At 38.8% G+C, this 138,474-nt stretch overlaps 16 protein-coding genes across 27 annotated transcripts; 12 read left to right on the forward strand and 4 right to left on the reverse strand.

Annotated features, from left to right (window-relative positions):
• Window positions 1-2,450: 2,450 nt before the first annotated feature.
• Act5C (Actin 5C) lies at window positions 2,451-6,301 on the forward strand. 2 transcript variants are annotated; one of them, XM_017232534.3, is made up of 2 exons: window positions 2,451-2,590; window positions 4,475-6,301. In XM_017232534.3, exon 2 carries the CDS (start codon window positions 4,483-4,485, stop codon window positions 5,611-5,613), a length of 1,131 nt encoding a protein of 376 aa, XP_017088023.1. In that variant the 5' UTR covers window positions 2,451-2,590; window positions 4,475-4,482; the 3' UTR covers window positions 5,614-6,301. The 2 variants fall into 2 exon arrangements, with proteins under 2 accessions (XP_017088023.1, XP_070137917.1); XM_070281816.1 differs by lacking the exon at window positions 2,451-2,590 and adding an exon at window positions 3,963-4,087.
• Window positions 6,302-7,736: 1,435 nt separating this feature from the next.
• On the forward strand, window positions 7,737-9,887 carry LOC108119369 (putative fatty acyl-CoA reductase CG5065). Its single transcript, XM_017232532.2, has 8 exons — window positions 7,737-7,826; window positions 7,883-8,168; window positions 8,229-8,465; window positions 8,526-8,635; window positions 8,813-9,198; window positions 9,257-9,327; window positions 9,398-9,523; window positions 9,591-9,887. Exons 1-8 carry the CDS (start codon window positions 7,772-7,774, stop codon window positions 9,811-9,813), a joined length of 1,494 nt encoding a protein of 497 aa, XP_017088021.2. The 5' UTR covers window positions 7,737-7,771; the 3' UTR covers window positions 9,814-9,887.
• A 207-nt stretch (window positions 9,888-10,094) lies between these two features.
• On the forward strand, window positions 10,095-14,970 carry LOC108119377 (modifier of mdg4). 6 transcript variants are annotated; one of them, XM_070279495.1, is made up of 6 exons: window positions 10,097-10,874; window positions 10,935-11,553; window positions 11,618-11,854; window positions 11,924-12,097; window positions 12,518-12,734; window positions 12,765-14,207. In XM_070279495.1, exons 1-5 carry the CDS (start codon window positions 10,605-10,607, stop codon window positions 12,724-12,726), a joined length of 1,509 nt encoding a protein of 502 aa, XP_070135596.1. In that variant the 5' UTR covers window positions 10,097-10,604; the 3' UTR covers window positions 12,727-12,734; window positions 12,765-14,207. The 6 variants fall into 6 exon arrangements, with proteins under 6 accessions (XP_070135585.1, XP_070135582.1, XP_070135596.1 ...); XM_017232545.3 differs by having other exon boundaries at window positions 10,098-10,874; window positions 11,924-12,109; window positions 12,765-14,205; XM_070279484.1 differs by lacking the exons at window positions 12,518-12,734; window positions 12,765-14,207 and adding an exon at window positions 14,542-14,970 and having other exon boundaries at window positions 10,095-10,874.
• Window positions 14,971-16,348: 1,378 nt separating this feature from the next.
• Shmt (serine hydroxymethyl transferase) lies at window positions 16,349-20,245 on the reverse strand. The gene is made up of 4 exons (XM_017232542.3): window positions 20,090-20,245; window positions 19,812-20,026; window positions 17,759-17,958; window positions 16,349-17,694 (listed from the first exon to the last, which is right to left on the reverse strand). Exons 2-4 carry the CDS (start codon window positions 20,004-20,006, stop codon window positions 16,488-16,490), a joined length of 1,602 nt encoding a protein of 533 aa, XP_017088031.2. The 5' UTR covers window positions 20,007-20,026; window positions 20,090-20,245; the 3' UTR covers window positions 16,349-16,487.
• Window positions 20,246-20,774: 529 nt separating this feature from the next.
• LOC108132578 (transcription activator GAGA) lies at window positions 20,775-44,252 on the forward strand. 3 transcript variants are annotated; one of them, XM_070279288.1, is made up of 7 exons: window positions 20,775-21,180; window positions 40,883-41,224; window positions 41,294-41,778; window positions 41,893-42,964; window positions 43,171-43,295; window positions 43,358-43,467; window positions 43,521-44,252. In XM_070279288.1, the coding sequence occupies exons 2-7, from the start codon at window positions 40,934-40,936 to the stop codon at window positions 43,601-43,603; spliced, it is 2,166 nt and encodes a 721-aa protein (XP_070135389.1). In that variant the 5' UTR covers window positions 20,775-21,180; window positions 40,883-40,933; the 3' UTR covers window positions 43,604-44,252. The 3 variants fall into 3 exon arrangements, with proteins under 3 accessions (XP_070135389.1, XP_070135391.1, XP_043065667.1); XM_070279290.1 differs by having other exon boundaries at window positions 43,528-44,252; XM_043209732.2 differs by having other exon boundaries at window positions 43,548-44,251.
• Window positions 44,253-44,603: 351 nt separating this feature from the next.
• On the forward strand, window positions 44,604-46,712 carry LOC108132517 (uncharacterized). Its single transcript, XM_017251968.3, has 5 exons — window positions 44,604-44,845; window positions 44,913-45,107; window positions 45,178-45,316; window positions 45,405-45,693; window positions 45,751-46,712. Exons 1-5 carry the CDS (start codon window positions 44,690-44,692, stop codon window positions 46,376-46,378), a joined length of 1,407 nt encoding a protein of 468 aa, XP_017107457.2. The 5' UTR covers window positions 44,604-44,689; the 3' UTR covers window positions 46,379-46,712.
• A 594-nt stretch (window positions 46,713-47,306) lies between these two features.
• Window positions 47,307-49,248, forward strand: LOC108132530 (trypsin eta). Its single transcript, XM_043209978.2, has 4 exons — window positions 47,307-47,395; window positions 48,227-48,434; window positions 48,501-48,783; window positions 48,844-49,248. Exons 1-4 carry the CDS (start codon window positions 47,341-47,343, stop codon window positions 49,231-49,233), a joined length of 936 nt encoding a protein of 311 aa, XP_043065913.2. The 5' UTR covers window positions 47,307-47,340; the 3' UTR covers window positions 49,234-49,248.
• A 200-nt stretch (window positions 49,249-49,448) lies between these two features.
• LOC108132555 (trypsin eta) lies at window positions 49,449-50,842 on the forward strand. Of its 3 annotated transcripts, none has more exons than XM_070281815.1 (3): window positions 49,449-49,865; window positions 49,928-50,216; window positions 50,272-50,842. In XM_070281815.1, exons 1-3 carry the CDS (start codon window positions 49,570-49,572, stop codon window positions 50,674-50,676), a joined length of 990 nt encoding a protein of 329 aa, XP_070137916.1. In that variant the 5' UTR covers window positions 49,449-49,569; the 3' UTR covers window positions 50,677-50,842. The 3 variants fall into 3 exon arrangements, with proteins under 3 accessions (XP_070137916.1, XP_070137918.1, XP_017107487.2); XM_070281817.1 differs by having other exon boundaries at window positions 50,264-50,461; XM_017251998.3 differs by having other exon boundaries at window positions 49,451-49,865; window positions 50,275-50,840.
• A 2,230-nt stretch (window positions 50,843-53,072) lies between these two features.
• Window positions 53,073-54,683, forward strand: LOC108132544 (trypsin-2). The gene is made up of 2 exons (XM_017251981.3): window positions 53,073-53,390; window positions 53,972-54,683. Exons 1-2 carry the CDS (start codon window positions 53,095-53,097, stop codon window positions 54,681-54,683), a joined length of 1,008 nt encoding a protein of 335 aa, XP_017107470.2. The 5' UTR covers window positions 53,073-53,094.
• A 1,533-nt stretch (window positions 54,684-56,216) lies between these two features.
• Window positions 56,217-58,888, forward strand: LOC108120030 (coagulation factor XII). The gene is made up of 3 exons (XM_043209957.2): window positions 56,217-56,486; window positions 57,848-58,070; window positions 58,132-58,888. Exons 1-3 carry the CDS (start codon window positions 56,411-56,413, stop codon window positions 58,751-58,753), a joined length of 921 nt encoding a protein of 306 aa, XP_043065892.1. The 5' UTR covers window positions 56,217-56,410; the 3' UTR covers window positions 58,754-58,888.
• A 49-nt stretch (window positions 58,889-58,937) lies between these two features.
• fs(1)M3 (female sterile (1) M3) lies at window positions 58,938-66,424 on the reverse strand. The gene is made up of 7 exons (XM_043209773.2): window positions 65,761-66,424; window positions 64,246-64,381; window positions 63,683-64,190; window positions 63,244-63,624; window positions 62,711-63,184; window positions 62,226-62,470; window positions 58,938-62,166 (listed from the first exon to the last, which is right to left on the reverse strand). Exons 1-7 carry the CDS (start codon window positions 66,348-66,350, stop codon window positions 59,047-59,049), a joined length of 5,454 nt encoding a protein of 1,817 aa, XP_043065708.1. The 5' UTR covers window positions 66,351-66,424; the 3' UTR covers window positions 58,938-59,046.
• A 2,002-nt stretch (window positions 66,425-68,426) lies between these two features.
• On the forward strand, window positions 68,427-89,076 carry Grip (Glutamate receptor interacting protein). Of its 2 annotated transcripts, none has more exons than XM_017233514.3 (10): window positions 68,427-68,913; window positions 82,197-82,316; window positions 84,509-84,721; window positions 84,781-84,974; window positions 85,036-85,382; window positions 85,445-85,608; window positions 86,584-87,823; window positions 87,881-88,083; window positions 88,135-88,637; window positions 88,699-89,076. In XM_017233514.3, the coding sequence occupies exons 1-10, from the start codon at window positions 68,745-68,747 to the stop codon at window positions 88,798-88,800; spliced, it is 3,255 nt and encodes a 1,084-aa protein (XP_017089003.3). In that variant the 5' UTR covers window positions 68,427-68,744; the 3' UTR covers window positions 88,801-89,076. The 2 variants fall into 2 exon arrangements, with proteins under 2 accessions (XP_017089003.3, XP_017089004.3); XM_017233515.3 differs by having other exon boundaries at window positions 84,784-84,974.
• An 18,996-nt stretch (window positions 89,077-108,072) lies between these two features.
• On the forward strand, window positions 108,073-111,726 carry LOC108133586 (pancreatic triacylglycerol lipase). Its single transcript, XM_017253576.3, has 3 exons — window positions 108,073-108,597; window positions 109,878-110,782; window positions 110,842-111,726. The coding sequence occupies exons 1-3, from the start codon at window positions 108,480-108,482 to the stop codon at window positions 111,442-111,444; spliced, it is 1,626 nt and encodes a 541-aa protein (XP_017109065.2). The 5' UTR covers window positions 108,073-108,479; the 3' UTR covers window positions 111,445-111,726.
• Window positions 111,727-117,372: 5,646 nt separating this feature from the next.
• On the reverse strand, window positions 117,373-119,405 carry LOC108133585 (protein mab-21-like). The gene is made up of 3 exons (XM_017253575.3): window positions 118,985-119,405; window positions 117,890-118,446; window positions 117,373-117,832 (listed from the first exon to the last, which is right to left on the reverse strand). Exons 1-3 carry the CDS (start codon window positions 119,185-119,187, stop codon window positions 117,483-117,485), a joined length of 1,110 nt encoding a protein of 369 aa, XP_017109064.1. The 5' UTR covers window positions 119,188-119,405; the 3' UTR covers window positions 117,373-117,482.
• Window positions 119,406-124,697: 5,292 nt separating this feature from the next.
• On the forward strand, window positions 124,698-126,728 carry LOC138926771 (uncharacterized). The gene is made up of 3 exons (XM_070282043.1): window positions 124,698-124,974; window positions 126,336-126,436; window positions 126,504-126,728. The coding sequence occupies exons 1-2, from the start codon at window positions 124,807-124,809 to the stop codon at window positions 126,369-126,371; spliced, it is 204 nt and encodes a 67-aa protein (XP_070138144.1). The 5' UTR covers window positions 124,698-124,806; the 3' UTR covers window positions 126,372-126,436; window positions 126,504-126,728.
• A 2,392-nt stretch (window positions 126,729-129,120) lies between these two features.
• On the reverse strand, window positions 129,121-134,202 carry mab-21 (nucleotidyltransferase mab-21). Its single transcript, XM_017249213.3, has 2 exons — window positions 133,075-134,202; window positions 129,121-130,149 (listed from the first exon to the last, which is right to left on the reverse strand). Exons 1-2 carry the CDS (start codon window positions 133,820-133,822, stop codon window positions 129,800-129,802), a joined length of 1,098 nt encoding a protein of 365 aa, XP_017104702.1. The 5' UTR covers window positions 133,823-134,202; the 3' UTR covers window positions 129,121-129,799.
• Window positions 134,203-138,474: the final 4,272 nt, after the last annotated feature.

Genomic DNA, 138,474 nt, shown 5'->3' on the forward strand with positions numbered 1-138,474 from the left:
AGTTAAAATTATAAACATATGAAAGATGGTTCTTCGAGAAATGAGTCACCTTGAAAGCTTAAATCAACAGATATTATTTTCTTTAAAAAAAATACGATTTTTAAAACAAAAGTGTTTATTAAGCAAATAATCAAGGTCTGGTTTTGGGGTTTTTTAAGAAAAATAAACTATACGAAAAATCCTTAAGATACATAAGAAAAGATACATATCTTTTAAGAATTCTTTCTTTTAAGTTTATTGATTTTATAATTTTACTGTATCTTTGATATATCTCATATTTCTATCTTAAGATCTTTTAATCTTATCTTTAAGATAAATAAAAATTCCTTTTAAAAACTGCTGTTTTTTTGTATCTTTTTTAAAATTATTTTGTTCCCACAATGAAATCTACTCTTGTACTCCAATTTCAAGATTGCAATTGAGTTTTTTTTTGGAATCGTTGCAATTTTTTGTGGCTCTTTGTTGCAATTTCAATTTCTTCAACGAATTGCAAAAATACAAAAAAAAAATTAAAAGAAAAAATGTGAAGATACAGCAAAGCCAAATGCGGCAAACAGATACAATAGGGGGGGAGGAGGAGAAGCAGGAGTCGGGGTCGGGGCTGTGGCTGGGCGCGACGTCACCGACGTTGGAGCCACTCCTTTTTGACCAGTTGCCCAAACATTGACTCCACTGTCTGTGTGTAACTGCGCTACTGTATGGGTCTATGGGTGTATGGGTGTGCGTTTGTTGTTTTCTTTTTATGCTGCGCTCTCTCTCTCTCTCTCCATCTCCAATCTTTGTACATTTCCCCCCAGTATCTCTGTCTCTCATGCCGCCTTGCGTTGCGTGTTTATCGCCGTATGTTGCCGTTTCCTTTTATGCGTCATTTTAGACCGAAATAGGCAATTATTTAAACAAAGATTAGTCAACGAATAACGCAAATAAATAAGTCTACATATTGTCACTTATTTATAGCCATGTGCCTGCAAACCGTTACAACAAATAAACAAATAAAACGAAATACAAAAGATAGACTTTCCCCACTGCCATTGGCATTCTTTCTTCGCATATGACTTGTAGCTTTTGCAAGTCCCAGAATTAGCTTAATTTTAAGTAAATATTATTGCAATAACAATAGATAATAGATAATAGATAATAGGAAAATGCTAATATAATTCAGAGACTTGAGAACCAAAACAGCGGCTTATCAAGCAACAACAAGAACAACTGGAAACTGAGTCACACAGCCTCTTTGGGGGCCCCGTTTTGGGGGGGCCAGAGCAAGAGAGCATGAGTGTCTGAGATGAGTATGTGAGTGCGTGGCGCGTCGCGTCGTTCTCTTCGTCTCTGTTGCGCAAACGCAGCCAACCCTGCTTGCCGTCGCATCACCTACTCAGGCTCAGGCTCTCGTCCGCTCTCGCAGCGGACATAGTCGCCCCGGCAGCTGTGGTGCCTCTGGCGCCGTTATTGTTCAAAACCGGCTTGTGGCTTGAAAAGGCTCAAGAGAGAAATGAATTGGACTAATGAATACCCTGCTTCTATGATATTAAATATTTTTGAATATTTATTGAAATAGAAATATATTTAATAGTTGGGTCTTTTAAAAGCTCGAGATTTTCTACAAAAATGCTTATATATTGGTTTTTAAGTGTTTTTTGATAATGAGTATTTGGTTAATTCCTAGAAATGCATAGATATTTAGTTATAAAGATGTAATATTATCTTAAGAACCTATCTATTGTATAAAAGAACCTATCTAAAGATGTAATTATCTACTAAAAACCCAAAAAAAATGGTATAATATTGAAACCTGATGAGGGGAACGAACCCTAACTCAAATAATTATCTTAGTTTTTCAATTAAACTCAATATTATCGTTTTATAATTAAGATTATGAATTATTTTAATTGATAAATACAAAAAAAATCATCAGAAATGCTCATATAAAGCCACTAAAATCGTAGTATTATTAAACTTGTTAGTAAACCTAAAGGGGCTTTTTCCTGTAGACGGATTATATGGTTAAAAATTCGCAGAAAATCGTTCCTTTTTTTTTTTTTTACCAATAAGTAATTCCTCATAAAGATAAGTGGGCGTGAGTAAGCCGCCCTGAATCACATGGGCGCCTTTAAAAAAAAAAACCTATCACAACTGTGGAACTGAAAGGACCCCAATTGAAAAACTACAAACACTGCCAGCAAACACATACACTCGCACACACACACACACACACACCCATGTCTGGGGAGTGAAGGAAATTCTCCGAAAAAAACCGCTCGGCGAACAATTCATACCCATATATGGTAAAACTTTGGATATGGCTTTGGAGAAGAGAAGAGAGCCATATCGGTTCATATAGCGGCTGGGCTGATAAGCGACGACGACGACGAGAGGCGGGGCAAAGAGGAGGCGGGGGAGCCGGCCTGCCCGGCCAGCCCGGCCTGGGAGCTGAGCGCGCTTATAAAACGTGCGACAGCGACCAGTTTTCATATCACTACCGTTTGAGTTCTTGTGCTGTGTGGATATCCTCCCGACACAAAGCCGCTCCATCAGACCGAAAGACTTAATTTATATTTATTTAATTAATTTTAATAAAAACAGACCAAAAGTAAGTATCCCCGCAACGTAAATGAAACCCAAAAAAAACGAACTCTTTTTTTGTGAAAATGCAATCCAGTGAACAAAAAAAAATAAAAAATCCTTGTTTTTTTTATGTGTACCAGTGCCAAACAACAACAACAAAAACAAGTGCTACCAAAAAACTAAACTAAAAAATTTAGTAAAGAAATTAAAATGAAAATTTCTTCCAAAAATCAGGATAATCAAAGGAAATCCCCCTATATAATCCCCTTCAAAAAAATCCAAAAAAACGATCGTTCCTCTATAAAGTGTGGGCGTGTCATGACGATTTCACCTTCGAAAAAAAGACCTATTTGATTTCTAAAATTTTGTTTTTTTTTTATGGAATTTGCAATTCAATTTGCCAAATACTTTCTATTTTTTTCCCACGCCCTACGAGAAATCGAGACCTTCAATTGATAATAGTACTTCCCATAGATGTTATAGGATATCCAGTCGGAAAAGTAAACAATAACGCACCCTACATACCATATAGTAGTTCCCATTACGATTTTCTGATAACGGCGGCTTGCAGTCTAGGCGTATCTAGGCCAGATATACTATATATTGTATATATACTCCTCATTCAGTAGAGTTCCCCCTAGAAATAAAAATATTAACGTAAACTTGCTAGACGGTATGGGGGTTTCTTTGAAAAAAAAAAAAAAAAAATCAGAAGCCTGATACTCTTCAGATCCATCCAGTGAGGGGGGGGCTTCCAGTATAAACATAAACATCTAGGGCGCTACGTAGTCTAGTCGATAGTAATCCCCCCTAGAATGTAAAGAATTCACAAACATTTTTTATAATGCCTTCAAGTTTGTTTAATAATTACCTCGTTGAGACATAAAGATCACCTTAGGATCAGCATTCGAATCTTGATCTTGTGATGTAGGCAGTTCCCCCCCACATGCATAAGGTTAGGCTCCAAAATAGCAATCGCATCGCGTCATTAAAGTCGTTTTTGGCTTAAACGCCGGTTTTTCAAGAGACGCCTTTATCGCAAAAATGGAGAAAACCTTCGCCGCAACAGCGGATGTACATATATACATACACTTATACATATGTATGTATGTTGGCGAGAGTATATCTCTGTGTGTGTGTGTGTGTGGTAAGTGGCGAGAGCGAAAGCCAGCGAGCGTCAGCCGCTTTTTTCGCCTCGAAACATGACCATATATGGTCACAAAACTTGGCAGTCCGCCACTCGGGTAAGCCATCGCTCTCTGTCGCACGCATGCGCTAGGCCGGGTGAGAGCGAGCCAAAAAGAGAGAGAGAGTTGGATAGAGAGCGATAGCTGACGTCGACTTTGACGCCGACGCTGGCAGCGATCGAATGGCAGTAACTGGCATTAGCCGCCGCCACAGTTCCACTGTTCATTCCTCTTTCGGCAGTTACACGGTGCGGTTGCATTCCAGTCCACTCCAGCTCAGCTCAGCTCAGAACTTGAGATTTTCCCTTGATTTTATTCAAACTAAAAAAAAAAAGGTAACTAATTAGTGCAACTAACGGTGTTCTAGTTTAAATATTTAAACTTTCAAGTGATTCGCGCCTAAAACTTGTGTTCTTGGCTTCCAAAGCCGCAAATTTTTTTTTTTTTTTTGTGCTTTTTTTCGCTTGTGGCCGCCATTTTTAGGGGACACCCTTGCCGCATACACACACGCATACACATGAAGGCAGGAGGAACTCTCTCTTCTTGCGATTATCTTTTGCACCGGCATTCGTCTCTAGAAGCTTCTTTTTTTTTTTTTAAACGGGGTGGGGCCTTTGAGCGCCTTTTTTTTTTTAAATTGGAGTGCATTTTCATAATTTTTTGAATAATTTTTTAAATTTATATAACTAATTTTAATTTTTTTTTTTTAATTTAATTTTTAGCTTACAAAATGTGTGACGAAGAAGTTGCTGCATTGGTTGTCGATAACGGCTCTGGCATGTGCAAGGCCGGTTTCGCTGGCGATGATGCGCCCCGCGCCGTCTTCCCATCGATTGTGGGCCGTCCCCGTCACCAGGGTGTGATGGTCGGTATGGGCCAGAAGGACTCGTATGTCGGTGATGAGGCCCAGAGCAAGCGTGGTATCCTCACTCTGAAGTACCCCATTGAGCACGGTATTGTGACCAACTGGGATGATATGGAGAAGATCTGGCATCACACCTTCTACAATGAGCTGCGTGTGGCCCCCGAGGAGCATCCCGTTCTGTTGACCGAGGCCCCGCTGAACCCCAAGGCTAACCGCGAGAAGATGACACAGATCATGTTCGAGACCTTCAACACACCCGCCATGTACGTGGCCATCCAGGCCGTGCTCTCCCTGTACGCCTCTGGTCGTACCACCGGTATTGTGCTGGATTCCGGTGATGGTGTCTCCCACACCGTGCCCATCTATGAGGGTTATGCCCTGCCCCACGCCATCCTGCGTCTGGATTTGGCCGGTCGCGATCTGACCGACTACCTGATGAAGATCCTCACCGAGCGTGGCTACTCCTTCACCACCACTGCCGAGCGTGAAATCGTCCGTGACATCAAGGAGAAGCTGTGCTATGTCGCCCTTGACTTTGAGCAGGAGATGGCCACCGCTGCCTCCAGCTCCTCTCTGGAGAAGTCCTATGAGCTTCCCGACGGTCAGGTGATCACCATCGGTAACGAGCGTTTCCGTTGCCCCGAGGCCCTGTTCCAGCCCTCGTTCCTGGGTATGGAAGCGTGCGGCATCCACGAGACCACCTACAACTCGATCATGAAGTGCGATGTCGATATCCGTAAGGATCTGTATGCCAACACTGTGCTGTCCGGTGGTACCACCATGTACCCTGGCATCGCTGATCGTATGCAGAAGGAGATCACCGCCCTGGCCCCGTCCACCATGAAGATCAAGATCATTGCTCCACCAGAGCGCAAGTACTCTGTCTGGATCGGTGGCTCCATTCTGGCTTCGTTGTCCACCTTCCAGCAGATGTGGATCTCCAAGCAGGAATACGATGAGTCTGGCCCCTCCATTGTGCACCGCAAGTGCTTCTAAGAAGGAACAGCAACCAAGGATGTGTGGTTAGATGAGCAGGAGGAGGAGGAGGAGGATATGAAGAAAGAAGAAGAATTCAACTCGAAGGCGCAAGTGCGAGTGCGAGTGGTGGAAGTTCGGAGTGCAGCACAACAACAACAACAACAACACCATTTGAAGCAGAATCAGCAGCAACACACACCATCACCATCATTTGCCGCATTGTTGTGGTGTCCCCCCCAGCCCTTTCCCGTGGAGGGGGGATGCACACGATCTGGCGTGTTGTGTTCTAGAATTAATTTAATTTATTTCATGAAAAATAATGTACTATGTATTTTTGTTTTTTTTTTTTTTATTTTCTATACCTTTAATATAACGAAACTACAAACAAAAACAAAAAACAAAAAAATTAGATGAAACGAGAACAGCATAATTCTGCCATTCCATGGACACAACACTCACCTACACTCACTCACACACACACACACAACACACAACCCCCCACCCACAAACACTCACGCGTAAAAGTGGAAAAAAAACACACACACACATACACACAAAAATGATTTGAAGTGAAATCCATTGCAAAACACAAACAACAACACTAGCGTTTTGTAAAATTCGTCAGCAACCTTATGTATTATTTTTTAATTATGATGTAATTATAAAAACAAAAGTGAAACAAAAATATGAAAACAAGGAAAATCAAGTTGTCTTCTCTTTCGTCCTTCTTAGACTGTCTCTTATATCTGCTCTTGCTCCATCATGCTCCACTCATACTCTCTCTTGCTCTTGCTCTTAATCTCTCTCTCCCCTCTCTCTGTCTGTCTTGCCGGCCGGCAAAATCCAACACACTCGCGTCGTGTAATCACACGCATACGAGCATACTAGCATATGTAATTTTTTTTTTATTTGTACACTTTTCTAATTGCATGCGTATCGAATGATAAGTTTACGCCTGAAAATGTTAATTAAAATGTGAAATGCAACTAAAAAAGCAAACAAACATGACAAAAAAAAAACACAAAAAAAAACCCACAAAGCTAACGAGTTTAATGATTATATGGTTTTAGGAAGTACCGTTTTTGGTGGGGTGGCAAGGTCAGTGACCTTTTCTTCACGTTCTTTCACAGCGCTTGATGTGTGTTTGGGAATGCTCCAATTTGAGAGGCGCCTCCGGCTGACACACACACTTGCCACCCAAAGCAACCCCCCCTCCTGCCACGCATGCTAATGGCTAACAGCAGTACTAGAGTGAAGAAGAGAGACAGAGACAGAGAGCGGGTTTATAGTTGGATGCGATTAAAGTTCCGTTTTAAGTGCCAAGATCCAAAAAAAAAAAAAATAGCGCTCAAAGCATAGGAACGAATAATGAGCCAACACGCTAACACAAATCGTTGGCATAGTTTGGTCTTCTTATCGGTGACGAGAACCAGAATGCCAGTCTGGCTCAAAATCGGTGTTGGTAGTACCGGTACTGGCTCCATTCATGGGGCACGACGGCACGTTCATTGGCACGATGCAATGGGGCGAAAAAGGAGCACCTATGTATGTATCATATCCAGCAGCAGCAACCTCTCACTCTGGCCATATGGGGCGCGGGCGCAACGGTAAACGTCATCTCTTATCGGGCTTTCTTCTTTGATTCTTTCATTGCCGGAGGGGGCTGGACGGGGGTTCAACGGTTCCGTTTTTCTTATAATTTTTTTTTTTTTTTTTTAATTTTATTGGCTTTAGTTTTTGTTGTTGTACTCTGAAACCTTTTTTTTTTTTTTAAATAGTTGCAATACTGTATGTTCTTTCTTTTTTTTTGTAGAATTCTACCAAATATTAGATACTCTATAAATGGGATTTGAAGGAATTAATTTTTTTTATATTTTTCTTTTTTTGGAAATATTATTCCCTAAAGTTTTGTCTAAAAGTAGTTGGGAATTATAAGGTTCTATCCTGTTGCCTTGTATACACTGACCTTCTTTTTTGGAAGGTATCTGTCCTGCACATGCCAACAATGTATGGTATAGGGCCCTCTACAAAACCCTCGAATATTCAGCAGTCTTGACCTTTTTGGCGGGTAAGGTCATACGGTAAATACATAAAGCAGAATTTAAATATTTCCCGCCCTGGAAATGGCGCACTTCGCTCAGAACCCCTTGGTACGGCGATCTATACAGAGGCCACCATGTCCATAGCGGAATTTTATAAGGATCAGGAGATCTTTGTGACCGGCGCCACGGGTGGGTTATATATCATATATCTATATCTATATTTTTTTGATAAAAATCCATCAAAGGTTTCGTGGGCAAGGCACTGGTGGAGAAACTCCTACGTTCCTGTCCAAAACTGGGCAGGATCTATGTCCTGATGAGACCCAAGAAGGGCGTCAATATCGAGGATCGTTTGCAACAGCAATGGGAGACCAAGTTATATGATAGATTGCGTCAGGAACAGCCCGATTCCCGATCCAAACTGGTGGCCATTGCCGGTGATGTGGAGCAACTGGGTCTGGGCATCAGTCCAGAGGATTTGGAGAGGCTTAAAAATGTCACAATAGTATATCATTCGGCGGCTAGTGTCCGGTATGTCAGGGGATCTCGGGTTCTATCTAAAATTTGTAAATAACCCAACTTTTTTCTCAGTTTTGATGATCATCTGCGGTCCGCCATCCTAATGAACACTCGTGGAACCCATGAACTGGTCAAGTTGGCCCTTGGATGGCGTAAACTGAAGGCCTTTGTCCATGTCTCCACCACATACTCGAATCCCAGTGTCCTGGAAGTGGAGGAACGTGTCTATCCACCGATTGCCGATTGGAGGACAACCATAAAACTGGCAGAGACCTACGATGAGGAGACTTTGGATATCTTTAATCTAAAGTGGGTTATATATTTTTTTTTTAATTATTTTTTATTATTAATATTATTTATTTTATTTAGATATGGAAACTTTCAGCCTAATACATATACTTTTACAAAAAGTTTGGCCGAACAGGTGGTTAATGAATATAGAGATCGATTACCAGTTTTTATATTTAGGCCATCTATTGGTGAGTTTTTTTTTTTAAGAAATTTAACTAAAATTAAGATTATAATCTTAAAAAATGTTTTAAAAATCCCCAAAAGTAGGTTATAGTCGATTTTTTTCTTAAAATCTTCTTTTCTTTTTCTTTTTTCGATTTTTTCGATTTTTTTTCGATATTTTATCGATAAATTAATCCTTATAGTGGTCTCCACCATTGAAGAACCTGTTCCCGGCTGGGCTGATAACTTTAATGGACCCACTGGCCTATTGGTGGCCTGTGGAGTGGGAATCCTACGCTCCCAGAACTGTGACCCCCATGTCGTGGCCGACTTTGTGCCCGCCGATATAGTCACTCGCACCTTGATCACCTCCGTCTTCAAGTTCATCAAAGAGTCAGAGGTCAAAATTAAAGAAAAGACCGATAATGACCTCTATGTGGTGAACTGTGCTACGGCGAATATATCGCCTATAACGATGGGAGAGGTGATCGAAATCGGAAAGACCTATATCCGAGAGAATCCCTTCGAAAAGACTCTATGGCTTCCAGGAGGAAGCATAACCATGTGTCCTGTTTTGCATTTTATAAGAGTGAGTTTTTTAATTAATTTTTTAATAATTTTAAGTTTTTATTTATTTTATTTTTTAGTTTATAACACAACATCTTCTAATGGCAGCCGTGGTGGATACTCTACTACGTTTATATAACGAAAAACCTTTGTAAGTTGACTTTTAACATTTATTTAGGTTTTGTTTTAAATTTTTATTTATTTTTTTTTTAATATTTTAGCTTAATGAAGTTGCAACGTCGCATTTTTGCTGCCTTTAGTGCCTTGCAAGTTTTTGCAATGACAGAATGGCATTTCAAAAATGATAATTTCAAGGCCCTACACAAAATAGTGCCCATGAATGAAGTGTAAGTTTTTATAATAAAAAAAATTCTTATAAAAAAATATATAATTTTTAATAATATATTTTTGTAGACCCACCTTTGGCTTTATGCAACATGCTGATATTAACTATGTGGACTTTTTCCAACACGGTATTCGTGGCGCCAAAGAGTTCCTCTTGAAGGAAAGTCCCGAAAGTAGTAGTGCCGCCCGATTCCGGATGAAAATCTTCTATGTTCTGGACTATCTATTCAGGGCGATTGCCTATAGCTTCATTTTGCGTTTGATTTACAAATTTTTAGTTAGCTTATGGTAAAATGTACAATTTTTAAGGTTTTTTTTTTAAAAAAGAACTTGTTTTTTAAATATTAATATAAAAGGTTAAAGGAATATGATGGTTTTTTTTTTGATTGAAGCAAAAATTGTGTTAAAAACAGAAAATAAAAGAAAATAAATATTTTATATAAATATTTAAACTAAATAACGTGTTTTTTTCAAATCTGGCCACTCTTTAGTAAGCTAGCGCCATCTATGGTTAGTTTTTAATAATCAGGGCTGCTTTGCACGACAGCGTTGCCAGACTGTTGAAAAACAAAATGGTGCAGCGTACATAAAAACTAAAAAGAAGAAGCAGAGAAACAGAAAAACATTCAGAGCGTACATAAAAAACTAAGTCCGTGTGTAGAAATACCGTAAACACAGGCATATAATCAAAGGATAAGGATCTACAAAGGATAGAGGCGATTACGAAGGACACAGGCACCATATAGGAGGAATCGCGGGAATTCGGAGAATCCAGCAAGCAGAGTTTGCATTTATTTTGTTTTTTTTTTCTCGCTGGGATTCCGTGGACAAGGCGGACAAGGAGCACCCCCTTCTGATAGGTGGCACCAGGCACAACCCCCCAGGAGGCAGAGGAAGAGGCAACCACATTTGGACACCAACCTCCCCACAGCAGGCTGCGGGGAGAGAAACAAAAAAAACAGAAAATCAACCGCTAATTGGATTAGCCGGAGATTGGCATAAAGGGGGGCAGAAGAAAGGCAGCAGAAGAGCTAGAAGCTAAACAGAGGGATAAAGAGGAGAAGACAGAAAGGCGACGCCGCAATGGCCACCACCCAGCAGTATTCGCTGCGGTGGAATAACTACCTGCGCCACCTCACCTACTCTCTGGACAACCACCGGCTGAACGATGACTTTGTGGACGTCAGCCTGTGCGTGGACGGACGACGGATCAAGGCGCACAAGGTCGTACTCTCCTCGTGTTCGTCCTATTTCAAGGAGATCTTTAAAGAGAACCCACATCCGCATCCAGTTATTATATTTAAGTTTATAAAGTTTGAAGATCTCAACTCGATAATCGAGTTTATGTACCAGGTGGGTTCTCATCAGTCTTATATCTTGTATTTGTAGTAACCCTTGATATATCCTTACCAGGGTGAAGTCAATGTACAGCAGGAGGCTTTGCAATCCTTTCTGCAGACGGCCGAGCTGTTGGCCGTCCAGGGACTCACCGCCGAGGAGAAGGAAAAGCCCCAGCTGCCGGTGGCGCCGCTGATTAGTGAACACAAGCTAATCAAAACGATACCCAGTACCATACGGGCGGTGAGCGATCAGCAGCAGGTGGCCCAGGCCCAATCGGCCACCCAGACCATTGAGATACCAACGGCTACGCTGTTGCAGGCCACCACCGCCAGTCAGGTGCAGAGTCAGGTGGCAGCCGCAGCAGCCCACTTGCAGGTCCAACAACAACAGCAGCATCATCATGTACAAACCGCTCAGATTCAGCATATTCAAGTGCAATCAGCGCCGCCACCTCAGCAACAGCAACAGCAGCAACAACAACAGCAGCAGTCGCAACAACAACAATCGCAACAATCCCAACAACAAACAACACCTGTCCAGACGCAACACCTGACGATAACAAATGCGGTGGCTCTGCCGACAGCGAGTTCGGTGAAAAAACGTAAAATCACCTTCTCGGATGACGATGACAACATCTATACCACCGAAACAGTTGACTATGCCGTCAAGGATGAACAGACCATAGTGAAGAGTAATTATCCTTGAGATCCTCCTAGGGAGATCCTTGAACCATAACTAATTCCATGCTTTTCCAGCTGCCGAAATGACATTTTTGCGAGGCGCCGTCAAAATGGATATACCCGATTATATTGTTGGGGAGGTGGATGATCGATTGTCGGATGGCGCCACACCTCAAACATCACAGGATGCCACCACGGCGGCTGGCCAGACCGTGACCCAGTACTCCAACGAGTATGAAATACTCACCGAATCCGAGATCGAAGAAAAGTATCAGGCCGATAAGGATAATGCCGAATTAGCCATTGAAATGTGTAAGAAAAATTTTTAAAAATAATAATTAATATTCTTAATTAATTAATGTGATTATTTTTATTTTTTAGCTCGATTATTGGGTACAGCGAGTGGAACGGCGGCGGGGAGTTCGGCCCAGGCTGTGCTGGAGGATGGGGACGGTGGTGGCGGCGGCGGTGGTGGTGGAGGAGCAACCACTGGCTCCTCGACTACGGTGTCCGTGACGCCGGTCAAGTCCGACAGCAAGGCCGGCGGGGCAAATGGTGAGTTTACGGGTGAGAATAACGAGTTATCCCAAAAGGATATTGGGATTAACTTTTTTCCTTATTTTAAAAAATCTATTAAATAGTTTTAAGATTCAATAAATATTTTTCTAATATTTTAGATATATAATTTTATTTTTATTTTTAAGTTTTCAGTTGAAAATTATGGTTTTCTGGTTATATTGTTGGTTGTGGTTATATTTTTGTTGAATTTTTTAAAAAGAATCTTTGTAGTTTAGTATTAAAATTTGTCATTTTTTTTTTTGGTTTTTGTTAAAAAATATATAGTCATTATAGTAATTATTATAATTAATGTATTTCGTTCGTTGTGGCTGTCGAATATGTCTCCAAGCATTAATTAGTTCCTGGAGACTTGTTACATTTGATTGATTGTTGTACGTATTTTCTGTATATTTTTAGATTCGTCCAATAATAAGTGGACTGAATGTCAGTTTTGCAAAATGGTCATAACGACGGTTAATCTTTGGAGACATATTCGCACCCAACACACCCCCCAACCGCCCCGCAAGTGCGATCTGTGCAATAAGAATTTCAAGAACAAGTACAGCCTCAGGGAGCACATCCGTATCTCCCACGAACAGAAGGTGGCCATCAAAACGGAGAATTAATTCAAATGTGGATAACCATATATATATATATATATATATGGAGGATATATATATATTTAGGCAACAATATAGTTAATTACGTCCAGCTTAGCAAAAGAAAAGCCAATCCCCCATTCTAAGCCAAAAAAAAGAGATTGCACCATTTAGCCGTTCATTATGTGTCTAGGATTTAGATTTAATTGGCTCCTCCCCCCACCATCTGAAACCTTAATATATAAACCTTAAGTGAAAGTCCAGTCAGCTAGTTAGCCACCCGGAGATTAGAGATCGGAGCTGGTGATCCTCATCTCGATGTTTGACCAAAAGCCATGTCATATGTCTAATGTATATTGTACCAATTTTGTATTTTAGTCCAGGCCTACCCCCTTAAAAAAAGTACAAGCTTAGAATACCCTCCCCCGCCCCCCCATTATGTAAATAGAAGAAATCTTCCCGCAAAAAGCAGAAATCTCCAGGAGATTAGGGGAATATATAACTATATATAAGGGTGCAATTCAATATATACACAATCTTGTTATCTTCTTTTTAGTTAAATTTTTATATTTTAAGTTAAAAAAAAAGTCCTTCTAGTTTTCAAAACCTGAAATATTTAAATTATATTTTAGTTTTAGTTTTAATACTCAGAAACATTAGCTATTTTTTTTTGCTAAACTGAATTATGGAATTTATACATTTTTTTTGAATATACATATATTTTTGTATATAGTTCTAGTTAAAAAATTAGATATATATTTTTCTTATGGAGAAACCCCCTAAAAACTATTCCAGTATCTTCAGAGATTTCTGTTAGGCCACGATATTGTAAAATTTTTTCTGTTTTTAATTCTTATTCCAATATTAGCCCTCTATATATCTATATATCCCTTGTGTACAAATTTATCTTAAAAAACAAAAACTATTAATTATAAATATATTAGCTAAAAAAAAATTAGTTATAGTTTAGTTTTAAGAACACATTCGATTGAAAAATAGTTTAGTTTACAAGCCAAGTGAAAACAACGGAGTCATAATATTTAATTCTAGAATTAGTTTCAAAAATACGAGTATTTTCCAAAAAAAAACAAAAATTATTGAAAAAAATAAAAAAAAAAAATCACCTGTAGAAATCCTCTCTTCGAAAAACGAAAAATCCCCCCTATACCAACCTAAAGATAATCTAGTTAAATGAAAAAAACACTCATACGTATTACTTATCGATCTAAAAATATCGGATCAATGTATACACCTGTAGTTAATGTCCGTTTCTGAAAAACCCCATAAATCTTGCTCCGAAAAAATGGTTAAAAAAATCATCCCACCATTCATGACAAAAGAAAATCTTGCTTAAGATCTCATTGAAGAGGAGAATTTATCAACGAAGAATTCAGGAGGTAGTCCAGTACAGTGGTCATCAAATAGTAAAGAAAAAAAGATCAATAGTTCTAATTAGCAGAGATTCCAAAAATTTATAAAAAAAAAATAACTGAAAAAAATTAAGAGAAAAAAAATCTAAAATTTAAGGTCCCCCCGCCCAGTATGTAATAAAAATTACTCAATTTAATTCGTTTTTTCGGTGAAAAACTAAAAAAAACCGAAAAAGAAAGAGACAACATTATACAGTTTAGTGTGGAAGAGAAAAAGAGAGACATAGAGACAGAGCAACAAAATAAAAGAATTCATGTAAACCATTTAGAAAAGAAAGTGTATTTTTTTAAAGGGGTTTTTTAATTTAATTTTAATTATTTTATTAAAAAATTGTTTTAGTTAACCAGGTAATACTGTAGTTGTAAGGCTTTTTCTTGGCAGATTTTTAATTTTTTAAATTTTTTTTTCCAGACGACCCCCTTAAACTGAAACAAGAACCAGAATCGGAAACTGATGATGCTGGAAGTGGAAGGAAAGCCCCAGAAGCCTTCTCACCTGCCACCTCACCCGCCAAAATCATCATCAGCGATGATGAGGTCAGCATTGGCCGGGAAGTGATATTGCCACCACTGGTCTGTGGCTTCTGTACGAGACGCCTCAAAACCACAAATGCCCTGCGACGGCATATCGCCTCCAGGCACTCAGAGATCCAGGGCAAGGACCACGAGTGCTTCATCTGCATGAAGAGCTTCAAGACCAAGTGGTCCCTCTCCACGCACAACTCCCGGTTCCATCGAGAGACCAGCAGCACCACAACCTAAGATTTGTTCAAATATTTATAAAAATTTCAAAGAGCATGCCATAAGTTATCATAAATCGAGTCGGGTTTTAATTGTTTGTTTTTTATTCTAAATTTAAGATTAATTTCGGTTTGTTTAACAATTTTCTCATTAGGATTATTAGAGAAAATAATGGGCACAATCTTCAAACTAAAGGGCAAGGTTTAATGGTATTTGCCCTCCAATGATACTAAATTTTATTTTATTTTTTGTATCTGCATATGTTTTTAAGAAACTGTTGAAAAATAAAAAATTTTTTCCACATATGGATTTCCACATATGTATGACCCATATCCATGTCTATATCTCTGCCGATTCTTATCCCATCCTTGAGAGGAATACCTTAGACAATTTCTATATCGATTCTCCACCATTCTGCATCAAAATCCAGAGACGAAATATTTTTTCAATTTTTTGTCCATTTTTCCTGATGGGACCCCTGAAAATGCTGTTTTCCCCTACAGGGCCCACTGTGATGGCTATATCTTCAACAATTCTCATCCGATTCCCAAGCGGAGTACCTTAAACGATTTCTGGGTCGATTCTCCACCATTCTGCATCAAAATCCTGAGACAAAATATTTTTTCGATTTTTTGTCCATTTTTCCTGATGGGACCCCTGAAAATGGGGTTTTCCCCTATAGGGCCCACTGTGATGGCTATATCTTCAACAATTCTCATCCGATTCTTAAGCGGAGTACCTTAAACGATTTGTGGATCGATTCTCCACCATTCTGCATCAAAATCTTGAGACGAAATATTTTTTCGATTTTTTGTCCATTTTTCCTGATGGGACCCTGAAAATGCTGTTTTCCCCTATAGGGCCCACTGTGATGGCTATATCTTCAACAATTCTCATCCGATTCTTAAGCGGAGTACCTTAAACGATTTCTGGGTCGATTCTCCATCATTCTGCATCAAAATCCTGAGACAAAATATTTTTTCGATTTTTTGTCCATTTTTCCTGATGGGACCCCTGAAAATGGGGTTTTCCCCTATAGGGCCCACTGTGATGGCTATATCTTCAACAATTCTCATCCGATTCCCAAGCGGAGTACCTTAAACGATTTCTGGGTCGATTCTCCACCATTCTGCATCAAAATCCTGAGACGAAATATTTTTTCGATTTTTTGTCCATTTTTTCTGATGGGACCTTTGAGAATGCTGTTTTCCCCTATAGGGCCCACTGTGATGGCTATATCTCCGCCGATTCTTATTCAATCCTTTAGAGCAATATCTTAAACGATTTGTGAAATCTCCTTCGATCTGCATCTAAATCTTATAGCAGAAGTTAGGATTAATATTTTTTAGAATTTTTCAACGGAGGCCCTTAAACAGATCTCTTCCTTGAAAGACCCCTAATACTTGGAATAATATTGGCAAGGATATGGGCAAGGATATTTCTTCCTTCAGCCCCCAAACTTATTTAAAAAGCTTAAGTTATGATGTTAAATGAAATCAAAATGCATTTAATGACTTAAAGAGACTAAATAATTGCAGATGTATCGCAAAGATACACATTTTCAGCTTGAATGGCTTTCAAAAAAAAGTGAAATAGGATAGTCGATGTTGGGTTTGTTTAGAAGGTCTTCAGACCGGGCAAGAGGAACTTCCTGCTGAAGAGCTTGACGGTCTTCTGGAGCTCCGCCACCTGGCCGGAGATCACCTTGTCCTCCGAGAGGATCTTGTGGTAGTCAGCCAGCTTGGGAGTGGCTGCCGACTTGGCGGCCTGGGCGCCCAGCTTGAGGGCGGCATCGATGAACGTCACCACCTGTTCGATGTCCTGCTCCACAAGACCGCGAGTGGTTAGGGCCGGAGTGCCCAGACGGATCCCCGAAGGGTTCAGGGCGGACTTGTCGCCCGGAACGGTGTTCTTGTTGCAAGCAATGCCCACCTCCTCCAGGATGTACTCGGCCTTGGCGCCAGTCAGTCCGGCCTTGCGCACGTCGACGAGGACGAGATGAACGTCAGTGCCTCCGGTGGCCACCTGATAGCCCTTGGCGATCAGGCCGTTGCACAGGGTCTTGGCGTTCTTGAGGACCTGCGTCTGGTAGGCCTTGAACTCCGGCGACTTGGCCTGCTTGAAGGCCGTGGCGATGCCGGCGATGGCGTTGTTGTGCGGTCCACCCTGCAGCGAGGGGAAGACGGCCTGGTTGATGCGCTCCTCCAGATCGTAGTTGATCACATCGCCGTTGGCCTTGGTGCTGCGGACGCCCTTGCGGAAGAAGATGACTCCGGCCCGGGGACCGCGCAGCGTCTTGTGGGTCGTGGTCGTCACAATGTCGGCGTATTCGAAGGGCGATGGAATCAGTCCGGCGGCCACTATTCCCGCCACATGGGCCATGTCGGCCATCAGGTAAGCACCCACATCGTCACAGATCTGCCGGAAACGGGCATAGTCCAGCAGCCGGGAGTAGCACGAGATGCCAGCAATGATTATCTGCGGCCGGAAGGTCTTGGCTGCCTCCGCCAGCTTGTCATAGTCGATGATACCCGTCTCCGGATTCACTTTGTAGGGCATGCTCTCGAAGAAGATCGACGTGGCTGAGATCTTCTTGGTGGGGGTGAAGAAGCCATGGGTCAAGTGACCACCATCGGGCAGATCCAAGCCCATGATGCGGTCATGGGGACGGCAGACACCGGTATAGACGGCCAGATTGGCCGGAGAACCGGAATAGGGCTGGACATTGACGCCCCACTTGTCCTCGGGCAGGTTGAAGAGTTCACGACCTCGTTTCTGGGCCAGAAGTTCAATGCAGTCGATGAATTCATTGCCGCCATAGTACCTATCGAATGGAAAAGGATAATTAAGGGTTATCTTCTCTCCAGGAAGGATCTTTCAAGACTCACCGTTTGCCAGGATAACCCTCCGAGTACTTGTTAGTGAGGCAGGAGCTCAGACTCTCCAGGACACCCACGGATGTAAAGTTCTCGCTGGCAATCATCTCGAGTCCTTCCAGCTGACGCTCCTTCTCCTTCTTGATGAGATCCGCCAACTCGGGATCACCCTCCTCCAATGTGGCCTGCAGCAACTTCTGATCCGCCATTGTCTTTAGAAAAAATAATTTAAAAAAATAAGAATATGATGCTTTCAGTGCAACGATCGTTGGATTTCTGATTCAAAATGGAAATGTAATCGGAACTTATAAAAATAATCAGCTTGTTTTTCCATCCAACTCGAACAAATATTTATGTTCGCCCCAGGGGGAGAGAATTGCGAAAAATCACAAATAAAGGTTCAATGGTTCAATAGCATTGGAAAAGTTTCAACGATAAGGTGGAACTCATGTTTATAAATACCTATATATATATATATACAATTTCCGATCGACTGATCGATGGGGCTTAGCTATCGCCAGGCTATGGAGATTAGCTGGACGATGCAACTTGGCAACTATTTCGATTAGATTCTTTATAAAATATATATTTGTATATACCCATATTATGACATCTTCTATCTTCTTCCAGGTCTGGGTTCGACCCCCCATGGTACGCCGGTTATCACTCTAATCTATAAGACTCTCCTATCTCTATGTGGGTTTACGTCTGCGTTGTTTTTGTTCTCCTCTCTGGGTCAGGGGTTAAAAATATTTGAACGATAAGGTGTTGCAGGCCCCCTAGGATTTATTGACGTTTGTTTTTGAGGAAAGTTCGGGAATAATTTCCATTCAAAAGTTGGAAAAACAATCTAAAATACTGTCTATAGAGTCTATTTTAGTATAGTCTTTTTCTTATTTTATTAAGTCTATTTATCTTATCGTACATTTCTTGAATATTTTTTTGGAAATTATAATTAAGACCGGTTCTTCTTGTCAAAATGCCAAAATCTAATCGAATCAGAGGCCGGAAAACAAGTTTACAGACATTTTTCCATTGAAAAAATATGGTTTTAATATACAATATCAACAATAGATCGTAAGTACATCCATCTGAGAACTAAAAACTGGTGAATCCCCTTTAAATTCTGTCTAAAAATGAAATAAAATCTTTAATTTCCAAGTGAAAACCCACACATCTGGCCCTGTCTGAAGGAAATTCAATTTAATGGCCAAGAATATTAGCGGTTTGTATAAACAAGTGCTCGAATTATGGACGTTGTTGATAGGCGGTCTGAAAGCCAAGAAATCTGAGTAGGCATAAACAAGTTTAAGGCGGTGTCAGCCCAATGAAATATATCAAAAAAATTGAAAGATTCTAGTTGCTAACGAAGCTATAAATACACTTTAAGAAACTCTAATAGAATTATTTAAATTTTTTTTTAAGAAAAAGAGATTTGTTTTCATTACAAATATTAAAGAAAATATATTTGCATTCGTCACTTTAATTTTTAAAAAAGTTAAACAGTTTCTGCTTAATTTTAGATAGGTAAACCTTAAACTTTTGTGATGAAACTAAGGTTTTAAAATTATTTTACTATTAAATTAAAGAAAGAAATGTTTTAGAAATTAAATTTAAGAGGAAAAAACTAATTTTTCTGTAGAAACTTAAGATTTTTAAACTAAATACTTTATAATAACCATTTAAAACAATTTATTACAATATTATAATCAACAAAAAATCTTAAAAATCAAACTAAACTCATAAAATAATTAATAAAACTATTCAATTTTAAACTTTTCTATATAAAAACACCCCTATCTTTGTAGGGTATAATTAAAATACGCAAAACTAAAACCGAAACACATGTCAGTGGCTTAAAAAAACAACAAATAGTACCAAAGCACATGGCATTCCAGAATCACTAGTCTTCTGGAAGAAAATCAAGCCTCTCCCGCTATAAAGATCTCTAATCAGATCACATCAAGGGTTCCACAAGCCACACAGCACTGCTTAATTGATTGATTATCACGAATCTAATTTATATACACATCTATATATATAATATTATTATTGAAGTACTCACCTTAGAAGTGGTTTCCTTGCTGTACGAATATCGTCTGATCGGGGAGAATGTGGATGTTGGATTTTTGGCGGCAGCGACGCGAGTTAAAGCTCCGATCAGCTGTTCTCCCGCGAAGTTACCGGCTTTTGTGTTCACGTCTCGGCTTAAACAGTAGCGAAGCTTTTGTGGCAGTGACAAGCAGCGTACTTTCTGCATAATAATATATATTCGCAAGCCTATAAAAATTAAATTAATTAATGACATTATTTTTGGATGAGAAACACTCTCTCAGTACCCACTTTTCTACGCGTTCCGATTGAAACTGTCGGCCAGGGTGGCCGAACAAAATAGAAATCACTGCTTTACCAGTGTCGCCCGACGCCGCTTCAACTGATAAGCGTTAACCTCTGACCTGCCCGAATCTGTTATCGCGTTGGCAGCCTCTAAGATTCATTTATAAAAAAAAAATAGAATAATTCACTGCCGGTGCGCATAACGTAAACAACTTAAGAGCGACAGCTGATTGCCAGCGCTGCCAGATGGCTGGAGGTTTAAGCTTTTTGCTGTTGTATGGCAGCCTTGGGGATAGTCGTGACACGAAAGTTTTTTTGAAATTATGAAGGAAATGAAATAAAAGGAATTTTTGGGGGTTTTATGTTAAATTACTAGTTAGTTTATTATTTTTGTATTAAAAAATGTAAGAAAGTAAAGTTTAAAAGGTTAATTAAGGTCTTTTATTAATTTTAAGCCCCTAATTGTTATTTATTTATATTTTTAACCATTTTAAGTACAATTAGGTCTCAGATCTAGTAATAAAACTAAATAAACATTTTTTCTATAGCGTTTTAAAATACTCTGAAACCCTCACGAGCACGTGTCTCGAGCTCCCCCACTCTCCATTCACGACCCCATCCCTAGTTGGGGGCCCCCCAAACAAAACACAGCTGACGACGCTGACGTTTCTCAGTTGATTCTCAACTGTTCGGCCGGTCGGTCTCTCTACGGAGAACAGCAACAAAGCTCGTGGGAGAACACACATACAGCCCCCCAAAACGAAGTGACAATTATTTTGAGTGTACCGTTAGCCGCCTTATAAGAAAAAAGCGCGCGCTTGTGAATTGTTTTTTTTTTTGAAAGTCTTATCTTTAAAATTTTTTTTTTTAAGTTGAAAACCGCAAAAAAAAAAACGACAAAAACAAAATGTATGAATGAATATTTTTTTTGTGCTGAAAACTTGCTGCGTATGCGATATTAATATATTTAAGCAACAAAAACAACAACTAAAAATCCCAATCAAAGGCGATAAAGAAAACAAAAGAAAGAAACAATAATAATACTACAAAAACAACAACAACATCGGCCAGATACCGCGAAAAGTCGTAAAGAAAAGGTGAGAAAACAAATTATTTATTTCATGTGCTAAAAAAGACACGCAAAAAATTAACAACAACAATAATAATAACAACAACAAAAAATAAGGCCCCAAAAAAACAGTAACAACAACAAAAAAAAGGGGGGCTATAATGTTTTATTTTTAGCCAAACAAAAGTTGTGTGTTATTTGTGTGTGTTTCGTTTTATTTCCCTCCACCTCTCCTTCTTTTTTTTTTTTGCATTCATAATTTCAGAGTTTTTATAATAATATTTTTCCCCCCTTTTTTTTTTTTATTACACACTTTTGTTTTGTTCTTTGGGTTTTATGTGTTTCTTGTTTTTGAACTTATTGTTTTGTGTGGCAAGTGAATGTTTAAAAAATAAAAATAAAAATATCAAAAATATTACGATAAAAATTCCGTTGTTCTTGATCGAAGGTTTCCGGGTTTGTTGACTTTGCCCAGCTGCCAAGATTTAAAAAAAAATCACTCCAAAAATAATCAAAATTAAACTTCAATGGAATTATACATATTTATAAAACTCTTGTCTTTAAGAGGAAATAATTTTATTTCTTGCCATTCAATCATTTATTCATGTACATATTTTTCTTGTGATTTTATTGTAAGCTTTTTTTTTAAGCATTTTTTTGCCAACTAATTGCCAAGGCATTAAAAAAAACTGGCAAAAAAAATAATAATAAATTAAATTCGTTCGACGAGGGAAAAATACACAGTAATTTACATTTTTTGTTTACTGTGTTAGCCAGTTTTTTTCGCTCATTTTTTTTTTAGCCAGTTTCCAACTAAGGTTGGTTGGTTGGTAATTAATTTTTTTTTGTTTGTTTGTCAGGCACAAAAAAAAGTCTGAAAATTTTCCCTGTTTTTTTCTGTTGAGATCTATAAGTTACGTTTTGGGCGCCGTTTTTGTTACATTACATGGTCTGGAGTGGTTTTTTGTTGAGGATATTATATACATATATGATGGTATATATTTCCCTTTTTTTTTTGTTTTTTTTTTTTGCTGTGTCAATTATGAGAGAGACCCATCAGCATTTCCGCCTTTACAGCAAAAGCTCAGAAAAAAAAGGCAATTTGCAATTTACTTTTCTTTATTTTCTGTTTTTTTTGTATTCCCCACTCTTCCACTTCATATGTCGAATGCAATTCATTTTTCTACAAATTTACAAAAACAAAAAAAAATTATTAAAAAAAAGAAAAAATTAAAATTGCAAATCGCATTTGAGTGACGTCGCTGGTGCTGCTGCTGCGGCCTTTTGTTTTTGTCTGCTGTTTTATTAGATTTTTTGTTTTCACAACGACATTCGCCTGCGCAAAAAAAAAAACAGCAAGAGGGGCGTAGTGGGGCTGTGGGTGGCTGTGGGAGCTAACAGGAGATGGAGCAGGAGAAGAGAGGAGCACAACAAATCTGTAATGTGCGTGTATTTGTGTGTGCCCGCCTGCCTGCCTCTCTTTCGCGAGACTCTCCCTCTCTGAACACTGTGCTCCACTCACACACATTTCAATTACATGTGAACGCGTGCTCCAAATTTCAAGTTCATTGTCCAAAATAACATCCAACAGCAACAACAACAATAAGAGCAAACAAAAACAAGGGCAGGTCAGCACTCGTCACAGGTGATGATGGAGAGGGGGTGGGGGGTGGAGGGGGAACTGGGTGGCCGATGGAGAAGCAGAGGTGCAAGATGAAGGAGAAAGCAGTGCAAGCAGTTCTCATTTATTTCATTGTATTATTTTTATATTATATTTATGAATAATTAACTATATATGTACATATATATTTAAGACTTCCTGTCTATATGTTGATCTTTTCTGATTTTTGAATTTATAAAACCAAGGTTATTTTAGTATTTTTATATAAGAAACTCAACAATAACAAAAAAAAAGAGGTGTGTTTCCTAATAAACTGAGAAAAAAAAGAGGTGTGTGTTTTCTTATAAGCAACAAAGCTTAGGGCTTAAATAAATCAAAAAAATAAATATATAACAACAAAATCGTATTTATTTTCGTATTATTCCGTAATCAAATAAAAAATTCTTTAAAAAACAACAAAAAAAGTGACAGTAGTAGGAAATAAAGCAAAAAAAAAAAACGACACACATTTTGACACGAATATTGTGTTTTTTTTTCGGAGCTGTTTATTTGCTTGTTTTTACCTTTTAAAATTCTAGTTAATTTTTTTCTAGTTTTTTGTTTTTTTCACCCATGTGTTGGTAAATAAATTTTTAGCTTCTTACGCAAATTATTCAGTTGTTTATTTTAGAAAAACAATGGAAAATAACAATAATTTGCAAAGCGTAAATAATAATTTTTGTTAGAAATCTCTAATCTTTATTTTGGTCTAAAAAAAACCATAAACCACTTCCTGAAAAAAGGGCCTTTTTTCCATTTCATTGAGGGTTTCTTTTTTTTTGGTTATTCTCTGATATCAGCGTATATTTTTAATTAAAAGCAAACAGAGAGAAAAAAAAAAGAGAGACAGAAACATAATAAATAAATAAATACACAAAAAAAATTCCCTGCAGACGAAAACAAATCAGAAAAAAACAATATTATATATTGGGGACTTTTTTTTGTCGTGCAGGCAATAAAAAAAAAAAATGGGAAAAAAAATTAAGTAAATAAACAAGTTAGACAGAAATTTGCTGATAACTTTTCTAGCAAAATGTGCAAAAGAGGAAGAAAATAAAAAGCTAGTGGGACAAAAAAGCAAAAACAAAAAAATAACAATAACAATAAAAAGAAAACCAAAAGCTGAAATCAAAGCAATGAAAGAAAGAGAGATAAAAACTATTTCCGTCCCCTAAAGTCAAAACAAAACAATGGAAAATAACAAAAAAAAAAGAGTTAAGAAATACTCTTAAAAAAAAGAGTTATATATATAGGCTTCCCCCCATCTTAACATTTTGGAAAGTTAAGAATTCTTTTGGGTCCCGGTTTCTTTCTTATTTTTTTTTTTTTGATTTTTTTTTGTTGTTTTCTCAAGGTTTCCAAATCAAATTATGTCGCGATCGAAAAATAACAAAAAAGGCAACAGAAATACGGCCTCTATTTTTATGCAATTAATCGAGAAAAAAAAACACACACATTTTCAAATAGGAAAGATAATAATAAAAAAAATAGAGACACACAACAAAAAACATGCCACCAATTGGGTAACACAAAAGCAAAGTCTATAATAATAAAAAAAAAACACACACACACACACAAAGAGAAAAAAAATTAATAAAATAATAACACAACGAAAAGCAAATCCGAATCGGAATTATGAATCACAAAACGTTTTTTGTGGTTGATGGTTGGGTTTACCTTTTCTTTGAGTTTATTTTATTGTTTTATTATGCTCTTTTTTTCATAGATTTTTTCTTTGGTTAATATATTTTAATTCAATTTTGTTTCTATTTTAATTTATACGCTTCCGTGGCTAAAAGTGGCATGTACTTTTTTTTCTGTGTTTAACGAAACCATGTTATATTTAATGATTTTTTTTTATTTTTATTTCATTTGGTATTCGTGTATATTATTTTACTGTTTACTTTTCCATTAATTAAATTTTCTTGCCCTTTTTTTTGTCATGTTTATTTTTAATTCTGACTAGTTTTTTTTTTGCATTTTTTTATGGCTTATTTTAGGTTGATAAGAGCTTACAAAAAAAATTGTAAAAAAGCGAATAATAGCAGTGTGCAAATTTGTTTTAGAAGTAGATAGTTGCCTAGTGCATTTGGGTGGACTTTAATTTAAGAAATTTTGGAAGAAAAAAAGTTAAACATTAAACACAACAGGGCGTATGAGTAATGTTTTTAATTAATAGCTCATACGCCCTGTTGTCTTAAGAGTCTCAAGTTCAGTATTTAAAAATTAGTATTACATGTTTAGTATTTTTTTTATATTAATATTTTAATAACATACATATAGTATATTTACATTTATATCATATTATTATAATATTCAATTAATAGCTCATACGCCCTGTTGTCCAAAGAGCCTCAAGTTCAGTATTTAAAATCTAGTATTTTATATTTAGAATTTTTTTATTTAAATGTTATAATTACATATACAAATATATTATAAGTTTATTCACATTTATTTTATATTATAATTTTCAATTAATAGCTCATACGCCCTGTTGTCTAAAACAAAACAAGGTCCACACTCAAGGTTTGAGTTTCTTTTTGTTTAAAATTCTATAAAAATAACAAAAACTATACAAATACTATATATATGTACACACATATTGATTAAATTTATTGCAGCTTTGTTCAAATCTTCTTTATTGTAAAAATCTTCCATATATTACATGGAAAATATCATAGCATACTTTACGGCCTGGGTTTGGGTGCTTGTTTTTTTGAGAAATAGTTTTCTTTGAAATTTTGGTTAAAAGGAATAAGAATATAAGGGATATATCTACACAAAGTATATACACATTTTACTTTTAACTAATTCCACACCCTCCACACAAAACCGCAACAGGTTCAAAGTCTGTCTTCCTGCCACTCAACCACCCACTCCACCTACCACCTGTTTTTTTTTCTGTCTTTTTTTTTGTATTCTTAGTTTATTTTCCTTCCTTATGGAAATCTTTTAGAGAATTTCCACCCTTTTGTTTTGCCAGCAGATTGGAATTCCATCTAACGAACGAAATACAAATCATGTTCTAAAACACAAAAAAATGAGGAAATGGGAACAAAAAGTGTTTCAAGACAAAAGAAAAACACGAGAGAAATTGTACTGGACTGGTGGGGTAGGGGGGGTAAAAAAAAAACACCAACTTGAGGTAAAAAAATGAACTAAAAAGTGTATATGCCTGGGAAGTATATCCCTAGGAAAGGCAAAGGAAAATATTAAAACAAGGCAAACATCGCCAGGCAAAAAATAAAGTCAAGCATTTAATTTATTTACCCCACCCTCTTCCCCCCTCCTTAAAAAGGTCCACCCAAACTAGGCAGGACCACCTCCTCCTCCACTACTCCATTTTACTGTTGCCTGTCCATTCTCTCTCTCTCTCTGTCTCTCCTGCCTGCTGCCTCGCTTATCTGCATTTTATATATTTCCCTTTTTTTGGCGCGCTTGGCAAAAACTATAAGCAAAAAAAAAGAGAGGGAGCCAGAGGGAGACAGAGACAGCGGCAGAGAAAGAGAAAGGAACTGTAACCGAACTTTTCCAGTCCTAGAAAAGGTAAGAAAGGGATAATGGGGTAAGAGCCAGGACTAGCACTAGAAGCAGGACCAGAACGAGGACCAGGACCAGGAGGTTGTTAAAAAATATAAAAAAAAGTTAAAGGGGGGGTACAAAAAAAAAACTCCATTTATATTTTGTAGAAAACTAAATGGCAAGTGGTGGACGAAGGTTCTGGTTTTCTTTACTTTATTCTTTCTACACTCTATCTTTTTTGAAATATTTTTATATTTATTTTAAGACAAATTCTCTAAACTTAAACATGGTTCAAAAAAGTGAGGTTAGTTTATAGCTTGCTATGCTAGAACCTGTTGAGAATTCTAGCAAGAAAACAGGAGGAGTATGATACTCCATGGTTTTATGAGTTTTTTTTCATGTTAAATATTAATATTTATATTATCTTATTAATTAACAATTATAAATTCATATTTTGTGACTAATTTTACATTCTTTTGGTCCAAAAAACCCCCTATATAGAGTAATACCCTTCCATAACTCCAAGCCACCCCCCAATTAGTAGCAATTGTACTACATCTAGGGTATCCAATACTTTCCATCTTCAAAATAGAACTTTTTAATCTATTTTTTGTATTTATTCCTGTTCCCTTTTTTTTATAGAGAAACAAAAAAGACCTTTTGGTATATATATTATCCAAGTGCAAATATGGTGTAACGGTATACATATATTTATATATATATATATAGTATATATGGCATGTGCCAAAGCAGCTGTGAGTGTGAGTGTTTAAGGAAAAAAAATTGCACATAAACATGCAGGGGGGGGAAAAAAAATTGGGTGGAAAATGTGGAAAAGTGGGTGGTGTTTCTGGGTGGGATGGTGTGTGTTTTTTGGCTTTAAGGGGGGAGCAGTTGAGAGGGGGGAGGGGCGGGGGACGTGCACATTACCAAAAGAGTAAATCACTTTTGAACGAACCAAAAACCGAAAACGAAAACGAAGCGAAAAGCAAGCGAGTTGTCAGCATGGGAAATATCTCAATATTCACTTTGGATCGCTTTTCTTTTTTTACCCACCTCCCCATCTCACCCCTCCTCTCGTATATCTTTTGGCCACTTTTCCATTATTTTTTTCATCTTTTTTTTTTTATTCATTTTTGTTTTTATTATTTTTCATTTTCCAACGCCACTTTATTGCTGCTTTTCGGGTTGGGTTTTTTTGTGTTGAGGGTTTCCCTGGGCGAGGGGCGAGAGGGGGCAGGCAGAGGGAGCGGTAGGAAAGTGGGTGGGGTGAGGCCATAAGTCGACCCTGCGACATTGTCTCGTGCAAAAATTGAACAATTTTATAAAATACTCGAACGGAGCAGCGCCAGCACCAACACCAGAGTTGCAAGAGCAACAAAAAACGTAATAAATTACAAAGTGCCCAGCAAAAAACAAGAAAAATAAAAGAAAACACAGATTTTGTTCCATTTAATAAAAAAAAAGACAAAATATATTGTATATAAGTAGCATATAAACAAACAGATTGTAACAAAAAACTATGAGAGATAGGTAAAGACTTGTATCATATCTATTGGTATTATGAAGATTACTTAAATGATACTGATACTGATATAAGATAATATATAATCTTGATATAAAATGATATAAATCTATAATGGTTCTATTAAAGGTTTCTTATACTCATAGAACCCTTTTAATCCAACTCTTTAAGCTCTTAACCTTTTATACTTCAAAAATAGTATTAAAATTACCAAAAAGTGTATATAAAACAGTTTTACTAATATGATAACCAATAATACTATCTCATGATACAGATTTATTATAATTTGATAATGTCTTTGACATTGTTAGACTCTTATAACCCTATTATAACCTCAAAAACATATTAATTTTCAAAAAAAATTATAAAAAATTTCATTATTTTAAAATTCTTAGAGTTTCATTGACCATTACCTTTAAATAACCATTTATTTTAGTAACTATTATTTATAAATCTTCCTCAATCTTATCCCTACAAACCGCATATACCTTGAAACCCCAAGTACTGGGTATTAACATTCTCATTTCAAGGAGACAAGCCAACAAAAAACTCCTCTGCTCTTCGAGATACTCGCCTTCATCATCATCAACGTTTTTGTTTTTTTGTTGTACAATACCCCTCGTGTTTCTTATTTTCTTCATTTTTTTTTGTTTTAATATATTTTTTGTTGTTGTTTTTCAATGTTCTCCATTTATTTTGTAGTTCCTGTTGTTGCTTTTGTTGTTATTAAAGTAATTTAAATGAAATAGTACAAGTCAGTGGGGATTTTTGCAAAAGATTGTGCTCTGCTTGATTGAAATATTTTACTTGTTTGTGAGGATGATGCAAAAATGAATAAAAAAAAAGGAAAAGCGTTTAAAATAAAGGATTTTTTTTTATTGAAAAACTCGCAGGAGAATATAATATGATACTTTTTAAAAATCCCCCAAGAAGTATTATTTTAGAAGGCTAATTTTAAGTCCTTTTTCAAAGCTCCTAGGATTTATTTTCCTTATTTCTAGAGCTTGGGATTAGCGTTGTTGTTAACTGTTTTTTACCTCCAAACCACCAGGTATACAAAGCTTTTTCTTCGAGTTTTTCCCCTCAGATAATACCTCTCATATTTCTTTCTTCTTTAGGACTTTTGTGGGTTTTTTTTTTCGAAGGAAACATCCCTTCAAAAATAATATTAAAGTTTACATTAGTCGGGGAATATATAAAAATAAACCTCTACAAAAAAAATGATAAATAATGAAAATAAAAACCAACGAGCTCAGAAATAGACACAAAACACCGACATAAACAAACAGATGGATGTTGGTAACAAAAAAGGGCAGAAAAAAACAAAAAAAAAAATTAAGAAAAGAAAACAACATGGGTTAGAACTCTTGGTGGAGAGACTAACGTACTTACAGATACAGATACAACAGAGCATTGCCGCAGATACAGATACACAGACACAGAAACACACACAAAAAAACGACGACAGTTTTCTTGATGAATGTTCTTTTTTCCTCCCCACCCCCCTCCCACTTTGCCTAGACCCTCTATCGGTCCCCAATCTCCAGACTCCCTGTAAACCAAAGTGAGTTTTTCCAAAACGCCCTTCTTTCTTTGGCCCCTTAAATGTATCTAACATCTTACAAATGTATCTCGGAGACCGAGTTTGGGGCAGCTTCTTCAGCTTCTTTGGCTTTTTCATGAGCCGCCATCAAAAAAGCACAAAAACAAGTAGGGAATGCTAGTAAAAGGAGTAGGAGAAGTGTAGATACCCTACATAGAAAAGGAGGTTTATGGTGCTTGGTCTTTTGGTTCAAGAGGTTCTTTCTAAGCAACAAAAATGAGGCTTTCTGGTTATTTCGGAGGAATTATAACTTTATAATTTTATAATTTATAATTTATTTCTCTACTCAGTTGCGGACAAAATAATTATACCCCTTGAAAGGGTATCCAAATCTACCCAACAAATAATAGTAGCTTCTTAGATTTTCCCTTTTATGTATTTCTATTATTTTATTTTCATTTTTTGTTGGTAATCCTCATCTCTTTGCCTGTTTTTTTGTGCAAAATCAGTTAAAAAGACACAAAAGCCCAAGACACTGAGTATAAAAAGCAAAAGCACACATTTTTCCGCACCTGCTCCAGCTCATTGATCATCGCATTTCGGTTCCTTTGAGTCGTTTCTTTCCTGGAAAAGATCTCCACCAACATTATTTATAGTTTTTGTATTTTTCTTACTTTCTTAGAGGCTAGACTTTTTTACCTTGACTTGATTTAAGCACCATATTCATGAAGGATTTATATTTTGGGCTAAGACTTTTATGGGCTTGAGACGAGTATGGTGAGGAGTTCTTTAAAGAACTTTAAATTTGCTTTACTTTTGAGTCTAATTTGGTTTTTTAGAATTGGTTTTTTGTTATCGAAGTTGATTTATAACACTATACAACACTGTTTTAAAGTATAAAGTGTTTTAATATCACTTTATAACACTATAAAATACTACATAACCCTCAAATAATACTACAAATATGTAGTTCATTTTTAAAACAAACCCGTTTTATTATTTAAACAGTCTTTTGCTTAAAAAGAAATAGTAAAAAGCTGTTATTTAAATAAAAGGCGAAAGGGAAACCTTATCTCTTTATCTATATCTTTTCATTTTCATGTATTTTATGACTCAAAAAGTCTGTTCTCCAAGAATTTGTAGAACGAAATCCGATTCTTTGAACAAATACCCAGTCTTTTGCATAAAAAATGAATATATATTAAAATTAAATTCGATACGATACGATAATGATACACATTTGGTATTATATCTGTAATCCAAAACGGAACTTGATTTTCAATACAGTGAAGATTCAATTTCTGTGACAACAGCTGTGGTAATATCACAATCACAATAAATACTAAAGTTCGTAAGACATCAAAAGTATTAAAGTGAAAAAAAAAATGCAATCTTCTTATTTGGCGAGGATTCTATTTATGGTAAAGTCCTGTTTTTTTTTTTTTTCGTTTTTGTTATTTTTCTATCTTATTGTTGTTCTTCGCTGGCATCCATCCCTTGCCCCTGTCCCTGTCCACCTTGTAGCATGCCCCTTGAGCTGCAATACCGCAGTCGAGGTTCAGCAACCTTGAGGTTACACAGATGCGCTGAAATGCTTCTGGCCACAAAACCAAAAAAAAAAAAAAAAAAAATCTATATGTTTTTTGTAAATACATATATAAAGGTTTTTTGTTCCAGTGTATGTGTGTAAGTGTGTGCCAAACTGGACAAGCTGCGTGTTGTTGCTTTGTTGTTGTTGCTGTCTAATAATTTCAACAAGAACAACCACAACAACAACAACGAAAAAGTAAAGAAAATGTGGAGAAAAAGCTTTGCTAAATTATGTCTCTATGATACTAAAAAAAACGAAGGAGAAATTTAAAAAAAAATTGGGGTATAGTATGATATATTATAGAATAAAATAATACAATATAATATATGTTACGATATACAACGATTTGAAATGATATGATATTATACAATATAACTTGATCTATTTCTATACACAAGGATATAATAAGATATGATATGTAATATATGATTTAATTTCTTGTTTTTTTTTAAGTTTAATTCAATCAACTTTTTTTAGTTTATGATTAACAAAATAATACTCTATATTACAATATTACTTAATATGATATGGGTTCATATTCATTAATATGAATTGAAATCTTGGAATTTCTGTCTATATTTTAATCTAAAACTTAAAAACCCTAATACCCTCTCAGTTTCTTTGATTCTTCAAGCCTAAATATTAAACGCCTAAACTTTAATATTTTTCAAAATCTCCCCCAATATTTTCAAGTGTATTTTGTTAACAAAAAAAAAAATAGTTCTAAACAACAAAAAGCTGAGAAGAAGAAGAAGCTGCATAAGTCAACACACGACAAAAAAAATCTTAAAAAAAAAGGAAGGCGAATGCACTAGGAAAACAACAACAATGACAAAAAAAGCAACAAAAAAGCTACAAAAGCAACACAACAACTTTAACAACAAAAACACTAACAACAACTATAAAACCGACAACAACAACAAGACCCACAACAACAATAGCAGCTATATCATAGTTATAGAAGATCGTAAAGTAAAGTTGCAGTTTTTTTTGCACTTTTTGTTGTATTTTGTGGATGTTGCAGGTTTTTTGTTGTTTTTGTTGCTTTTGGGGGCAGCAAAGGCTTTATGATGTTGCGTACTAGCTCTCCAGATATATCTAGATATATATGTATGTATGTCTATATCCATATGTGTGTGATGTTGCACTTGGCCTTATTGTATCTTGTGGTTCCTTCTGGATCTTGGACATTAATTTGGTAGCGATTCCATTCCCTTCCTTGGCCTAGGTTTTTTTTTTGGTTCTTCCATACTTCCTTCTTCTTTATTTTTATTGGCATTTCAAAAAAAAAAAAAGATACAGAAACAACAATAATCCAGCAACCGCAGAATCAGCCAAATATAACATACAAACACACACACAAACATCCAAGAGATAAAAAAAGGGGGGAAAAACCTGTGTATCTTTGAGATACTTCTTTTTTTTTTTTGCCTTCAGCCGGATAGCTGCGTGTTTTTTGTGCTGCTTCTTCTTTGGTTGCTCCTTGGGCTTTTTCTTCATTTCTTTTTATTACTTATTAATAATATGAATTTCGAATTGCTGTCCATTCGCAATCAGCAGAAGAAGTGAGTTGGTATTGAAGGTTAGGAATGGTAGATACCCTCTAAAGGGTTATTGGGATATACAAAAAAAATTAAATAGGTTTTTATACTTAAAGAGTATGGATATAAAGCTTTGATTGTGTTTTAGACATTTTTTATGATATACTTTTAAGGTTAAATTTTTTTTATACTTAATAGCTATATGTATATTCTTAAGAAGCTTTCTAATAGGAATAAAGTACTTAAATGGATGTTTAAAAGGTTTATAGCACTCAAATCGTATTATTTTTTTTCGTATTAAAAAAAATAAAATTTTACTCCACAGGGATCGAACTCTTACCCAAAAGTGTTTAAAAAAGACTAATTACAAAGCAATTCAAGATTTTTCAAAGACTCATACACCATAACATATAGCTCTAATACTTCTTTTAATATTCCATCATAACCTTTATAATTTCCTAACCAATAGGTATTAAAAAAACTACAAAAAAACCTCAAATTCAAGCAAACAAAAATATTTCTAATAATTTGCCAAGAAAGCGAGAATTAGAAGAACTCGTTGATTTTTCCTTTGAAATGCTTTCGAATGCGAAATTCTTTTCCTCATTTCTTATTATTATTATTATTATTGGTTTGTTGATGTTCCCCTTTTAATTTTTTTTTTTTTGGCTGTTTGTTATTTTTTATTCATTCATTTTGTTGTTGTTGTTGGGGCTGCGAAGAGAAACTGCTTAATCATTTGGCATCGTCTTTCTGTCGTCGTTTATTTTATTTATGCAAGACGGAAGGCGAACAAAAGTTGGAAGTTATTCTGTCTCCCCACCAAAAAAAAAAAAAAGGGGGAAAACATTCTGAAGAAGTTTGTGATTTTTTTTTTTTGTATTTTGAATGTTTGTTTACAGTACCACTTCCCTTGGCGGAATATTCGAAAGTGTGTTATCTTTGAAAAAATTTGTCAGAAACTAAACTTCCTTCCGGCGGAAAAAAAGATACTTTTTAAAGATTTGAAGATACCAGAGTAGAGAATTTTCGTTACTAAAGTAGTCTTACTGTAATTTTGTATATGAGTAGTTAATTTTGTGTTTATTTTTTATGAAACTTTTTTAAGCCTTTAGACAATAACAGTAAAAGGACCTCTTTTTTATGCTTATTTTAGCAAAAAAATAATTTTAATAATGCCAGCATATTTTTAATAAAGATTTTCTGCTTCGGGAAGAATTTCAATTAATTTTGAATTCTTTGTTTATTTGTGTTATACTTTTACTAGGAATTTAAATTGGGTTTCATTTTATTAAACTTTGTTTTTTTTGTTTTTGTTTTTTATGAGGCCATAAAAATGAAATGATGAGAGAGGTTGAAATAAAGTTCAAAAGTTACAAGCCATAAACAACTTTTTCATTTATTTTTTTATAGATATATATATATATATATATATATAATACCTATGTATAATATATATTTTTTTTAGTTTTAAGTTTAAATTACAAACAAATGAAAAGTGTTTTTTTAAGACCGTGTTCCATTTTGAGGACAATGAGTTCTCATACCACTTGGGCACTCCTTAAATCCTCCTTTACTGCCACGCCCATTACCGAGACCACCGTGGCCCAACCACCCATCACGCCCACCTTTAGTGCCTTTGCCCTCTTGCTCTGCTAGCACATAAATTTATATTAAAATTTTTTGCTTCCTTGTCAAAGAAAGCAACAAAAAACCCCGAAAACCCATTACAAAAAAAAACAAAAGTACAAAAATATATGTATAAAAAACAGTACCAGCCATGTCGACAATGTTAAAAAAATTATACAAATTACAAAAAAACTAGCAGAGAAAAAAACTGTTGAAGAAAAAGCTGAAAAATAAAGAAGAACATTTGCTGTGGCAGGATGGGGATTTACATGATGTGTGTGTGTGTGTGGGTTTTATGTATATATGTAATTCCATAAAGCAGACTATGTATATATATATATATATATTGTAAATACCCACCTATAGTATATATTATGTACAATATCCTGCACTTATCCGTTGCCTTAATGCAATTGATAATGCGGTTACAGTGCTTCTCCCACTTGCACTTTTGTCATCCATTTCCATTATTTTTTTTCATTCTGTATGTTCTGGATCCAATTTGATTTATTTTCCAGCATTTAAGTTAATTCCGATATCGGTTTATGTGACGGGATTATCCCTTTGTCTTTGCCAAGAAGGCGGCAACTTGCGGTCGACTGATGTTTATTCATTAATTGCATTTCATTCGTGCTTCAATTTGTTCTTCAACAGAAAATATTATTCATAATGAATTGAATTATCAGGTTATTGGTGTTAATTTTGTTTAATTTTTAAGAAATTTTAATTCATAAATATTTATTGAAAATAAAGACTAGTCATAAAAGTGGTGCTATGTTTTAAATAAGAATAGGACTTTGTTTTTAAAGTTTGATTTGGTTTTTAGGTTAGTTTTCTTATTTTGAAACATAAATTACATTAAACATTGTTTAATTTTATAAAAAATATTAGTAAAACATAAAAATAAGTCAATAATTCGAAAATAAAACTTACAGGTTAGGAGTCGAACTCTTGTTCTGACTTTAAACAAGTTCTAACATGTCAAAGAAGTGTCAAAAACTGACAGATTTTAAAAACTACTTTGCAAATTAGTATACTATCACTTTTTAAGGTAAAGCAACCATTCTAAGATATTTTCCCTGATATTTAGAAATGAGTAATGGCATTACCTTTCTTTTTATCAAGTATCCTTGAGTATAAAGGACTATATATGTACCTATATCTTGATTCAGTTCTCCATTAATCATGTCTGGAATTTCCATTGCCATACTGACTCCCCAGAAAAATCTAAAGTACAAGAAAAATAAAAAAAAACTAGGAAAAAAAGTGGAAAATTTTCCGTGTATCTTGGAGTTGTTTTCCTCACTATATGTCCCTGCCAAGCATTTATAAAAAGGAAATGGAAAATGGGGGAAAATAACCAAGTGTATGTATGTGTGTGTGGGTGTATAAAAAAATTAATAATAAAAAGAGACAGCAAGGAAAGGCATTACACTCACACACACACACCAACACACATATGGATGACAGGTCCACATATAAATTCCGTATTCTCCTTTTTTTTTACATTCTTTTTTTTGTGTTGTATGGAAAACTGTGTACCTTTCATTTAAGTTGACATGAAAATCGATATTTAAAAAAAAAAAAAAAAGGATAAAATTGCAGAAAATAAAAGGAGCAAGAAGCAGCAGCAGCAGAAGAAGAAGCAGTAGCAGCAGGAGTAGAAAGCATAAAAAAAAGCCAAGTAAAAAATTACAGCTTAAAAAGCAGCAGAAAAAAAGTAGAAACGTAGAAAAACATCCAGCTAACATAAAAAACAAAAAAAAAATATAAAAAAACTGAAAGAAAGGAGCACAAAAAAATAAGAAAGAAAAATAAATGGAGAAAGACAGAAAACTGAAAATAATAATAAAGAGAATGTGGGGCCTGGAAAGGGGGGGGCAACAAAAAAAAATGAAAAGCATAAAAAAAACCAAACGAAATGAAACGAGAAACGGTCGTTATGTTTTTTTTTTTTTTTGCCTCCTTCCTCTTGCCTTTTGCCTTTCTTTACCCCACCTCTCTCCCCCCCTGCTTGGTTCTGCAAGCTTTTTGTGTTTTTATTTATTTATTTTTTTCTTATTCTCTTCATTTTTTTTTTTGCTGCTGCCAACGTTGCTGCCGTCGCTGTAATGTCTTTTTTCATTTTTATTTTTCCGCTCGCAACCTTTTTGCGTCACCACCCCACCCCACCAGGCCCCCCTTTTTTCTTCCTGCTTACAACGGACACAAGCAGCAGCAGCAAAAAAAATAAAATAAAAAATATAAAAAAAAAACCAACACACACACACACAACGAAATCCAAAGAAGAAGAAAAATGTGATAAAAACTGAAAAATATTTTCCATGAGAAAATCCAAAAGAAGTGTGCAGCTTTTGGGGGGGCGGGAGGTAGGTAGGGTGGTAGGGGGTTTGAGTCGGGTTCGAGGTTCATATGTGTGAGAGTGAGTATGAGTGAGTGTGTCAGAATGAGTTTGTGTGTGTGCAAGTAAGTGAGTACTTATCTGTGTGTGTGTGTGTGCGACTGCTTGGCGGGAAAATATACTACAATAAAACATGTATTTTTTATGCCATCCCTCCCCCTAGCCCCGCCTCCCTTTCATTCTTTCTCTATGTAACTTTTTTTATTTTAAGGAACTTAAATGTGTAACGGTTCTTGCTTGGCTTCGAGTATGTGTGTGTGTGTGTGAGGAGGAAGGGGGCTAGCATGTGTGTGAGTGTGAGTGAGTGGAAAAAGATTGGGATCAAAAACCCTTTACAGTTAGCTCTTGCCAATGTATGGCTGTGTGTGTGAGAGTTTCTATTATTTCGAGAAACAGAAACCGAACTCAAATCCCAATCCTTGAAGTGCCGGACATTGGGTTTTTTTTTCTTCTTACATTGTAATGCCACTATTTCGGACAGTACACCCTCAAGAAGTTTAGTTTTTAAAGGATATTTAAGGGTTGTAAAGATAGCTTCTATATATGGTTCTTATCAATGGGTTTGATTAACAAGAAATACTTACAAGAAGGGAGTTGATAAGAAAACGGAAGTCGCCATTTTGCAAGTTCTATTTTGGGCTGCCCTAAAAGTAGGCAATGTTTTTTTTACTTTGAGGCTAGGGCTATCGGCATGTATAAAAAGCAAAAATTAAAGTCACTTTAAATTTTTTGTCTTTAATTTTTGACGCTGCTTAAGTGCCACCTATGAGAATTGAGGAGGAGGGCGCTGTTTTTAATAATTAATTTTTATTTTATTTTTTCGGAAAAAAAATCGAATTAATTTTTTTTGAATAAAAATCACCGCCCTCCTCCTCGATTCTCATAGGTGGCACTTAAGCAGCTCCAAAAAATGGAAATAAAAAATATTAAATCGACTTTTTAACAAAAATAAAATATATATTAATGGATATTACCTGAGAAAAACAGAGTCCTTCTCGACTCATATGAGTCTACTATTTCAAAGGTGGTTTCTGTGTATCATAAAGTGTAGAAAAGACTATTATTCATGTTTATTATATTCGCTTGTTATTATTATCCTATATTTGTTATAGTTAGTCTGTTATTGTTTGTATTTCAAAACAACGTATGTATATACTAAATACTAATAATTAAGCTTAAAACTAAGACGAAAACAAATCCCAAAACTTGTTTCAAAGTCCCAAAAAAAGTTTTCAAGTATCCCAAACTCTTAAATTCCTAACTGAAGTGTATATCCGCTATATAAAGCTTATATTATAAACTAAAGTCTATAGATATATAAGAAAAGTATAGTTATATTTAAAGCTACATAGTATGTATATGTGCTGTATATCTAAAATATACTTTTTAGTATATATGTATGTATATTGACTGAAAGAAGTCCTGTTTTTCTGAGACTTTTTCTTCAGGCCCTTGTAGTTTTTTGCTTTCCCTTTGGTTTTTGCGCAATTTATTTGCCAGCGATGTGTTCTTCTGCTTCTGCTTCTTCTTTCTCAGCTTTTTTTTTACAGTTGTTTTGTTTTTTAAACTTTCCTTTGGTATTTCTTGTAGCTCGAAAAAAGGTGAAACGAAATTTGCTTTTCGCATTCACTTCGCGAGCTTCTTTCTTCTCTCTGTATGTGTGTCTGTGTTTGTGTGTGTGTTTTTTTTTACAGTAACTCACTGCTTCTTCTTTTTCTTGGTTGGTCCTGCGAATTTTGACCCAAGCAGGAGTTTCTCATTTCTACTTTAGGTCCTTTTTTTGATCCCTTACTGTTCTTGTGCCTGTGTGTGTGTGTGTGTTGGTGTGTCCATTTTGTACACTGGACATAAAAAGCAGCTAACATAAAGTTCTTATCCTTTTTACCCCCCCACCCTTTCTCTTGATTTTACCCTTTTTTATATGGTTTTTTTTTTCTGGTTCGTCCTGTGATATTAGTACTAAAAGCAAGAATGCGTTTCACCAAAAAAAAACCCCAACTTTAAGCGACAAAAAATCCAAAAATTTGTTAGCCCATATACGTATAAAAAAAAGGGTAACAAAATTGTTGGGGGAATTCTTAAAATTTATTGCCGGAGGAGGGCGGGAAGTGGTAGAGGACAGGGTCCCAAGAAAGTGATGGGGGAAATAAAGGAGTTAAGGACCTTCTACATGGTCATATCTTTATCGTCCTTTTTTTTTGTAGATATATGTATACATATAAGGTTATAAATACCTGTTTACATAAGGTGTCCTTTCTTAATCTCATTTATAGTTAATGGTTTTTTTTTATCTGTGTATATAAACCCTTTTTTTTTGAAATTGCAGTCATCTTTGTGAAGATTAATGTTTGCTAGTTATTATATTGTGAATATGTATTTAATATTAGATCCTTATATCCTTAATTTTGTATGCTAACTAGTTTTGGTTAACTAGTGTCTGTTAATTTATTGTATATGTAGGCAACTCTTTGGTTTCATTTTGTTGAGGCCGCTTTAGTGCCACCTATGAGAATCGAGGAGGAGGGCGCTGTTTTTTGATTCATTTTAATTAATTTATTTTTTATATTTTATGAAAAAAAGTCAATATATTTTTATTCATTTTTTGGCACTGCTTAAGTGCTACCAATGAGAATCGAGGAGGAGGGCGCTGTCTTTTTTATTATTTTTAATTAATTTTTTTGTTTATATTTTATAAAAAAAAGTCAATATATTTTTATTCATTTATTGGCGCTGCTTATGTGCCACCCATGAGAATCGAGGAGGAGGGCGTTTTCAAAGAATAATACATTTTTAATTTCGAGAAATGTTTTTTCAAACCCTAAGTACCTTTAAGCTTTATAATCATTCATAATTCAATTAAAATAAAGATTCCACTCCCTTAAGAATAAGGATTAAGGATTATCGCTGACCAAAGTTATCGATTACAATTTAATTATTAAATTGTGAACTTTACATGGTTTGTTGCCATGGATTGGAAAGTACATACAACATAATCTTTTTGCATCCCGACTCGGGGCTGTGTGTTGGCTACAAAGACGAAAATCAATTTATTTCGCTTTTTCGTCACGTCGATTTACAATTTACGATGAATCTGGATGGAAATCGACAACAAAAGGGATTTTATAATTGCTCTTTTCAGTTCTCCTTTTTTTCCCCCCAGATTTCTTTTTTTTTTCCATACTTTGTGTTTAAGTATATTGACAGATTGGTGGCTCTGGGAGGTAGTAACTATATAGTACTATGTATATATTATATAAGTGCATATGAAGGGTAGGAGGATGTGGGGGCAGCTACAAACAAAATAAAGTTTTTACCTTGCGCATAATATTTGCGCAACAAAAACAGAAAAAGAAAAAGGAAAAAATTATGAAAATTTTTTATGTGTACCAAGAGGGTGGGGGCGGGGGGGGGTAGAGGAATAATAATAAAATGAAAACGAGGACGAACATTTTTATGGAGCTGCTGTTGCAGGTTTGCTAGCAAAAAACGAAAATATATATCCTCTTTGCCTCCCTTTTGGAGAATCCAGAATAAAGAATTGTATTAAAAGGAAAAAAATACTATTTTTTTATATATATACATATATACATTTTTATATAAAGACCCCCCTTTTTTTGTGTGCCGATCACTAGCCACTTCACATTTTGGTGCATAAAGCGGGTATTTCGATTATTTATATTGTTTGAAAAAAATTGCGATGAATTTAATTCGAAAATACCTTAAAAAAAAAAAGAAAGAAAAACAACAGAGACACACGGACACAGTTAACGGTATAAAAAAGATAACTGTATAAAAAAAGCTCTATATCCTCCGATTGACATTTACACACAAACACATAGATACTGGCAGGACTCCAAAGGGATAACAAGTTTATCAATGGATATAATTCATCGAACAAGACCAAGAGAAAAAAATTTAAAAAAAACTACATAAAAAAACACAAAAAAATCCAATCAACTGTTTTTCAATATTAAGCGGAAAAGCATTGTAAAGAAAATGTAATTTCTGCAAAATATTCCCACACGCTTTTTTATTCTTTCATTTTTAAATTGGAAATAAAAATGCCTCGTTTTTTTTAAGGCTTTATAGTATTTTAGTGATTTATTTACATTTTTAATTGCTCTTTATGGTTAAGCAGTTGTTTAAATTAAAATTTGATGTAATAACAAGGCATATTTAAGCCCGAAAGTATGCTATAATTAAGAGGAGGAGTGGAAAAGTATAGGGTATCTTATAGTTAGATAGTTAATGAAATGAAATAACTCTTTAATGAAATTTAATTAATTAATTTATTTATTTTATTTTTTTTTTATTGTAGAACCCCCACTTAGTTACCACCATCAGGGGCAGCAGCAAGCGCGGCGCCATCATGCTGCCGCAGCAGTACTGCCTCCGGTGGAAGTACCACCACAGCAATCTACAGACCATGTTCTCGCAGCTCCTGGATCGCGGCTGTTTCTGCGACGTGACCCTGGCCTGTGAGGGTCAACTGATACGCGCCCATCGCGTCGTCCTTTGCGCCTGCAGCACCTTCTTCGACACGGTCCTCTCCAACTATGCCAGCGAACGGGATCCGATCATCATCATGAAGGATGTGACCTTTGCCGAGGTCAAGTGTCTCATCGAGTTCATGTACAAGGGAGAGATCAATGTGGAGCATGTATGTTGGGGGAGGAGATTATAAAATATTCCTCTTCTTTTCTTATTTTATTTTATTTTTTATTTGTAGGCCAGTCTCCCTTCACTTTTAAAAACCGCCGATGACCTCAAGATCAAAGGTCTGGCCGAGGTCACTTGGCGCGACGACGAGGACGGCCCCCCACCGCCCATGGCCGCCGCCGAATTCCACTCACCGCCGCGCAGCCTGGCCGAGAGCTATGCCCAGGACCTAATCCTCCAGCAGCAGCAACAGCAGGCTGCGCCACCAGGGCAGCTCCACAGTTCCACCTTGTTGGACAGAGAAAGGGAGAGAGAGCGCGAAAGAGACAGAGAACGTGAGAGGGAGAGAGAGCGAGAACGTGAACGTTTATCGCCCGGCATGGACAGTGTCCTGGGGAGGATGCCGGTGATGACGCCAGGACATCCGGCAGCAGCAGGACCCTCGGGTGGAGTCACGGGATCCCTGGAGGGCAGTGCTCCTGTGGAGCATTATTTGGGACCAAAACGCAAGCGTGGACGTCCGCCGCTAGACGATGCCTACGATGTGTTCAATGTGTGAGTTTTGGTTCGAATTTTAGCTTTTTTGTTGCCTACATTTTGGGGCCCAATGTGTGGCGACCGTGACTTTATGGCGACCGTGATTAAATAACCTTTTTTCTTGCCTTTCAGACGCAAGCTGGCCCAGTATGCTGCCAACCTGGAGCCCGCCCAGCGTGCCTATTTGGAGACAGCTCGCCATTTCGTTGAGGAGCCACCGCTGGTCACCGCCCACGCTGCCGCCGCCGCTGTCGCTGCTGCCGCCACTTCGCTGGCCTCCCCGCCCGCCGCCTGCCCGCCCAAACAGCGCCAACGGCTGCGCCACCAACAGCAACAACAACAGCAGCAACAGCAACAACAGCTCCTCCAAACGGAAACTTCCAGCGAGCAGGAAGCGGGTGGTGTCACCCACGAATGGTCAGCCGGAGAGACACGTCGTAGTCCCACACCCAAAGTACCCAACGATGAGAAGCCGGAAATCGATTTGTCCGGCGGTGGCGGCGATGATGCGGATACGGAGGTAAGGCCATTGGGCAGGAAGCTGGAGAAGATGAGCGAACGGCGAGAGCGGCACGGAAAGCTGCGTCACGCCAGGCGGTTGTACGGCGGGGAGCGAGAGAAGCCGGCGGAGGAGCCGGTCCCGGAGAGGGAACGTGAAAGAGACAGGGAGGAGCGGGAGAGCGGGAAGGAGACGGACGAGGCAAATCTGCCACAGCCCGTGGAGGAGATAGAGAACGAGCACTTGGTGGCCAATCGGGCAGAGTCCCCGCGTTCCGGCAGCCTCATCCCGGCCAGCTTTGCCTGCAAATACGAGGCGGGCGGAACAGCCGGAGGCAGTGCAGCCGCCGCCGTCGGATCGGGTACCCCAGCCTCCTATCTCATCAACGAACACGGCCTGCTGATGGCCCACGAGTTTGGCCCAAATGTGGCAAGTGCTGCGGCTGCCACCGCTGCTGTGGCAGTTGCCGCCGCGGCTGCTGTGGTGGCAAGTGCCGCCAGTGGTAATGGTAATCCTAGTGGCGGCCAGGAGGCTGGTGGTAGTGGCCTGAGCGACTATCCAGACATCAAGCTGGAGGACTATGATGCCGCCGAACTGCGTCTCACCAACGAGGAGCTAACCCAGTGGCAGGATGTCATCAAAATGGATGACTATCTGGCGAAGGGCAGGCGTCCGCAGTTCTGGGAGGAGCCGTTCACTAAGAGGGTGAGTTTTTGGGGCCTAATACTTTTAATATTTATTTAAAAAAGTAAATCTGGATATTTTAAGCTCCCCGGGGATCTTAGCCGGGTTTCACACCATGTTATCGAAACTATTTCCAAAGATAGAGTGCCAGGTTGCTCTTACCTTCATATATAATTCTGTATTATTTAATTCTCAAACATCTCCCAAATCTCCTATTTTATTTTCAGGTCCTCGATGCCATTAAAAACAAAAGACTCGAAATGAAAAAGGCAGCTCGCATTTTGGGCGTCTCCTATGGAACCCTGTACGGACGCTACCGAGAGGTCTATGGCTGCCTCAAGCATCCCTATAGGTAGGTTCCCTCATGCCCCCTTAAATACTATTTAATTATTAACTAATTACCTGCTAATTTAGTGGCACTGCCTTTAGGAATTCTGGATCTACAACTGCCGGACAATTGGCAGGAGTCCAGCCCCGCTTCGATTTGGGTTTCCGCAATGGAGGCGTTCTGCCAGCACAACTTGGTAAGTAACTCCCCCGGATAGAGTTCTGACTTTTGGCATATTTTCACTGAAAGTGTTAAGTCACGAATCCGTATTTGCAGAGCTGGGCAAGCTGAAGAAGGATCTGAGCGAGCTGTGGACCCGGCCGCAGATATGAGGACCAGCCACCGTCGACATTGCCACAAATTCAAAAAAATCGCCGAAAAATCTCAAACGACGCCACAGGCTAAGTTAAAGATTTACAAAAAAAAAGCAACAAAAAACAAAAAAGCTACTAAAAATTATGAAATACATAAACCCAAAGGATCTGGATAAAGAAAAAGACAGCTTAAGCCCGGATTTTGAGAACGAGGCTATCGTAAAAAAACTTTCCTGAAGAAATTCCCACTTTGATTTGTTGTTTTCTTCGTGTTACAACTACAAACTGATCTTCTATATATTAGAATCTTAAACTAACATTAAAAAACAAGAAAAAAAAACAAAAAATTATATAAATATATATATAAAATAATACATACGTCTATATATTGTAAACATAACGCACGCGTGGATTAGTTAATTGAAACTATATAATTATAAAGAAACAAAAACTAATCGTTTTCGGAGAGGTATTAATTGGCATTCAATGTGAATGAAATACGAAAAGAATTCTTTTTTGTAGTGCAAATTCAACATTTAAAAAACAAAACAAAAAAAAACTATGAAATCTAGTTAATCGATAATATTAAAAACAAGTAAATAAAGTGAATTTTTTGATAAGCTAATGGAAACGAACACAAACAATATGTATTACATACAAAAAATATGTTTAAAACTGAAATAAAATGATATCTATTAAAGAAATTTGAATTTTGGCGGTTCGATAACAGGGTACTTGCCACTGTAAAGGGGCTTAACATTTATGCTGTTAAACTGTTTGGCATTAAGAAGCTATTATTGATATTTTTCAATTATATTTTTTATAAACATTTATTTTAAGCTTTTAGGTTCAGTATTTAAAGTAAGTTTCTTGAAATAAACTGGTTTCTGCCAAGTATTTTCAGCAAGCAGTTCCGCGAGCAAGCAGTGTAACAGTGCCCTAACAGTCTGGCTAGAAAATTCTAGCTATAAAATATACCTAACTAGTCAACCCTGGATCTAGCGTCGTTAAAATGACAGCTGGTTTAAAATAATTGGCAACTTTGTGTCATACCGGCTAAATTTTTCTTGGTGCTTCCAGAATAAAAAAAAGAAAACTCTAAAAATGCGCATTAAAACTTGTGAGTTCAATGAAGAAAAGTGGGCAATCACCTGCGTGTCTGACAACCCAGGAGACATGACTTTCTATATTTTTGATATGAATCTAAATCGCACTTATACGGAAACTATAACCAAGAGCGAGTTCACAGAACGTCTCCGGGTAAGTATTATTTTTTCTATCCAAATATAAGCGAGGGAAAATAATGTACAAACCCATATATATATAGAAACTGAATAGTCGCATCAAGTTCCCCGAGGCCGCGGTGCGCAAGGTTCTGCTTGACAGCGAAGGAGCCACAGTGATGGAATGCAAGGATGGTGCCACCGCTGATGAGCGTATTCTGGTCATGAGATATACCGTCAAGAATGCACCGACTACCCTCAAGTGGGAATGGCACGTGGGAGCCTGTTCCAAAGACAAGGTTGGTTTCAAAATATATATATATATTTTTTAGGCAAGTGAATACTAGTTGAAAACATTTTTATTTGCAGATCTATGATTTCATCCTTACGGATAGCATTAACACCATGAATGGTCTACGTGATTTGTTGAACGAAACCACACAGTTGCTAAAAGCCAAGGACAAGGAACTGGCTCAATACCATGCCGAGGGCTTCTCCTTGCGTCGCAGTAAGTTTTGGAAACTCCTATCCTTTGCCTGAAACACAGAATAATCTCCTAACCTAATCCTTATCCTATGACTTCCCTTTTCCTTTAGCCACTGTGGTGACCAAACCATTCCAGCACGATGCCTTTAAGGAGCAGTACAAGCAACTGATGGCCGATGTGGATGGTTATAATGATTTTGCTGATGAATTCCATATGGTTAAGCCTAGTCCTTTGCCTAGTCCTGTGGTCTCGTCGCCTTCGTCATCTAGTTCGTCATCTAGTAGACGCGCTCAGAACGCCATGATCTTGTCGAATACATCGAGCCCTTCGGGTAGTAACTCTGCCTCAACTACGGACTCCTCTTCCGGTGCTCCCGCCAAGCTAACTCCCAGGCTTAGGTACGTTCTTGAAATTAAATGATATTTAATCACATACTTATGATGAAAAATTCTTAGGAAGCGCAAGGCTCAGGAGAGCAACACCAACTATATGGAGCGCCGCGTAGTTGAGCGCCGGGTGCAGCATACTTTTCAGAGTTCTCAAAGCTCTGAAGAGCAGGACGTAGATGATTACTTTCTTGCTAACGAGCGCAAGCTAGATCCGGCTCCTGTTGTCGGCGAAAAGTCGAAGAGTATTGGCGTTGGATCCGAGGATCCTTCCACAACTTCTCTCATCAAGAAGGAAACCATTATGAAGGCATCGGACACTGACATGAATGGGGAGACTGCAGTACCTGTTGTCGGCGAAAAGTCGAAGAGTATTGGCGTTGGATCCGAGGGTCCTTCCCCATCTTCTCTAATCAAGAAGGAAACCATTATGAAGGCATCGGACACTGACATGGATGGGGAGACTACAGTACCTGTTGTCGACGAAAAGTCGAAGAATAATGGCGTTGGATCGGAGGTTCCTTCCTCATCTTTTCTCATCAAGAAGGAGTCGGACACTGACAAGGATAAGGAGACTCCGGCAGAACCAGCCTCTGGTAACGGTCAACACGATAGTGAAGAGTTGGAATTGGAGGAGCTTAAAGCCATTTTTAATGCTACTAAGGAAATAATTGGAAAGAATACTTCAGCCGAATAAGACCAGCACCAGTGCCATTATATACATATATTATTAAAATATATATATTTTTTTTTGTATACTTGCCTCGATGGCAAAGATACCCATGTGATAATAACAAAAGACCTAACAAAGAATATGATAATAATAACGCAGTAATAATTAATTCTAACATTTTCCCACCGATATAAATAATATAGTTTCATAGTCGTCTTGTAATCGCTTGTGATTTCTGTCTAGAATCTCAGGGAGGCTATATTTTAGACCAAAGAACTGTGATGTTTGAATTAATAAGCAACTTAATGACTAAATGAATATAATATAAATATAATAAAAGTATACAATACGTAACATATATATTGTGTGGATTAAATTTCCTGTGTCTACAAAGGTCTTATCGGGATTTAGAGGCTATAGCTTTTATTCTTTATCTATTCTATGTCCGAGTCTGATTAGTCAGACACGATTAGTCATGGTATTAGGTTATAGGTTTTATTTTTTTATCACTTTTCTAAGGAAAAAGGACAAACAAATTAAATTTATGATTTAGGGACTTTTTTTTTTGTTAAAGGGGGGGTTCCCAGTGGGCAGGAAATCAGATCAGAGTAACTGGATGGGCGGCGGTCTGTGGCGGGCGTGTTGGCCATGTGGGAGTGGCTAATCTATACGAAATCAAAAGAGAATTTCGCTCTGATTTTGGCATTTGTTTACTTTTATGACACCCGTTTGCGATCCGCCGAGGCATCGGGGCTCTTTGGGGCTTTGGCAACATTCAATTTACGCACAGTTAGCGATAAGATAAGTCTGGCCCACAGGCCCGGGGCCAATAATATCGACTAGTCCCACAGATGGGCTCATTGCAGTGCCTCAATTCATCAAATTCGGTCGATTTTATTTGATTTTTTTTTTTTGCTAAAAATTCGCGTTATTTTACACTTTAGTTTTTATATTATTTTTTATTACTTATTTTATAAAAAAAGAAAATGATTTTAGTGTCATTGGCATTGCTCCTTGGAGCTATTCTGACCTCCGGAGCAAGTGAGTCATTACGATTATGGTTTCCAGTCTTTGGTATCTTTGGGGAGGGGACTTGAAATATCGGAAGTTAAAAGTTAAAGAAGTGAAGGTTAATAGTTGTATCTAAAAAAAAACAAGATAAAATTATTATTTTTTTTATTTTTTGTTAAAAATTCATATAAAATCAAAAATACCTCTATTATGATTTATAAAAATTGTGAAATTAATTTTGTGTCTAAATTGTGATAAAAATATTAGTTTTTAAAATATTTACTATAAATACCCGGTACTTGCATCAAAACCATGACCAATAGAACTAGTTCCTTGCACTAAATGACTAAAAATTAGTCACATTATAGTGGCTTATGTGATCAATACTTCAACAACTCTTTATACCTATTCCTCCACCTGATGGCAGAACCAATTAAACATCCAATTATCCAATTCTTTTTCCATGGTGTGTCATACCAAAAAAAAAAAAAGACATTCGATTAGATTGCTATTTTTTATGACTATTTTTTTTGTACTTTTTTTTTGTTTTGTTTTTTTATGGAAGAGTTTTAAAGCACAGACCCTATATACTATATATCAATTAGTGTTAAGTATTTTTTCCATAAAGTGCTTTGATGGGGAAGCCCGGAATACCTTCTTCTAAAGAAAAACAGGCCCGGTTATCTACCCGGCCGTGATAACAAATTATTGCTTAGATACGACTTTGATAGGTTTTGTGGTAGAGGTTTAATAAATGTGATAGTTTTTGTAAAGTCTGGCCATGACCTTGGCCCATTTATAATCCATTTACAAAAGATATAATGGTATAAAATATTTTCTAAATTTTATAAATATCTTTAGCCATCGGAACAGAGACCACAAATGCCACAACTAGCAAAATGGAACCAAAAATAGTGGGTGGAACGGCAGTTGACATTATTAGTTTTGCGTATACGGTCTCTATAAGGCTCACGGCTACGGACCGAAAGAGTTACGGATCTGGGCACTTGTGTGGTGGCAGTGTAATATCCCAACGTTTGGTGGTCACGGCAGCCCATTGCATTTACAAGTAAGATTATATATTATATATGTATATTTTTTTATTATTTTAATATATCATATTTTTTATGAACAGCTCTAATACGAAAAAGTATCGAACGGCGGGTGAATACTTCCTTGTTATGGGCAGTAGCTATTTGAAGACCCGGGACCCTAATTATACCCTGGAGTTTTACGTCCAGCAGTTGGTCGTTCATCCATCCTACAATCATGATTCTCTGACCAATGATATTGCTCTGATGTTTATTAATGGATACATTCCCTGGAGCGCTATTAGCGTGAGGGCTTTGGATCTGAATTCAGCGGCTTTGGTCGCGGGAACTGGGTGTTACATTGCCGGATGGGGTTTACTTGAGGAGGTAAGTTATAAACTAAAAGCATGAGATACATTTTATTATAATTTTGTCAATTTTTTTTAGGGTGCCAGCAGCACCAGTAACGCCCTACAAGCTGCTGTGGTGCCCATAGTGGCTCATGACGTCTGTGCTTTATCCTATCAGCCCCTACCCGATTCCCAGGTGTGTGCCGGCCTTACGAAGGGCGGAGTGGATGCCTGCCAGGGTGACTCCGGTGGGCCACTGGTGTGCAAAAGTGTCCTGGCCGGTGTGGTGTCCTACGGCTATGGCTGCGCCCAGCCCGGTTATCCCGGTGTCTATACCAATATTACCTTCTATCGCGATTGGATTATCCAGCAGAATAGTTCCTTTGACTATACCGTTTTTCGTAATTCCGGAATACGGCAAGGAACTGGTTCTATCCTTTTGATTGTCTTGGCCATCGTCCTGGCAGCATGGACCAGGGGACTTTGATTCCCAAAAGAAAAAGCCGCAAAAAAACTGATCTTCAACTTAGGTTATAGACTAAGTAAATAAAATGATTTTTTTTTGTTTAATTTTTATAAAAATTTAGTATTGGTTTTAGTAAAAAAATTTAATAAAATATCATTTAATTTTAAATTTTCTTAAGGACTGTTTTTGGTTTATTTTGAGCCTGTTGTATCCTCGTAATACTCATCATTGATCTACACTCAGGCAGCTGGCTATTAATTTATTTTCTGGATTTTATTCATCAAATTTTTTGTTGTAATTTTGTTGTTATTTTTGGGTCCTGACTACTATCAGCAGAGCAAGCTATCGGCGTTGGGGATGGACCATCGTCCCTTGCTCTTGCTGTCGCTGTCCCTGATCCTGATCCTAGAAATGGAGACCGCCACGTGTCAGACGGAAGTGTCTCTTAATGTGTCCAGTGTATCGTCATCGTCGTCCTTTTACATCCAGCCAAAGGTGGTTGGAGGCTATGCGGTGACCATTAATCAGGTGCCCTATCAGGTATCCATACGGCGGCGTTCCATCCACGAGAAACAGTACGGTATGGGACATGTATGCGGCGGAACGATCATTTCCCAGCGGGTTGTCTGCTCGGCAGCTCATTGTTTTGCCATGTGGGTGATCTATTACCTTCTCCAGGTATACCTTATATATCATGAACTCTTAATCTTTGTAGAAATTCAACTGGTTTACCGCTGGAGTACCGCGAACCGGAACTGTTTGTCGTGGTGGCCGGGAGTAGTGCCATCGATCAGACGGACCGCTTCACCACGGAGTATCTGGTGCGACGGATTGTGGGTCACAAGCAGTACAATTCCAGCACCTTGGAGAACGATATCGCTCTGCTCTTCATCGACGGATATATACCCTGGGATTCGCCGGGAGCCCGAGCTCTGGAACTTGCTACCGAATCGCCCGTCGAGGGCACCATCTGCCTCATTCACGGCTGGGGCAAGATCAATGCGGTGAGTTTTGTTGAGATATTCTTGGATTTATGGAAAAGTTGTAATAGATCCTTAGCAGAACGATAAATCCTCTACGCTACAACAAGCCCCCGTGCCCATCTTGAGGAAGAGCCTCTGCAATATTATCTACAAGCTGCCGGAGTCGCAGTTGTGTGCCGGATTCCTGCAGGGCGGTATCGATGCCTGCCAGGGTGACTCTGGAGGACCGCTCGTCTGCTCTGGCCGGCTAGCCGGAATCATCTCGTGGGGCGTCGGTTGTGCGGATCCCGGCTATCCGGGTGTTTATACGAATGTCACACATTTTCTTGACTGGATCCGTATCGCCAATTCCTCACTGGACTACTCCGATTACGGGGATCGGTCCATTCATAACTGTGGAACCTGTTTCTGGACATGTCCTGCCTTCTGGTTGCTGGTGACCAGCCTAACGATCCTGTGGAAACTATTCAATGGCCTGTAGAGTTAATCATTGGCTTCTGTCGGTTGCCACAATGGATTTATCTAATCTTAGACGGCGGAACAGGTGCTATTCACTTGTAGATTGCATTGAAAAATAATGTTGTTATTGACACTGATTGAAGACACTATTGAATGACAGTGGTCCTAAAAAAATAAATAAAATATATGATAGATAAGTATTAAGGGAAATGGTAGTAATTCACAGTTCCAGGAAGTCTTGCGTCTTATAGAACCAATTCTTTAAATCAGAAAGAAAACCTCATTGAAAACTTTATTAAAAAAACTCATTAAAAAAATATACATATACATAAGAGAATGAATAAAAATTCCTTTATCATTTATGACGTCTACATGCCTTACCTAGTTCCATTATGTTACCAGTCTATCAATAAATTAATAAACTTCAATCGCAAACTCAATTGCTATCTGTTGGTTTTGTCAATTTTATGATGATTGCTTTGTAAATTAAAAACTAAACCAACAGGGTGATTTTTTTTTGTATTTTATAGATATTTATATAAATAGTTTCCATCAGTTCATTGAGTTATGAGGTTTCATTGTGCGGAGGTCATAGCCTCTCAGCTTTTATGATTCATTGAAGTTCATAATTGTTTATAACAATGTTCATAACTTTGGCATTTGCCATGCGATTCTTAAACGGAGTACCTTAATCGATTTGTATATCGATTTCCAACCAATCTGCATCAAAACCTGACAACAAAATATTTTTTAGATTTTTTTCCAATTTTTGTGGGAAGACCCCTGCAGAATCCTGAATTTCCATACCCGACCCCTTCCGGTGGCTATATCTTTGCCAATTCTTATCCGATTCTCAAGCGAAGTGTCTTGATCGATTTGTATATCGATTTGCCACCAATCTGCATCAAAACCTGACAACAAAATATTTTTTAAATTTTTTTCCAATTTTTGTGGGAAGACCCCTGCAGAATCCTGAATTTCCATACCCGACCCCTTCCGGTGGCTATATCTTTGCCAATTCTTATCCGATTCTCAAGCGAAGTGTCTTGATCGATTTGTATATCGATTTGCCACCAATCTGCATCAAAACCTGACAACAAAATATTTTTTAAATTTTTTTCCAATTTTTGTGGGGAGACCCCTGCAAAATCCTGGATTTCCACATCCGACCCCTTCCGGTGGCTATATCTTTGCCAATTCTTATCCGATTCTCAAGCGGAGTGTCTTGATCGATTTGTATATCGATTTGCCACCAATATGCATCAAAACCTGACAACAAAATATTTTTTAAATTTTTTTCCAATTTTTGTGGGAAGACCCCTGCAGAATCCTGAATTTCCACACCCGACCCCTTCCGGTGGCTATATCTTTGCCAATTCTTATCCGATTCTCAAGCGAAGTGTCTTGATCGATTTGTATATCGATTTGCCACCAATCTGCATCAAAACCTGACAACAAAATATTTTTTAAATTTTTTTCCAATTTTTGTGGGGAGACCCCTGCAAAATCCTGGATTTCCACATCCGACCCCTTCCGGTGGCTATATCTTTGCCGATTCCTATCCGATTCTCAAGCGAAGTGTCTTGATCGATTTGTATATCGATTTGCCACCAATCTGCATCAAAACCTGACAACAAAATATTTTTTAAATTTTTTTCCAATTTTTGTGGGGAGACCCCTGCAAAATTCTCAATTTCCATGTTCTCAATTTTTCCATGTCTATATCTTTGCGAAATATCGTCCGATTTCTGAGATGTATACCTTCAACGATTCAGTTATAAATTCTTCACCAACCTGAATAAAAATTGTCCTCACATATATATTTGACACAATTTTGACTGAAAAGTCGTAAAAATGGCTGAATGAGTAACGCTATGGTCGATACCCTCGAGGCATATCTCATTTAATTATGGTTTCGTTTTGTTTAAATATCTTGTTTGTCATTTATTCTGTTTGCAAATGATAAACGAATTGATGTGAAATTTAATTGAAAAATATAGACAAAGGCCTTGATAAAATATTTCACGGGAATATTCGATTTTTATTTACAACATAATTCTAAAGTAACGATCTTTTTATGACTTGCGGAATTCCTGAAGATATTGGATTATGTGTTATAGGATTTCCCCTGCCGAGACCATAAATCTATTTTATTTTGTCCAAATAGTGGCAAAACCAAAGATTATATTTTTTGGGTAATGCCCATTCAAAATGAAATCGTTAACACTTGAGAGCTTTGTCAGAGAATCACACCCATGTGTGTTCTACACACGATTGGAAACCATTGATTAGATTACGATGTCCGTCCAGATTTATTTGGCCAAGATAATGCCGACTGATGGGCCATCGTCTTGCCAATTTCGATTCCGGCTTCTGCATTTCAGTTGCCACTGCCACGTTAAGGAGTTAGCATCTAAAAAAAAAATATATTTTAAAAAAGATGCCTTCTTTTCATTTGTTGGCGGGAGTTTTCCTTTTATTTTCCGTATTTTTTACGGCTTCGAAGGCACTTCCCACTGCGACAGCTGTTAACTCTACAAGTTCTATACGCCCTCGTTTTAATGAGGATCCTGGCAGGATAATCAATGGCACTCTGGCCACCTTGGACGCCACCAGACACCAGGTTGGCATCCGGAGGGCCTTGAACGATGGCTATTTCTATGGAACGGGTCACCTTTGCGGCGGTTCCCTCATCAGGCCAAACTTTGTTCTTTCCGCTGCCCATTGTTTTGTGGAGTAAGTGAGGGATAAAGGATTATTTCTTCCATTTTTTAAATATTTTTTTCAAGTGCCTTTTTAAGAAATATTTCTTAAACAGTGAAAATAACAAGACAACAGTGTAAAAGTGTAAAACAAGTTCCTAGATTACTTGAAGCATTTTAAAGCTTTTTACAGTGCTTTTAAATATAGTTCCATAAATCATAGTATAATATACCTTTCCTCATAAACTGATTAAAAGAAGCAACGTGTCGTATACGTAATCACCAGTATCTATTTGAGTGATTTGGTGTTTTTTTTTAGTTTTCTCCATAAATAATTATAAAAATTATAAAACAAACTTAAGAACAAAATTATATAATATTTTTCAATTACTTAAACTTGAAAGTAAACCAAAAAGTAAGCATTACTTACCCAGAAGTAGTTTACAAAAGAAGTACTAACTTATCGCTACTTACAATTGTAAATATCACGTATTTATGGGCTTGATAATAAAAATAATCTCGGAGTTTTATTTCCTCCAAGTGACATAGTTTTTTAAACAATTATTTACTTAAAGTTTAAATTCAATTGTATTAATCTTATACCATTTTTTTTAGCCAAGTAATCTACGATGGAACTTTTGTGCCCATTGCCGAATTCATTGTGGTGATGGGAAACCTGGATCGGTTTAATGCCACTAATGCCCTAACCTTTACGATTGCCGAGCGGTTCATGCTCCTCGAAAAGTTCGTCCTGGCCACCTATGACAAGGATATTGCCCTTCTGCGATTGAATGCGTCAGTGCCAACGGATCATCCCACTATCCGACCGATTGCTTTGACCCGGAACGAGCTTGTGGATGGAGTTGTATGCCAGGTGACTGGCTGGGGACTCACGGAGCAGGGCTATAACTCCGATTACCTGATGACCGTCGATGTGCCGATTATTGGGGAGCAAAGGTGCGTCAACGACAGTGACCTGGGCGCCCTAATCCTGCCCGGAATGATGTGTGCCGGTTACCTGGAGAAGGGCGAGCAGGATGCCTGCTCGGGAGACTCTGGAGGACCGCTGGTGTGCCAAAGCAAGCTGGCTGGAGTCGTCTCCTGGGGCATCAACTGTGCTCTGCCCAAGTTGCCGGGAGTCTACACGGAGGTCTCGTACTACTACGACTGGATCCTGGAGACTATGGGCGAAGATCCCAATGGAGAGGATAATGGAGATGATAATGGGGATGATAATGGTGGTGGTGGCGGTTCCATGGGCATTTTAGCCTCCAGTTTCAGCCTCATTCTTCCCAGCTTTGTTTCTCTGAGATTAATGCTTTATTAAATAAACAAAACGCTTAATATATACATAAGTTAATGGAAACTGATTTTTTTTTATTAAAATAAAATTTATGTAAATAATATTTAAAATAATTGATATTTCTTGAAGAGAAAGAGGGTCTTAAATAAGAAAGTATTATATTTATTTCTATTCATAATATCTTTGATATTTTATAATTTGAATAGTAACTACCCCTTTCAGATAAAAAATGGCCGCGTAAAACGCCATTTTGAAAATAAAAACTCATAAAAAAGTAGCCTACTTTTTGGCGATCAAAGAGCACCCTTAAATTCTACTTTATAAATCTTAAAAACTATTATCAATTATTGCCAATTATCGCCTGACTTTGGCTTCCAGTTAGTTAACTAAAAATAGTTTACGGCGCAGAAAATTAACTTGATTTTCGAAGTCCAATGAATGAAGAACCGATATGGCTCTCAGATATGGCTAATCTATATGGCAGCAGACGATGTCCATGACGGGAATAGCTATATCATCTATAACCGATATGCCATCCGTCAAAAAACTGGTATAGACCATAAAATGGGAAAAAACTAGCAGACAAGGTCAAGGAGTCGAAACAGGTGCAATCGAGTGCACTTCTATAATAGTTTCTTTTTGTCTGTCTGCCTAGATTACGATTGGCACTATAGTAGTTATTTCATTTCAAGGTCCTCAACCTGGTCAGAAATAATCTATAAGCCAGAAATCAGAAATTGCACCGGAAAGTATAGAAACGATTTTAATCTTTTAGAAAGAATTTATTTTTGCGATCTGCTGTCCGATTTAGATTGATTAGAAAGATTTGTTTTTATATATGAGAGACACTTTTAAAAATGAATAATAAATTATTAAGTATTATAAACTATTGATTATGCAAAACTATGCAATTTCAGAAACATAAAGGTACATCTACTGTGGATTGAAAATTAATATAAAAGTCCTGACAATATACATATTTTCTATCTATTCATTTTGATTTTAATTATTTTATTTATTAAAATTTGTAATCGAATATTTCTCTCAGTGCTTTAGTTCTTTGTAATAACTATTCTTATCTTACCATCAACAATATGAGGTATTCCCAGAAAGTATTTTAGCAATAAAGCTCGAAACCCGATAGAAGGTTTTTATGCTTAACGATGACTTGGCCCATTAGGACAAAATTAGACCGATTTTTCAGATAATCGAAAAGAAAACATATACAAAAATGTAAAAAAAAAAACCAAAACAACAAACCATAAATAAGCTAGAAATGAAATAAGTAAATTGATGATCGATTGCTGAGAAAGTTTCCTTATCAACCGAGCATTTGCTATATGTTTGTTTATTATTCGATTCGATTCGAACCGATCGGATACGATTTTGATTCGGCTTCGGTTCTATATGTGTATATAGATCGTATGGATCGTATGTTGCTGTTGCTTTATCAACAACACAGACGAGAATCAGAACTCACTCAACCAAAACAAAAATTATGGAATTATCTAAGAACGCTTTTTGCGAATTTGCGTTTTGTTCGATTTAGGAAAGAAGCTCGCGCCGCAATTTCTTCATTCAACGTTCGACGGAGCTCACGACAGGTGATCGTTAAAGTCAGACCTCAACAAAATACTTACAAAAATCCATAAACCGTCAAATATTGTTAAGTAAAAGTTTTACAAGGAACTGCTAAGGGTTTAATATATATTTTTTTTAAATTGTGAATTCTGTGTTAAAAATCCAAGAAAATGCAACTCAACGATCATTGGCGCAAGATTGTGAAAATATTTATTTTTGCTTTTCTTTGCACGGAAATGCAAACAAGTAAGTTCTTTAATATTTAAAATATATACAAATATTTAATATTTAGAGGAAAAAGTTATTTGAAAATTAATTAACAGAGAAAGTAACAAACATGCTGCGAAATATAAAATATCCAGGGCCTTCTAAAATACTTAGTTATTATTACAATAAAACAGGAATAAACTTAATATTTCATATACTTATTCTTCACATAACACTAACATTCCATTTGTTAAATTATTTATTAACTTAAGATTAAAACCCTCGACCAAAACCCTCAAGAGTTATTTAAGAATTTCCGTTTAGTTACTCGACCTCTTGAGTTTGTACTTTAAATGTTATAAACTAAAAATGAAATGACATATTTTTTAAAACTGACGTAAGCCACAAAAGCCTTAACTATTATGAAAGTAAATTACATACTTGTAGGTCACACCTCCCTTAAAGTGTGTGATTAAAAAATGTACAATTATCCGTGAGTAAGTGAAATATTTTACGACTTGACCAATGACCTCCAAGTTCTCGTTAAATTTTTGTTTAAAGAGATTTTTATGGCCTTGACAGATCAACTGATTGCTAAAATATTTAATGATTTAATTTGTATTTTTAAAAGTGTGCTCGTGCAAATTTTTCTAAAATTAGATTGGCAATATTTTGTTTTTTTTATTGAAATTGATAAAAGTTGGTTGACATTTGAACTTGAAGATTGTGTTTAAGAGCTCTGTTGTATTGTTTTTTGTTTGAAATATTTGTTTACTTTTGGTATTTATTTATAATGAGGCTTTATATGGATGTTTGGCTTAGGAAATTGAAATGATATTCCGAAGAAATATAAATAATCTCTCTACTATCTTACTTCTCCGGCCCACTGTACTTTCTGCTGAATTATTTATAATCCCTTGATTATCCGAATTGTTTGTCGCCGCAAAAAGTGCGTCACTCCCAATTGATCAATTGGCCAATTGGCATTATATGTATATATATCGCGTGATCGGTGGAAACTCTAGCCACTCGACTGAAACTTCCGGCATGATTGGGGGATTATTTGTTTCTAATTTTTTTTATTTATTTTTTCGGCGTGGATTCTAAACTGGCTATCATATCTTAATAATCACGTTGGAAACAGACGGTGGCCTGATCAGTTTCAGGTGTTAAAATATATATATATTTGTATATATATTCTGGATCCGGAGCTTGTGCACTATGAATATGTGGGAACCGATATCGCTAGGTGGTGATCGTGGGGTTCTGACCACGCCGTTAGGTGTTGATTGCGATAAGGTTGTTGCACTCCGTGACTCGGAGACTGCCTGTTTCCAGGGGGAATCCATTATTGATCTTTATCAGCTATTCTATATATATTTTTCGTTGTTTTTTTTTAGCTTTTACCCAACGCGACTTGGCTGCTCAGCGTGGTATTAGCCTGGCCGAAATGGAGGCTATCTCCAATGACCATGCCTTCGGGGATACGAAAATGAGCGCCCCCTATCAGGCCTCCATACGTCTAGCGGCCCAGGAGCGGCTCTACTTCGGCAAGGGCCACATCTGCTCAGGTGCTTTGGTGGCGCCCTCCGTTGTCCTTACCGTTGGAAGTTGTATTTTTAGGTGAGTTAGTATTTTTAAAAATTCGTAACTTAAATTAATAATATTTTAAATATTTTTTCAGTCAAAATAAAAGAAACTACTATCATCCTTCGGAGCTTCGGGTAATGCTGGGAAATCCACAAAGATTTGCTCCTAACGAGCAGGGACTAGTTGTCGGGGTCACCCACATTTACCAGCCACCCCAAGACCTGGCCTTAGCTATACTGATGCTGGAGAAGGATGTCCCACAGGATCATCCTCTTATCCAGCCCGTGGGCCTGCCCTCGCCCGGCGAGACTTCTGTCCTGGACTCCTCGGATGCTTCACAGTCCCTGCTTCAGATAAGCACCTGGGGTTACGACTCTCAGATCCGGGAACTCCATGACCTGGTGACCCTGAATGCCACACACACTGTCTGCCCGAATACGGCGGGATCGCCGAAGAGGATCTGCGTCCAGACGGAGGCCACGGGAGGGGCTCCGTCCCTGTACATGGATGCCGGAGCCACTCTGACGGAGAGAGATCGCCTGCTGGGACTGAGAAGCCTCGATGGGGGCTTCGAGGATGTGGCCAGCCATGTGAACTGGATTCTTGCCAACATCGGAGATGGCAGTAATCAGAATAGTTCCGTTTGGGGGGCACTGGGTTTTCTCGTGTTTACTGGCTATGTCCTCATGGTCAGCAGGAAGACTTTGTCCGCCTAAGAGAGGGGGGCTTTCAAGGGGGTTCTTGTGGGGTTTTAGCCAAGTAAGATGCCTAATTGTGATAATCTCAAGCCAATTAGAAACATTTGCCGAGATTAGGTAGTTTTTAAGGTTTTTTTTTTTTAGAAATTATAAGAAAAGGTTATAAACTTAAATTAATATCAAGAAATTTCATAATTTGAGTTTAATAATTCATAATTATTTAAGAAAAGTAAACAATAATAATACAAATATAACAATCTAGCAACTAATTTAAATACAAAATTAACAACAAATTAACAGAAAACAAACAATTATCTCAGGATGGCCTTCACCAAACTACACTCTTGTTCGTTTTGGCCACACAATAGCATTATGGCCACATCCTGGCCCACTAGCTTCTCGCCCGCCGTGATCAGAGGCCACGCCCACTGATGTTGCTTCTTGTACCCGAAAGTCTTCTGCTGCCAACCGCCAACTGGACCGAAAGTGAAGAGGTAGAAGTGCTCCGCTCCTGGCTGGGTAATCACCAACAAGTACTGGACATCGTTAATCCAGAAGGGGGTGAGCTGCTGAATCCGCTCCTGGAAACTCAACTGCTGGAGGGGCTCAAAGACCCGAGAGCTGTTCCTTCTGTAGATGGCGATGTGCCGGCAACCCAGGCAACTGGCCAGCAACTGCTCCGCCATAATCTCGGCCAGATCGTAGCCACCGTAGATGAGCTGAAGCTGGTGGAATTGCTGCTCCGAGGGGCTTCTTGCATGAATGGCCAGGACGGAGCGATGACTCTTTACGCCGCTGGTGATGAGCAGATCCTCGTCCTGCAGGCTCACGATTTTCATGAGACGACCATCGGCCGGAGTGACCGACTGCCAGTCTTCGATTCGGCAGCTTCCACGATTCAAACGCAGGACACGCACCTCCTTTTCAGTTCCCAACAGAAGCAGGGACACATCCGGATCCAGGTTCTTGAGATTTAGAAGATCCATCACCTCCACTGGCTGTCGCATTCCCAGGATGTGCGATTCGTTGCGACAAGAGAAGCTGATCCTGCTTCTCAACCGCCTCACAGGACAATGGTTCTGCACCTTGACCCTGATGTCACCGGATTTTATCCGCAAAAGTCGATGTGAGACACTCACGTTGGCCAGAAGGACCTTTTGCTGGGAGGACAATAGTTGGGCCTGCAACATACGCCGCTGGCAAGGATTTGTGTCCTTAGGCAGAGGTAGAATCAAGTGTGGGGATCCTTTCAAAGGAGTCTTCATCCAAATAACCTCCAAAGGTTGAAGATCGTGATCCAGATACAGTAAATCATGGCTTGTGGTTTGATTTTTTAGAGCCAGGACCCCTTGTAGTTCCTCGAGGGGACTTCTATCTTCTGTTAATGGTTCCATTACCCTAGCTTTTTGATTAGTTCCTCCCGGGAATAGAGCTTTTTCTAAGACAAGGCTATCTATGTTGTAGTCCTTATCCTTGAAGATACTTCCTCTATAACTTTCACTCAAGTCCTTGCCATTTAGATTCATGACATGACCTGGTCCATTCCATTCCAGTCCACCATGGAAGGTCTTTACTCCGGAAATTGTTTGTACTTTGTTACTATTTTGTAATACCAGATTCTCCAGTTGAATGTTATTTATAGAACGTAAAAGGGGTCTTTCTCCTAGTTGGAGATTCTCAAAGTTCAAGTTACCAAATACTTCCAGGGCTGGACCTCTGAGGGTTATACGATTATCTAGAAAGTACTCCATACTCATAGTATTCACACTTCCTAGTTTTAGATCCCCTTGAACTGTGAGATTTTTCAGTGTTATCCTCGGCCAGGTTAGACCTTTGTTTTGCTGATAAATATCCTGTATCTTTATTCCATTAACTTGGGGATCTTTGAGTTCAAGATTTCCAAACTTTGGGGTCTTGAGAAAGTTAAGATCAGCGGATATACTTTGGTTACTGGATAGACGGTAGAGAGAGGCATTAAGTCTGGGAATATCTATACCATTTAAATGTCCAAAATAGGAGTCATTGTTTAGTTTAAGAGTTAGTGCCTTAAGGGGGCCAAGAAATTCTACAGGAGCTGTTATTATTTGGGGCTTATTGTCCTCAGTTCTACGTAATAGAGCATCTTCTTTTAAAGACTTTAAATCAAAATCTTGTAAAAGATTTCCTTGAGTTTGTAACACTTTAATGGAAGGTTTTCTTAGAAGGACATGCCCTGTTATTGTCTGATTATGATCCTTTCGTACGGCGTGTTTTCTCAAATATTCCAGTTGCTCCAGATCCTGATTATTACTTTCTGGCCAGAGAGCATTCCCAGTGACAAACAGATTCCTCCAGGGAAGCTGACGCACTTTCTCCAAACGCTCTGGAAGATTACTAAGATCTGGTTGGTTGCTCATTTCGGGACATTTAAGACCTCCTTTGAGGGAGAGTTCTTTGAGGTAAAGGTCACCTTTTAAAACCTGATCCTTACGCAAGTCCAGAAACTCTTCGTGGCTTACATTATTAACCCTCTTGACATCCAAGTTGGAAACTCTTAAAGACCCAAAGCTATAGAAACCTCCGATTTCCTGGGGCGTAGTCCTCAGCAGAGTATTATCCAGCAGAGAACTCAAATCAAAGTTATTAATCAAAGGGGTTTTTAGATTATCTGTTAGTAGGACATCGGACAGGAAAGTCTTTCGTCCTTTCAACTCCGAATTAACATCAGAACGGACCAGACGTTTCAGATAATCCTCCCATGGAATGCCATTTATATCCTTTACTTGGAGGGGCTTTTCAAAACGAACATTTCCTTCTAAAAGCAATTGCTTGTGAAGAAGTAGCCTTTGATCCTCCTCTGTTTCGGAAATTTTAGAAAGTAATTCATCAAAAGGTAAGCCATTCAAGCGACGGAAGTGTAGCTTTTCCAAGTACGGGGTATCCACGAGCTCCAAACGCTGCAGGCTGAGATCGTGACCCAGAAGTTGCTCCAAAGGCAGGCCATTCAAACGCTTTACATTCAAGTCCTTTTGCACTTCAAGATCATCTGTGATGACTAAGCTATCATAGACCTTAAATCCCGTGAAGTTTTGATTAGGATTATTCTTTAAAACCAAATCGGAGACAGGAACACCATTTATCTGTTTGGTTTCCAGGTCCTGGACAATCAGAGGAGCCTTGAAACGTTTAAAACCTGTGATATTCGTCTCCTGACCCAGAGGAACTGCATCCTTGGCTATCTCGGCCAAACGGGAACTATAATCCCTACAAATAATATCACCCTGAACACTGGCATTCATGAATATCAAATGCAAAGTATGATTATGGGAATGGGAAGCTATATCCTGTCCGCCACTCAAGAGATGTTCTTCCAAAGGATGTCCTTTTATATAATCGGTTGTCAACGAAGGAACTGTGACTTTGGCATTTCCAAAAGACAACAGGGTTATATTCTGAGGGAGGATGGGAGAAAATATAGCAATTATATTAAAACTTTAAGGTCATAACTCACCTGAGGTTTATTTTGCAATAAATATTGGTTATTTAGATCACTTTTGCTTAATGATTGATTGCCCAGCATTATAGCTGCATTTTGTGTATCCTTCAATACATTTCTTACTGTCAAGGAACCTTGAATTGTTATCCTTCCTGTATAGTATTGCTGCAGGACATCGTTCACGGACTGACGAGCTTGAGGTTTTTGGTTTGCAACTTGGAACTCACCAGAAACGCTCATTTGATCGATGCGGACAGGGGCTGTAGGTGAAATATGTTATAAATATTATTAAAAAATTATTGAAAACTAATAAAAATATTTCAAAATAGTTTAAAAAAGACTACCCTTAAAAATAAACTCATGCAGACGAATAGGTTTTAAGTTTTTTGAATGAAATCTAATTTATAAAAATTGTTATATCTGATAAACCCTAATACCTATAGTAACTATATTATATACCCAAACTCCAAAAAATGTCTAGTATATAGTACAATACTTACTTTTAATCCAAGTATCATTATCACCCCGAAAAACAATATCCTTGGCAAAGTCCAGATTATTCACACTCTTTGCCTCCAATCGTGGAGCAAAAAATGCAGACATAAAAATATTGGAACTGATCACCTGAGCTCTTCTTAGGTTAAAAAGCTGATCCACCACCAGACCATTGAGAAGACGGGTCTGTAGACTGGACACTCGTGTCCTGGACTGCAGGACCAGACGGCCTTGAAGTCTTGTGTCGCGACTTCGCAGGAATAGCGAGTCCAGGAAAGAGTCCCAAGACACTCCATTTATTTTAGAAACATGGAGATGACGAACCACACACTCTTGATGGTTGGGGGATTGAATTTCTTCAAGGGTCTTATTCTCACTGTCCTTGGGAGTAAGCAGCTCATTTGTTTGCAAGGATTTGGTTAAAACAGTGCCCTGCCGGATGGTCAAAAGTGGTGGACTATTAGAGTCCAAGGTGTAGCCTTTAAAAAAAAAGAAATTTTTATATTTTTAATTTTAAAGAATTAGTTTTAAAGCTTACCTGGTAATAGTTGTCCCTGATAGACAAGGTTACCCACTCGTAAACGTTTTATTTTTAGAAGCTCATCATCGTCACTCCCAGTCCCAAAGGATCTTGGGTTCCTCCGCGGATGATTACCAAGAAATCGGTGAAGCAGCTCCTCCAGGCGCTGTTTTAGTTGGCTGGGAGTTCGTAGATGTTTTCCCACCAGTTGAAGTCTATCGATTCTTCCACCTGGCAGCAGATGGAGAGGTTTCTCCAATTGAATACCCGACTTTTGTTGCAAGGACGTAACCAAATGTCTTAGCTTTTCCAGAGAGGATCGACGGCGGAGCAACAGGCCACGCAATCCATTGATGGTCGCTTCAAACTCATGGCGATGGAGTTGGACTACACTGAGATCTAAAAAGGAACGGGATATAAACTGAGATCTATACTAAGTCTCTCTAGGCAGTCTCACCTTCATCGGGTGTGGCTCCCACTTGATTCGAGGATACCTCCTCCACTCCAACCAATTGCAAAGTCCGGATGACGGCGCTCAAAGATTTCCGGTAAGCCAACAGCAAAAAGGTCTCATTCCGGACATTCCTATGGGTCAGGATACTATTTGGCTCTACCAGCTGCTCTTCCCTTCCGGCCACAACAAATCCACTGAAACAATCCAGGCGTGTGGAACCGAAAACCAAAACCTCTCCATTGGAGCGGGCTCCGATCAGAAGTTGTCCCCTTTTGGTGGCTGCCACCCGGCCGAAGTGTAGATCCCGGCGAGTGTGTTTCCGGTAAACCACAAACTGGCCATCCAACATACGGAAAAATATGCACGGATCTGATGTGGCAGAAGTGCAGGCCAAAAGGCAGTTCCGGTTGTGAAATCTCACAGCCTGGACATTTGGTCCTTGAACGGTCAGAGCCTGACGAATCTGTAAACGCAAGCTACTCCTGTCCAGCTCGTAGACAGTGAGCACTAGCTAAAAGGAAAATATTGATTATATAATAATACCATTTTAGCTGATTTTTACTGACCTTTGATTGAGATCCTTTCAGGGAACGTCCAAAAATAAAGTAAATGGGTTGGCGGCCTACAACTTGAAGAACTCTAATGGCCGGTAGAGTCATCTCCTCTAGGGGATTAAAGTATGTTTCCAGCCACTCAAAGGTTCTGGAAGTATTTTTTTGAGAAGGATTCTTAAAAATATACAACTACATTTACTTGATTTTCACAATATTTGGAGAAAAGGACTCAAACAGAGATTTTATTATATTTTTTTCCCCACCTTATGATGTCTATATCTTCGCTTATTTTTACCCGATCCTTAAAAGGAATACCTTAAACAATTTGTGGATCGATTCTCTATCAATCTGCTTCAAAACCTGACAAAAAAAATATTTTTTAGATTTTTTTATAAAATTTGTGGGGAGACCCCTGCAAAATCCTGGATTTCGGTATGTAACCCCTTCCGATGTCTATATCTTGGTCAATTCTCATCCGATTCTCAAGAGAAATACCTTGAACGATTTGTGGATCGATTTCCCGCAAATCTGCATCAAAATCTGAAGAGAAAATATTTTTTGGATTTTTTTCCAAAATTCGTGGGGAGACCCCTGCAAAATCCTGGATTTCGGTATATGCCCCTTCCGATGTCTATATCTTGGTTAATTCTCATCCGATTCTTAAGAGGAATACCTTTAACGATTTGTGGATCGATTTCCCGCAAATCTGCATAAAAATCTGAGAAGAAAATATTTTTTGGATTTTTTTCCAAAATTCGTGGGGTATATGCTCCTGAATCCTGAATCTCGGTATATGCCCCTTCCGATGTCTATATCTTGGTCAATTCTCATCCGATTCTCAAGAGGAATACCTTAAACGATTTGTGGATCGATTTCCCGCAAATCTGCATCAAAATCTGAGAAGAAAATATTTTTTGGATTTTTTTCCAAAATTTGTGGGGAGACCCCTGCAAAATCCTGGATTTCGGTATGTAGCCCCTTCCGATGGCTATATCTTGGTCAATTCTCATCCGATTCTCAAGAGGAATACCTTAAACGATTTGTGGATCGATTTCCCGCAAATCTGCATCAAAATCTGAGAAGAAAATATTTTTTGGATTTTTTCCCAAAATTCGTGGGGAGACCCCAGCAAAATCCTGAATTTCGGTATATGCCCCTTCCGATGTCTATATCTTAGTCAATTCTCATCCGATTCTCAAGAGGAATACCTTAAACGATTTGTGGATCGATTTCCCGCAAATCTGCATCAAAATCTGAGAAGAAAATATTTTTTAGATTTTTTTTCCAAAATTTGTGGGGAGACCCCTGCAAAATCCTGGATTTCGGTATGTAGCCCCTTCCGATGGCTATATCTTGGTCAATTCCCACCCGATTAAACGAATCATAGAATGATTTTTAATCAATCTATTTCAAAATGTATTGCTATGTATATGTTTATGTTTATGTTTATGTAAAATGTATATTTTCTTAGATTTAATCATGAAGCCCTTCGAAAGGCCCCTGAGTTGGGTTTAAATCCATTCTTACCTCACTTTGCTTTGTGTATTTGTTAGATTTGAAGCCACCAGGAGAAGGACCTGATCCGCACTAGCTTTCACCAGATGCAGTTGCAGAAAACCGCCCGGTAGAGAGAATTCCTGGAGAGGATCATAGACCAGCAGACTTGCAGGATCTTCGGAGAGGAGTAGCTCCTTGGGTAGTTGGTAAACCTCCAGGGAATCCTCCAGAACAATGGCCAGTAGAAGGAACTGCCGCCAGGACACCAACTCCGCACCGAGGGCTTTACTGACCCCCACCCGTCCCGCCAGCTTTCCGAGCGGCAAGAGACGCCTCTCGCCGGCGGCCACGTGGAGTCGGAATATCTCCGGGCCATGGAGCAGCAGCAGTATATCCTCCTCCGGTTCTCGGAGCACAAAAATCGGGAATTCATAGTTCACTATTATGTCCACAAAAGGTAAGCGAATCTCTGCAGGTGAGGAACCATTTCTGCAGGCACTTGGCAGTAGTTTTGTGGCTCTGGGATCTCCTGGATTATCGTGGGCACTTAAGTCTCCATCACAAATAGCCAAACAGGCACAAAAAATTAACAAAATTATATTTAATTTTCGGTCAAACATTTTACTTCTTTAAACACAAAACAAATCCATTAAGTAATCTTTCACAAATGATTCTGATGATGTTTCTTTCTCGGGAAGAGTTTTTTTCTTTATCTACTATGTTGGGGGATTACGAGTAACAGTTAAAATATACTTGAGTGTAAATAGAGGAAATGGGGTTAGAAATATTATAAGAACAGTGGTTTCAAAATTATAAAAATATATAGAAAATATTTTAAAGACATTGGTTAGAAATTGAATATTTCGGGAGAGGAAAGGGAAGACTCTTATATTTAAATTACAAAAATCCTTTTGAAATATTAAATATTTTGAATATTTTCTAGCTATCTAAAATTTTATTTTCTTGCTCTAAAAATATGCAAAGAAATATAATTATGTTCTATTTATTATTTTAACAAATTATAATCTTATCACTTTCTTGCTTTTTACTATTCTAAGCCTAAATATATGCAATAAAAATTATTAAATATATTTTTCCAAAAGAGAACCACTTTTGGTCCTCCTCTCCATAATTTCTTTCAGTGTCTGCTGTTGACACCTTTTGGGCTGGGAATTCGGAAGGGAAGGAAAGGCCTTCTAAAAATGAATCAGACAAACTTGGAAAGTGCCTAAGACGCTGTCTATATTCTGTTGAATCAATCAGCTTCGGTCATTAGGCGAGGTCATTAAAGACATTAAGACCCCCAAGTCCCCCATCCCAGCCGAACAAAAAGCATTTAACACGGAAGAGGGAATCGCATAAAAATAAAATATATATGTATATATAGTAGGATTTTTAAAAATGGAATATACTACAGGGATTTACAAAGTATTACGGATGAGTCAAGGTGGCCACACATTTGTACTTTTGTAATTAAAAAGGGGGGGTAGCTATCAGGGGGAAAAAAAAATTGTTTGTAATTATAATCGGAAATCATGTCAATGCCCTTTTTCAGGAATCTGTTTTTTTAAATATCAGAAAATATTTACTTTTTTGGTAAATTGATTGATTTTGGATGGAAGTCCAAGAATTTTAAAATAAACAACATTTTTTACCTATTTTATTGTTTATTTGGAGGGAAATCTTAAATAATACTTAATGCTTTTTAAATTCGTTTCTTTTCTGTCTGAAATCATAAATATGATAATTATATTAAATACTATTATTTTGGCTTGTAACTTATTTTGTTAACAGCTGCTGCCTGCTCATTAGCAGATGTTCCTCCTTGTTGGCTTGCGTGTTGCCAATTTGGTTCTTTACGTTTTTTGTTTGTCCTGTTTTTTTTTTCTGCATTTTTTTTATTTTTTTGTTGACCATTTTGAGCAGCCGCCACCGCGCTTTTCGTGACTAATTAGCAATTTTCGCGACACCAGTCGAGCACATTTTGGCTATTCGGCCATTTTGGGGTCAGGGGCCAATCCCATTCCCATAGTCCTAGGCCGTATCCAAATCCGGGTTGCGTTACTGCACCAGCTGATATGATTGTCATGCCTGTGGCTCATCAGCGGCTCATAATGATGCGCTTGAGTGGAGTGGAGTGCCACTGATTTGAGTGCTCCCATACCAATGGGTGGCTCTCATGCAAGCCGCTCTGCTTGCTCTCTTTGCGGCTTCCCGAAAACTCCCCAAAAAGTGCTCCACTTATGCGTATGATGCTCCTCCAGTGAGTGAGTGTGTGAGTCAGCATAAGGAGAGCGGTTTACAGTGGAGCTAGTTGGGGTTTAAACTGCTTAAAAATACGTTCAAATTTTATCAATTAAAATAGATTAGTTAAAATGGTCTAATTTATAGTTTTTTAAATTTTAAAAAGAATATTTTAGAATATATATAATATTGAATATATATTAATTTTCTTTAATCATTTACTAAAGATCCTAAAGAGGACATAGATCTCTTCTCTTATAGAGCCCACTGTACGGCGCCCACAAATTCTTGGAGAGTCGAGTATGCGCCTTGGTGGTTGTCGGCTGCCAACGGTGGGGAGGGTGGGAGTGCGTGTGCCATTGCGAGAGCACAAATAAACAAAATAAGAGCGAGAGAGAGCGAGCGCCCAGAAGCCAGCAAAGGCAACAAGATCGGGCCACCACGTCCGCCCGGCGCTCATTTTGCAATTTCGGGCCGTGCACCGCGGACGTGCGCGCTTCGTTCAGAGTTCATATATAGTGGGGTCCGTCCCATCGCATCGCATCGGTGAATTCGCATTGGAATCTCTGAGATATATATTGAGATTGAAAATACCACTTCGATTTCGAACTGTGCACTTTTCTTTTATTTTTGTTGGCCAATTTTTTTTGCTATTTTTTTTGTATTTCTGTGAAAATGTCAGCCAAGGCATAGCAACAATTTGCCATGAGTGTGTGATCCGCAATCCCTTTGGGACATCCATTTTTTTTTTTTGAAAGACACTTGACAAAATGAAATTGTGGAAATCCAAGAAACCTATTGGTGGCTGTGTGCCAGGAAAATCGGCTGCCCTCAAACAGGATCAACAACAGGACTCTCATGGATCCTTCGGCAATCATCATAATCCTCAACAGCAACAAACAGACAGCAATGGTATCGCCTTGGCGCCCATGTTATCCGGTAAGAAAAATAAGCTTTTCCGGCCCCTCAACAAAATTTGAGGAAAATCATCTGTGGCGCCCCAACATGTGCGCTCCCATTTTGTTCCTATTTTCCGCTTTTCCGCCGTCTCACACCTCCCCCCTGCCACCCGTTCAGGGTTATCGCATTTCCGCTCAAGGTGCTTGCGTACGGCCCTCAAGTGCTCGGTTTTAGATATAGATTTGTATACAAAATATCCGGCGGTATGCGTTATGTTTCTATTCAAGTATCGAAGTATCTAAGTATCTTAAGGTAGGCACTGAAAGAAAATGGGGGCTATGAAAGAAAAAGGTAAAAATTATAAGTTTAAAATCATTTTTTAAATATTTCTCTAAAAAATACTTCAAAAACATAGAGCTCTATAGCTTATAATCCAATTTATAAGCATACACTTCTTAAAAATACTCAAAAAATTACTCGAAAAGTATAGAAATTTTTAAGTATGTTTTTCATTTCATTATTCAAAGAACAATTCTCTCAGTGCATATTTTATTTTTTTTCCTATTAACTTAAATATATAGCAAATATAGTCATTAAAAACAAAAACTATTTATTTGAAAGTACTTTCCTCTAAAGATATACATTTCAAAAAGGAAATTAAGTAATTATTTTTGTTAATTTGTTGTTAGATTTTAGTATTTTGTTTTTGTTACAGTGTCTAGGGTATTCCATACAAGACAATGTTTGACATTTTCAATTAAAAGTAATTGCTCGCGTTTCGTTTTCATTTTCCAACTGCTCGAATTCCCTGCAATTTGTCAATTTCAACGCCAGCCCAGCCGAACCCCCCCTTCTTATGGCCAGGCCCCCCCATGGAGGAGGTGACCTGACCCTTGATTTCTTCAGTTGGGGATCAGTAAGCAATTTGATGGATTACCCCAAGAATCGAACCGATTGTGTGGATTGCCAAATCAGATCATCATGGGGGGAGTACTGCTATGTGGGGCTATATGGGCCTATATGGCTAATTGGAGCTGATCAGATAAGCGATTGATGAGATGCATTTGCCATAAATTGAATCGTAATTGAATGGATTGCGCAATCTCAAAGGAGAAGACTTGAAAAAGTTAAGATTTCCTAAGAAAACTGTTAGAATCTAGAGTCTAGATTGAACTTTGACCTATCAAGAGTTAAGATCTTGGCAGAATCCAAAGAAGGTTCTATGCTTCCTAGTTTGGTTCTGGTATGGAATACAGATCTGAAAAAAAACTACCACCAGGACAGGTCTGGGATTTATGTCAGTTATAAAAAACGAGTCCCAATTGCAACTGCATCTCTAGTTGAACTCTCAATGAATGAAAAAAAAACCGTAAAAGATACAAAAGTATCTGCATCTGTTCGTGTGCGCGGTCTTAAATTGCATTTGATGAATTTATGGCATGGCAAGCGTAATTAAGCATTTAATTAAATATTTCTGATGCGCCGCCGCTGCTGCCGACATTCCCCTCTCCCCTGCCTCGTCATTGCTTAATTTTCTTGCGCGGAATGCCACAGATTGTATCTTATAGATAAAGCCAAAGAGTATCCTATAGCTAGAGGGGGCAGCACACAGTTCCTCCATTGATGATGGAGGCCCCATACAATAGCGGTCAAGATGGGTATTCCTAGAAAATAAATCCAATATATCTGCTAGATACTTTACCCAGCCTGTAGATGCATCTACAATACAACTGGACTGACTAGATACCGATATCCGAATGCAAACAGAGGCGTCCACTCATCCACAAATTCATGAGATAAAAAATAAAAAGGGGCGCCCGGGGACGGGGATGACCAGATGTCACTTGTTTACACAGAAAAATGACAGCAACTAAGTCAACAAATAAACCGATTGATTTGACTCTACGAAGTGCTCTATTGAATAGTACTCCCCACTCTCCACCAAAGCAAACAGAGGCCTGAGAACCGGGAAAGGTGTTCAATGTCACAATGCACTGAAATCAAAAAACTGCATATCTCTTGCCATTCAACGATGGCTGTGGCCCCAAATCCCCCCTTTCTATACACATTCATTTATGGCTTGTCACTGGCGCACATTAAAGGCCCATAAAATCAACGACAAAACATTCGAAATCGTAAAAAATCGAGTAAAAACTACTCGAAAAATGTCGGAACGAAATAATAGATCAACACATACAGCTGTGTTCGATGACAGGCGATGGGAATGTGGTCGAAATTCAAAGGATTTTGCTTTATTTTCTAAAAGAAATTGAAACTAGTTTTGAAAAAAAAAACTACGATTTTTTAAAAGAATGAAAAGATTTGACTGGTTTCTTTAAGATTTGACTGAAGAAAAGTTTAAGGTTTAGGAATATAGGTATATTGTAATAATTTTTTCATAAGTATAACCTTGAAGTTGTATTTTTGTATTGCAGTATAAAATTTTGAAAAAAAAATACTGAACTAAAAAAGACTTTGTCAACCCTTTATCCCTAATTACTATGGATATATTTATTTTTAAAAGACTTTTTTTTAAAGCTTTTATTAAAACTTCTAGCATAGGGTTCCATATTCCCCTAGAATAGACTCATAATATACTTTTGAATACTAATGAATCTATAACTATACCCAAAATAACCTTAAACCAAAAATTCAAAACCCCTTTGTTCTATATAATCAAAAACCATAATAAACCCGCAAATCAGGTCAAATTTCTTGTCAATATCATAGACTTTCATAAGAAAATTATGAAAATTGCAGAAAATCAAGGAAAGATCACGTTTGGAATACTAAAGATGACATGGAAATGTGGGCAATATGTGGGACTTATTAGGCGATTAAATTTATGGAATTTTGATTATCATAATATTATATCAGGAAAGAAATCGAAAGTGAGAATAGAAGATGGGTATTCCTACTATTCTTTTTTGGATTTTATGAGAATGCATTTATTTTTTATGGGCCTACATTGGAGAAACATGATTGATTGATTGAACATCGAACCATAATGTTTGAGAGGAAGTGGAAAATGGAAAATGGGTCGTCGGTTGCACTATCTATTTGTGTCTCTTTTTTTAAAGTATTTCTTTGTATTTTTTTTTTTTTCTTACTTTTTATGGCCAATAAATTCAAGTGTTTCGAGTTAACAACTGATTTTAAAGCAATTGTTATGTAAAACTTTATTATTTGCATTTTTTTCGATTTCAATTTTATTTTTGGTTTATGGATCGTAAAGTCAAGTATCTGGAAAAGAACAATTCATTTAAAAGGCATTTAAGATAACTGTTGATTTTTAATGCACTGTAAAAAAAAGTATTTCCTTTTAATATTTTTGTAAAATAATTTTCTGTGTAATTTTGTTGTTAATTTTAATTCCTGTATCGTTGGCGACACTTCATGTTTGTTGATGTTTTTATTTCGCTCTCTTGGGGCATGCCTCCCCTCATTTGCCTACTCCCTACCCCTCCTCTTGCCGCAAACTTCCCTGGGGATGCATGCGCCATGCTGCAACAATAAAAACCATGAATAGGTTTTCTCATCCAGGGATTTCCATAATTCTCGCTCTCTTTCTTCCACTGCACTCCAGAGAATTCTTCCAGTGACTGATGGAAAGGGAGGAGAGGGGGTCTGGGGGATTTGGGAATAGGGCGGAACAAAGTTGGGGGCGGAAGGGGTTAACTGAATGCAGCAGCGCAGACGACAAGACGTCTGTCTATATGGCTATATGGCTAAAATGGATAAGCATTTAAATTTGTTGCATTATACACTGTCCAAAAAAGTGGGTATTATTGGATTATAGTAATTTAAGATATATACTAGGCTAGAGTATTTTTCTAAATTTTTTAATTGCTATAAAAATACATTTTTTTAATATTTTAGGCTTTAAGAAGCAAAAAAGGGGTAGTAGTAGGAGTAGTTCTATTAGCAGTAGTAGTAGATAAGGTAGTAGTAGTAGAAAAGGAAGTAGTAGTAAAAAAGGTAGTAGTAGTAGAAAAGATAGTAGTAGTAGAAAGGTAGTAGTAGTAGTAGAAATGGTAGAAGTAGTAGAAAAGGTAGCATATCCTTTTTCCTCCAAAAAAATTGTACTTTTCTGAGTGTATCTATAAGATAGAAGATGCTGAGAAATAGCTAAGATGCCATTGTCGCGGCATTTTAACACCACCCCCCCACACTCCCACCGCCCAGCAGCTGCACTTCCCCTTCCACTCCCTTTCCCTTTTTGGGCAATCGAAGATTTTTCCTGTCTCACTTTTCCCTACATTTTCCTCACTTTTCCTGCCATGTGCTCAAGAGTTTTCTCGCCGTGTGTGTGCCAGCATGCCTGTGTGTTTGTGTGTGTGTTTATTTTTCGCCACATTGCGGCCATCGAGTGTAAACAAAGCATTAGAAAGGGACGGCGTTGAGGCGGTGAAATGGGAAAGCAATACCAAAGAGAACTCAACAATTTGACGCAATTAAAGAGAAATGAGTGGGCAGAGACTGCTGATTGTTATTGTCAATGAGAGTTGTTGTTTTTGAGTGAGGAGGTGGAGGGGAGAGAGTACTCCCCACCACTCCACTCCACTCCACTCACTTATTTGTTTGGGCGTGAAAATCCTTTGGGGCCTCGTGTCATAAAGCTGCCAAATCAAACGGAAGCGACAAATGCAACCAAGAGGAAGAGGCATCCAAACAAAAGAACGCGGCAGGCAAATGACATTTGTTGTATGTGCAACACCACCTCACCACCCCACCCCACTCCCCAAAAAGGGCACAGTGGGCCACACAGGCACAATAGATCGGTACAACAATCGGTAATAGTGGGCGGTGGCAGGGGGGATGGGGCCGTGGGGCAATGGCAGCTGCTGCCAAGTGATAACGCAAATAAAGTTGCCACAATGCCTTGAAAAAAAAAGTTCACTGCACTTCCGTTGAACTCGGGGCACAACTAGATCGCACTTTTCAGTCAATAAGTGATTTGTAAAATAAATTATAAAAATAAGTAAAGATTATCTAAAAAATTCTATAGAAAATATATCATATTTAATGGACTATAGAAAGGAAGTAGAATGTATTAAAGTGCTTTTTTTCATTCTATAAATATTTTAATAAAATGTATGAAGGTTTTTTAGAAAAAGGTGACTTTCAAAAACAATATATTTTCGGAAACCTGAAACTTTTAAAGGTTGTGTGTTAAAAACAGTGTTTAGAATCTAAGTTTTCTAATCATTTCTATTATAAACCATACTTTTACTATGCCTTGTAAAAATATAGCAACTTAAAAATGTTCAAATTTAATTTCAAAGTTTAGTTCTATTTTTTTTAAAACCTCTATCCCAACTCTTGATTTTTTAGAGAAACTAAGTATGTTTTTTTTCATTTAAAATACTTATTCTTTTAAAAAAGTCATTAAATTGGAATAGACTGTAGAATATTCTAAAAAAAAGTCACTTTCAAGTTTTTGGCAAATAACTTTTCAATTTTCGAAGAAAATGTGCAAGTTTTCAAAACCAAAACCAAAGGGAAAACTTGTAAGTCATTTTATATAGTCTCTCTGACTTTTTTTTGGGTATATATTTTCCATGCCATTTCCTGAAGTCTTCAGAAATTTAAGGAATACTATATACATATATATTTTTTAATTATTTCAAGGCATTTTTGCCTTTTGAAGTTGGGTGGCTTTCTTTGCTTTCTTTTTGGTTTTTTTTTTTTTGACAATTTCCTTTGTGCTTCGGCAGAACCAATTTCAAAATAATTTTTATGGTCACTGTTCTTTGTGTGGCCACCCTGGGTGTTGTTGCTTTTGTTGTTGGTTGTATACAAATTGCTTCTATATATACATATATATATATTTGTTCATTTAGTGTCTGTAACGGTGGCATGTTGCAAACATTTTGCTGCCACTTGGCGGTGTTGCAGTTTGTGTTGTTTTATTTATTTATTTGCGTTGTTTACTTTTCCTATTGCTGTGCGAAATCTGCCACAACGACGTCACTCAGTGGCAAACATAAACAGAGACAGAGGCACATCAAGAGAGAGAGACAGAAATAGAGTCTAAAACAGTGATAGAAGATACTAAGATATGTGGGAGATCTTCAAGATACTTTAAGATACTTTAAGATACTTTTACATTCATGAACAAAATTATTATTTAAAATTTTTTATTTAATTATGTAAATTTTAAATAATATTTATACTAAAAGAAAATTCATTTTCCTTTCACTTTCCACCACTGCCATCCAGAAATACTTGCCAAAGGGGAAAACTGAAGGTGAGAAGGGAATGAGGAAGGAAAATGTCACAATTTCTCAGCGATGCTGTGTTGCAGAGTTGCTTTTAAAAATAGCAACAAAATCCAAAAACAACAACAACAAACAGACAGAGACATAGGCCCACAATTTTAATGTAATTTGTTGGAGTTTTTGTCGCGTCTACCGTTTCGAATTTTTGGATTAATTTGTAAAGTCAGTCTGTGCCGTGAGTTGACAACCTCTACCCTACTCTTTCACTAGCTGTTGAGCTGTCTCTTTCGAGGTATATCTTTTTTGTCTCATTAACTGAGGAGTTGTAATAATTATTTGCTTTCTGGCTACCACCCTTAAATACTCCAATAAAAAAAACCCAAAGTCACACTGAAAATTATTCGATTATTACCATCACTTTTTAAACTTTATAGCTATCTGTAGGTTATTATGATAAGATCATCTTTTTATAATCATTTAATTAAGTTATTTTCACAAATTTAATGATGCTACTACTCTATTATTTCATGGGAAATTCACTTTTAATATTCTCATTTTTTAATTAAGCTGGCATTCAGTTTTGAAATTCGATGATCTGTCAGAGCCTCGTTATATGGGACGGAATAACACTTCATTTCGCTTCCTAATCGCCAGCATCCACACTCTCACATATTTTTCTTCACTTTATAATTGAATTTTCAAGCGGAATGAGTTGTTCAAACATCCCCGAAACAAATTTTCGAGCTCTACTTTGGTATGAGTTTGCCCCACTTGACAGTCTCTGAGGCATGAGACCTTCAACTTATCGGTTTGAAACGGTAAAATTCCAATAAAGATATAAATATTTTAGACCCAAATATTACAAAAAAAAAAAAAACAGAGAAGAACCTTTTGAAAATCTAGAACAGAAAGTAGGTATATAGTAGTATTCTTATCGATCTATCCTCGAGGCGTGAGTTCTCAGTGCGGCCGGGGATCGGTTACGGGTAATTACCATTTGGGGGCATAAATCTCGGGGCCTTTAGAGATACGCTAAGGGGATATTGGGTAACTGGGTGAGAGGAGGAGGAGGAGTAGGAGGAGAATGGGGTTGCAACAAAAGTGTCGCATATGGAACGATCGAAATGCGAGAAGTGCTGCTGAAATCATCAAATACGTATTTTGGGGCAAGTGAAAATTATGACTTTATAAAAATGAGAGAAAAATATTTTAAAAAATTCAGTAAAGATTTTGAACTCATTTCTTAGGGATATGGCATATTATTTTTATATTTTAAAACTATTTTATCAAGAATAACATCTTAAATTTGTTTACTAACTTAATTTTAATATTTTTCCCAGTGCATATATCCTATTGTCTGCATATACTGTATCTTCTTCCCCCCTTTTTTGGAAAAAAAGGCATAAAAAATACTGAAATGGTCGTAAATCAATTTTGATGCAAAGTTCCGCGACTCGACGGCGACTCCCCCTTCTTTCATACAAAACTCCACTCTACTCCACTTGAGCTATCATCTGCGCCTTGAAAAATATTTTAGCAAAAAAAGGGTGTTTTGCAATGCGAAAGAGATGGCCATAGCCGGGTAGACAGTGACAGCAACATTTGTAACGATGTGCGATATGTGAGGAGCCGTGAAACTGCATTCAAGTACTGCATTTTAAGGCTGAAAATATTCGTATTTTAAAAAAAAAAATTTCAAAAAATATATTTAAAAAAAAATTAGAATATTTTAAACATGTTCTAAGCTCAAGACTTAAAATTTGATATGAGTTTCTAAGCTATAAAAAAAGGATCCAAGTTCGAACTTTGTTTGAAAGAAATATTTATTTTTTCTATTTTTTTTGTTACTAGTTTTAAATTTTTTTGTCTGTGTCTCACTCATCAAATAAATGTCAACATTTTGCTAAATACTCGAGGATCTCAATGGCCTATGTGTGTGTGTTCTCCACCCAGCTCCCAGCCCCTCCCCCTTTTGTCTCTGTTTTGCCTTTTTTTTTTTTTGTTGCAGACAAGGGTCGCCCTTTTTTTCGCGTCGAGTTTGGTTCATTTAAGTTGCTTTCGTTGCGGCTGTTGCACTTTGGCTTGCAGGGTCTGCCTTCCAAGACCCCTGTGTATGCCCCTGCCTCGGACCCCTGCCACTGTCACTGCCACGCCCCTTTCTTGCTGCAACAGAGTGCTGTCCTCGGGTTTTCGCTTTTGTTGCGGCTTTATCAGATGTTGACATTTTTGCGGAACCACACTCGAGCTCATTTGCAATAATTGGTTTTTCTTGTTGTCTTCGCCTGGGACTACTGTCCAAGAACAGCAGGAGGGGGTGGAGTAAAGGGGAGTGGCAGGAAGAGGAAGGCGGCAGGGCATAGAGCCTTGTACTAAATAGAAAAATTCCAGACATACTCATAGTTTCACACCCAAAATTGCAAGTCCATTAAATAATGGTTTCAAGAAGCTTTAAAAAATATTAATAAGAGTTTATTAGTTTGAGAATTAAAGACTTTATAAAAGGTCTATAATTTTAAATAAATATTTTTTTTGAAATTTATTATTTCAAGTGCAAAGTCTCGAGGTTTATGGGTTGATGTCTAGCAAGGCTCTTTCATTGTTTTTGACATGAAAAGTCCACCAGGGCGACGTCCAACAACTACGCACTTTTTCAATTTTCCATTACATTTTCCCTTTGTGCTTTAAAAAAAAAACTAAGAACAACAACTTAAATAAATAAATAAAAAAAAAAAAACAAAATAAACTGAAAAAAAGCGCCGCTAAATGCAAACAATAACAATAGCTTCAAGTTGCCAATAGATTGGCCTGCCAATCAATCAATATCCATTGCAGAGTCAGCTTTTAGCTTTTTTCTCCAACGTTCACACACTCAATCAGCCAGTCAGGCAGTCAATCGGTCAATCAATCAATCAATTAGACGACTTCTTGGCCCATATCCGCGGCAAATATATCAAACAGCACCTGTCAAGGGGATATCTAAGAGAACAAGTCAATCAATAGATGTATCTGATGGATACTACATAGATTGATTGAGAGTGATGGCAGGAAGAAGATCTAAAATTTAGAACTAGAGATACAAGAGAGAGAAGTATAAGAATTTTAAGGTTCTATGATATATAGATCCTCTATAAACCTAAATATTATAATCTCTGCTCATTAAAACCTAAAGAAAAAACATAATATACCTCTTACTACATTACATTATCATAATCTCTTATTATTTCCCATTAATTCCTTTAAATAATCTCTATTTCTCAAGTTAATGTGGCAAATCGTTTATAGACTGGCAGATTCAGAGGCAAATGAACCACATCATTCCATTCCATTCCAGAAGAAAACAACTTCATCGTCTTGTGGCAAAAAGTAAAAAAGACTGACGTTGAAGACCCCCAGTGAAGGCAACAAAATAAGACAAGAAGCTGTCTTTATACGTCTTTCATTCAGAATAGATCGGAATTTAGCTGCAAAGTCAGAAGAAAGGAAGACACAAGGCAGATGGAGTATCTGCATCGTCTGGGGTGGGCTTTTTAAATTAAATTTTACAATTCAGTGATGTGAATATATTGTCTAATTGCCAGGATTTGAGATCAGGAAGTATATATATTTTCTTGCTATCTTTGGTCCCCACCACATCCCCACTTATCCACCCGGATCCGCTCCGGATGAGCACAATTTCCGCTAGAGAAGGAATTGCCAACTGTCGCCGATAAATTTTCGCGGCGAGTGTCCATAAAAATTGTATATGCCGAGTACGGCGACAAAAATAGTTTTAACTGCCCCACCAAAAAAAATTAAAGCCATGGAGTACCCACCCAGTATTCCCCTCCAGATCGTCCAGATCTCTCCAAATCCAAATCCATTTCATCTTCTTCCAGAATGGAACTGCCAAATGGCAAAGTGAATTAGCCGGGAATTGGCAGAGATCGCATTTAATGGCAGCCATAAGTTCATTTTGGGGCTAATGTTTTGGCACTGTCGCCGGGATTTTCCAGGAAAAAAACGGAAATGGAGTAATAATTTTTATGATTTAATTATCGGGGATTATTTTTAGTTGGATTTTCAAAGGGAAGTTTAGGTATTAGAGGGCATAGACATCGTTTGAAGGTTTTAAACTTCAAAGTTTAGTATTTTTTTTTTGAAAATATTAAAATAAAAAAAGGTTTTTAAAATATTTACAATCTTAATTTTATTCAAACATGTTTTTGAAAAAATCCCAAAACCTTGTTGTATCACATGATCTTTTAAAAAAGATACGTAAATCAGTTCCGATTTAACATAGAAACATATAACCCATATGTTCCCACCATATCTATGCTTACCATCTACATATATCTGGTGTATATATAGTATTTCATAAATCCATACGCACTCCATCACATTATTTGGCTACTTTATGGGCTCTTTTCGATTTCATTTAGCACTCGGCTCGACTAGTTTTTTGTTCAATATTTTATTTTTTTTTTAAGAACTTAAGGGGGGGGTGGCACTTCCAGAACATCTCGTGTTCGCTGCTCGTGTGTGTTTTCCTCACTTTTTTTTCGCTTAATTCTGATTACATTTATTTATGAAACCGGGCGTACATATAATTTCCGTTCGCCGGCCCCAACTGCTCCAATGAATTATGTCAAGAGAAGAAAACAACAAAAAACACTAGCCAGGGAAGAAAAAATATATTTAAAAAAAAACAACAGAACGGAAAAACTAATAGTGCTGTTGCTTTGCCAGTGGAATCAACAAAAAAAAGGAAAAGCGCACAAGTAAAAATAGCAAATGAAAAGCGCATCCAAAAAAAAAAAATAAAGGTATAGGAATAAAAAAGTATACACGGTGAGAAATGTGAAAACTTCAAAGCGAATGCAAATCAAAGTGAAAATAAAGGAGAAGGAGGTGCATCAGGAGGTGGGGGTTTAAGGTGAGATTTACACAGAAAAAAATAAACATAAATTAGTAAAGGCTTTTGAACTTAATTGGGGTGCTAATGGGGAATCTTTAACACTATTTCTATAATACTTCATAGTTCATTTACAGTCCTTGCCAATACTCTAAAGAGAGCTGCCGCATAATGTACGGCTAGTATAATAATTTTAATAATAGAAGTGTTTTTTAGAGAATTATAAACGCAGACTTAATTGGGAAAATATTAAGTAATATTTCATTTTAAATAAATATACGATAGTAATCGTTATTTTTTAATTATTAATTCTATTAATATTATTTTTTAATATTAATATTAATAATAGCCTCCCCATCATATTCCCAAATTTATTACACTCTACTTTTACCCCTATTTCTCTCAGTGCCTTCAAAGGTGCAACTGAACCAAATTGGCACACCTTCTCCGAGTCCAAAGACGAAGAAACTTGGCCGAAACCAAAGAAAACAAATTAAATGAAAATAAATTATAGAGAATGAGTTCTTTTTCTTTTTTTTTATATATATTTCTGCGTGTGTGTTTGTTTGTTGGACAAATGAAGCGAAACGTTACGTTTTGATTTTTTTGTGTTAGTTTTTTAGTTTTTGTTGTTGGGGCTTTTTGGTGTTGTTGTTGTGCTTTTTGCCTAATTATTGTTGGTGCTTTTCATAGTCGGGCGGGCGCATTAAGAAAAACTTTATGCGCCATTGAAGCGTTCGAAAATAAAAGTCGCGTCCGCTTGCGTCAAACGCTGCCGGCCACGTGTGTTTTCTATTCATGTGTGAGTGCCTGTTTTTTTCGAGTGTATCCGTGTGTGTGTTAGATGTGTTTTTTGAGGGAAAATTCACTCGTTACGCACACAACACGGCGTAATTGTAGCAGATCGCGTATACGCCGCATGGTCTCCTAAAAACCAAAAAGTGTTGCCACATAAAAGACCTAAAAAAAGGGGGGTCTGGGGAGGTGCCAGAAAGCCACCTCAGCATACATTGTAATGGCAACAGTGATCTCACATTTGTTGCCACTTTTGGTTAAAAAAAAAATGCCTCGTACCTCGTTTTTTGTTGTTTATTGTTTGGTTTATTTTTATTTTAAACAAAACTAATTCAAAGCTTTGATTGATTTGTTTAATTTTTTGTTTATTTACTTAATTGGCTTTGTAATGGAACCACTAAGAGTTTATTTATTTGGTTTGGGGACTGGGGAAATAAACAATCTGGTAACTGCATATAAAAGGTAGACATTTAAGAGCTTTTGAAAGGTGGTTTTCTGAAGGTATTTGTTTAGTTTGTATAATTTATATAATAAAATATTAAGATATTTATATTTAAACCGACAATTAATTCAAAAAAAAGTAATCTCTTTAGAAGACACCGTAGTATTTTTTAGAAACCAAATAGTTTAGATTTTTGTTGAAAAAAAGGGGCTTACAGCTTCAAAGTTTGTTATAAGATAGCCTCTAGTTTATTTCTAACATAAAAAATACCAAAATAAAATCTGTTCAATATAAATAAACTACTAAAGCCTACCTCTACATATTTTTCATATTTTTATTTTATTAGAAAAAAGTTCTTAAGCTCTCAATGTAATCTCCGACAGTTTCCTTATCCCAAAACTAAATAATAATCTTTTTTGAGCTATTTTTTGCTTCTTAAATTTCAAATGTCTGGACAGCAAAACTTATACCATCAAGCTCAAGTTGATTAAGTTATTAGATTGGCATTACGAATTTCTAGATTTTTTTGCCATTTTCTAAAGACTTCTTTAACCAAAAAATCAAACAATTCAATTTGGATTTCCCAATTTTCCAAAGTGGATTCTGTTTTATGTTTCGATTCAGTTCTTTTCGTGTGTTTGATTGCCATATGTTTAAGATTAATTGAGTTCACATATATATATCTTTGTTGGGCTGTCGTGTTTTTGTGGTTTTCTTGATTTTTTTTTATAATTCCCTGAGTTTTGAGATTCATTCGTTTTGTGTGGAATTTTAATTGAAGCTTTTTTGGCGACGCTGAAGGTCGCGATTTATATTGGAATCGGTATTTCTCAGAATCGAATGTGCAATGAATGACTTCTTTGATCCCCAATCTCTCATCTCCGACTCTATTTTATGGATAAAGAAATGCTTCTTAAGATTGTGCCACCTTTGATCTTTGATGTTTATAAGTTTTCTTTGCTATTTCTTACAGTTGACCGTGCCATGAGTCCGGCCCAGTCGGAGGACTCGGGACTGGCCCCGGAAAGGGGTACCACCTATGCCACCATCACACTGCCACGGAATGCCCTACATTTGGCCATTACTTTTGCAGGTAAGTCTTTTAAATATTTATATTTAGAAGAAAAGCCCCTCTAATGCATTTCAAGTGGAGAATTACAAAAAAAAGGGGTTTGTAAATCGATATCCACGACAGGGAAACATCATTCATGAGCTCTAGTTTCTTTTTTTTGGGGAGGGATTTCCCTGACAGCTGTCACTGAAAATCAGCTCTGATTGCTTCGTAATTATGTTGAATACAAATTGGGATAAACCCTCACCGGATCAGCGCATCAATCCATCAATCAAATCAATTGATTGAGCCATTTATGCGGGTTGCCAATTATAATAATAATAATAATGATAATATTACAGAACTAAAGGGGTTGAAATCAGGGTTAAGGTTGCTCTTTTTAGACTTTATAGATTAATATTAATTAATGGTAGTTCTCTTCTATAGTTCTATAGTTTGGATATAGACTCTGATCTACCATATATGTATGTATATCTGGCGGTTGTACTAATTTCTAGAGCTCAGCATTGATTTATTGGATTGTCGATGGGGTCGGGTCCATGATGGGCTGCCCTCTGTATCTTCTAGGGTTGGGGCATGACAGCCATTTCGGTTACAGGGTGGTTTTATTCAAAAAATTATATAGAGGGGGGGTATAGACCTATAGCTATAGCTATAGCTTTGCTTTAATGTCTTATGCCTAACTATATATTCAGTCGATCGCCAGACAAAGTGGGCCGCCCTCGAATCATTCGATTTGAATGCGGAACGCGTTTCCGTAGCTGTATCTTCTAGATGTATTTGTATTTTTATTTTGTATCTGTATCTGTATCTCTGTCTGTGTCTTCGTCTCTATCTCTGTCTGAGTTTTGCGTTTGCCGCTGTTGTCGCTGCCAAAATAAATCATCGTTTGAATCCATAGAGTGACGGGGTATATAGGGAGGTCCACCCCCCAGAGGGGTGCAGGGGACAGGGGACAGCGCCAGGGGGAGTGCTGGTACTGCCAAATCCGGGGATGGGGGCGGAGGCCGACGCCAGACATAATAATGAGAATATACGAAATGCAAGGCACACCGTTACCACACCAGAGGTTATTATTTTAATAATTTAAAAAAAAATATAAGGATATAAATTATTAAAAATATAAAAGTAAAATAAAGTTAAAAATGAAATGAACAGATCCCAGAACCTCAAGAAAAAAATTTCTAACGATGATCACCCATTACTTATAATGCTTAAATTATATTTAATATACCCTGTATTTAATATATTTTTTTAAGAAAACTAATCACATACCCTTAGCTGTTTAAAAACATCTACTGTCTGAATCAGAATATAAAGTCCAAACCTTTGGATTTTGCACTCTTGACTAATCTCATACGATTATATATTTTGGACATGGGTCATTGTGTTTATTGGTTGGAAGGGGGACTAACTCCAGACTAGACTAGCCTCTCTAGACATTCTTGGGGGATTACTTACGGACTCTGTCTGTGACGCAATCGGCTTGTAATACCAATTCCAAGACCATCTTTAATCAGCCAACTAGCAACCCAACCCCTTTGCCTCTAGACTGAAATGTGTGTTGTCATAAAGCGTCTCGCCGTTTTCCGAATGAGTTTTTCCTCCGATTTTCCCCCGATTTTCTTGGCGGCTAGTTTTTTTTTCTTTTATTTTTTTTTGGGCATTTTGCCAAGTTTTGTTCTCATTGCGGCTGGCCCAAAACTACTGTCCGACGTTTTATTATTATTTCTGATGATTTTTTGTTTTTGTTTTTAGTCTTGTTGCTTTTTAGCCGATTTCTTTATTTACGCGCCTCATACTATATCGTGTTGTTTTCTGCGCCGATTTTTCTATAATTTTTTTTCATGTTTGCTTTTTGAGTTGCTGACGACTTGCTGACAGACGCCTTTGGGAAATCCATATGAAGAACTTACATTTCCAGACTTTTCAGTTGTCTTTTTCAGAATAAACTTTAATTAATTATGAAAGGTGGCAGAGAAACAGGGAGTTTATAGAAAGACAACATAGTTTTTTAATTGATTTGGAGAGTGGGTTTTAATGATTAAGTTTTATAATATATTATTTAGATTTCTAGATCTAAGTAGAGGCCTAAAGTACTTTTTAAAACCAAAGAGTTCTTGCAAGAAAGACTCTCTTAAGTAGGCAATAAAAGTTTTCTAACCAATATCCCCTTATTTTTCCTAATTATTATATATTTTCTTTAACCTTAGAACGCAATGATCTATCCTACCCCCCGGTGGTGGGTGCCCTGAACCCCGTGGGTCATGCTGCGGATTTCCTAGCTCCTGGGGATCGTCTCCACCAAATAGATGGCATCTCCACAATCGGCCTAAGTAACCAAAAAGTGATGAACATGCTCTGTGCCGGTGGACCAGATACAGGTCCCGCCATTGTTGAGATCGAATACTCACTTCCGGAATACAGTAAGTATTTTGAAGATCTGGAGGGAAACCTAAAAGAAAAGCATCTATTTCCAATACAGCAGTTTCCCAGAACAGCCTGTGTGTGACCTCAAAGCTGGCCCAGATCACTGTGGAGCGGGAAAGTGGCTGCCTGGGGCTGACATTGAGGGGCGGAGCCGACTACCCGCTGATCGTCACCCATGTCCGGCCCCATGGCCCTGTCTACAAGACCGGTCGGTTGAAGCCCGGCGATCGATTGTTGCGAGTCGATAATGTGAGTGACACTTCCGATTCCGGTGCCTGGGGATTTCTCCAGAATTCCATCATACTTTCAGGTCTCACTGATTGGCAAAACCTTGGCGGAGGCACAACAGATCATCAAGTGCGGCGGCCATGTCTCCGGTTATACCAATCTGACCATCGAATACGATGTCTCGGTGGTCCAGAGTGTAGAGTTCTCAATGGGACCGCTTCTCATCGAGATCGAGCGACCGATGAACGATAAACTGGGCCTGGTACTGTGCAATTATACGCCAGCAGTGCCACCAACAACGGCGACAGTTTCCGGCAGTTCTGCCTCCGGTTCCAGTACACCATCCAGCCAGGAGAAGATCCAGGAGGAGACTTCTGGGGCAGCAGGGGTGTTCATAGCCAGCATTTTGCCAGCCAGTATTGCTGATCGGTAAGATCGGATATTAAGATATATCCTTGATTAATTAACGATTCCATCTATACTTGTTCCAGTTGCGGTGCCTTATCCATTGGCGATCAGGTGCTCTCCATCGACGACACCATGATCGAGCACACCGCCTTCAGTCCGGACGAGGTGATGACCATATTGGACACCGGCACTGGTCGCGGCTATACACAAATGCAGATCATGCCCGCTCACGCTCTGGCCCGTCGTGGTAAGTGGCACCCCATCCTCACCTCACCCCCGTCTTTGATTTTCTTTTTTTGGCTATCGGCTGGCTGGGATCTGTGGCAAGGCCAAGACATCAGTAGCCGAGGCAGCCGAGGCACAACCAGGCTCCCAAGCGGCGCGCCGAAGGTCTGTCGTGGGCGTCACGGCTAATGAACAGAGGCAGCCACGAAAATAAAAAAAAAATTTCAAAAAAAATAAATCCAAATAAAATAAAAAAACAACTGCTGAAACAATAGAAAATTCCAGGCCTTATATAGTTAGGAGAGCGAGGGGCACTTAAGGAGTTTGCAGTATTGTTCTCTCCAAGCTCCACCTCATTAGCTATAAATCTAAAACCTCTAGAACTATTCTATCCCCCCTCGTAGCTCCCAAGCAATTGTGCTTCTTTTTTTTATGGAAGTCCCTCCCTCCATTTGTTGGAAAAACACGCAACGACACACTCGCCGTCCAAAAATGATGCTTCCCGAAGACGAAAATGTCTTGACAATCGATCGAAAAGCCAAAAAACCAAAAATCGAACAAAAAAACCAAACAAAGTGGAAACTGGGGTGTGTGTGTGTGTGTGAGTCCACAGTGTGACGATCGAAGGGCCCATAAATTCTGGACTGGAGGCAGTGGAGGATCAGAGGATAAGTCGTCGGGAAAGGTCTTAAAAGCTTCCATTTATTCCATTTGAGGGGATTCTTCTTTTGGGGGCGGGAGGTGTGAGAAATTGCACTAAGAATTGTGTGGGGGAGGGGGTGGGGGAAGTTGCAATTGGGAGGAGGGGGAGGTGATGCCCCACACTTTCCAACCCAATTCCAGCTGCCACAAAATGGAAAAAAAAGAAACAAAAATTGAAAATTTATTGAAATGTTTGGAAAGATTTATTGAAAAGCTTAAAAATATTCACTTAAAAACTTAATCTTAAAAATACTTCTTAATTATTTAATTAAATATTTAACTATTCTTTTTCCAGGACACACGGCTCTGGGCAGTCCCAAGTATAGCTTCAGCACTCTGGAGTCTCGCAAATCCTCGACAGCCTGCCGGCAACGACAGCGCTTTGCCCGCAAGAGCTCCCTGCCCCTGGAGACACCGGGCACACCAGGAACCCTAATGCCCAGCTCCGCAGGTGGACCTGCTGGCAGCGGCATCTTGGGCATGGGTCTGGGACTGTGCCGGGCGGAGAGCTTTCCCGTTCTACTCGATTGCAGTCAAGGAGCTGGCATAGTTCTAGCTGAAGGTGGATCTGGATCAAGTAGCTCTGGGGGAGCAGGATCTGGCGGTGGTTCTGGCTCCAGCGGAGGAGCTGTAACGATTGCCCAGATCCTTAACGATTCCGTGGCCGATCGGAGTGGCTGCATCCAGGCGGGAGACCGCATTGTGGCGATCAATAAAATGTATAGTTTGGATGCGGCGGCCATGCGGCAAATCCTGGACGGAGGCTCCTCCCGTTCCAATGGCAACACTGCCCCGGCCAACTGGCTGGAGCTGGAGATCGAGTTCGATATGCCGGACGCCGTGGTGCCCTCCAGCGGGGTATTCAGTGTAAAGCTGCTCCGGGCGGGCAAATGCGGCCTGGGACTCAGTGTCAGTGGCTCCAGTCACGGCGGATTGGTCATCTCGGACGTAAAAATGGGCAGTCCCGCCCATCGCAGTGGCTCGCTACGCGTGGGCGACATCCTGCTGGCCGTCGATCAGCATCCTGTCCAGCATTTCAATGTGGATGCCCTGCTCAAGGAGGAGACGGCATCCGGAAGGCAGAACAATCACGGCAACTCGGACTTCACCACGCTGACCATCAAGAGGGTCGTCCTGCCCGACTTCCTGCCCATCTCCAGTCCCATCTACAGTAATTGTCCTGGTCCGGGAGTGGGCCTGGGCCTCGGTCTGGGTCTGGGCTCATCCACGGAGCACGATCTGTACAGCAGTGCCTATGTTACAGCCGGAAAGTATGCCGACTGTGTGTCCCTGAAGTCACGTACCCCGCAACCGGATTATTTCCGGGTACCCAGCTTGGATGATGCCGCCAGTCTGCAGTCCGTGCAGATGCGTCAGGGCACCAACGGCTGGCCAGGATCGGGGGGGACACAGTCCAACAGTAGATCCTTTGTGCCGCAGCCGAATACCCAAAGCCTGACCACCGAGCTGCCCGAGGAGGAGGACGAACAGGAGGAGCAGTTGTATCCAGGATACGAGCTAAATCGTTATGCCAGGTGGGTAGCTGATTGGTTATTCTTTTCTGAAATGTATTAAACCCTGTTTTTTTTCAGTGTGGACTGCACTGCCCTGCCACCGCCCATGGAGAACAAGGTGTACGGATCGGCGGCGAGCTCCAGCAGCAAGAGCAGTGGCAGCAGCTTGCATCAAATCATTTTCACAGTCCGCCTGGAGCCGAAGGGCGGACTCCTGGGCATCACCCTGGCCGGCAGCGAGGACATCACGAAGCCCATTACCATTAGCGGCTTGGTGGAAGGTGAGTTTATAGATTCTTCAGAGAATTCTTTACTAATTCTATGCCTTACAGGTGGCATTGCCTACAAAAACAGCCAGATCCAAGTGGGCGACCAGCTGCTGGCCATCGACGAGCACTCCGTGCAGGGCATGCCCCTGTCGCATGCCACCAGCCTGCTGCAGAACCTCGGCGACCTGGTGGACCTGAAGATCCTGCGCAGCCATGACCTGGCCAATGGCAGCCATCACTTGCCCCAGACCCAGGCCATTTACGCCAAAGTCCAGCGACGGCCGCGCAGTCCATCGGCCAACACGGAGGCCAGCAAGGAGTCGGTGAACGGAAATGGCAGCGCCACCGGAAACGGAAATGGCAACACCAACGGCACTGCCAATGGCAATCCCAATGGAAAGCCACGAATCTTCCATGTGACCTTGTACAAGGACAAAGTGTACGACGATTACGGCTTTTCGGTTTCCGATGGACTTTACGAGCGGGGGGTGTTCATCAACCGGATCCGCAGTGGCGGTCCGGCGGATATGTGCGGCCTGTTGAAGCCCTTCGATCGAATCATGCAGGTGGGTGAATAGTTTGCACCTTTCCCGATCTGTAATTAATCGAAAATTGTGTGTCTTGCAGGTTAATGAGATGAAGACGCAGGACTTTGATTGCTGCCTGACAGTTCCATTGATTGCCGCCGCTGGGGACAAAATCGAAATGATCATGCAGCGCTCCGAGTGACAGCCCTGTGTTAAATTAGTTTTAAATTAAGTTAAGCCTAAGTGCCATTGCTAGCCCATAATCGAGTGTCCTGTGCCTGAAACCCGAAACAAACAAACCAACACCCACAATTCAAGCCCGGATCCCATTGAATCATCCATGAATCCGTCATAACCAAAAATAATAGTCCCCCCTTTAAACTAGATCTGCCATACGCCGTAACTCTACTTTAATTCTATTCTTAATTTGTTTTCTAGCAAATAAATAATCGTACCGAAAGTTTGTTCGAAACTAAAACTAAATTCTTTCAATCGCCAAAAGGAGCTTTGCAGGATTTTCGACCAAAAATTAAAAAAATGACGCTTTTTTTTTCATTTTTGTCCCTTCCGATGGCCATAGCTCTGCCAATTCTTATCCGATTGCAAAATAAAGTACAATTTTGTAATCAGCAAACCCAAAAGCAAATTTCCTTATTCAAAACATTGCTTAAATATCGTTTTGAAATTTTTCGAAATTTTTCGAAATTTTTCCTAGGGGTACCCCTACAAAAATGTGGATTTTCTCAATTTCCCCACTTTTGCTCCTTTCGAACATTTTTCAATTTCCCCACTTTTGCTCCTTTTGATGCACATTTTAGCAAATATTTCAAATAATTCGTAACCAATTCCAAAACGGAATACCATTTATAAATCAGGACTTTAATATCCTTCGAATTCCATCCCAATATTCAAAAAATCAAACAATAAATTTAGGAAATTTGCCATTTAGGAATCAGGGATCCTCTCGCCGTCGATCTGCATCCAAGGATTCCTAAAATCCTCCAAAAAAATTTTTTGCTCGATTTTTGGCAAAAATCCTGGGGGTTTCCCTTGGAAAAGTGCGAATTCGGTTTTTCCTCAGTTGTTGGCGAATATCTTGGCTATTTCGCACCGGATCCTAAAAAAGGATGCCATTTAGGAATCAGGGATCCTTTCGCCGTCGATCTGTATCCAAGGATTCCTAAAATCCTCCAAAAAAAATGTTGGCTCGATTTTTGGCAAAAATCCTGGGGGTTCCCCTTGGAAAAGTGCGAATTCGGTTTTTCCTCAGTTTTTGGCGAATATCTTGGCTATTTCGCACCCGATCGTAAAAAGGGATGCCATTTAGGAATCAGGGATCCTTTCGCCGTCGATCTGCATCCAAGGATTCCTAAAATCCTCCAAAAAAAATTTTGGCTCGATTTTTGGCAAAAATCCTGGGGGTTCCCCTTGGAAAAGTGCGAATTCGGGTTTTCCTCAGTTTTTGGCGAATATCTTGGCTATTTCGCACCCGATCGTAAAAAGGGATGTCATTTAGGAATCAGGGATCCTTTCGCCGTCGATCTGCATCCAAGGATTCCTAAAATCCTCAAAAAAAAATTTTGGCTCGATTTTTGGCAAAAATCCTGGGGGTTCCCCTTGGAAAAGTGCGAATTCGGTTTTTCCTCAGTAGTTGGCGAATATCTTGGCTATTTCGCACCGGATCCTAAAAAAGGATGCCATTTAGGAATCAGGGATCCTTTCGCCGTCGATCTGCATCCAAGGATTCCTAAAATCCTCAAAAAAAAATTTTGGCTCGATTTTTGGCAAAAATCCTGGGGGTTCCCCTTGGAAAAGTGCGAATTCGGGTTTTCCTCAGTTTTTGGCGAATATCTTGGCTATTTCGCACCCGATCGTAAAAAGGGATGCCATTTAGGAATCAGGGATCCTTTCGCCGTCGATCTGCATCCAAGGATTCCTAAAATCCTCAAAAAAAAATTTTGGCTCGATTTTTGGCAAAAATCTTGAGGGTTCCCCTTGGAAAAGTGCGAATTCGGTTTTTCCTCAGTTTTTGGCGAATATCTTGGCTATTTCGCACCGGATCGTAAAAAGGGATGCCATTTAGGAATCAGGGATCCTTTCGCCGTCGATCTGCATCCAAGGATTCCTAAAATCCTCCAAAAAAAATTTTGGCTCGATTTTTGGCAAAAATCTTGAGGGTTCCCCTTGGAAAAGTGCGAATTCGGTTTTTCCTCAGTTTTTGGCGAATATCTTGGCTATTTCGCACCCGATCGTAAAAAGGGATGCCATTTAGGAATCAGGGATCCTTTCGCCGTCGATCTGCATCCAAGGATTCCTAAAATCCTCCAAAAAAAATTTTGGCTCGATTTTTGGCAAAAATCCTGGGGTTCCCCTTGGAAAAGTGCGAATTCGGTTTTTCCTCAGTTTTTGGCGAATATCTTGGCTATTTCGCACCGGATCGTAAAAAGGGATGCCATTTAGGAATCAGGGATCCTTTCGCCGTCGATCTGCATCCAAGGATTCCTAAAATCCTCCAAAAAAAATTTTGGCTCGATTTTTGGCAAAAATCTTGAGGGTTCCCCTTGGAAAAGTGCGAATTCGGTTTTTCCTCAGTTTTTGGCGAATATCTTGGCTATTTCGCACCCGATCGTAAAAAGGGATGCCATTTAGGAATCAGGGATCCTTTCGCCGTCGATCTGCATCCAAGGATTCCTAAAATCCTCCAAAAAAAATTTTGGCTCGATTTTTGGCAAAAATCCTGGGGTTCCCCTTGGAAAAGTGCGAATTCGGTTTTTCCTCAGTTTTTGGCGAATATCTTGGCTATTTCGCACCGGATCGTAAAAAGGGATGCCATTTAGGAATCAGGGATCCTTTCGCCGTCGATCTGCATCCAAGGATTCCTAAAATCCTCCAAAAAAAATTTTGGCTCGATTTTTGGCAAAAATCTTGAGGGTTCCCCTTGGAAAAGTGCGAATTCGGTTTTTCCTCAGTTTTTGGCGAATATCTTGGCTATTTCGCACCCGATCGTAAAAAGGGATGCCATTTAGGAATCAGGGATCCTTTCGCCGTCGATCTGCATCCAAGGATTCCTAAAATCCTCCAAAAAAAATTTTGGCTCGATTTTTGGCAAAAATCCTGGGGTTCCCCTTGGAAAAGTGCGAATTTGGTTTTTCCTCAGTTTTTGGCGAATATCTTGGCTATTTCGCACCGGATCGTAAAAAGGGATGCCATTTAGGAATCAGGGATCCTTTCGCCGTCGATCTGCATCCAAGGATTCCTAAAATCCTCCAAAAAAAATTTTGGCTCGATTTTTGGCAAAAATCTTGAGGGTTCCCCTTGGAAAAGTGCGAATTCGGGTTTTCCTCAGTTTTTGGCGAATATCTTGGCTATTTCGCACCCGATCGTAAAAAGGGATGCCATTTAGGAATCAGGGATCCTTTCGCCGTCGATCTGCATCCAAGGATTCCTAAAATCCTCAAAAAAAAATTTTGGCTCGATTTTTGGCAAAAATCTTGAGGGTTCCCCTTGGAAAAGTGCGAATTCGGGTTTTCCTCAGTTTTTGGCGAATATCTTGGCTATTTCGCACCGGATCGTAAAAAGGGATGCCATTTAGGAATCAGGGATCCTTTCGCCGTCGATCTGCATCCAAGGATTCCTAAAATCCTCCAAAAAAAATTTTGGTTCGATTTTTGGCAAAAATCCTGGGGGTTCCCCTTGGAAAAGTGCGAATTCGGGTTTTTCTCAGTTTTTGGCGAATATCTTGGCTATTTCGCACCGGATCGTAAAAAGGGATGCCATTTAGGAATCAGGGATCCTTTCGCCGTCGATCTGCATCCAAGGATTCCTAAAATCCTCCAAAAAAAATTTTGGTTCGATTTTTGGCAAAAATCCTGGGGGTTCCCCTTGGAAAAGTGCGAATTCGGGTTTTTCTCAGTTTTTGGCGAATATCTTGGCTATTTCGCACCGGATCGTAAAAAGGGATGCCATTTAGGAATCAGGGATCCTTTCGCCGTCGATCTGCATCCAAGGATTCCTAAAATCCTCCAAAAAAAATTTTGGCTCGATTTTTGGCAAAAATCCTGGGGTTCCCCTTGGAAAAGTGCGAATTCGGGTTTTCCTCAGTTTTTGGCGAATATCTTGGCTATTTCGCACCCGATCGTAAAAAGGGATGTCATTTAGGAATCAGGGATCCTTTCGCCGTCGATCTGCATCCAAGGATTCCTAAAATCCCCAAAAAAAAATTTTGGCTCGATTTTTGGCAAAAATCCTGGGGTTCCCCTTGGAAAAGTGCGAATTCGGTTTTTCCTCAGTTTTTGGCGAATATCTTGGCTATTTCGCACCCGATCGTAAAAAGGGATGCCATTTAGGAATCAGGGATCCTTTCGCCGTCGATCTGCATCCAAGGATTCCTAAAATCCTCCAAAAAAAATTTTGGCTCGATTTTTGGCAAAAATCCTGGGGGTTCCCCTTGGAAAAGTGCGAATTCGGGTTTTCCTCAGTTTTTGGCGAATATCTTGGCTATTTCGCACCCGATCGTAAAAAGGGATGTCATTTAGGAATCAGGGATCCTTTCGCCGTCGATCTGCATCCAAGGATTCCTAAAATCCCCAAAAAAAAATTTTGGCTCGATTTTTGGCAAAAATCCTGGGGTTCCCCTTGGAAAAGTGCGAATTCGGGTTTTCCTCAGTTTTTGGCGAATATCTTGGCTATTTCGCACCGGATCGTAAAAAGGGATGCCATTTAGGAATCAGGGATCCTTTCGCCGTCGATCTGCATCCAAGGATTCCTAAAATCCCCAAAAAAAAATTTTGGCTCGATTTTTGGCAAAAATCCTGGTGGTTCCCCTTGGAAAAGTGCGAATTCGGGTTTTCCTCAGTTTTTGGCGAATATCTTGGCTATTTCGCACCCGATCGTAAAAAGGGATGTCATTTAGGAATCAGGGATCCTTTCGCCGTCGATCTGCATCCAAGGATTCCTAAAATCCCCAAAAAAAAATTTTGGCTCGATTTTTGGCAAAAATCCTGGGGTTCCCCTTGGAAAAGTGCGAATTCGGTTTTTCCTCAGTTTTTGGCGAATATCTTGGCTATTTCGCACCCGATCGTAAAAAGGGATGCCATTTAGGAATCAGGGATCCTTTCGCCGTCGATCTGCATCCAAGGATTCCTAAAATCCTCCAAAAAAAATTTTGGCTCGATTTTTGGCAAAAATCCTGGGGGTTCCAGGATTTTCCTCAGTTTTTGGCGAATATCTTGGCTATTTCGCACCCGATCGTAAAAAGGGATGCCATTTGGGAATCAGGGATCCTTTCGCCGTCGATCTGCATCCAAGGATTCCTAAAATCCTGCAAAAAAAATTTTGGCTCGATTTTTGGCAAAAATCCTGGGGGTTCCCCTTGGAAAAGTGCGAATTCGGGTTTTCCTCAGTTTTTGGCGAATATCTTGGCTATTTCGCACCGGATCGTAAAAAGGGATGCCATTTAGGAATCAGGGATCCTTTCGCCGTCGATCTGCATCCAAGGATTCCTAAAATCCCCAAAAAAAAAATTTTGGCTCGATTTTTGGCAAAAATCCTGTGGGTTCCCCTTGGAAAAGTGCGAATTCGGTTTTTCCTCAGTTTTTGGCGAATATCTTGGCTATTTCGCACCCGATCGTAAAAAGGGATGCCATTTAGGAATCAGGGATCCTTTCGCCGTCGATCTGCATCCAAGGATTCCTAAAATCCTCCAAAAAAATTTTGGCTCGATTTTTGGCAAAAATCTTGAGGGTTCCCCTTGGAAAAGTGCGAATTCGGGTTTTCCTCAGTTTTTGGCGAATATCTTGGCTATTTCGCACCGGATCGTAAAAAGGGATGCCATTTAGGAATCAGGGATCCTTTCGCCGTCGATCTGCATCCAAGGATTCCTAAAATCCCCAAAAAAAAATTTTGGCTCGATTTTTGGCAAAAATCCTGGTGGTTCCCCTTGGAAAAGTGCGAATTCGGGTTTTCCTCAGTTTTTGGCGAATATCTTGGCTATTTCGCACCCGATCGTAAAAAGGGATGTCATTTAGGAATCAGGGATCCTTTCGCCGTCGATCTGCATCCAAGGATTCCTAAAATCCCCAAAAAAAAATTTTGGCTCGATTTTTGGCAAAAATCCTGGGGTTCCCCTTGGAAAAGTGCGAATTCGGTTTTTCCTCAGTTTTTGGCGAATATCTTGGCTATTTCGCACCGGATCGTAAAAAGGGATGCCATTTAGGAATCAGGGATCCTTTCGCCGTCGATCTGCATCCAAGGATTCCTAAAATCCTCCAAAAAAAATTTGGGCTCGATTTTTGGCAAAAATCTTGAGGGTTCCCCTTGGAAAAGTGCGAATTCGGGTTTTCCTCAGTTTTTGGCGAATATCTTGGCTATTTCGCACCCGATCGTAAAAAGGGATGCCATTTAGGAATCAGGGAATCTTTTCGCCGTCGATCTGCATCCAAGGATTCCTAAAATCCTCCAAAAAAAATTTTGGCTCGATTTTTGGCAAAAATCCTGGGGGTTCCCCTTTGAAAAGTGCGAATTCGGGTTTTCCTCAGTTTTTGGCGAATATCTTGGCTATTTCGCACCCGATCGTAAAAAGGGATGTCATTTAGGAATCAGGGATCCTTTCGCCGTCGATCTGCATCCAAGGATTCCTAAAATCCCCAAAAAAAAATTTTGGCTCGATTTTTGGCAAAAATCCTGGGGTTCCCCTTGGAAAAGTGCGAATTCGGTTTTTCCTCAGTTTTTGGCGAATATCTTGGCTATTTCGCACCCGATCGTAAAAAGGGATGTCATTTAGGAATCAGGGATCCTTTCGCCGTCGATCTGCATCCAAGGATTCCTAAAATCCCCAAAAAAAAATTTTGGCTCGATTTTTGGCAAAAATCCTGGGGGTTCCCCTTGGAAAAGTGCGAATTCGGTTTTTCCTCAGTTTTTGGCGAATATCTTGGCTATTTCGCACCGGATCGTAAAAAGGGATGCCATTTAGGGATCAGGGATCCTTTCGCCGTCGATCTGCATCCAAGGATTCCTAAAATCCTCCAAAAAAAATTTGGGCTCGATTTTTGGCAAAAATCTTGAGGGTTCCCCTTGGAAAAGTGCGAATTCGGGTTTTCCTCAGTTTTTGGCGAATATCTTGGCTATTTCGCACCCGATCGTAAAAAGGGATGCCATTTAGGAATCAGGGATCCTTTCGCCGTCGATCTGCATCCAAGGATTCCTAAAATCCTCCAAAAAAAATTTTGGCTCGATTTTTGGCAAAAATCCTGGGGGTTCCCCTTTGAAAAGTGCGAATTCGGGTTTTCCTCAGTTTTTGGCGAATATCTTGGCTATTTCGCACCCGATCGTAAAAAGGGATGTCATTTAGGAATCAGGGATCCTTTCGCCGTCGATCTGCATCCAAGGATTCCTAAAATCCCCAAAAAAAAATTTTGGCTCGATTTTTGGCAAAAATCCTGGGGTTCCCCTTGGAAAAGTGCGAGTTCGGTTTTTCCTCAGTTTTTGGCGAATATCTTGGCTATTTCGCACCGGATCGTAAAAAGGGATGCCATTTAGGAATCAGGGATCCTTTCGCCGTCGATCTGCATCCAAGGATTCCTAAAATCCTCCAAAAAAAATTTTGGCTCGATTTTTGGCAAAAATCTTGAGGGTTCCCCTTGGAAAAGTGCGAATTCGGTTTTTCCTCAGTTTTTGGCGAATATCTTGGCTATTTCGCACCCGATCGTAAAAAGGGATGCCATTTGGAAATCAGGGATCCTTTCGCCGTCGATCTGCATCCAAGGATTCCTAAAATCCTCCAAAAAAAATTTTGGCTCGATTTTTGGCAAAAATCTTGAGGGTTCCCCTTGGAAAAGTGCGAATTCGGTTTTTCCTCAGTTTTTGGCGAATATCTTGGCTATTTCGCACCCGATCGTAAAAAGGGATGCCATTTAGGAATCAGGGATCCTTTCGCCGTCGATCTGCATCCAAGGATTCCTAAAATCCTCCAAAAAAAATTTTGGCTCGATTTTTGGCAAAAATCTTGAGGGTTCCCCTTGGAAAAGTGCGAATTCGGTTTTTCCTCAGTTTTTGGCGAATATCTTGGCTATTTCGCACCCGATCGTAAAAAGGGATGCCATTTAGGAATCAGGGATCCTTTCGCCGTCGATCTGCATCCAAGGATTCCTAAAATCCTCCAAAAAAAATTTTGGCTCGATTTTTGGCAAAAATCCTGGGGGTTCCCCTTGGAAAAGTGCGAATTCGGGTTTTCCTCAGTTTTTGGCGAATATCTTGGCTATTTCGCACCCGATCGTAAAAAGGGATGTCATTTAGGAATCAGGGATCCTTTCGCCGTCGATCTGCATCCAAGGATTCCTAAAATCCCCAAAAAAAAATTTTGGCTCGATTTTTGGCAAAAATCCTGGGGTTCCCCTTGGAAAAGTGCGAATTCGGTTTTTCCTCAGTTTTTGGCGAATATCTTGGCTATTTCGCACCCGATCGTAAAAAGGGATGCCATTTAGGAATCAGGGATCCTTTCGCCGTCGATCTGCATCCAAGGATTCCTAAAATCCTCCAAAAAAATTTTGGCTCGATTTTTGGCAAAAATCTTGAGGGTTCCCCTTGGAAAAGTGCGAATTCGGGTTTTCCTCAGTTTTTGGCGAATATCTTGGCTATTTCGCACCCGATCGTAAAAAGGGATGCCATTTAGGAATCAGGGATCCTTTCGCCGTCGATCTGCATCCAAGGATTCCTAAAATCCTCCAAAAAAAATTTTGGCTCGATTTTTGGCAAAAATCCTGGGGGTTCCCCTTGGAAAAGTGCGAATTCGGGTTTTCCTCAGTTTTTGGCGAATATCTTGGCTATTTCGCACCGGATCGTAAAAAGGAATGCCATTTAGGAATCAGGGATCCTTTCGCCGTCGATCTGCATCCAAGGATTCCTAAAATCCCCAAAAAAAAATTTTGGCTCGATTTTTGGCAAAAATCCTGGGGTTCCCCTTGGAAAAGTGCGAGTTCGGTTTTTCCTCAGTTTTTGGCGAATATCTTGGCTATTTCGCACCGGATCGTAAAAAGGGATGCCATTTAGGAATCAGGGATCCTTTCGCCGTCGATCTGCATCCAAGGATTCCTAAAATCCTCCAAAAAAAATTTTGGCTCGATTTTTGGCAAAAATCTTGAGGGTTCCCCTTGGAAAAGTGCGAATTCGGTTTTTCCTCAGTTTTTGGCGAATATCTTGGCTATTTCGCACCCGATCGTAAAAAGGGATGCCATTTGGGAATCAGGGATCCTTTCGCCGTCGATCTGCATCCAAGGATTCCTAAAATCCTGCAAAAAAAATTTTGGCTCGATTTTTGGCAAAAATCCTGGGGGTTCCCCTTGGAAAAGTGCGAATTCGGGTTTTCCTCAGTTTTTGGCGAATATCTTGGCTATTTCGCACCGGATCGTAAAAAGGGATGCCATTTAGGAATCAGGGATCCTTTCGCCGTCGATCTGCATCCAAGGATTCCTAAAATCCCCAAAAAAAAATTTTGGCTCGATTTTTGGCAAAAATCCTGTGGGTTCCCCTTGGAAAAGTGCGAATTCGGTTTTTCCTCAGTTTTTGGCGAATATCTTGGCTATTTCGCACCCGATCGTAAAAAGGGATGCCATTTAGGAATCAGGGATCCTTTCGCCGTCGATCTGCATCCAAGGATTCCTAAAATCCTCCAAAAAAATTTTGGCTCGATTTTTGGCAAAAATCTTGAGGGTTCCCCTTGGAAAAGTGCGAATTCGGGTTTTCCTCAGTTTTTGGCGAATATCTTGGCTATTTCGCACCGGATCGTAAAAAGGGATGCCATTTAGGAATCAGGGATCCTTTCGCCGTCGATCTGCATCCAAGGATTCCTAAAATCCCCAAAAAAAATTTTGGCTCGATTTTTGGCAAAAATCCTGTGGGTTCCCCTTGGAAAAGTGCGAATTCGGTTTTTCCTCAGTTTTTGGCGAATATCTTGGCTATTTCGCACCCGATCGTAAAAAGGGATGCCATTTAGGAATCAGGGATTCTTTCGCCGTCGATCTGCATCCAAGGATTCCTAAAATCCTCCAAAAAAAATTTTGGCTCGATTTTTGGCAAAAATCTTGAGGGTTCCCCTTGGAAAAGTGCGAATTCGGGTTTTCCTCAGTTTTTGGCGAATATCTTGGCTATTTCGCACCCGATCGTAAAAAGGGATGCCATTTAGGAATCAGGGATCCTTTCGCCGTCGATCTGCATCCAAGGATTCCTAAAATCCTCCAAAAAAAATTTTGGCTCGATTTTTGGCAAAAATCCTGGGGGTTCCCCTTGGAAAAGTGCGAATTCGGGTTTTTTTTTTTTTTTTTTTTTTTTTTTTTTTCGCGGTCTTTCAGAATTTGGAAATGGCTTGTGCATCAATAAGAGCATCAGCTAGCATTCCTGTATTCATCATAAAGCTTAGAGGCCCAGACGACCGAGGGGCGCTCAAGAAACGATTTGTTAGAGTATATTAAGTTATTTGTTAATTATTAAGCTAAGAGGAGTTAGTAAGGAAATTTAAAATTCTATATTTTAAATTAGATGGACAGGAAAGAGATGTAATAGAGTAGAGACCATTGTAGTTCGAACATAATACCCTAAAAGGGTCATGCAGTGCATATGTCGAACTACAACGGCTAAGGAACAGAGGACTAAAGTTTCGAGTCCTTCTATTAGGAATGTTGAAATTTAAGCGTGTTAGTAAATGCTGGCTATCTACATCCCCGTTGATAAGGTTTTGCAGAAAAACTACACCGAGCATTGTCCTACGATTTGTTAAGCTAGGTAAGTTAATAAGTAAAAGTCTGCTACTGTAGGATGGAAGCTGAAGATTTGCATCCCAGTATAGACCTCTAAGTGCAAATATTAAAAAGTTCTTTTGTACGGATTCTATGCGGTCCTTATGTACTCCATATTGGGGACTCCAGACACATGAACCGTACTCTAGTATCGGACGGACCAAAGAAATGAATAAAGTTTTGGTTATATAGGGGTCATTAAATTCTTTTGACCACCTTTTAATAAAACCAAGGACTCCTTTAGCCTTATTAACCATTAAGGAAATATGGTCGGCAAATTTAAGTTTTATGTCTAATAGGATGCCGAGATCATTAACCTGGGTTAATTTTTCTAAGGCAATCCCATTAATGGAATACGTAGCTTGCAGAGGGCAAGAACGATAAAAAGACATATGCTTGCATTTTGATCCATTAAGTATTAAATCATTAGCCAAACACCATTTTTGAAAGTTATCAAGGTCAGACTGAAGACTGCATTGGGCAGAGATGGATTTATACTGAAGACAAAGCTTTACATCATCTGCATACATAAGAACTAGAGAGTTCGTTAAAGCAGGGGGCAAGTCGTTTATAAAAAGCGTAAATAATAACGGGCCAAGATGACTTCCTTGAGGGACGCCGGATGTAGCACGGACCAGACGGGACTGTATGTTTTTAAATAAGACTCTTTGTGTCCTTCCATCTAGGTAGCTGGAGATCCACGTTAAGAGGTCTTTAGGAAAACCCAGCATATTCAGTTTACTCAACAAAAGTGAGTGATTAACTGAATCAAATGCTTTGCTGAAGTCTGTGTAAATTACATCGGTTTGATATCCCTTACAAAAGCCGTCTATGACAAAGGATGTCAACTCCAATAAGTTTGTGGTGGTGGAGCGACGCTTAATAAAGCCATGCTGACAAGGAGTGATGATCGAAGAGCAAAGGTGTTGCAAATGAGGGGTAATTAATTTTTCAAATAACTTTGGAATTGCCGACAACTTAGAGATGCCTCTGTAGTTGGCAGCCTCGGACTTTTTCCCCTTTTTATGTAGGGGAATTATAAATGATTCCTTCCACTTAAGGGGAAAAATCGAGGTTTCCAAAGATAAGTTGAAAAGTCTTAGAAGAGGTTTGCACAGAGCCCTGGCGCAGTATTTTAGCACACAGCCTGGTACTCCGTCGGGGCCTGGCGAATAAATGGGTTTTACCCTTAAAAGACCAGATAATAAGTTGCTCTCAGAAAAAGACGGACAGAAAATAAGATTTGCTGCTTGAATGTTATATGCATAAGGCTGATCAGTCAATTTAGGAGGAGAATAAGTTGTTTGAAAAAATTCTGCGAATAGATCGGCAATGGCCTGATCCGAAGTCGCAGAGGAATTTTCAAACATAAGCAGAGGTGAAAAAGATACGTGTTTACGCTTAGTGTTTACAAAATTATAAAACTGCTTTGGATCCTGAGTAAATTGAATCCGGCAGCGGTCAATATAATTCCTATAACATTCAGCGTTATGCACGGTAAAATTCGACCGAGCTAGTAGGTATCTTGAGAAATCAACACTACTGCAGGTTTTTTTATATTTAAGTAAAAGCTTATTTTTTTTATTTTTTAGGTTAGTGAGGGACCTTGTATACCAAGGAGGATTTGTTGAAGCGGACGGATGTTTCCAAGGCACACATGAGTCAAAAAATGTATTTAAAGTAAAATAAAATTTTTCTAAAGTGACATTAAGATCAGTGCACGCCAGAATATCAGACCAGTCAAATGTATCGATAAGGCTATTAAGTTTTTGAAAATCAGCTTTACGGAAACAGCGAATCTTATTTACCACGCTCGGAGACATCTGATCGATACCAGGAGTGGTTTCGATTGAGACCTCCAGCGTGGGGTGATATGGATCCTCTGGGGCTGAAAGGGGAAAAGCTCTGGAGAGAGCGGTACCATCTGGATCAGATACAAAACATAAGTCTAAGAGCCGACCTAGCGAATTTCTGACATGATTGATCTGACCTAGGGACATGTCAAACATGCCCGCGGTGAAGTCATGGTAAGTTATAAGTGACAAAGATGGTGAGTTATCGACGTTGGACCACTTTAATTCTGGGATATTAAAGTCGCCCACCGCTACGAGTTGGTCACGATCCGTCATAAGATTAGAGACGTATCGAATAGCGGACAAATGCTGCCAATATGTGGGCGGTTCAGACATAGGAGGTATATATGAACATGTAATGTATAAAGCTTTCACGGACATAGTGATTTTAACGCAAATAAATTCTATGTCACCAAACTCTTGGGATTTCACCTCTTCAGAAGCAAAAGTAGAGTCTACCGAAATGAGGACTCCACCTCCTCTTCGCTGAGATCGATCCCGTCTAAAAGTGGTGTACTTACTTGGAAAAACTTCGGAGCTAAAGATCTCCGGATTTAACCAAGTTTCTGTAAATGCTATTATATGGGATACAAAGAAAGAACTATCAGAATATAGCTTGGGGAGTTTGCTACGTAGCCCCCTAGTATTCTGATAGGTAAGAGTTAGTGAGGAAATTAGTTTTTTGGGTTAGAGGCCAAAGAAGAGGTGGAGGGTTGGTCAGTGGTTCCGATATTGGGAAGTCTCACTCCCACTGGTTTATTAACTTTTTTTTTAACGGAACTAGGCTGATGTTCTTGGACGAAAAGATTCTCTGGCCAAAAACTGGGAGAACAAATCGTCTTGAACATCAGCGCGGGCACACGAATCTTGAAAGAAGACGTGCGCCTTGTATAATTGTATTTAAATTTTTGTATGTCCTCCACCTTTATATCGGCTTTAGTTTTGGCTTTGATATAAGCCGAGATATCAATCTCTGAAGTATCAGGGGCAAGCCGAGAAACAAATATATGTTTCGATGGAGGAATCACCTGTAAGGGTTTTGGTGTCGCAGGTACAAGAACTGCAGCATCAGTCGGTGCCGGTGGTCCGGACTGTGGAATACCCTTTTGGGTGACCCTAATGGGGGTTTCGTTCCCTAGGACCTGTGGCATCACTTGAAGGGATGCCTCAGTTTTTGGCGAATATCTTGGCTATTTCGCACCGGATCGTAAAAAGGAATGCCATTTAGGAATCAGGGATCCTTTCGCCGTCGATCTGCATCCAAGGATTCCTAAAATCCCCAAAAAAAAATTTTGGCTCGATTTTTGGCAAAAATCCTGTGGGTTCCCCTTGGAAAAGTGCGAATTCGGTTTTTCCTCAGTTTTTGGCGAATATCTTGGCTATTTCGCACCGGATCGTAAAAAGGGATGCCATTTAGGAATCAGGGATCCTTTCGCCGTCGATCTGCATCCAAGGATTCCTAAAATCCCGAAAAAAAAATTTTGGCTCGATTTTTGGCAAAAATCTTGAGGGTTCCCCTTGGAAAAGTGCGAATTCGGTTTTTCCTCAGTTTTTGGCGAATATCTTGGCTATTTCGCACCCGATCGTAAAAAGGGATGCCATTTAGGAATCAGGGATCCTTTCGCCGTCGATCTGCATCCAAGGATTCCTAAAATCCTCCAAAAAAAATTTTGGCTCGATTTTTGGCAAAAATCTTGGGGGTTCCCCTTGGAACAGTGCGAATTCGGTTTTTCCTCAGTTTTTGGCGAATATCTTGGCTATTTCGCACCCGATCGTAAAAAGGAATGCCATTTAGGAATCAGGGATCCTTTCGCCGTCGATCTGCATCCAAGGATTCCTAAAATCCCGAAAAAAAAATTTTGGCTCGATTTTTGGCAAAAATCTTGGGGGTTCCCCTTGGAAAAGTGCGAATTCGGTTTTTCCTCAGTTTTTGGCGAATATCTTGGCTATTTCGCACCCGATCGTAAAAAGGAATGCCATTTAGGAATCAGGGATCCTTTCGCCGTCGATCTGCATCCAAGGATTCCTAAAATCCTCCAAAAAAAATTTTGGCTCGATTTTTGGCAAAAATCTTGAGGGTTCCCCTTGGAAAAGTGCGAATTCGGTTTTTCCTCAGTTTTTGGCGAATATCTTGGCTATTTCGCACCGGATCGTAAAAAGGGATGCCATTTAGGAATCAGGGATCCTTTCGCCGTCGATCTGCATCCAAGGATTCCTAAAATCCTCCAAAAAAAATTTTGGCTCGATTTTTGGCAAAAATCCTGGGGGTTCCCCTTGGAAAAGTGCGAATTCGGTTTTTCCTCAGTTTTTGGCGAATATCTTGGCTATTTCGCACCCGATCGTAAAAAGGGATGCCATTTAGGAATCAGGGATCCTTTCGCCGTCGATCTGCATCCAAGGATTCCTAAAATCCTCCAAAAAAAATTTTGGCTCGATTTTTGGCAAAAATCTTGGGGGTTCCCCTTGGAACAGTGCGAATTCGGTTTTTCCTCAGTTTTTGGCGAATATCTTGGCTATTTCGCACCCGATCGTAAAAAGGAATGCCATTTAGGAATCAGGGATCCTTTCGCCGTCGATCTGCATCCAAGGATTCCTAAAATCCTCCAAAAAAAATTTTGGCTCGATTTTTGGCAAAAATCTTGGGGGTTCCCCTTGGAAAAGTGCGAATTCGGGTTTTCCTCAGTTTTTGGCGAATATCTTGGCTATTTCGCACCCGATCGTAAAAAGGGATGCCATTTAGGAATCAGGGATCCTTTCGCCGTCGATCTGCATCCAAGGATTCCTAAAATCCTCCAAAAAAATTTTGGCTCGATTTTTGGCAAAAATCTTGAGGGTTCCCCTTGGAAAAGTGCGAATTCGGTTACGATTCGCACGATCCTTTTTACGATCCGGTGCGAAATAGCCAAGATATTCGCCAAAAACTGAGGAAAACCCGAATTCGCACTTTTCCAAGGGGAACCCCCAGGATTTTTGCCAAAAATCGAGCCAAAATTTTTTTTGGAGGATTTTAGGAATCCTTGGATGCAGATCGACGGCGAAAGGATCCCTGATTCCTAAATGGCATCCCTTTTTACGATCGGGTGCGAAATAGCCAAGATATTCGCCAAAAACTGAGGAAAACCCGAATTCGCACTTTTCCAAGGGGAACCCTCAAGATTTTTGCCAAAAATCGAGCCAAAATTTTTTTTGGAGGATTTTAGGAATCCTTGGATGCAGATCGACGGCGAAAGGATCCCTGATTCCTAAATGGCATTCCTTTTTACGATCGGGTGCGAAATAGCCAAGATATTCGCCAAAAACTGAGGAAAAACCGAATTCGCACTGTTCCAAGGGGAACCCCCAGGATTTTTGCCAAAAATCGAGCCAAAATTTTTTTTTGAGTATTTTAGGAATCCTTGGATGCAGATCGACGGCGAAAGGATCCCTGATTCCTAAATGGCATCCCCTTTTACGATCCGGTGCGAAATAGCCAAGATATTCGCCAAAAACTGAGGAAAACCCGAATTCGCACTTTTCCAAGGGGAACCCCCAGGATTTTTGCCAAAAATCGAGCCCAAATTTTTTTTGGAGGATTTTAGGAATCCTTGGATGCAGATCGACGGCGAAAGGATCCCTGATTCCTAAATGGCATCCCTTTTTACGATCGGGTGCGAAATAGCCAAGATATTCGCCAAAAACTGAGGAAAACCCGAATTCGCACTTTTCCAAGGGGAACCCCCAGGATTTTTGCCAAAAATCGAGCCAAAATTTTTTTTGGAGGATTTTAGGAATCCTTGGATGCAGATCGACGGCGAAAGGATCCCTGATTCCTAAATGGCATCCCTTTTTACGATCGGGTGCGAAATAGCCAAGATATTCGCCAAAAACTGAGGAAAACCCGAATTCGCACTTTTCCAAGGGGAACCCCCAGGATTTTTGCCAAAAATCGAGCCAAAATTTTTTTTGGAGGATTTTAGGAATCCTTGGATGCAGATCGACGGCGAAAGGATCCCTGATTCCTAAATGGCATCCCTTTTTACGATCCGGTGCGAAATAGCCAAGATATTCGCCAAAAACTGAGGAAAAACCGAATTCGCACTTTTCCAAGGGGAACCCCCAGGATTTTTGCCAAAAATCGAGCCAAATTTTTTTTTGGGGATTTTAGGAATCCTTGGATGCAGATCGACGGCGAAAGGATCCCTGATTCCTAAATGGCATCCCTTTTTACGATCCGGTGCGAAATAGCCAAGATATTCGCCAAAAACTGAGGAAAAACCGAATTCGCACTTTTCCAAGGGGAACCCTCAAGATTTTTGCCAAAAATCGAGCCAAAATTTTTTTTGGAGGATTTTAGGAATCCTTGGATGCAGATCGACGGCGAAAAGATCCCTGATTCCTAAATGGCATCCCTTTTTACGATCGGTTGCGAAATAGCCAAGATATTCGCCAAAAACTGAGGAAAAACCGAATTCGCACTTTTCCAAGGGGAACCCCCAGGATTTTTGCCAAAAATCGAGCCCAAAGGAGCAAAAGTGGGGAAATTGCGAAAATCCACATTTTTGTAGGGGTACCCCTAAGAAAAATTTCTAAAAATTTCAAAACGATATTTAAGCAATGTTTTGAATGAGGAAAGTCGCTTTTGGGTTCGCTAATTACAAAATGGCACTTTATTCTATCCGGATCGGATAGAATTTGTTATGTTTAATATCTATGTTCTCCATCAAAATTTTTGAAAAGGCTTCGAGCTGACACTGATCTACGTAAACAGTAATCTCCTTGGGGGTCTCTTGGCCCTGCCTCTGATTACATCGACGTAGTTATTTAATATTCCAGATTGTTTGCTCGATTTCCAGGCTACTGTTTACGTTCGCTGCAAATAAACTTTGATTTAATATGCAGTATAGAGAAGTATATGCAGTATAGAATGCACTTTATAACCGATTTTGGTTGTGTTTCGGATTCCGTAAACAATTACATTAGCGAGGGCTTGGCTCTGAGTGTGGAATTGCGAAGGCAATGCAAGTGGATTTTTGAACCGGAATCAATTTTTGGTTTCAAAGTTCGATGCTTATCGGATCAAGTGGCTATATATACATATATGTCTATTAAAATAATTATATATAGAGATTTATTTTTATATGGCTGCTGTCATGCGGAAGTAAGCAGCTTTTGAGTCATCTTCTTCAAAGTATCTTAAAGTTGCAAAATGCTTATTTTGTATATTTTGATAGATGTTGATGAAAGAAGAGTTTTGTTTTTTTTTTTAAATATACACTCGCACAAGGCAGAAAGTGTCGTAAACACAAAATAATGACAAAGATGAATAAAGAATGTGTTTATAATATATGTATTTACTTGGCTGTGATAACAAGATTACCCTCTGCTGTCTGTCATCGATCAGAGTTTGTTTCATCTTGACGTCAATGGGCGCAATATTGGAGATCCTGGTGGATTTTACCGATCGAAAAACCCGTAAACACCTTCTCCGGACTTTGGACGCCTCGAAAGCGAAACGGGATTATGTTCTGCCACTGATAACGTTATTCCGAACGGTAATGGAAACGGGAATACCAGCCAGACACTGACACTAACACCACCTGTCGAAGGGGGGCATTTGGGGGGCCTGTCACTTGACACAGTTTCCGAGGAAATATATTCGATTGGGACACTCACAAAAATAAATAGGCGTATAGTTAGTTATTTAAGGTATTTTGTAAAAGTATTTATTAAAACATAATGTCTAATGTTTATATTATAATTATAAGTATATTATAATTCACATTATATAGATGTAGGATAATTTATCTTAAGCTCTAAAATAAATCATCAGATTTCAAAGTATAATTGACTAGAATAATGACTTTCACGTGTTTCGAATCAACGATTAAAAAATAACTTTTATTCGTAAGTAAACTATATACCTATATATGTATATATATATCTAATATCTGTTATTGATTTTTTTTTTCTTAGAAAACATCTGTAAAAACTAAACTGAGTACTTTCCTAGAAATAAATCTGACCTAGCTGTTACCTAAAACCTTAAAATATTTTTCTCTGATCATTTCTTGAAACTTAAAACTATAAAATGTATACAAATATTTTCCTACAGTGTTTATTCGGAACAAAAAACATCTGTTGCTGGAAAAAGTCGAGGGAGGGACTGACTATTGCATCTATTTTCGATCGGGGGATACCTCCTACCACCCCCCACTGGGCCCCCTATCAGCTGGGATCCGCTGGCGGTCACTTTGTTGTCGTTGCAGTGTAGCCCCTCCACTCTCCACCCACCCGCTTATCAACAAAAAAAAAAACAGCCCGCCAGCCGTTGATGTACTTTGCATCTGCACTGAGCGAAAAAATTGATGGGTTTGGTGGTGTTATCATAGAACCAGGGCCAAAGCACGCATCCCCGCCCCCACGACAATCGGACCCCAAGTCGCGTGCTACAGATCAGTGATCAGTGATGATGTTATAGAGGAGGGTATTTAATATTTATTGTTATTTTAAATTAATATAAGAACTTGAAAGAGTTATTAAGAGACTATTATGGTCTTAAATTAAATATTAAAATGTATAAGATATACAAAAACCTATGAAAGATTTTCTTAAAAGCTATATAATAATATAAAGCCCTAAATTTGAACTCCAAAATGTATACCAAAGTATAGGCCTTAATATATATTTTACCCTTTAAATTTTAGCTTATTTTTTAATTTAAATTTAAGAAAATGTAGTTAAAAAATAGCCAAACTATCAGCATTATCAACTCTGGCTTCGGATGCGCTTTTTTTTCGCCTTCGGCTTGACTTCGGCTTTTGGGTTCTTCGGGCGGGCATAAAAATTGCGTGGGCTTCGCCGATCCGCTCAGTGCTTGGACGGTTCTCAAGTGAAACGGATCGTAGGGAATCCACCAGATCTCACACAGATATATAACCTCAAGGAGGTGATATAGAGGAGGCTAGCCAGAAGGGCCGCAAATCTAACGGCAAACCAAGAGACAGTCGATAAGATTAATTTAATTAAAAGTGGAAAAAAGCAAAGCGATCGATCGATCGATCTATTGGATCGCAACTCGTACATTAGCCATTAGATAAGAATTAAAAAAAAAAATAAGAGCTCGAGTGGCGACTAGAAGTTCAAGTGATTTGTGACTAAAACAAAAGTGACAAAAAAATAATACCACCCACCCCACGAGACATAATAATATGATCCAAGAGTGATTCAAAGAAAGGGCTTTAAACTAACAAAAAATATCCAAAATGTATGTGGCAAATACCACGGGCGGCCTAATGCTGCAGACCATGTTGTATTTGGCTAATCGGACCAGTCGGGCGACACTCAACACCTTGGTGGACCTGCCACCGGCAACCAAAAGTGGTAAGTCATTCGATCTGGGTGCCACATGTGGCATATCAATCACTCTCTAGATCCAGATTGCAATATGCTACACGAAAAGTGGCACAAAACCAATGGGGTTTAATGAACTTTTGTAGATTATTTTTTTTGTTAAGAAATATAGGAGGCTGATATAGATCTAAGACTTGATGAATTTCTGAGCCATTTTCTAGATAAATCTTGGCCTTGTTTTTATTTCCAAATAGTTACCAAAGTCAAGCTTAAAAAGTAGTATTACCTTACCACTTTTCTTAGGCAAATTGTAGCTTTTGTTTGGGCTTTTAGGCCCACTAAGTGGTCTGCTTTGGTTTGTTTTCCAATCAAACACTTATTGGCAGTTCACTCAACCTTTTTGGGGACACATGAGTGATCATTATCATCCAACTAGTCGAAAGAACTAGCGTTCCATGGAAACAAGTGCACTTGCCGCAATTTGATTTGCAAATCAGGGACAGTATCGTGTGATTCTCTATGGCGTATGGCTTTATTTCGTATCTAATCGACAAAACTTCCGATACAAGCGGAAAGCTATATAGAAGATATAGATTCGAGGGACAGAGCAGAGAAGAAAACGCGTCAGAAGAATGACGATAATGGTCAGTCGAGCGGAAGAAGTGATTCATATTGGAGGTAGACGAAGGCACACGACAGCCTGGAGGCTATTTAGGGGGGGTCTTCCCAAATATCCATATCCATATCCATTTCCGACCACTGTTTATCATGCCTCGTTGACTCGAAGGCCACAAACAAAAAAATAGATATTTTCAATTATGGACCCTATTTGAGAATTATCAATGCAATAGGGTCTACAAGAAAGGTCTTATTAAAGATTTACGCTCCGACAATCATGGGACGGTTAATAGACCAAACAGGGTTTATTCTAAGGTCGTTCAATATTATTTTATTATAATTTTAAATATTTTTTTAAAGAAGTTTTTAGAGTTGGGAAGGACTGGGACTAAGTTTTTATCAAAAAAAAATCTTGATAAGGTTTTTTAAAATAATTTTTAAAGCGCTTCCATCCTCCAGTTATTTCCTGAGGCTAATTATAATTCCAATGATTTGCCTAAAAGTCACTTCCAAACAATCTCATTATCAGGTTTCGTTGAGCTATTCCGAAAAAGAGCTATTATTGATAGTTATGGGCCTTATCAGATCGACACCTGCTCTGGGTTTATGGCCAAATAAAGCCGTCAACAATTTCCAGTCACGCTTCGCCTTCCAATAATTCTTGCCTCGTTTTTTCCCACAATCCCTTCCAGACATTAACGAGGTCAAGTGCTTTGGCGTCTACGGCTGTTTTCCCATCAATGGACCCTGGAATACGGTGACCCGAACCATTGGCGTGCATCCCCAGAAACCCTCGGAAATAGAGCCCCATTTCACGTTGCACACGCGGAAGGAACTGGATCAGCCACTGTACTTGGATCTCAATGATCCGGATGGTATCCAAGGCATGGGCGTGGATCCGCATGGCAAGATCTTCCTTCTTGTTCATGGGTATCTGGAGTCGGGTGAGATACCATGGATGTTGGACCTGGCTAAAGCTCTACTGCATCATGAGCCGCAGGGCAAGGCGGCGGTGGTGCTGATAGATTGGGGTGGTGGTGCCAGTCCTCCGTATGTCCAGGCTGTGGCGAATATCCGGTTGGTGGGTGCCATTACCGCCCATGTGGTGCACATGCTCTACGAGGAGCTGAAGCTGCCCAATCTCTCAAAAGTCCACATCATTGGCCACTCCCTGGGCGCCCATTTGTCCGGCTATGCGGGCTACCATCTCCAGCGGGACTTTGGCTTGAAGATGAACAGGATTACTGGACTGGATCCGGCTGCTCCCCTCTTCACGGATACGGATCCCATTGTCCGTCTGGATCCCACAGATGCCCATTTCGTGGATATTGTCCACACGGATGCAAATCCTCTGATGAAAGGCGGTCTGGGCATCAATATGCGTCTGGGGCATGTGGACTTCTTTCCCAATGGGGGCTTCGATAATCCGGGCTGCAACAAGAAGTTCCAGGACGTGGTCAAGAGCAATCGGAAGGCCACTCTCTTCCTGACCATGCAGGAGTTCCTCGGCTGCAACCACATCCGCAGTGAGCAGTACTTCACGGAGAGCATCGGCTCCAAGTGCCCTTTCCTGGGCATCACCTGTGACTCCTTTGAGGTGAGTTTCCGGTTCTCCTTAAACCCAACAAGGTTCTAACAACTTCTATAATCTTTCAGAGCTTCAAGGACCACAAATGCATCAGCTGCGAGGAACCGGGACACACCTGCCTGCGCATGGGCTATCACAGCCAGGAGGACTACCAGGAGCAGGTGAATCTCGGCCACATCAAGCAGGGCGACTCCCCCGGAGTCTTCTATCTGTGGACCGGGGACAGGAAGCCCTTCTGCCGGCTGCACTACCGGATCACGGTGCGAATGTCCGCCCACGATGAGAGCACGCTGCACGGCGGAGAGGTGGGCATCCTGTCCGTCCGGGTGCACGATGGGAAGACTATGCACAAGAAGAAGCGAGCCTCCACGGAGCTGATGAAGTTCTCGACAAAGTCCATGTACTTTGAGCCGGGCTACGAGTACAAGGCCGTGGTGGCCGGGCGGGATCTCGAGAATCCGGAATACGCCACCGTACACTGGGAGTATCCGACCAGCATTCTCAATCCGCTTACCTGGCGCATCCTGTCTTCGCCCAGGATCTATCTGGAGTATATCCTGATCGAGGTGATGGAGTCCACGGATCTGTACCTCAAGCTGTGTCCCCAGAACGAGGGCGCCATCCTATCCGGTGCCGAGAATGTCCTGCGCTCCGAGTTCTGCAAGGATTAAGGATTAAGGTCTCCATCCCCCATTATGAATAATCCCCCCATCTGCTTGGAACACTTTTTTCAAAACTCGCGGGCCAAAAGAGTAAGTCCCATCATCAGAATATGGTTGCAAACCAGAATAAAGACATGGAGGTAAAGCCAAGACATCCACCACACAGCGCTGTGTGTCTCGGCTTTGGGATCAGTTTAGGCTGCTATAAAAAAAGTGTTCCCAGGAGTACAGCTTGTATTTTATTATAGTATTGTTTATAGTTTGCTGAAGAAGAAATGCCTAAAATTGTCATTTATTTGTAATTTATTTCATTTTTTTTAATTATGATTAGCAATTATGGTTATTATGTTTTTTTTTTTTGAATATATAAAATGTAGTTATATTACATTGATGTAGACTAATTTAATTTAAATAAAATGCAATTATAAAAACAAGTGTATTTAATAGGTCTTTATAGGGTAATCAGAATACTCTTTTTTGACAAAAAAAAGGGTATAAAATATAGTTGGGGGAATCTCACACACATTCCATGACACGGTTCCCCCGAATGGTGTGTGTTTCTTGTTGATGTTAATATTTTAAATTCTTATCGGGGCAAATGTATCTATCGCATGCATGTGTATCTTTTACATATAATTGATATTATCTGCATTGATTCCGACTCGTTTCCAACCTCGTTCGCTGCCGTCTACCACAAAATTTGACTTTAACTCCGTTTCGGTTTCGATTTCGGTTTCTGTTTGGGTTTCTGTGGCTCTGGGTCTTTGTTTTATGATCGAACATTTGGACATTCCATTGCTCTACGGACAGCCCCCGGGGCCTGACTATAGACACTGGAAAAAATACTTTGAAAAGTAAGGGTTTCATTTGGAATAAAGGGAGGACCTTTCTAACAAGTTCTATAAATTTAAAAAAAATATTTTAGGCTTGATTTTATTAATTTTCTTACGTAAATAGTTTCTCTAAAATCCTAAAAACCTATTTATTATTTAATCTGTAAAGCAAATAATTTTTTAGTATTTTTCCCAGTGCATTTTTACCTCCAATCTCAATCTCAACCTTAACCGCAATCACAGCTCCAAAATGTTGGCCCATAAATATGTTGACAGAGACAGAGACGGAGCATATGAGACACAGAAAGAGATGGCTAAAAGAAACAGAAAGAGAGGGATAGATTAAGGGATGGGGAACGGGGGCCCAGTTGATGATCATGTTGACAATGTTTCGCTGGAGTTCATTTCATTCCGTTTCGATTCGATTCTGAGAATTGAAATTGTTTGAAAACCTTTTCATGTTTTGACTTTTGCTGCTCCACCTGTCCCCTGTCCCCTGACCCTGCCACTGCCACTACCCCACCCCCTCGTGACACACACACAGTGCCATACCCCACCCATGGATGCCCACTTATTCCCATGATATGCATTCATTAATAATGTTAATCGATTTGGGATAACTCTCGATCGAGACAGGGGCCTTCTTCAAACTTTTCAATGCCCAGTTGCCACCGAATGTCGTCTTACTTGTCACTTGTTGCATGTAGCACAAAGAAATAAAATATATAATAAGAAAAAATGGGTTAAGTTAAGGGGGAAATATATTTATATTATTTGAAAAACAAAAATTCTACAAATTGTTTGTCATTTGCATAATATGGCTAAGTGCCCTGCTCTCTACCATAATTTTGTGGCAGCTGCAAGTCGTCTGCCTGGTTCTAGCCTCTTAATTAGTTCACCTTGGCCCCGACTTCCTTTTTCCTACTCCTCTAGGGATTTTCAGGGCAATAATTTTCCCCAATTTCCCCCTTTCATAGAGGCAGCGGCATTAATCAGTGTGGCGGCCCGGCTGAGAGACATCAAATGGAGCTCAAATCAAAATGTCATAATTTCAGACCCGGGCACGGCAACATCAGCGACAATCCGTCAACAGGCCTGCAGATTTATCCTCACCCCCCTCTAGTCTTGGAGTATCCACCCATTCCACCCAATCCACCCACTCATTCTGTCACTCCTCCGTTTAATTAGTTGGACGCGCCGGCGTCGCAAACAAATCACATAATTATGATTGAACGCAGGCAGCGCCAAAAAAACTCTTTTATTTTCTAGATATTCTTCCCCCTTTTTTTTCTAAAAGATTTGAATCCCCCAGCTCTCCAGCACCAATGCTCCTGTATCCCCCTGCCTGCCTGGTTGCCCCCGCTGTGTGGCACAATTTGGGGTTTCCTTTATGGGACTTTTGGAGAAGACGCGTGCATATAAATATAAATCAGAGCCGGCTCACAGCTGCCGTAATTGAATGCAAATGTCCATCCAAAAATACGATGGTTCTAAAGTGTATAGTATATATACATATATACCCCTCTTGAAGGCGACAATCTGCTCTAAATTATCACGTGTAGGTGCCGGCCGCCCCTGGAATGATGCTCCATTGTGTTTGCTGGCGATGCGTGGAAAACTAATTTCCCACTCCCGGTTTCCCGCTGGCATTTTCCTGTGCCATTCATCTTCTACATTTCTCTGATATTCATAATTTGTGGCGTGTGCTGAGATCCCCTCCAGCTCCCCGGCCCACTCTTCTATTGCCCAGACGACGCCCCTGCCTGATGGGAGCAGTACGAGGCCGAGGAGTCGCCTCCTTTTTGGCGTGTTTGGTAAATTGCACCACGTGTTTTTGATAATGACGACATAATTACGCCCAGCCAAGTGACAAGCAGAAAGATCAGAGACAGTTCTAAGAGAGGTAATGCTTTTTAAAATACAAAAATATTTAAAGAATAGTATGGAATATTTGAAGCCTCTTCCCATAGTCATAACTTGACCAAAAATGCAGTATTTTTTCTTTAAAGTTCTAGAAACTAAATACCTTAAATTCAACCTCTTAGATCTATAAACCCCCTTATTATTAAGAATCTACCATTCAGTCGCCCCTCGCCAGTAGGAAGATCTAAACAAATGAAATGTCAAAAATGCAAAACAACAAACAAAAATACAAAGCCACAAGGATAATGGATAATGTATAATGGCTGATGGGAGAGGAGAGAGGAGAGATGGGGGGCGAGGGTAAGTGGGGGGGGAGGGAGCGATAGCTGGTAACCGCCCGCGGTCACTTAGAGCACTAATTTAAATATCATTAGTAAACAATTAAAACAAAGAAACGTGCGACAAAGCCAGAAGCCACAAAGGACTAAGAACTAAAGGACTAAAGGAACCAAAAGGACCCACTGAAAAAAAGGGACCACAAAGCAAGTCGCTCTCTTTATCCTGTCACCGCCCACAAAAGGCCGCAAGGCGTGGCAGTGACAGGACTAAACTGGAGGAAGGGTGCATATAAATGTCAGCAAGAAAAACCTTAAAAATTGAAAAGTTTTTGAAAAAGGACTAGAGTCGAATTTTAGTTACCCTTTTTGGTAAATTTTATATAAGGATAAGGATGTTTAGGATATACTTATGAGGAAGGTTTGGGATGTTAATAGGATGTTTTGATTTTATAAAGCTTAACTTAATAATAGAACATGTCCAAGATATCTCTTTCCTTATTTCTGAAAAATATTAAAAGCTAATTAAAACATGCAAACAATATTTAAGAAAAAGATATAGCAAGCTTTTCTATTTTATTTAGAGTCCTTTGCCATAGATCCTGTTGAAAATTCATCTATAATTGGCTGTATTTTTTCAACTCCCCCTCGGCAAGCCCTCCTGTTAATTTCATTTGGAATACAATTTGTCAAAACAGCTGAAAATCGTGCCTTATCGATGCTGGAGTAGAGCACATGGTCCTTGTGGTCCTGGAGGACCAGACTAATGGAGGAAGGTCCTCATTCCCTTGTCTATGCTGTTGCTGGTTTTTATTTATAATCCAACCGGCAGTCACGTGTCCTGGCGCTGGCGGCCAAATGGGCAATCCACCGGAATACGGATACGGTTTGTTGGATTCGGTCACCTGATGATGCTTTTCCCAGGACCTGCCTCAGCCATCCCCCTACCTAACCTGATAGCGAGAGAGAAGCTGGCAAGCCTGGTAATATGATCCCTGCGTGCCAGGGCATAATTTGTTATTTTGGCTATCGCATTATTATGTGCCTGCCTTTTGTGCTGACGACGATGTTGATTATTTTCCGTACTTTCCATTAAAAGATGGAAACACAGGAGTTGTAGTCTGTAGCTGGAGCTCCTGCTCCTCCTCACCTTTTTGTGAAAATATCGATTACATTACTCTGAAAGTTTTCGTTTCGTTTCGTTACGCCAAAAAAAAATAAATATAAATGCGAATGGAAAGCGACTGAGGAGACAAAAGAATCCTCAGAACAAAAGCGGCCAAAACCAAAATTCACTTTATTATTTTTATTTTTTTGGCTTGGTTTGGTTTTGTTTTCGAGAAGCCTCCCGCCAGAAAAGATATAACCATAAATAAGGGTAATAAAAGTGATGCTCAGTTGTCGCAGTTCCTGCAGCTGCATCTTCTCAGCTACACAGATACGGATACGTGCGTTGTCTTGCCCAGATACAGATACTTTCGCTCTTCGCCGATCCAAAGATATGTCTTGGCGAATAAATATTACTCGATTGCCAATAATCATAACACTAACTCACTCGCCAAAAAGGCCCTAATGAGTTCCTCTCATCGCAGGGATTCCATCTTCAGGTGGAAATGTATCTTCTAGGTTCTCACGGTTTTTAAATAAAAGGAGCTTTAAGGTTATGGAGATACTCTTTTTTTAAGTAGGTATTTTGAGGAATTTGTACCTTAAGCTTTCAAATAAAATAAATATTCAGCATATAGGTCTATCCAAATTCCTTAAAATAAATTCCTCTACCTATTTTCTCTTTAAAAAAAATCCATATATTGCCTTTGGCTATTCTTGAATTTATTCAAGTAGTTTCTTTTTTTCACTTAAGCAATCTAGGATTATTTTGCACTTAAAAAAAACAAACTGTGTGGATAATCATTGTAAAGATTATAGGCATCGCATAATAGACATCGACATTTGTATATTTCTAATAATAAGTATTTAAAAAAAAACAATATAAGTTGGACTTGGAACGGTCAATGAAATCTTGTACACCCCCTCCACTAAATATATAGTTTTTTGTTCATTATTATTTTTGATCTAGGATCTGGGCTGTGACTGCCAAACAATCGCAAAGGTCGAGTATGCGAGACTCCTGTAAAAGGAGCCGCCTCGTCAGGCCAAATGCTCTTTTTTTTTATACATATCCTGAATCCGAATCCATGTCCATTGTTATCCCATTCAGAACAAAGGACAAAGGATGTGCGGAGGATGAGAAGTTGAGAGGTTGGTGGATGTGAGGGGCGAGAGTTATTAAAAACAATATTCGAGGGCTTAGCCGGTAACGCCTGGATGGGCAGAGTCGAATGGGGAGTGGACTTATCTCGCATCTCGGCATTAACACTTTAGCACACACACACCAGCACACACTCGGACACAAGCACACATATGGCACAAAATGGCCGCCAAAGGTCGTGTATATATATCTTGATATATATCTACAATCTTTGATCCACTTGGCACTCTTTAAACACACTTTTTCTCCTCAAATGGTTAGGATTTTGGTTGTGACTTAAAAATTACAGAAAATTTAGAAGTTGAATATTAAATTAAAAATATTTTATTTTAAGGTATTTTTAAGTAAGCAAAGCAAGTTTTGTGAGTAAATATAAATATATACATAAGTATTTACTTTAAAACAATTTTTAAAAGTTCAAAGTTTTCAAAATTACTGTAGAGACTTTCTTCAAAAGAAATTCAAAAATATAGGTTAAAAAATCTATATAATTTAATCACAAATTACATTTATGATAAATTATTAAAAACTTTAAAGACTTCTTAAGCCTCTTTGTAAAAAAAGTAGTTTTGCTTTAAAAACAATTTGAAAAATAACAAAAAATTAATATTATTTTGAAGAAAAAGAATAACCTATAATAAATTTTCTGTAAATCTTAGCCATCTTCAAAATCTTACCATCATATATCTTTAACCCACTCTCCTGTACCCAATCCTGTGCACTTTTAACCCTTCACTCCTTAACCCCTTAGAGCTTTTCAAAAGCATTGGCATTAGTGAGCATTTCCCGGGTGAGTCGCCAGACTTGTTTGGCGGCATTTTCCAAAGCACTGGGGGATTTTCCCTTAAACATGTCCAGGCCCGGAAGGAAATAGTGCGGACATCGTCGATACTGGAGGCAGGATATCAACTGCAGGAATATGCCATTGATCCTGTCGGCAATGCAGCTCTCGTCCCACTCAAAGTCCCGCGGATGCTTCTCGCACTCGTAGAGGAGGAGATTCTTCAAGTGATAGGAACTGATGGGATTGCCGGGCAGCTCCAAATGCCGATCCCTCAGGGTCTTAAGCATGCTCAAACAGCGACGACGACACCCACCTGGAAGAAGGATAATAGCAGGACATGCTTTAGATTTTTTAAAGATTTCTCTCTTACCTTGCAGAAGACGATTCTCCGCCTCGAAGAAACTGAGAACCCAGGCATCTCCCTCCATGCTGGCGGCATTATTGTTGTTCTTGCTCTGAAGGATAACGCTCTCCTTGGACAGAAGATCAAATCCTTCGGTCTTGACCTCGGCCACGATATTGGGATGCGGCCAGGGGAGATGGGGCACTGGCCAGTGGGCGGCAGAACGCGGCCAGATGCCCGAGCACTTAAAGGCCGGCGTGATCTGGACCACAAAACGCTCCCGTATCCGGAGCTTCACTTCGCTGGTGTCTCCCACCATCTTGACCAGATCCCGGTAGACGCTCTTGTCGCAGGCCTGGGCCACCAAAGTCTGGAAACGGGCACGGATCTTCCGAGAGGACAGATAGCCACTCGCTGTGATGAACTCCACCCACAGGGACATCGATCGCTTGCGGCCATCGCTGAGTTTCAGGACAGCACATCCTGGCAGGGTGCCATCATCCACGAAGTTAAAGACGCCCATCTGGTTGAGATACAAGACTATCTCAAACTCGTTGGGGGATATCACCTCCACGCCCTCAAATCTGTAAATATTTATTTTAAATTTATATAATTTAATCTAATTTTAATTAAATTAATCTATTAAAGGTAATAAAAGCTAATTCTAGACAACCACAGACACTTCAAAGCGGCATCTGCGTAACTCCAGTACTCGGATGACTGTCATCGCGGCTCCTGCTCGGTCTACTGCCTCTGTTACCCCTTATTTCCGCACCTTCTTGCTGGTAGGGGCATTATTATAACCAAAGTGCAACGTCATTGTTAGCCAAGTTAACCAACCGTCAAGTCATCCAAGTGGCAGATTTAACAAGATTTCAAGAGGAATCATGGATTTAATTAGGATTTAGTTTGGATATTTTATTTATTTGGGATATTTTTTAGATATGGGGGTTATTTTTAAGAATTAGTGCTTAAATTTAATATATATTTTGATTTAAGATATGTATGAAATTATTTTAATAAAGATTTTTATAAAAAAATCCAATGAAAGTGCGGTGTTTTATTACTTCAATCTTGAGTCTATAGCTTGGCCAGGATTAAAATTAAAGGCCCAATATTTACCTTCCATTACACTCCACCAGGCTGGAGATGAAGCGCGGCTCCTGCAGCTCCACCTCCTTGAGGATGTCCTGGACGATCTTACAGATCTCGCGGATGGCGGTGGCCGTCTTGAACATCCTGGCCTGGACCCTTTCGGCGCAGAATCGATTCATTTGATAGATCATCCGCGTCTGCGCGGCCATCATATCCGGCGGCACTAACATTCTCGTATCTGTATCTGTGACTGTGCCTGTGCTTGTATCTGTATCTTTTGGCTCGCCCTCCTGTATCTGTATCTCGGTTTCGAAAAAGGCGACACTCGGTCTGGCGGTAAACAACAAAGGGCACGGCCTCACTTTTGTCTTAATGCCAATTATGCGAAATTCGGTAGTTGCAACTCTTCGAACTCTTCTTTTCAACGTGCAGCGGCCAGCGAGCAACGTGCAACGTGCAACGTGCAATGTGCAACTTGCAACTTGCAACTCGAAAACGCTGGACAGAACAAAGGAACAATTCAATTGTGAGTTACGGTGACAGGCCGAGAAGCGGCAAACAATGATCACAAATGTATCTGGTATCTGGGACTTGAACTTTGTATGCGTATTCGTATTCGCAGTCGTATCTGTATCTATGTAAGCGCCAATGTATCTGTATCTTTTAGCGGGCGAATCAGAATTGGAAAAATAAAATTATGGCGAATTAGCCGCTACGGGGATGCGTTTGGCGAGTGTCTTTCGTATCGAATGCCTGTATCTTTTGGCTCTGACTCCGAATCCGAATCAGTATCTGTATAGTCGATACAGCGCAAAAAAAAAGAAGCTGAAAAAAAAAGATAGAGATACGCGAGTCTGTGGGCCGTCGTCGTCGCTAGGCGTTGTAAATCTCGCGGATATTTACAGCTTCGGCAGATAAAGATACTGAAAAGTGCAACACAGTGTCGGTATTGCAATCGGTATTTCGTGAGTGAAGTGGCAATAGCATCTAACAAATGCAGCCGCCATCACAGATACAGATGCACGGCCAGATACAGATACAGATACTTTTAGTCACGTGACATTTCAAGTCTCGTGCCAAAAACAAAAATCGATGAGATACTTTTTCCCCCAAAAACCAAAAAAATTGTTAATCCCTTGCCTGTATCTGCGTATCTGTATCTTTTAGTCTTACGTGCGCTCGCTCTCTCTCTCAGTATCGGAAGTATCTGTGAGAGAGCTTCGAGCTGATTGGTTGGTTCGGAGAAGAGACTCCGCCCTTTTAGCTTCAACCGCCGTTACGCAGCGGCGCGCTCTTTGAAGTTCCAACTACCTATCCCTCTCACTAGCTCTCTCTCACTCGCGGGCTCCCTTTGTGGCAAGTATCTTTGTATCTTTTCTGCATGTATGTATGTATGCGAGTGTATCTCTGTGTTTGTGTAAATTTAATTTGTTAAATACATTTCGGGCTGCCATCTCGAGCGTACGAGCTGTGTGCAATAATTTATCTGAAATGTGCACTCATTTAGCAAAGAGCAACAACGAGCAACCCTCGTCCATGTTTCCCCGACAATCCGATATCTTTATATCTTACGGATACAACACACTCACACACTACTACACAAACACACACACATACCCATACACACTCTCATAAATATGTCGCGTGGATTAATGTGCCAGTTGGCAATTTCTGACAGCAACTTCCAAGGCAGAAAAGGCAACCAGACAGGCCAACAAACCTTCTCCTACCCGAAAAATATATATATGTATATATATTTTATATATTATACCTCCTATAGATATATTTTGTATATATGTTGGTATCTACCTATCTGTTGTCGTCATCCCACTTGCCACACGTGACTCATGACTGACGGACATGTGGCAACATCAAAGCGCCCCGTCTAGCCGCCTCCAATTAGACAAATCTCGGGATTCTGCCACTAATTCGTTTAGAAGCAAAACACGAACAGAACATTTTGGCATTGTTTCTGGTCCATACCAGAGAATATGGCTAAAACAGAGGGACATATGACTTCTAAACATCTAAAGACAAGATACAGATACATTTGCTTAAGAAATTTCTGTTTTTTTGAGAACATTTTGCAGTAGTTTTCAGATTTTAATTTTTTTTTAATTTCAAAAATCTTAAAATATTTTATTATATGATTTAATAAATACAAACCTTAAATTTTAAGACCCCAATACCTTTATTCTTCCCTTTAGCTCTAAACAAACCCTTATTCTTTGTCTAAAATTCCATAAAACCCTATTTAAATAACCATAGAACTCTCTTCTGGTAATTAAACCTGATTTCTGTTAAATAGAGTTACCACTGTATCGCCTAGCTGTTAACTCTTTTGTTTTCGGCCTTTATTGACATCAATCAGTGGCACTTTTGGGCGAGATCTTCTGGCCATATCTAAATAGTATTCAAGCCCATTACAATTTGTTTAGAGCCGTTTGAATCGAAGCTGTTGGCTGAATTTTAATTTTTTTGATAATTTTTTTTGTTAAGAAGCCAGGTGGTATTATAGTATTATAGACTTTTAGCTTATATTTAAGAGGTGTGAGGGAAATGAGGAGTATCCTAATGATATATAAATATATAAATATATATCTAGATGGATCTCATTTTCTGCAGAAATTGAAAACCAAACAGGGAAAAGGATCTGGAGTTTAAGGGTTTCGGGGTTTTTTGTTTTTGGGTTTTCTGTTTTGGGTTCTGGGGTTTTGAGTTTCTGGGGTTGCCAGCCAGCCAGCATGTGTGCTTGTATCTTTTTTCTCGTATTTATATATCTTTTAGATCTTGAAGAAATTTGAATATAATTTATGTGCAATCGTCGCTTTTTTTCTCGCTTGGTTTATTCGCTGGCCTTTCTCAGAGTCCGGTTCGTTTTCTGTTATTTTTTTTTATATATATAGTGTATATATAGTTTTTTTTTTGTTTGGGTTCCCCCCCACAAAATGAAGAACGATCCATCCATCTAAACGTTTGTCACTTGCCTGGCATTGTCGCCGCAACGTTTGTCTTTTTTGCCTCTTTGCCAGTTATACTCCTTCGTCGTTACCCTCTTTTTCCTTTTTGGCCCTCTTCCTTTTGGCCATCATCACAGTCGTTTATTTTGGCCGGTACATGCATATATCAGGCTGTCCATTTGATATCCAGTTCGTGGAAAACAAAAAAAAAGCCACGGCCTTTCCCAACACACAGATCGTGTATCTGGGGGATCATCTAAGCCCATATGGTAATTTTTGGTTTAGTTTCTGGTCCATACGCTATCCAAACTAAATTTCTATGTAATTTCTTTTTTGGCTAAAATAGATTTTATATCTTAAAGTTAAATAGATTAATCAGTGGGACTAGATATCTGACTTTACTATAGGGGGGTGATAAGTTACTGATCGGAGAGTATACGGGTTATTAATTATTTTAAATTGTTAACAAAAAGCTTAAGATATTACCACAATTTTCAACATATTTTATTGAATATTATAAGCTCTTAAATAAAATCCGCAAATACTTGACATTCCCATCGCATGTCGGGAAAGTCATGTGATGAATTAATAACCAGATCTGTGATACCGAAGCCTGGCTAAGAGGATTTGCGTTTATGGCCATTAACCCACTGCAGTCGGTGGTGGTGCGGTGCAGTGGTGCGTGTGTGTGGTGCCCAGAAATTCCCTTCATGGAGATCCATGACAGCCTGACGAGTTGGTTTCTTTTTTTTGTAGCCCAAGTCCGTTGACATTTGACTACTTTATTGAATTATGACAGCGAACAAATCAGCGACACGATCCAAGATTGATTCTCCATACTCCAGATACTCCGATACTTATGATACTCCTCAGTCCATAGTCCATACTCCAAGCTATATATATTCCATAGCCCCAAGTTGGAATCGCATTTCTTTAAATTTTTTTTTGTTTTGTGGGAATACTCATTGCGCATGCGCCACCGCCTTCCAAGTTTGAATCTGAACCTTCTTTGGATTCTTTGCACTTAAAGAAATATTCATATTTAAAATAAATCAATTACTTATTTAATATTTATTGTTATCTATAAAAATTAACTAAACTAAAAGTATCTTTAAAAATTAACTAAATTATAAAATTAACAAAATTAAACACGATTGTTCTCAGTATCTTGGCCAAGAATATGTTGCAGTTGAAGGCACTCGGAGACATGTGTTCCGCCATCATCTGATTGGAATATTAATTGTGACGATCGACGATCTCCACGGATCTTCTTTGCTTTTTACGATCTTGCGGACAAGTGAACGTCGATGTCATTTTGCTTAACATTAATTTCAAATAATATCATAATTTATAGTTACAGAGCCACAAGAGGTCCAAGGGAGCTAAGAGGTCTCATAAAGGGCCAAGTTTTAATTATTATTGAAGACACGTTCTCGAGAATCGATCTCAATTTCGTAGTTCAGATATCACGCGCACATAACCCAAGGAGACCGAAAATGTAAGGATTTTCCTTTTTAAGGCAAGAACGTGGCCATCCCGTTTTGGCCTTCTTCGGCGACGAGAGATGGCCAATTCAATGAGGCGGCGGCACTTTTCAAGATGCCACGATCACGTTGACATTTTGCTTTAGCTGCTTCCCCCCTTTGAGAGATATATATATACGTACTCCCTACCAATGTATACCCCCTTGGATAAAAAAAAACATGTTGACATGTCGCCTGGGCCTTGATTGATTTAGGGCTCAATGGCTTTTTTTGTTTTCCGCTGAAGCGCAGCCGTTTGAACCCATTGTTTTTGGCCCAAAAACCAAAAAAAAGGGCCAAAACAAAACCAAAAGAAGGGCGTACGACAACGTGAGCTGGAACTGGATTTCAAATTGGGGTTTTCTTGGTTCTTTTTTTTTTTGGGTTAGGGGTTTTCTGATATCACTGGATTAGTGGCTTCGATAAATGCATTGCATTTTGATATGATTTCCAGGAATTCCTAACTGGTAGCTCATTTGAATTATGAATAAAAAAAAACAGAGAGAAAAATATATAATGTGGGAATAAAGTTTACAGTTGAAATCATTATAAAATCAAAAATATAAATTTAATTTCAATCAAGATCTAATCAAGATGTTTATCTTTATTTTAACTAGGTGTCTTATTAAATAGATGCTTTAAAAGAAACTGCTTTTTCTAAACAGGATTTTTAGAATTTTAATTTGTCATTTATTTGAAAGTTTTATGCTTATTTTATAAGCTTGTTTCTTGAATTTCGAAAATTGCGATTTTCATAGGGGTACCCCTTGAAAAAAATCGAAAAATTCTAAAATGATCTTTAGGCAGTATTTTAAATAAGGAAAAGAGGCAGGCGGTTCCCTGATCACAGAATGGGGTCTTGTTTCCGAATCGAATACGAATTGGCAGAGATATACCTATCAGAGGGAAGCAAAATATCGCAATTTTGTAAATTTCGAAAAATTGCGATTTTCATATGGGTACCCCTAGAAAAAAATCGAAAAATTTTAAATTGATCCTTAGACAGTATTTTGAATGAGAAAAAGAGGCAGGCGGTTCCCTGATCACAGAATGGTATCCTGTTTCTCAATCGAATACGAATTGGCAGAGATATACCTATCAGAAGGAAGCAAAATAGATTTTTATAGGGGTTTACAAAATTGGAAATTTGAAAATGAAAATTGCCATTTCCATGATAATTTTTCAAAAATCAGTGTGCCAGGAGGAGAACGCTGCTGAAAATCGAATTTTTATATGGCTTGAAAACCTTTGAGTTAAGGAGGCCGGGACGAATCTTTCATTATTAAGAGAGAGCTACAATAGCACATATTTCAGCTAACAGTCAGTTGTGAAAATTGTTGTAAAACTTTAAAAAACCCGATTCGCTATGGGAGCTGCAACCGCTAAGCCGCTTGGGCCTGAGGAGACCAAGGCTTACAAGAACTTTAAGAAGTATTACAAACAGGACCATCCCGGAATGGAGGAGGCCGAGGTAGAAAGACGTGCACTCAATGAATGGGGGAAACTAATGGGAGAAGACAAATTGTTTTTTTCGGTAAGTTGCTTGTGCATTGTTTTTGGATAAGGAATCTCTCAAATTAAGGTTAACCCCTTGGAAAAAACCGAAAAATTTAAAATTAATCTTTAGGCAGTATTTTGAATGAGGAATGGAGGCATGCGATTCCCTGATCAAAGAATGTTTAGGCAGAGCTCTTCCTATCGGAGGGGTCAGAAGTTCATACTCACCTGTAACTGCAAACATCATGTTTGAGGTGAAATTTATCAGCCTCTAAGGTGGAGTTTGCTTCTCAGGTGTTTCCGTTTTTTGTGTAGATCCTCCGATGCCATGAGTGGCTCAGTTCCTGCCTTGCGGCGCTCACTTGGCTATAACTTGGCTAACTGGCTGACTGGTTGGTATTAAATTAATATTTACTTTTTGTCAAAAGGCTATAATCAAGCACGCTGGCGATGACAGGCTAAGAGGCTCTAATTACAGCTTGTTAACTTGATGCCACGGCCACACAGGTCGTGGCTCACTTCGCCATGAACGAGAGGACCTGGTTTGGGGCTCTGGACCTGGACCTGACTCTGGACCTCGTTCTGGGCCTGGATCTGGTCTGGGCCATAGAAAGGGGTCTGGTCTTCCGTTTATGCTAAGTGGCAAGCGCCGTCGTCGCCTCCGGTCCGCCCTTGCCCTCCATCTGAGGCCTCTTTTAGCCTGCCCCCTGTACCTCATGCCGCATGCCTCATGATCCATGCCACCTCACATCCTTTAATTCTGAAACATGGTAAAAAGTATTTTCCACTGTTCAAAATCTTATTTGTGTTTTTGAATGTGGAATATACATTTATAAAAATATTTGAACACGCGAGGTAGCGAGGTTTGAAATTAAAAAAACAATAATTCCTTTTTATTTAAAGAAAAATCCTTAAAACAAACAATGATATATGCAGTATTTTTAGATAATATAGTCATAGGTGGTTAGATCCTCAACATTTTTCCAAGTGCCAACACAAACTCATTCCATGTTGCAGCGCCTTTGAGGGTTTAATGCACTGATCCTCTCCTCTCCCGTGGCTGCCACCTCCTTTGCTGCCTTTTTCCAGCTTCCCCCTTTAGCCAGTTTGTTACCAGAGTTTGATTGAAGCCAGAAAATTAAAATCCCCAACCAGGTGCCCTGATCCCCATCCAAGGATCCCATCCCATCGCAACCACTTTGGCTTTGGTGGCATTCCAAATGCAATTCTCACGATTTGGCAGCCATTTGTGTTCCCTGGGCCTCATCATCTCCTTGTAAGCTGCTCATTTGGCCATGGCCAACAAGCTGGCCCAGATGCTACCATACCCCGCCGCCCCCTGATCCACTATCCTCATCAAATTAACCATTTAAATAAAACATTTGTTTTGATTTGCAGACGCGCCCGAGAAAGACAAAACAACAGGATGAATGACAGGCGTGCGGAAATCTTCGCCAATTCAAGTGCCGTGCCTAAGCAAAATATGAATACCTTTAAAAGTACATATAGATTTATATATATATATATATATATATACATTTTCTCATTCTTTAATTTTTTTTCCAGAATTTGTCACGCAATGATCTGAAAGAATGATCTGAATGGTGTTGCACGCACGACTTGATTTGGAAGCTGAAACGTTGAAACCTTTTTGTGTTGGATTAGTTAAATGAAAGAGGATAAGCTCTTTATAAAAATTTTGGGGTATACATAGTTGAGTGAAGAAAAATTTTAAAGTTTAAGAATGCAAATAAATAAATGCCTTGATTTGTTTTAAAGGTAAAACAAGAATATTATTATTTCGAAATGTAAACAATGTATCAAGAAAATACCCACAACAACTTATGAGGAATATTCCCTCTTAACATATCCCCAATAATACTTTCAACCAATTGGTGTTGAAATACAAATAAAAATATATTGTTAATTACTATGGCCATATGTTGAATTCACGTTTCATAACAAATTGTGTGTTTAAAATGTGATTATGAGATGTTCATAAAATTTGCTTTTGCGGACATTAAAAGCGAATATAAATTGCATGGAAATGGAATAATTAAATGGCAGAGAGAGAGAGTGTGTAGGGGGGAAAAATGTGCGGATTGACAGTCTTTGTGCCAAATTATCATTTATTAATTATGGTTTAATTTGTGTGGGAAGCGGCAGATCAAACAATTTCACAAAACAAGTGAATAAACAGCCAGAAAAAAAAGCGCCACATAAAAATGCAAATGAAAACCAATAAAACACAACTCATTAAATGAACAACTAGGCGGTTTAAACAAAAAAAAAAAAGATTTGATTTAAGGGGTTATATACAGTTGTGATATATGAAAAAATCGATTTTTTTTTTATTGCATATTCTTTAAGTATATTCTATTGGGTGTACTCCCACAAAAATTGATAACGATCGGAGCATTAGATCCGAAGCTGTAGCTATTTATAGCACACCATCTGCTTATAAAACTTGAACAAACTTGAAACTTTAAACGCGATTATCTCAGAATCTTTTTTTTGGGCAATTACCTTTGCGGTGGACACGATTACTAAAAAACTACTAATCCGATCAACACCAAATTTTGACCACATATTTATTATGATATTAGCTAGTCCGTGAACGAGGGATTTTCCATTTTTTTGAAAACTCCCTTTTTAAAGCACAAAAAACGAAAATCTTATACCTTGAAAAAGTAAATTTTTTGTTTCAAACGTCGCCATTTTTTTTTTAATCAAAATTTTAAAAAATCCCTCGTTCACGGACTAGATAATACAATATACTAACTAAACTTTTTTGAATTTTGGATTTCGGATGAACCGTTTTCGAGAAATCATGTCCACCGCAAGACACCATCGAAAAAAGACGATTCGGGAATTCGGCTATAACATTTTTGTTATGTAATATCTTTTTATGAAAAAATTTAATTAAGTACATAGAAACATGTACTAAACAACGTCGGTAAAACATTTTTCATAAATATTTTCTATGGTGTCAAAAAAAAATCGATAAAAATCCATATTTTTGCGCGGTACAACTGTATATAACCCCTTAAATAAATTCCAAGCTGAATATAAAATTACCTTTGACATAAATGGCATAAAATACCAAAAGAAGACGCCCACACAAAAATTAAATAGGTAATTTATAAACAAAAAAACAAGAGTATTTAAGTATTCGGCTAAAAAAATGTCATTCTTAACTCCCATTTGACATTTGCAATTGTCATTTTGAGAGTAATTTACAACTTGGAAAAATACAAAAGCCGCCAAAGACATAAATCAATGGGGGGACCATAATAAAATATAAATTAAGGTTAAAAATAATGGAAAGCCGCAGACAACAGCGAAAAAAATTGCAGAACAAGAGAAAATAAATTAAATTATTTAATTTATGAATGACATAAAGTTTAATTTGAATGTTATGTCCGTTTGGGCTTGAAAACCGATACCGAAACCGAATCCGACACGTGATCAAAATGTTGTATCAACATATTTTGTATTTCTTCTTTTATTTATTTTTCAGTTTTTTTTTTTTATTGAGTTTACTGGTTTACAAGGGAATTTCTGCCACATAATTTGTGTTTAGTTTATTGGGATTGTTAGCTGTCCGCGGAATTGCTGTTAATTCGCAATTAAAATGCGCAGCATGTCAGCCGGAGCACCAAATGTCATTTTCTGACATTTTGCCATATAGAGTCTACGGTCTACAGTCTCTTCAGAAATCGAAAATCGAATACAAAATCGTGGCCTATCAATAAAACCGGCAAGACATCAAAGAAATCAACCAAACGAGACCCTGATTGGCACAAGAAAAGTTACTCCGTTGACAGCAAATATTTTTTATGAAATTATTGTCATTTAAGAAACTATTTTAGCTATAAATAGTTAAGGGAATAGAAAGGGTAATTAATTATTAGTTTGTGGAAGTTTTTTTCAATTTAAATGAACCTGGAAAAGCTTAATTTATTTACCATATGCCTTAATGAACAATGGACAGGGGCACACTTTCTGCATGCAGTGTGACCTAATGCCTTTTTCTTATAGATTCAAAATGAAACCTTTGAAAACACCAAAAAATGTAATAATGTGTATATTTTTTCATACTTACCTTGTAGCTCTCAAAAATATATATTTTATACTTTAAAATATTTCAAAATAAATCCCAAGAAACATAAACCAAAATGAATTTCAATGAAAAACTTACATTTTATTGACTAAACTCACAAGAAGAAGGCAAAAAAAAAACATTTAATAAATAATTTAAAGACCGACGGGAAATATTCCAGAAATCGGTTGTCTCAGTTTTTAGTTTTCCATTTTACTTAAAAAAAACTAATTTAGCTAATTTTTTCTGTTTCTTTTTTTTGTCACTGCGCTTTGCTAGCTTTGTTATATTAAATATATAAATTTATTTTTATAAAAAAAAAACATTTGTGCGTATGGGATAACTCTAGGTTTTAGGCTAAATATATATATATTTTGTATATATATATTTTTTATTTTTTATATTATATATATGCACTAATTATAGGAAACTCTTTAAGCGGCGTATACTTTTCGAAAGCACCTAAAACTTAATTTTAAAATCTAAGCGAAATATCAAATAGTATTTGGGTTACAATTTCCTTGCTCTCCTTTGTCTCAGACCCTTCAGATCCCCCCTATATATATCCCCCCGATCTGTCATCAGAAAAATACATATATATATTTCAATATATATAACAAATAAAATAAGAAAATAAAACCCCAAAGATTACGTTATTTGGTAGCCCCTGAACAGATCTGAAGGGATTCCAATTTTGTGTTTAGTGGCAAGGGGAACTCTGATCCTCTCTAGATCATCTTGATCCTGTTTTTGTTTGATTCTACAGCTCTTCCAGGCACCGGACATTGGTCAGCATTATGCGTGTTAGTCTCCAAACCTGCTTGGCCGCATTTTCCAGAGCTCCCGGGGACTTGCCCTTGAACAGATCCATATTGGGCAGGAAGTAGTGCGGACAGCGGCGACACTGCAGGCAGGATATCAGCTGCAGGAATATTCCATTGATCCTGTCCGCGATGCAGTTCTCCTCCCATTCCATTTCCCTGGGATGCTTCTCGCACTCGTACAGCAGCAGGGTTTTCAGATGGTACGAGGTCACCGGGTTGCCGGGCAGGTCCAGATGCCGATCTCTCAGGGTCTTCAGGATACTCAGGCACCTTCGACGACTGGCTCCTGGAATTTAAAAACAGGATTATTATAGTTAAGTTTAATTTATTATTTCGTTTTTTTTAGAAAAATATATAATGTATGGTTTGTTTTTTGATAAGCCTTTTAATTGATGGGGTTTTGGTATCGATAGGTCATTATAAAACTATGTATCTCAAGTAGATCAGTCGATTAGTTTTGGTCTAAAGGATTATGGATTTTAAAAGTGATTCATGGGGTTTTAGAAAAGCTCGATTTCAAGTGTTTTTCAACCAAAAATTAGATTTAATGATTAGGAAGCGGGAATAATAAAATACTTTAAAAATCGGTAGCCTATGATTGAGGTTCTCTAGTTAAGTTTGTGAAATAAACCTTATTATTTTATTAGAGATCACTTTCATTAATTATTTTCAACAACACTCTAACTTTATTTCGAATTATTTTCTAGAAAACCCTTGACTTTGATTGATCAATCGTATGAGTAAAAGTACAAGTATACATAGTATATAGAGAGTTATGCTTTTTAGCTTCGATTTCCCGTAGAGGTAAGTACCTGTAGAGGGGACTCTTAATTTATTAGCACATAAATCATGGCTACGTTGGCACCATGTCACCCCCGAGCTAATCTCGACTCCGGCCGGCGATAATCTCCGTCGGAGAATCGGGCCTAGAGTCCGTCCCGGTTCCGTTTCACATTTTGGCTAATCAATATTGAACGATATTGCCATAATATTGGCACCCGATCCGATTCAATTTCAATTCGAACCAAAAAGCACTTGAATTTTTCTTCAAGTGGACAAGGAGACTTATTTTAGCCTGACAGTGCTAATTATAGTAAAGATTCTCAAAAAAAAGAGATATATTACTAGGTAATATCAGAAACAGAGACAAGAGTCAAGAAATTTAAGAATGTATATTAATATGATTCAGACAGATACAATTACAGATACAGATACAAATCGAAATCGAGATCGTTGTCAGGGCATTTTTATTTAGAATTCGATTTCGATTTGGTTTTCAATTTTGGTTTTTTTTTGTCTTTTTTTTTGTTTGATTCTCTTCTGTTTCAGTTTCTTGACTTTATTTTGAGTTTTTTGGCTTAATTTTTTAGGTTTTTGTTGTTGGGCCCCAACTCTCCACGTTTTTTTAACTCGATTTTTTATGCTTTCTTTGTTTCTGTGTGTGTCATCCCTCTTTGGGCTGTTGTTTTATTTATTTGTTGACTTTATCTAATCGCCGAGATTTAAAATATTTATAAAATCGTTTAGAAATTTATTTATGGCCCCAGCCATTGCCAGTTCATTGTTCATATGGAAACCCGTTTCCCCCTTTTGGAAGACCCACGAGCCCAGTCCGAGTCCCAGTCCCAAAGACCCACCAACTAAAACCTGCGACTACCGGAGACTACCACTCTCTGGGGTTTTATCTCTCGGGGATCAGCAGATTTTTGTGTGTTGCCCAAGACTTAGGTTTTTTTTTTTTTTTGGGTTTTTGGGGGAACTAGAGACACACAGAGACTCATGGAGACTGGAAGATGGAGAACCAAAACCGAAAGAAGGCCTCCCCCCGCGAGATCGAACATCAGATTTATGATCGCAGTCGAACGGGCGACACTGACTCCGGCGTCGTATCTCATATCATATCTCGCCCCGATAATCGGAGATGTCTGCCAGTCGGGAACCCAATGAGTGGGTTTACCTTCATACTACCTCCATATCCCCCCCACTTTCTCACTCATCCATTTGTTGACTTGTCCGCCCCTTTCTCTCTAATCCACTTGCAACTCATCAAGCAAAATGCGGCAAAAGCATCCATTGATTTGATCAGTCATGGATTAGATAATAAGGATTAAAGAGGTATGACAATTATTAAAAGATTTAGTAGAAAATACTATAATTTTTAGAAACAAAATATCGTTCTAGCATATATAATTTTTTTAAAATAAACAAATAATTACTATCCAATGCATAAATATAACTCCTATCCATAGCTATTCTCTTGCCTTCAATAAATGGTAGACCCGAGAATTAAATTCAAGTCCCCCATTACCTGGAGCCTCTAACTGAACGATCTGAGTGTACGATCTCCAAAATTTATACAGTCTTCCCCCCGTCTAGTGCTTAATTTACAACCAATTACGGGCGTATCAAGACCAAGTCGCTGATTTGATGGGAATAAATCAATTCAGTTTAAGTGTGTCACTGATTACTGATTGGGGATTGGGACACTATAGTTACTGGCTTTTTACACAGAGAGAAATAAAGGTGGACTATATTTTTATATCAAGGTTTTAGTATTGAGTTTTTTCTTAAATTTTAATACAATTTTAGGACTTTTTAAAAATATTTAGATGAATAAAATATTTCAACAAGCTTTAAAATAGTTTTATAAGCTCAAAAATTCGTTGTCGAAGAATACATTTTTTTAGAGGGATACTTTATAATCTTGTTTGGGTTGAAAATTGGATAAAGATAGTATATTTGGTTAAAAAACTATTTAAATTCAAGCTAGATTCCTCGGTTAATTGCCTAAAAAGAGGGTCTATTAATTTAAGAATAAAAAACCTAATATATAAATAGGAAAATAAGAAAAAAAAGTGGTGTCCGCTTAAGAGAGGGTCTATGATTTTTAAACAGAAGCCCAAATATACAAAAGAAAATCCTAATAAAACCAATGGAATAGTATACTCAGTGTCCGTTTAAGAGAGGGTCTATTGCTTAAGAAGTTAAACCAAAAAAATATCAAGTTAAGAATACAACAGTTAAGAAAAAATCTAGTGTCCGCTTAAGAGAGGGTCTCTTCATAAAGACCGAACACACAAAGAATGGACTCCGTATTCGTTGAAAAAAGGATCTAAAGGACCTAAATAGTATTCAGGATGAACCCTAATCCCTCAAATAACTAGTATCAAGCCCCGTCGGCATCTGACCTCCACCAGGCTGAGAAACTCACCTTGCAGCAATCGATTCTCGGCATCGGTGAAGCTCAGGACCCAGGCATCGCCCTCCATGGCGGAGTTCTTGCCCTGCAGAGCGATGCACTCCTTGGAGAGCATATCAAATCCCTCGGTCTTGACCTCGGCGACGATGTTGGGATGCGGCCAGGGTATGCCGGGCAGGGGCCAGTGGGAGGCAGAGCGCGGCCAGAGGCCGGCGCACTTGAAGGCGGGCGTGATCTGGACAATGATGCGCTCCCGGATGCGCAGCTTCACCTCCGTGGTGTCGGCGATCATCTTGACGATGTCGCGGTAGGCGCACTTGTCGCACGCCTGGGCCACCAGTGTCTGGAAGCGGGAGCGGATTTTCCGGGCGGACAGATACCCGCTCGCCGTGATAAACTCCACCCACAAGGACATGGAACGCTTCCGGCCGTCGCTTAGCTTCAGGACAGCACATCCTGGCAGAGTGCCGTCGTCCACGAAGTTGAGAACACCCATTTGATTCAAATATATGATAATTTCGAATTCCGTGGGCGATATAACCTCCAGGCCCTCGAAGCGGCCGTTATAGTCGTTCAGGGAGGAGATGAATCTGGGCTCCTGGACCTCCACCTCCTTGAGGACGTCCTGAACGATGCGGCACACCTCCTGGATCTGTTTGTGGATCTGGGCCTTGCGCACCTGGACGCGATCGGCGCAGTACTTGTTCATCTGGTAGACCATCTTGGACTGCGCCGCGATCATGTCCGACGGCACCAGCATTATCCGTTTTATCTCAAAAGGGACTATCGATTCCTCCTTCTGCTGCTTCTTGCCGCTTTTCTTCTATGTTATAATTCTCAACTTAGATTTTCATGTAATATCCAAGGTAATGGTAACACTGCATATGAATTTTAATAACTTTGGTTACACTTTTCTCTCACAAACACAGAAAAACAAATCCAAAAGCAATAAATGTTTAACCGACGGGCTTTAATTTTTATTTTTTTTTTTATATAATTTTTATTAATATTTTTTCCAGCCGGCTTTTTTTTTACGAATTTTCCGCCGCGTTTTTCTCTCTTAATTTTTGTTGTTGTTGTGGTTTGGTTGGTTTTCAAGGAAAATTCGTTGCGGCAGCAGCGATGCGAACCAGACGAACGATATGGTCGGAAAAAAAACATTCTTTTAGTTGTTGGTGCTTTTAAATGACAAAACCCCAGACCGTGGCCAGAGAGAGCGTGCCTGGGCTCTGCCTCGGCCGGCGTCTGCGTCGGCGTCTCCGTTTCAGCCCCCACATTTGGAGGTGCGAGCAGGATGGTCGTATCTCCCTTGGCGAGAGCACACTGGCTCTCTCTCGCTGGCCCCACATCATGGCTGGAGCTCTCTCTCTCTGCGCTGCAAACCAGCAAAAACAAACAAAACAAAAAAAAACATATATCCTAGCAGAAGCTATAGTATTCTATTCTCTCTCGATTTCTGTTAGTATTTAATTCTTATCCGCGTTAAAGCCACAACTAAAACAAACAACCCCTCGCACTATTAGCTCCGCCCTCTTTGTTATGGTACTCTCGCCAACACACACACACTCTCGCACTTCACATAGATAAACACCAATACTCGCAGGAAGCGGTATCTTTCTCTCTTAGCCGGGTGTGTTTTTTTGCCTTTTTGTTTGTTTTTCTTCACGGCTTTGTTGTTGTTTTTTTTTTTTTTATTTGTGGGTGGAAACGGTTGGCTGGCTAAGTGAGTTATTGGGGGCTTGCTGGCACTTCGAAGGGGATGGGGATGGGGATGGGGGACACGTTCTGGGAGCTCAACTGGGAAGCCAACAGTTATAAATAAAAGTCAGCACAAGGATTAGAAAATATTGATCGGTAGAGTCCTTGTTTTTCCTGTTTTTATAATTATTGTGTTGATATTCGAGAGAAAATATTTAAATAGGTTTCTAATTTAATTTCTAATTCTAAAAAGAACATTTGGTTTTAAGATTCATATAAAGAATTTTCTAAAGGCTGAATTAAATTATTTCCATTAAAAAAAGTGTTCCACAAAAATACTATACATATTTTTTATGCATTTTTAAATAAAAATAAATATGATACATTTTTTATTGATATTTTTAATATTATTTTTTCTTAGTTTTAAGCTTATTTTCGGCCATTGCCGTATGCTGCGCTCAGAAGTAGGCAACAAAAAATCTCAGAGCAACCGGTAGTCCTTTTCGATTGTTAATGTGCAGGAAAATATACACAAATACTAAGAAAAAGCAAAGGAATGTATTGGGAAAATAACAAATAAGGCTTAAATAATCAAAAATATTACAAAGAAATACAAGTTTTAAGTCCAAAAAGGATATACTCAGGAAACGTACTTTTATTTAGTTAAGAAAATACTTTTTGAAATTTTCTTATATCATACCAACAAGAATTTTTTAGTTGTACAATCTAGATATAAGTTCCTTCTTTTTCAGACTTTTTTCAATATTTCTCCCCCTTAAATAAAATAAGAAAAACCCCTTCCTTTACATAAATATTTTATTTAGTGAATGGAAAGAGAAAAGCAACCATGTTACTTCAATTAAGTTCTAACTAATTAATTTTCTGGCCACTCCAGGCTCTCCCCTCCAAGTCTTGTACCCCCAACGAGTGTCGCCATTACTAGCCTACTCCCTCTCCCCTTTTTCTTTCTCTTTCTCCCCCCTTGCAGCCTGTCTCTTTCACACATAGTCTCGGGAATTCGTTACCAAATTAATGCATATCTAATGTGATTAATGAGCGTTTAACACGAGCTTGTTGTGGTCTCTAAAGTTTATGGCGCACTTGGAGAACTTGGAGAAGGTCCGAGGGTCCAGCAGAGCAGAGAGCAGGGGTCAGGGGTCAGCGACAGGCTGTCCACTCGAACATTAAGTTGCACTTTAAAGAGCGGCGAACAAATTATTATGTATAATTCAATTTGAACTGTGTGCCGGAACGTGCATTAAGATAATGCTAATTAACACCTTGGGGTAGGATCCGATCCGATCCGATCCATTCTCATCTAGAATATATTCTTAATTCACATTTCCCATTTTTATTCCTTCTCTCTCACTCCATGTCTCTAGTAGACTGTTTCCCTAGAGATAAGCGGAGAATGGAGAATGGAGGAGCCTGTCGGTGAAGTGGCCTTTTTAGTGGCCAGGGTCTGGGATAAAAATGCGTTGGGAATCATTTTAATGGCCGCGTAAATGTGGAAAATTATCAACGAAACACGAACTTAATTGCCGGCCATTATCGCTTTTATGGCATATAAATTGAAAATGAATTATGCAACAGTGCGGCTACAAAAACAAATAAAATATCCCGAGAATGAAAGCTACAAAGAGATCTTCATTAGTGGCCATCCAAGGTCACTAAGGAGGTTCTTTCCTCATCAGGCGATGGACAAAAGATTTATGTCGATTTCCGATAACAAATCGATATCTAGCGATGGCATCGATGGTGTTTGCTGTTGCCCAGTAGTCGGGTTAGTTGCCTCTTTAATTAAATTGTGTATGTTGCAAGTGTGTTGGCCAAGAAACCGAAATCCTAAAAAAAGCGACATCTTCATCTTCTTGGCAGGGATTCTGGGGATCTGGTGATGAAGTTTATCAGTTGCACGAGATCTTTTCAGGCTCAATTCTGCACTGAAAAAAATAACAAGCCTTTTTTCTTTTTATATCAATTTTGAGGGCAACAAAATATCTTAAAAGCGAGCAATATACTCAGCAGCCTTTCAAATTATATCCATTTCGAACTTTATCCTTTTTCTTCAGTGTCTTGCCACATTTTGGTGACTCTTTTTTTTTGTTGGTTTCTGCTCTAAATGAGCAAATGGCGGAAAATTAAGAAGCCAGAAACCAGAGGAACAAGCAGTTGCAACAGCCACAGAAACAGAAGCGACAACTGCAGCACAGAGATTGCAATCGCCTGGCAGCAACATCCCCTTCTCCAGCTCCTGCTCCTGTTCCTTTTGGGAAACGATGTCCAGCAGCTGCTGCCTGTTTCTACAAGACACTCTGACCCCCTTTTCCACAGAGTCCACCCCCTTCTTTCACATTTTGTTGTTGTTCACGAGCCCCTGGGCCCTACTGCCATTTCCTTTTCCGATCACCCCTTTTTTTTTTTTGTGGCGCTTTCGCACGGGCGACACTTTGACGGCAACAAGTTCATTTTAGACGGAAAAGGAGTCGTTGCAAGTCCAGATGGAAGGAGAAGATATATCCGGGGAGGTCTATATATATGGGAGACAGATTTAAAGATTTTTCAAGGCAGAAGATTAAAGGGGTTTTTGGCTTTTAGAAGAAGATTTCTTTCAGATAGGTTGGAATGGAAGTTTTTTTTAAAGGGAGCTATTTTTAAAGAATAAATAACATCTTGAAAAGTCCTTTCAAAGGTATTATTATTATTAAATATCGTTTTATACATATTCAGAGTCATTCAGCTTAAAATATTTCTTTAAAACAGAACCCTTGTAAGAAACTCTATATTTTTCTAGAAAAACAATTATTTCCAGACTTATGTTGAAAAAAAAATAGTATTGCTTTGATATTACATATTTTATAAACCCTATAATATCACTATCATTTCCCAGAAACCACACACGCAATGGTTAAGACCATTTTTGGACCATTCCATTGACCTTTTCATCTAAAAACCTTAACTGGGCCCTAATTGGGCCAACAGCGGGTTTGATCTTTCCTGTTAACTGTGGGATCATCGATCATTTTTCAATGGGATGGGTTCTCATATATACGTATATATTTTTATGCATGTTTGGATGTTTGTTTATAGGTATATTTTCATCTCCCGGATTATATCTCACCGCCTTTCATTAAGCCTTTTCTTGGGGCCTCTTGCTTTTTTGTCATTCGATATGATGGCCATGTTGACAGGCTTTTTCAATTGCTCCGGCGCTTGAAGGGGAGAATAATATATATATATAAGCCCCTGATTCCTTTCATTGATCCAGAGCTTAACCCTTGTTTCCCTCGTTTTAGTTTTGTGTGTGTTTTTTTTTCTCTAAAAGATTGTGGCATGTGCAAAGGTCAGCTGGTTGCAAAGAGGGCAATGGCATTCGTCCAGAAACATTTACCTGCCCCCGTCCGATGCCTGCCCCACCCCTTGTCTCACCTTAACCCCCTACCAACATTTGTGTGTTTGTTTTATTTTATTTTGTTGTTTTTTTTTTTGTTTGTTTGTTGTATGTTTTTTTTTTGTTTCTTCTGACCAAGTGGCGCCTGCATCCCGTCGTGCGTCGTCTGCATATGCGGAATATGCGTGAGCGTCGCCACGGAATGAGACTGTGGAGAACAAGCTCAGGTTGCCACTGCCCCCCAACTCTTGCCCCCTTGAAATCTTAACCCACCAAATACCCCGTAGTATCCCCCCATTAAAATCAGCGACATGCGGTTAAAT

This window comes from Drosophila bipectinata, chromosome XL, assembly GCF_030179905.1.
Source record: "Drosophila bipectinata strain 14024-0381.07 chromosome XL, DbipHiC1v2, whole genome shotgun sequence".
NCBI lineage: Eukaryota > Metazoa > Arthropoda > Insecta > Diptera > Drosophilidae > Drosophila > Drosophila bipectinata.

Bases quoted from the DNA above. Each gene is read 5' to 3' on its own strand.
- Act5C (XM_017232534.3), top strand. From the start codon at position 4,483: ATGTGTGACGAAGAAGTTGCTGCATTGGTTGTCGATAACGGCTCTGGC.
- LOC108119369 (XM_017232532.2), top strand. From the start codon at position 7,772: ATGTCCATAGCGGAATTTTATAAGGATCAGGAGATCTTTGTGACCGGC. The intron at 9,199-9,256 runs GTGAGTTTTTTA...TTTATTTTTTAG, and splicing joins CTGTTTTGCATTTTATAAGA to TTTATAACACAACATCTTCT. The intron at 9,524-9,590 runs GTAAGTTTTTAT...ATATTTTTGTAG, and splicing joins ATAGTGCCCATGAATGAAGT to ACCCACCTTTGGCTTTATGC.
- LOC108119377 (XM_070279481.1), top strand. From the start codon at position 10,605: ATGGCCACCACCCAGCAGTATTCGCTGCGGTGGAATAACTACCTGCGC. The intron at 11,554-11,617 runs GTAATTATCCTT...ATGCTTTTCCAG, and splicing joins TGAACAGACCATAGTGAAGA to CTGCCGAAATGACATTTTTG. The intron at 12,110-14,541 runs GTGAGAATAACG...TTTTTTTTCCAG, and splicing joins GGCAAATGGTGAGTTTACGG to ACGACCCCCTTAAACTGAAA.
- Shmt (XM_017232542.3), bottom strand. From the start codon at position 20,006: ATGCAGAAAGTACGCTGCTTGTCACTGCCACAAAAGCTTCGCTACTGT. The intron at 17,959-19,811 runs GTGAGTACTTCA...TTTTTTCTAAAG, and splicing joins GCAAGGAAACCACTTCTAAG to ACAATGGCGGATCAGAAGTT. The intron at 17,695-17,758 runs GTGAGTCTTGAA...TCCATTCGATAG, and splicing joins GAGGGTTATCCTGGCAAACG to GTACTATGGCGGCAATGAAT.
- LOC108132578 (XM_070279288.1), top strand. From the start codon at position 40,934: ATGCTGCCGCAGCAGTACTGCCTCCGGTGGAAGTACCACCACAGCAAT. The intron at 41,779-41,892 runs GTGAGTTTTGGT...CTTGCCTTTCAG, and splicing joins GCCTACGATGTGTTCAATGT to ACGCAAGCTGGCCCAGTATG. The intron at 43,468-43,520 runs GTAAGTAACTCC...TTTCACTGAAAG, and splicing joins CGTTCTGCCAGCACAACTTG to TGTTAAGTCACGAATCCGTA.
- LOC108132517 (XM_017251968.3), top strand. From the start codon at position 44,690: ATGCGCATTAAAACTTGTGAGTTCAATGAAGAAAAGTGGGCAATCACC. The intron at 44,846-44,912 runs GTAAGTATTATT...ATATATATATAG, and splicing joins AGTTCACAGAACGTCTCCGG to AAACTGAATAGTCGCATCAA. The intron at 45,317-45,404 runs GTAAGTTTTGGA...CTTTTCCTTTAG, and splicing joins GGGCTTCTCCTTGCGTCGCA to CCACTGTGGTGACCAAACCA.
- LOC108132530 (XM_043209978.2), top strand. From the start codon at position 47,341: ATGATTTTAGTGTCATTGGCATTGCTCCTTGGAGCTATTCTGACCTCC. The intron at 47,396-48,226 runs GTGAGTCATTAC...AAATATCTTTAG, and splicing joins TATTCTGACCTCCGGAGCAA to CCATCGGAACAGAGACCACA. The intron at 48,435-48,500 runs GTAAGATTATAT...TTTTATGAACAG, and splicing joins GCAGCCCATTGCATTTACAA to CTCTAATACGAAAAAGTATC.
- LOC108132555 (XM_070281815.1), top strand. From the start codon at position 49,570: ATGGACCATCGTCCCTTGCTCTTGCTGTCGCTGTCCCTGATCCTGATC. The intron at 49,866-49,927 runs GTGGGTGATCTA...TAATCTTTGTAG, and splicing joins GCAGCTCATTGTTTTGCCAT to AAATTCAACTGGTTTACCGC. The intron at 50,217-50,271 runs GTGAGTTTTGTT...ATAGATCCTTAG, and splicing joins GCTGGGGCAAGATCAATGCG to CAGAACGATAAATCCTCTAC.
- LOC108132544 (XM_017251981.3), top strand. From the start codon at position 53,095: ATGCCTTCTTTTCATTTGTTGGCGGGAGTTTTCCTTTTATTTTCCGTA. The intron at 53,391-53,971 runs GTAAGTGAGGGA...CATTTTTTTTAG, and splicing joins GCTGCCCATTGTTTTGTGGA to CCAAGTAATCTACGATGGAA.
- LOC108120030 (XM_043209957.2), top strand. From the start codon at position 56,411: ATGCAACTCAACGATCATTGGCGCAAGATTGTGAAAATATTTATTTTT. The intron at 56,487-57,847 runs GTAAGTTCTTTA...GTTTTTTTTTAG, and splicing joins TTGCACGGAAATGCAAACAA to CTTTTACCCAACGCGACTTG. The intron at 58,071-58,131 runs GTGAGTTAGTAT...ATATTTTTTCAG, and splicing joins GTTGGAAGTTGTATTTTTAG to TCAAAATAAAAGAAACTACT.
- Grip (XM_017233514.3), top strand. From the start codon at position 68,745: ATGAAATTGTGGAAATCCAAGAAACCTATTGGTGGCTGTGTGCCAGGA. The intron at 84,722-84,780 runs GTAAGTATTTTG...TTTCCAATACAG, and splicing joins ATACTCACTTCCGGAATACA to CAGTTTCCCAGAACAGCCTG. The intron at 88,084-88,134 runs GTGAGTTTATAG...TATGCCTTACAG, and splicing joins CATTAGCGGCTTGGTGGAAG to GTGGCATTGCCTACAAAAAC.
- LOC108133586 (XM_017253576.3), top strand. From the start codon at position 108,480: ATGTATGTGGCAAATACCACGGGCGGCCTAATGCTGCAGACCATGTTG. The intron at 108,598-109,877 runs GTAAGTCATTCG...AATCCCTTCCAG, and splicing joins GCCACCGGCAACCAAAAGTG to ACATTAACGAGGTCAAGTGC. The intron at 110,783-110,841 runs GTGAGTTTCCGG...ATAATCTTTCAG, and splicing joins TCACCTGTGACTCCTTTGAG to AGCTTCAAGGACCACAAATG.
- LOC108133585 (XM_017253575.3), bottom strand. From the start codon at position 119,187: ATGTTAGTGCCGCCGGATATGATGGCCGCGCAGACGCGGATGATCTAT. The intron at 118,447-118,984 runs GTAAATATTGGG...AAATATTTACAG, and splicing joins CTGGTGGAGTGTAATGGAAG to ATTTGAGGGCGTGGAGGTGA. The intron at 117,833-117,889 runs GTAAGAGAGAAA...TCCTTCTTCCAG, and splicing joins GGAGAATCGTCTTCTGCAAG to GTGGGTGTCGTCGTCGCTGT.
- LOC138926771 (XM_070282043.1), top strand. From the start codon at position 124,807: ATGGGAGCTGCAACCGCTAAGCCGCTTGGGCCTGAGGAGACCAAGGCT. The intron at 124,975-126,335 runs GTAAGTTGCTTG...TTTGATTTGCAG, and splicing joins AAGACAAATTGTTTTTTTCG to ACGCGCCCGAGAAAGACAAA.
- mab-21 (XM_017249213.3), bottom strand. From the start codon at position 133,822: ATGCTGGTGCCGTCGGACATGATCGCGGCGCAGTCCAAGATGGTCTAC. The intron at 130,150-133,074 runs GTGAGTTTCTCA...TTTAAATTCCAG, and splicing joins CGAGAATCGATTGCTGCAAG to GAGCCAGTCGTCGAAGGTGC.